The sequence below is a fragment of the Lissotriton vulgaris genome, chromosome 5 (assembly GCF_964263255.1).
Source record: "Lissotriton vulgaris chromosome 5, aLisVul1.2, whole genome shotgun sequence".
Taxonomy (NCBI): Eukaryota; Metazoa; Chordata; class Amphibia; order Caudata; family Salamandridae; genus Lissotriton; species Lissotriton vulgaris.
Genome location: NC_141693.1, coordinates 823,623,703 through 823,767,881, shown reverse-complemented (window position 1 = coordinate 823,767,881; position 144,179 = coordinate 823,623,703).

Here is a 144,179-nt window from a genome sequence, read left to right as displayed (position 1 = left end):
ATATACAAGGAACTCTGCAGCAGGTACTTTCAAAACTGCTGCACTAATACAAAAACTGCCCTCAGTAACAAAGCAGGCCCCCACCTTCACAGCCTCCTGGGGAAAAGCCCAGTGCCTGGTACAACCATTCCGGCCTTGATATCAATCCACTGATCTCTAATTTTTTTTTACAGTGTCAGGAAGATCGAAAAGTGGATCAAGCAAAAAGGCCTGTTCTTTTCCGTGACCAGATAAGGGACACATCTATCAGCAGGGAAGAGGAAACTGTCCAGAGTCAGTTCCCTGGAAACCACCATTCCTGATGAAAAGAGTAGTTGCAGTGTTAGAAAACCCCCCTTTTTGCGGGTTCACCCCATTTTTTCCCTGAATTATATTGCTTAGTTTTAAACTCTGCACAGCGTGGCACTTCAGTCCAGTAGCCAGGTAATTTGCGCTGATCCCTAAAACATGTAGAGATTGGTTAATCCCTAATTATCATATGTAACTCTCCTATATGGCAATAGTATATGGGGTAGAAAAATCATCCATGGCATGTCATCTGTTGACTGCATCACTTTTTGGAACAAGAAAAACATGGCTTCAGGCCTACCATGGTAGCCTGACAGCTGTAGTTTAAATATGCAGTGTGACCTGTAAAATTAACTCTTTTTGATAGGTAAAAACCTCCTTTTTAAATATTAATACGTCACCCCTCTGTAGGTCATCTAGTGCATGATGTGTAATAGTAGGGCATATGGAAAATTTATGTTAACACTTCTCTACTGGGAAAGACCCAAAAAGCCATTTTCATTGTGGCAAACCTAGCTGTCCTATGTAGAAAATTAGAGTGCAGATTAAAATACCAACATTGCTAACTCGATGAAGTAATCAGCTAGAAATATCATAAACTGTTGAACTTTTAATAGGTATTAAAAATCCAATTCAGTGTTTTTTAAACACAGAAAGTGAGGTCAGAATGCTGCTGTGGACGGAGGATCACTTTGTATTGCATTGCAAAAGCTGACTACAGGATGGTACGATGGGGGGATCGCTCTCTCTACTACTCTACTACTGGGCCTCGCAGCTGGCGGTGGTTAACCACTGAATATACTGTTCCCTAATTGATCCAGCATTTATGCTGGTCAGGTATCAGATGGGCAGAGAGGGTTATCTAGGAGCGTTTTACACAAAGACCCAAAAGGGGGTGGAGGCAAGATGGCCGCGGGTGGGGTGCTGTGAGCAGTCGCACCAAACCTCTCTCCTATCTGATGGATACACTATGATAGAGCTGGACTTATAGTGATGGTGTCAGGTCCTGCGGATGGCTACCGACATCGAACTTGTTACTACCGGGAATTGCGTAAGCTACAGTGCCATACAGCCAACTACTAATTTGCTCGCCGATTTCAGAAGATTTTTTATTAGTTTGAGAAGGCTTACAACCAGACTGCTGTGGCAAGTAAAAAGCCGTCCACTATTCAGAGCCCAAGAGGTGAGCTGTATGCGGAGATCAACAATGCCCCCAAGATCTGCGAAGGCTGATAAATTAAAAGTCAAAGAGGGGAGGGAGAGCAGTAAATCAACTCCCATGGAACCTGAGACACCCGCAGTACAGAGGACGCAGATGGCAGCGAAGAACCCAGGCGCCATAAGGAAAGTGGTGATCCCTCCGGTAAAGAAGAAGCTGGAACCTAAAGGGAAACCGAGCGGCGAGGATAGCGCTACGGTGAAAGGTCGCGCTAATCCAGTCGAAAAGCAGCCGAGCGGAAAGAACAAAGGAACCCCCCTCAGACAGCCCACCTTACCAGAAACTTTTACTCGGCCAGCCAGCCTAGGGACAGCGGGCCTGGCGATCTCAGCAGGGGACAATGCAGAAGCGGAGTCTGTCAGCCTTCGGAACGTCCTCGAGGACGCAGCGGTAGCTGCGAAGACTGGAGCTGGAAGCGTGGCAGACGCTGTGACGGTAGTTGCTAGGCAACCCCTCGCGGCAAACTGCATTCTCGAGCAGAACGCTGGTAATGGCTTGGTGGAGAAAGCAGTGGAGAATGTGGGACAGAGGGCTGTACAAAAGGACGATAAGAAACAAGAAACAAGAGAAGGGGACACTGCAATGACGGTGTTGGCAGAAGGAGACACTGTGAATGGAGGAACAGAAACTGGTAAGGGGGAGTCAAGGGGGCATGTAAAGGAAAACGGAAAAGGAAAAGAAAATGAAAATGAAAATTCAGATATGTTACGGGCAATCATGCAGGTGGAGGCTGAAATACGGGCTAAAACCCCTAACTCTTCATGGGGAAGTTCGGTTAACCTGGTAGCTGAGAAAGTAGATGCTGCTTACCCCAGGGAAAAGGAAGATGTATGCTCATTGGAGGGGGATCATTTTTACTCAGTTAATGAAGACTCTGACTCTGGGCGACAAGAAGGGGAGATTACAGAAGATGAGGGAGAAAAGGAGGATGATGAAGACGATGATGAAGTTGAGGAGGAAGAGGATTCATGGTCTGCCTCTACTTCCTCAGGAACAGACATAGGCAAAGAGTCTACACAAAAAAAGAGGCAGCTGAGACATTATAGGCATGAAAGAACGCCCACAAGAGGTGCGGACAGAAAATTAGATTGGGATTATTCGGCAACCTCACAGACATATCATGAAGAGCAAGAGACAGGCTCAAAGCGAGATGAGGCACAAGGAATGGTCTTTGATATGTTGAAACAAATACAGACTGAAGCAAGATCTACAAGTCGTAAAACAAGACAAGACTTTAAGAAGATTCAAAATACGCTCCGGAAAACAAACAAGCTGTATGAAGGATTGGCAGGGAGAGTAGCTGAAGTAGAGGAAAGAACAGGCAAGATAGAGGATGACTTCCGTAGCTTCATTGACTTTAAAACACAGCAGGAAAAGAAGGCGGATGATTTCCTTTGGAAAATGGAGGATTTTGAAAATCGTCAAAGATGCAATAACATTCGCATTTTGGGGGTGGCAGAAGGGCTTGAAGGACAGGACCCTAGGGGGTTTGTGATCAAACTATTAAAAGGTGCATTTCCTGAATCCCAGTGGCAGTGGGAGGCAGAGATCCAGAGGGCACACAGGTTCCCCTTTGTCCAGCGTAAAACATATGGAGCTGAAGGAGGCTCTAAAGCACCACTCCCCAGAGCATTATTGGTTTATGTTGGGAACTTTTTGCTCCGGGAAGAAATTATCCAGAAAGTCAGGCCAGATAGTAAAAGAACTGTAGAGGGTGTCACCTTCTTCACAAGACCAGATTTTTGTCACGTGACGGTTGAGAGGAGGTGGAGGCTTAGGAAAATGATTCCACAGTTTCAGGCCTTGGGGTCTGAGGCATATCTACTGTTCCCAGCTAGATTGAAAGTGATCACAAGGGGCAGAACTAGGATGTTCATGTCGGAAATCAAGGCTCAAGAGTTTATTCAGGAGTTGGGAAAGGAGAAGAAAAAGCAGGGTCCTGTCTGAAAATGCTTAAATAACAATATAGGAGAGGCATGGAAAAAGATGGGAGAGGGGTGCGACTAACACACCCAGGAAGCGACCACACATAGGTCATTGCTGACCTATTTGCCTGTAGGGAGGGGGGCAGGGAGGGAAAAGGAAGGGAGGGGGAGGGGAGGGGAGGGGGGGCAAAAAACCAACCGAGATGTATAGTTTGGACATGTTCTTTTGCACACATTGATTGCATTTATAGTTTGTACTATGTATCTTTTACAAGAAGAGAAGGGAGGAGAATGGTGGGAATGGAGGGAGAAGCGACTAAAGAAACAGCTGGGATACGAAGAAGGGCTTTCACTACAAAAGTGCAATGTCATGTAAAGTAGTCTCTATAAATGTTTGTGGATTAAATGATCCAAGGAAAAGGGCAAATGTAGCAGTCTATATTAGAACTTTACAAGTAGACCTGATATGCTTACAAGAAACGCATATTGAGGAAAAACAGATATATTTGATGAATCAATTGGGCTTTGATGTTCTTGCAGCTAGCAGGTCTAGGACAAGAGGAGTTGCAATTCTTGGGAAAAGAAGGGAGGTGATAGTCAAAAGAAAGAAAGAGGACCAATGGGGGAGTTGGGTCATAGCTGAATTATGTTTCAAAAGTTGCAGGCTAACATTAGTGACTGTATATGGCTCCACTGAGGATGATCCGGAGATATGGCAATTTATAGATACAGAACTAGCACAATGGCCCGAACCTGTCGTTTGTTGTGGTGATTTTAATTTACACGACCCTACAAGCTCATTCATGAGTACAGAAGGGATATATAGTGGTAGAAAGAAGAAGGTAAATAGGGCCATCACTAATATGGTGTATAATAACCTTTTGGAGGATCCATGGCTGATGCAACATCCAATGACAGATAGTAGTACCTTTTATTCAGCACCCCATCAGGTCTTGGTAAGATTAGATTATTTCTTAGTCTCAAAATCTTTGGTTAGGGAGACGCTGATTGAAAAACAACCAAGGATTATCTCTGATCATAGCCCACTTATATTAACAATTAAGGTTCCGCAAGTGACGCCAAAAAAATCAACATGGACTTTCGAGAGGAGCCTCCTTCAGGATGCGGAATATAGGAAGCATATGGAGGGATGGATTAGGGTTTTTTGGGAGATCAATCATGGCACCGCTTCTATAGGACAGACCTGGGATTGCTTCAAAGCAGGTGTGAGAGGAGAAACCTTGTCTTATGTAGTGACAAGACGGAAGAAGGAGAGATTGAAGAACGAGGCTATCCGACAGAAGTTGTATATAGAGGAAGGGAAGTTAGCAGCTGCCATAGAATCTAAAGCTAGCCTGGAGCATGTATTATTAAACCTGGTTGTATTGAAAGCAGAAGCTGTAGAAAGTATGTCCAGAAAGCTGCCTGAAAAATACATGGCTAAAAAAGAGGAAGCATATGAGTGCAGCGAAAAAGTAGGGCATATACTAGCAGTCAAGGTTAGACAACAGAGGGCAGCTGCAGAGATAAAGGAAATACTGGATCCATTGGATAACATTGTTACAGAACCGGATAAGATAAGAGATGTTTTCAGAATATTCTATGAAAAACTCTATACACGGGAAGGCACAGGGGGAGCAGTGGAAATTAATAATTACCTTAAAGATCTAGTCCCATCACTTCTTACAGAAGAAGAAAGAGAAATCTTAGAATCTACCCTGGGTCTAGAGGAATTCAACGATGCATTAAGTAGTTTACCGTCAGGAAAGGCATCTGGACCTGATCAAATCCCGATTGAGTTTTATAAGGTATTTAGGGAGTGTTTATTGATCTATATGTTTGAGGTTATGCTGTATGTACAACAAGGGGGGCAGGCACCGGATTCATGGGGAGGGGCAGATATAATTGTTATCGCTAAAAAAGGGAAGCCCTTAACTCTCCCTGGATCCTACAGGCCAATTACTCTGATGAATTCAGATGTTAAGGTATACTCAAAGATGCTGGCAAAAAGACTTGCAGGCTGTATAGAACATATGGTGAGCCCATCACAGCATGGTTTCATACCCGGGAGGGGTACTACACAGCATATTAGGACAGTCATCACTATGTTTGATGCGGCAGAGGTGGCAGGCGATCCTATTTCGGCTCTCTTCTTAGACGCCGAGAAGGCATTTGATAGGGTCACCTGGGACTATCTATGGGAGGTCATGAAGTGGTGTGGTATTGGGCCAGGTTACATACAGGCTATACAAGCTCTATATAGAAACCCGGTCGCAAAAATAAGAGTAAATGGAGGGCTCTCAGATCCAGTACATATACAAAGAGGGACCAGACAGGGTTGCCCGTCTTCTCCATTACTTTTTGCCTTATACATAGAGCCACTACTTCGCAAACTGGAGGGAAACCCTGAGATTCAGACTATGACAATAAATGACAGTACCGTGAAAACCCTCGCTTATGCTGATGATGTTGCTATACTGACTCCCAACCCAGATAGGGCTATGATAGGTATAGAAGCAGAGGCACAGGAATTTGGACTGGTATCAGGTTATAGTCTAAACAAAACAAAGACCCAAATAATCTTGAATAGGTTTGCAATTAGTCAGGATACTAGGGTGGTTAGCAGTGCAATATATTTAGGGATTGATATTTCCGCAAATCTGGAGGAGGTAGTTGAGCGTAACATCAAGCCATTGATTGTGAAGGTAAAAAGTGATTTGGAAAGGATAAACAACTTGCACCTTTCACTGGTTGGCTGCACGAATGTGTTAAAAATGATGGTCTTACCCAAATTTTTGTATTTATTTAGGTCAATACCTTTAATTTTCGAGAATAAATGGTTTAGTATGTTGGAGAATGTAGTTAATAGATTTATATGGGCCCAAGGAAAAACTCGTAGGGCTTATAAATTTATTACGTTGCCAAGGGATAGAGGGGGCTGGGGTGCACCAGACTTTAGGATGTATTACTTGGCTGCTGCTCTCCAGTATATCCAGGGACTGATAGGGGGAGGTGGAGGGTCATCAAAGTCTATTAATATGTCAGTTGAAGCCTACACAGCGGTACTAGGAGGGAATGCGGAGAATTGCTTTCTCTATTTTACTGACTTGGGTCAGCTTAGAAGACAGGCGTATAAGACTCTTAGGGCGGCACTTAAAATATGGAGTTCTTTTTTGAAGAAAACAGGTATGGGCAGGTTTAATAGATATACCAAAGTTTATAAAAATAAATCCTTCCCTGAAGATATTTTTTCTGATCATGTAATGGCTGGTTGGGAAGATAAAGGGATACATCAAATTGGGGACTTAATGAACTCTGAGATTATGGTACAATTCGAGGATTTGGTGAATATATACAATATAAATAGAAGAGATTTTTTTAAATATCTTCAGATAAGGAGCTTTTTAAGAAACAAGCAAGGGGGTCCATTGGGTTTTCAACCTTATGAGCTGATGGAAGGGATAATTGCGGGAGAGGAATACTCCATTAGGTTAATATATGCTGCCTTGGCAAAAAATAGACCAGATGATCTAGATAAGCATAGGGCTAAATGGGAGGAGAGGATAGAGGCTACCCCGGAAGTTTTTAACGAATCCCTGGAACTAGGTCGGACCATGCTTTGTTCTGCCCCCTTGCAAGCCCAACATTATAAAACCTTATTTTCATTGTATTATACTCCAGCTAGGATTGCGAAGTGGGGGGGTTCAGAGGGCACCACATGTCCCAGATGTAACTCCATTGAGGCTGATATTGTCCACATGTTTGCTACATGTCCGCAGCTACATACACTAATTAAGGACATTGAACACTTTTTAGTTAATACATTAAGGATGCCGATAACCTTTTCAGTAAGCTTAATTATGTTGGGGGTTGATGAGGGAAATCCACAAACGGACTCGGGCGACGTAATGTTTTTGTTTATGGCAGCAGCTGTGTTCAGATTAATGTTAGCCAGAGTATGGCTAGATAAGAGTCCTCCATCTATACAAATATGGTTAGCAAATCTTATTGCTATGTATAATCTTGAGAAACATATTTATGCTAGAAAAGGCAGGGTCGGGAGGACTCGGGCCTCAAGATTTGGGGACCACTGGAGAAATGGAGGGCAGGAATAGGATGATAGGGTGTAAATTGTTAAAATGTCAAAATATGATATGTCCATGTATTGGCTCCCTTCAATGAAATGTATATGTTTTTGTTTTTTTTCTCTTTTGTTTGTTTCGATTAAGGATTTTCTTTGATATTGTGAGGTGAACAAATGTAAGATGAGAAAAGCTTGTTTATTTTTTGTTACTTTAATGTGTGCTTTTTCTTTGAAAGGAAAAATAAAAATATATTAAAAAAAAAACAAAGACCCAAAAGGGAAAATACAATGGCCCAATCAGTGGTGATATGGCATCTGGCGACTAATCGCCTCAGATGGTCGAATGTACTAACCCAAGCCACACCACTATGGTTTACCCACACATTAGGACTGCTATGTAATCAGCCTGGGTTTGATAAGTGGGACAACCTTGGAATCTCCAAGATAGGGGATCTGGTATAAAAGGGCAAAATCCTTCAATTCCGGGAACTAAGGAAGAAATATGAATTAGCTCAGGGGGAGACGTTCCGATACCTACAGATCAGGCATGCCCTCACTACAGCATTCCCAGACACGAGCATGATACCGGAGTTGTCCCCTTTGGAAGACAGGCTACTGGATGAACCAATTCTAACTGAAACTATATCACTAACATATAAGAAATTTTGTAATAACCTACCTGTCCCGTTCCATGCACTTCTAGAAAAGTGGGAGACAGACCTCTGGCCCATTGATGACGAGGATTGGCAAGTGTCGCCGATCTCCCAGCGGGAGGCGACTATTCCTCTCTGGTTCCGCTTGATCCAACTAAAAATCCTACATAAATTGTATATCACTAGGGTTAAAATGGCGAAAATAGGTTCACAGTCAAACACGCTCTGTCTTCGAGGCTACAGTCATGAAGCAACCTTTTTTCATACCATCTGGACCTGCCCGTGTATATGACCCATATGGGAAAAGGCCACGAGAAACATTCAAGACACACTAGGGAAGGCACTTACACTTACACCACAACTTGGTCTTCTCAATATCTGGGAAGGTACTGACCTCACAGAAGTGGAACAACAGTTGACCATACTGGGGTACACTCTAGTGAAATGCGAAAGTGCTAGGAAATGGGGAGTGGTGAATAGGCCATCTCCGAGATTAGGGGTAAAGGAATTGGACATGTGTATGATTGCTGAGAAAGAGGTTTTTAAGTCTACAGGGTGCGCCGAGAAATGGGGCAAGTGGAATGAATACTGGGGGGACCTGTGTATTTCCCCAACTGTTGAAATGGAAATGCAACAGAGATCGGCGCAATCATTGGTAGAACACAACTAACTTTTCGGTATATCTTGGAAGATGAACGGGATTTGTAGATAACTATGCTGTAAAATGACTGACAATTGTGACTCTTAATGGTTGTTTTGGGATCTTATTGTATAAAAACAATAAAAATATGTTTTAAAAAATCAAATTCAGTGGTGAAATTGGATTTAAAATAAATATTGAGGAAAAGTAACATTTACAAAATTACCCTTTACCTAATTGAGCTTTGAGAAAAGTAATTTGCATTGGCTCTCCAGATACTCCCAGTCATTGCTCAGCCTTGCTTGAGGTGTGACATTCCTCCATGGAGTGAACAGTAGCCGGATCTGAATTGACAGAACTTACTCCTCTGGGCTCAATAGAATATGCAGGCTAAGGCTGTGCCCATCCTCTTTACACCCAAATGTCAAACCTTACATAACGGGTCTGTTTGAAGCCTATATAAACATGGTGTGCCCTTCATATGGAGAAAAGGGCTGCAAGGACAATTCTTATTTATCACTTGCCTAGTTGCTGAAGGACCCTGCTTTTGTCCTACCAGACTTCTGCCTCTGGGTTCATTGTGGATATTGTGGATGCTTGAAACTGGATTTAAGTCTTAGATGTGGGAAGACACTAGAATTACCACAATACATTCCCCCATCACCCCAGTCCTCTGAGTTCAAGTTTTGCCATCTTGAACTGTAGGACTTTTGAAACGATACAGTGACCTTTAAAAAGGACCTGAGGAATCTGGACCCCGTTCCACTTAAAATCCAAGGACGGAAAGTTCTCTAAGGTTCATAAGACTGACCCACTGGGTGGCTCCAGAAACATTAAAAAAACTTTAGAGTACATGTCTGTGAAGTATCCCAGCTGATCAGTTGCAACTGAAAATGGATTAAACTTTGCTGTTGCCCTGTGTCTATCACTGTGAGAGTCTTAAAGTGCTCACCTTGATGTCCTGGGAGCCTTGGAAGTGTGCTCCTGTGGTTGTTTTGGCACCAAAGGAAATTATGGAACTATTTCAAAATGTTTGCATAGAAGCGTCAAGGTGACCGACCAGGAAAAATTTCTGACCACATTTTCCATGGCTTTGGACCGAGTTTCAGATTGGCCCTGTGCAGAGAAGAGCTTTTCTTCTGAAACACAACAAAGTTCTTTTTTAACTGGGTCTTAGAAACTTGTTAGAACCTCACCAACTTCCAGGCCCTAGTGGGGCCAATCTAATTAGTTTATCCAACCTGCGCTTCATCTCAGGCCCCAGTCTACTCTGACCATTGACCACCATTAGCACTTTGTGCATTTGGGAGCTATTTTCACTTAAATGTTTAAAAAAATCATATCTCCAGTTCACCTTATTGCTTTTTAGCCATTTTGTTTCTTACATTTTACTCAATTTTGTAAAAATTGGAATGGAACTTTTGCTGTGTTTTTATACTTATTACTTCCAAATGGTTTTTATGTTTTATCTAAGTAAAGCTATTCTGTTCTGTGCCACACCTACCAGCGGTTGAACTCCTGTTTGAATTGCTGAAACCTTTGATAGTGATTTTATTATTTGTGGTGCACACTAATCCACCCTCAACTAATAAACTACTTGCTCACATACATCAAGAAAACAAGATGCCACACAGAAGGAGAGTTTTGTTGAAGAGTGGAACATGGGTAGTGGCTGTGCTTGACAGTGTGGCAGACATAACCCTTGATCACCAGAAACTCAAACCACACCTGAATGGGGAGGCTAGTGACTTTGTACGAACAGAAACACATGATGGGCATTTAAATGTACCAGACTTCATCGATAAGGTTTGAGTATTGATTAAAAAAGTTATACAACAAATAATCTCAATGATTTTCAGTACACACTTGAATTATTCCTATGACATAGGTATCTGAAGAAGGTTGGGCCCCACATGTTCTAATTGAGGCTCTGTGGGGATGGGAGGGAAGTATAATGGGAATATGTGCCTTGAAATTTCCCCAGCCACTTAAAGACCAATTGCAAAGTGGGTATGACAGCTGGCTCCAGCATTACATAAAATTCAAACAGGTTGGAATAAAGGTGCAACACCACATTTGGTTCCTTTGAGAGATGCACCACAAGTTTAAAAACAATATCCACTTCAAGCAAATGCACAAAAAGATCTTAAAGGTTTAATAACTGAATTGCAATATCAGGCATTAGCCATTGCATACTCAACAACAATGTATCCTACTGTTTACCCAATTGATACTCCTAATAAGTCTTGGAAAATTGTATTGGCCTATCGCAAATTAAATTCACATGGCAACACATTTGCAGCACTGAATGCATGTAGTACTAGATTAATGATGAAATTGATATGCAGAAAATACAAAAGCACTTTATATCTATCAAATGTTGTTTACACACAGTTTATCTCCAGTATCATATTATTTTATGGTGGAATCAAGTTCGGTATTATACGACTCCCACTAGAGTATACAAATAACACTGCAGTATTCTCTAAAAGAATAACTGAATTGCTGCAGTGTGATCTGAGTATGGTCTCCCATGTCGATGATTTGGAAGAACATTTATAACATGTAGACAACATAGTTATAATGCTAGATAAAGAGGACTATACGTTTAATTTCAGGAAGTCCAAAATATCCTTTTTGAATGTTATAGGATCCGAACTACCGATTAAAGGTAAAAGATTTACACCTGGATTCTCAGAAAAATATTGGACCCTTGAGCCTCTCAATTCCCTCAAGGGAATTAAGCAATAATGGTATTCCTAAATTTCAGCAGAACATATTTGACACATTATACTGAGAGAGTGAAGTTCTTATATCAGTTAATTACATCATTTTTTTCCAGAAAAGCGCATTAAGAAATATGAGTTAACACATGTAACTGGGCAGTGAGAATAATACCTAGTCAATCCGGTTACATATACATTTTGTACGATAAAGAACAAACCATAACTATTACATACAAATCACTACTATATACCTCAGTGGAGGAGTGCTTTGCTCCGATAAAGAAAATACTAATTTCTAAACAAACTGAAGTTATCAAAAAGTGACCCATCGCCCATAAAAAGACATTATTATAGTAACACCAGTACCATCCTTGGAAGCTGTAACTAAAGCAGGCATCCTGAACTCCCATGCTTTTTACGTCCATTGGGTGCAATGGGCCTTGTGAGTTTGACTGTCACAGAAGTTGAGGATTTTCCCAAGTCGCAGATCCCAGAGAGAGAGACCCTTCCAAGTGGACTAGATATTTTAAGGTGAAAGGCAGACTTCAAGGAGCTTATCAAAGGAAACCTTGAATTGTGGTTTATACATGGGTGCAGCGAAGATGCACTTTAGTTCTTGAGTAAGGAATACTAGGTGTACTTGTGAAACTAATGACAAATTGGAGGGGTTAACAACTGAATGTGAGGATATTGATGAGCAAGGATAATATAGAGAATTTGATTACATCAGATGTGAAATTAAATATGAAGGAGCAGGTTGGTGGTATTCAGAAGTGAAGTAATACAAAAAAACAAGGATCAGTGGTCTAAGAAGGAAAAGAAGCAGAAAAAGAAAGTTGATAAGGAGGGCCAGATGGGGAGACTAGTAAAATTGACACAGAGGACAAGGCTTACCCATTGAGAGAGATGCATGAAAGTAAATGTTTGCATATACTTTGGAGTCATGGTGATCTTTTCACATTAACAAATCAATTTCCAACATTGCGAGAAAATACCGACCGATGGTACACCTAAGTTGACAGTTTTGTGAAGATTTCAGAAGTGCTTTGGAAGAATGTGAATACTTTCTTTGATATTGTGCCTAACAATCTGTGGCAGACTGCAAGATGGCTCCGAGGTAGCCAGCTGACGAGCTGCCAAGGGATGTTCAAATGTATTCGCCTGTTGTTATGGAAAAGCATAACCAGGTGGGTGCCTTTTGAAAACCAAGGTTCCACAGAAAGAGATTGGTTTTCTGAAAATATCTACGCGCACCGAAGTAGCTAACGAATCTGTGAATGCTTTTTATTATCGGATCATTCAAGTTGTCAGACAGCACAGTGGTGTCGAAAATCCAGAAAGGGAAAGTCTTAGTAATTTCATGTCTCAGCTTCTTCTTGGGTTGCACCTAGAGATTAACTCCCATATACAGCAGAATATGATTTGTTGGCAATCAAAGCCCATTGATGAGATCCTGCAATATGCAAAGTAGTGCAGTGATGATTTGGAAGTAAGACAGAAGAAAATTAAGGAAACATTAATGTTACCACAAACATAATTTCCACAGAAAGCATTTCAAAATGACATGAATGTGGCAAATTCAGATTATGGCTCCAGTGTTGGCGCATGAATGCATGGAGTTGTCTATCAAGGTGGTGGTATGATGACACAGATGTCACACAGGTTACAGTACGAGGGCTATCTATTGATTAGAATTCAGAGATAGACATGGTCATGTTGAAGAAGGGTACCCTGTGTCATTATTGTAACAAAATGGGACACTAGAAATACAAATGTAGACTAATTCCAAAGCAATGGCAAACATGAATGTGATGGCAATGCAAAATATTTAAATGCAAATACTCCATGATACCAATATGCCCCAAACGCTAATGATGCAATAACACATGGCCATTTGGGGTTTAATTCAAATCGGAACCCAAAGGTTCATCAAAACCCTTTCATGATCCTTGAAAACTTCCAATAGTTCACGGATTTTGACAATCTTGAAGATCCAGGGGTTCTGATCAGTTGCAATGATGGTACCTAAGAGGGGAAGAAGATTACATGCTTGATGCAGTGTTAGAGGTAGATCTGTGTGTGCCATAGTGAGATAGTTAGGTGAATGGCTATTAATGATTGACACCGCAGCTACCGCTCTACTGTTAGAACTGTAGAGGTCCCAAACCTACCCCTGTTGGGAAACAAGTCCAAGTTGTAGGAATTTCAAACAAACGGATAATGTAACCAGTTTTCAGGTAAGCCCTCTTAAAAAAGAGCCTCTTGAGGAAGATTGCTAATCTGTAAATATGTAATTCAACTACAGGCAATATTTTGGGAAGGGATCTACTCTGCAAGTTTTATTGTGTGATCTGTTGTACACTGGATGGTGTTGAACTTCAGACGCACTATGAAGATACAGATTTTAAATTAAGACCCCAAGAGTCAGCCATTAGGTTATTCCAAGTTATGTCAGTCAGTCAAAGAACTTTATTTGGTCATTACGAGTATCAAAGTGCAAAAGGTATGAAGTAGTGGATTCCCCAACACATACAATGCCTTATTATGTCTACAAACAAAGTTAAGTGGCAGTTAAAAACACAGCATCTTCATAAAAAGGATTACAATGGATTAAAATTGGGGCATAGGGTGGGAGTATATCAAGTAAAAGACTCACACTTGTTGAGAGCCTACAAAATGTACATAAAAGTCCAGAAACATATGCTATAAAAATACTTTGTTAAAATCGTAGGTTATGTCTAGAGAAGACTTGTCTATGGATTTAAGCGACTCAGTGAAGGAGGAAGTCTGAGATTTTGTTGGCAAAGACATTGGTCTAATCAAATATATTAAACAAGTGAGAGTACCCATTAAGACAAATGCAGAGTATCCTGAATACCACAGTACAACCTCTCACCCGAGGTGGTGGCTGGATGTACCCCTCTGATTAAATCCATGTTAGAGCAAGGCCTCTCGAAGGAGATACTAGTTAGTCCTTGCAACTCACCTGCGATGGGTTTGCAGAAACCAAATAGGAAGTGGAGGATTGTTCAGGAAGATCAACCAGATAGTTGTCCGTTGTACTGAATACTGCCCTGACACTGTTAAAAATACCTTGTAATGCTGAAGGTTTTTTGATTAATGATTTGGGCCTGGCATTATTTTTATTCCCCTTTATGAGGGCAGTCAGTTCCTTTTTGTTTTTTGGTTCAAAAATAAAATCTTGGCATGGTGCCAGCTTCGACAGGGTTACACAAAGAGCCCCTCGATCTCTAAACAGATTTTAAAGAAAAATCAGGAGACCTTGCAGTTGCTGTGCAACTCAGTCTTGGTCTAGTTGATTGATGACCTATTGGTGGCATCGACAACATAAGGTGCATGTAAGCAAGACGCCATTGCCCTGTTGGACCACTTGGCAGAGAACAGACATAGTGTTATCTATGAAATTGCCGTTCTTGCAAAGAGAGGTTCTTTATTTGGGACATCATATAGAAAACAACGGCACTAGGAAAGTCTCCACAATGCTGGAAATGAATCCCCCAACCAACCAATGAGAAGTAAGGATGTTTTTGGGAATGGTGAGCTACTGTCTAACTTTCTGCTAATGGCAAAGCCTCGACAGAGGCTTATATATAAAGATGTGTCTGACCTTGGGACAACAAACGTTTGAATGCCTACCTCAAGTTGAGAAAACATCTCCACCATGCCTTGGCTCTAGAAATATCAGATTATGAAAAAGACTTTGAGCCTAATTTAGATTTTAATGGGACTCCTGTAAGCAGTCTACGGCAGAGTATCCAAGTACTCTGCCAACCTGACGGTATCCTCCCTCCCGTATATAGATGTGTGCTAGTAGAACCGCTGTGCGCATCGACAGACTGTTTCCCATCACATAAGGGCTGCACCGTTGTCAAGGCGACAAACTCCTCTGCTAGCTAACAGTACTCTATCGCCATCAGGTCAGAGGATTTGTGTTGAGCCTACTTAGATGTCTCCATTGTACTCGAACTGTCCTAGCTGCGGTGTACTGACAAAGTGAATCCCTGGTGGAGTGTGGACTAGTAAGTACTACTGATGTATGTGTCAATGCTTATATATGTAGGTAATGTGTTATGCCTCTTTTCTTTTTTTTTTTAAAGTCCTCATTTTGCAACTTTTAAGTAAGGAGATATCAGGGTTCCACTTTCCCTTTATTCTCTTGCCTTCCCACCTTCCTGGTGGATTCCGGAATTTTTCTTTCTGGGAAATTTGGGGCCCCTTACTTCCAGATACTTATTTTGAAGGTTACTCTACGGGGTTGATTGAGCTAGCCATTCTGGCTACTCTATTTGGCCTTCAACCATTTGGATTGTTGCTTGCACTAATCATAGGACTTAGGAAAAAAAGAAAGAAAAAGAAGAAAAAAAAACATCCCGAGAGCCACCCCATTTTCGTTAAGTCTTTAGCCGCCAGAATGATGATTCTCCCATAGCTCCCAAAATTTATATTTTTTAGAAAATGGTTTCTTCTTTTTATCTAAACTGTAAATTCTTAAAATTGACGTGAGCCACTCACCCTTAGTAGGTGGACTTGGCATAATCCACTTTAGACAAATCTCTCTCCTAGCCAAGAGAATCAAAATAAACACTAGATTTTCTTCATGTTTTGTTAACTTGACTACTGAGGGAGAGCCAAATACCCCAAATAATACTAAATCAATACTCACAGTTAGCCGCTTTCCCAGTACCTCTTCGATAGTCTTACCCACTTCCTTCCAGAAACCGTCGAGATGGGGGCACTGCCAGAACATATGCAGGTCATTGGCCTTCATTAAACCACATTTTGGACAAGACTTCACCGTAGCTCCGTTGAATTTGGATAATTTTTCCGGTGTCCAATAAGCTCTGTGGGTGGTATATAAATGGTTTCTTTTTAATGCCGCAGATGTTACTATTGACCAGCATTTACTCATTGATACTTGCCATAGGTAGTTCGTATCCAGCGTTGGCAGCTCTTTCCCCCAAATTCTCTCCGGTATCCGAAATTCCTCCTCCCCTGCAACTATGAGAGCCCAATACCAGAATGATATTTCCTTCTTGAAGGGTTTTTCCAACATTTTCTTTTCCAATAGGATATTGCCAGTCTTGTTTTCCTTCACGGACTTTGTCCAGCTCAAGAGTTGGTAATACTTAAATTTGGAGAGTGAGGAATTCGTGATTTGATTCAGAATCTCCCACTCCAAGAGTTTATTCTGATATAGCAGTTGTCCCCATGTCGTTATTCCTGCTGTTTTTAGGGGAGTTGAGAGGGAGTCTTTAAGACACTCAGGTGTAGTAGCTGAGTTCCATATTGGGGCTTTATCACTATAGAGTGGGATATTCACTGTCGATCTAATACAGTACCAAGATTTAGCCGCTGCCCTCAGAGTCTTCAATTACATTTTTTTGAAAAATTTCGGGTGACCGAATTTAAAAAGGAAGTGGCTAGTATTCTTGGTTAACTTCTGTAAATATAATGGGTAGTCTTAATATGGACCTAGCATAATTCTTATATTTTTAAATTGAAATGCTCTACAATATTCCAGGATGTCCGGGGTAGCTAACCCTCCCTGGTTTTTCCTTCTCCTTATTTTAGTCCAAGCGATTCTTGGTTTTTTGGATGACCATATAAAGCTTGATAACTCTCCCTGGATTTTCTTTATATGCTCCCTATTGAATTCTAATGGAATTGCACCAAAAATAAAAGTAAACTTAGGCAAGATTGACATTTTTAGAATATTCGATTTCCCCAAAATCGTCAGGGGTAGGCCTTTCCATATATTCAATAATCTCTTGACTTCCCCCTGTATCTTCTGGAGATTAACTTGTGCTACTTTATCTAGATCTTTGACCAAGTCGATACCCAAATATCTGATTTTTTCTTTATTATAAGGACTTTGATAGTTCTCATTCCAAGTCATGGATTCTGTCTTGGACTTGTTTATTAAGTAGCCCGATATTTTCCCAAATTTTGTTAATGTTTCCTCAGTAGCTATGAGAGCCTCCTTTAGATCAGAGGTGAAAATCATGAGGTCATCGGCATAAAGAGACACTTTTTTACGCCAGTCTTGGTATGAAAAAGGAGAAATATCAGGGTGATTCCTGAGGCATTCTGCTGCGGGCTCGAAGTATAGATGAAATAGTATTGGGGATAAGGGACATCCCTGGCGTGTCCCACTCTTAATCGCAATTTGATCAGTCAGCTCCCCATTTAATAATATTCTGGCCTTAGGTAGATTGTAAATATTTTCTACCATCTTTAGGATATTAATTCCTACATCAAACTTTTTTAACACCTCACTTAAATATATCCAATTAACTCTGTTGAACGCTTTTGCAGCGTCAACAGTAATTATGGACAGAGGTAGTTTCTCGCTCATAGCTATATCCACTGCTCCAATTAGCTCATGAGTTAATTCTTGTAGATTTCTTCCCGCCACAAACCCTTTTTGATTAGAGTTAATCAAGGTGCCCACTACTCGTCCAAGTCTCTTTGCCATTATTTGGGTAAGGATTTTATAGTCACAATTTAATATAGATATAGGGCGATACGACTCACATGTCTTAGACTTTTACCTGGTTTTAGGAGGACTGTGATAGTTGCATCATTCCAAGACTCTGGGAAGCTACAATTTTCCAGAAAGATTTTATTAAAGAGAGAAGTAAGAGGTGTCACTAAAGTATCCTTTAGTTTAATATATAGCTCATTTGGAAGGGCATCTGGACCTGCGGCATTACCTCTTTTTAGATTTCTTATGATACCCATTACTTCTTCCGTAGTGATTTCGGTGTTTAACTCATCTTTCATTTCTTGTGATAAATTAGGAAGATTTTGTGTGTCTAAAAATGTATTTATCTCTTCCTCTGTTGGATGACAGTCCTCAGAACAAAGATTCCCGAAGAAGGCTGTAAATTCTTGCCTTATTAATTCTTCTTCTGCTCCATTAAGCGCTGGATTACTAGGGTCTATGTAAGCGATTTTATTTCTGGACCTTTCTGTTCTCGTCTTCCATGCAGTAGTTTTTCACAGCCTTCCCCGTATTCATAATGAGCCAACTTACTGCAATCCCATCTTTATTTGATTCTATCTTCCAGGATCTCAGACAGTTTGTCTTTTTGCTTAGTTCTTTCTTATTCTAGTTCTAGCCCCCCAGCATCTGTTAAAATCTGTTGATCTATTACGATAATCTTATCTTCTATCCTTTAGATCTCTTTTTTAAGCTCTTTTGATTTATGAGAGGCAAGACCCAGAATCACTCCTCTAATCACTGCTTTATATGAGTCCCAAACTATATGAGATGGGGCACTCTCATTATTTATCTCGAAAAAATCTGTCAGTTTCTTGCCTACGTTTAGTAATAATATCAGGATTTAGGAGAACCGTGCGGTCCAATGTCCATCTTGGGGGTTTCATTACTTCTTTTAGTGATAGTGTCAGTTGGACCGCTGAGTGATCTGAAAGATGTGCTGGTAGATGAACCACTTGTTGAGTCTTTTCTAACAGACCTTGGTCTATTAGAAAAAAATCTATTCTAGATTGTATCCCTAACTTTTTGTTCTTGAACGTAAAGTTCTCTACTTTATCTCCTTTTTCTTTCCAAATGTCAATTAGATTTAGGTCCCTTTTATAGATTTTCAACCATTCTCTCATTTTTGTCAGGCTTGCTTGTTTCCCCCTTGGAAATCGGTCAGTTTTCGGGTCCGGGATGATATTAAAATCCCCTTCCATAATAAGCGAGCCTGGTACAGTGATTAAATGACTAAATAAAGTCTGCAGAGGAGAAGGGTCATCTAGGTTTGGGCCGTAATATCCCACCACCGATAGAGACTGATTGAACACTCTAATATTAGCAATCGCCCATCATCCCTTAGGGTCCATTTCTATGGATTCTAATCTAGCTTTCAAAGAATTTTTAAATAAAATAGCAATTCCCTTTTTGACACAATCTTGATTAGTGCATACACATGAGTCCACCCACCTCAAGTTTTTCACGATCTCCTCCCACTCTTTCTTCAAAAAGGTGTGTCTCCTGTAGTATTATTATCTCACTATCTATTGTTTTTAAATATTCCAAGATCTTTCTCCGTCTACTCTTCGTACGTAGCCCATTTGCGTTCCAGGAGGTTATCTTTATTTCTTTTACCTTCTGAATCATTTCTTTTTTCTATATCGCCATTCCCCGGATTTCTCCTTCTTTATTTTTCCAAAGTTTTTACGAGGACATTTTTTTGTTTTTATTTTTACCCTATCTTGCTCCCCACCCATGTGTATTTCCACCTCTTTTTGTCCCCCCCTCTCTTTCTTTTTTTTTAGAATGTGATTATTAGAGTTTAAGTAAAAGTGAAAAAGAAGAAACAACAAAAGTGGGGAGACACACCCACCCTCCCTGGGGAAGCCTCCCTTTCCTCCCTTGGGCTCGATTTCTGGCCCCTTTTGAGCTCCTTACCTAAATTCCTATTTCTTGAAGTGCGCGAATACTCTTTAAATTACGGAGGTAACTATATACTCTGCATTTAGATTTGTGTTACACATTGAATCTTGATCTGATCACGCATAAGCTCCATGAGTGCTTCTACTTCCTTCGGGTCTTTGAGATTATGCATTTTATTCCTCCACAATATTCTAAGAGAGGCAGGAAATTTCATCTGTACGGTTGCGCCTGGAGATTTTAATTCTGGCATCAATTGACCTAGTTCCCACTGCCTGTCCTGGGTAACTTTTGCGATGTCAGATCGGATTTTAAACAACCAATTATCTTTACTGATATCTCCTCCCTTCAGTGCCTCACTCAGGAACCTTTCTTTAAGGGTATATGTCTTAAAATTCACTAGAATTTTCCTCGGGTTCTTTCTCTCTTTTGTTTTGCCAAAGGGGTCTCGGTGTACCCGTTGGATGTCATCTCCTAGCCCAAGTGACTTACTCCATGGAAAATGTTCTTCCAACAATGCAACCACAACATTTTTTATATCTGAGCCCTCTTTGCCTTCCGGAACATTAAGAAGTCTGAGGTTGCATCTTCGAGATTGGTTTTCTAAAGCCTCCAGCTTCTCCTCAATATTTCTGTCCTTAGCTTTCAGGGACCTAATTTCCATCTCAGTCGTTTCCATCTTTTTGTTCATTCCCTTCACCACTCTTTCCGTTGTAGAGACTCTCTCTCCTAGGGCCATCCAGCCTCTCGAACTTTTCATGCATCTTGTTTTGGTTACTTTCCGAGATCTCAAATCTTGCTCTCATCTCTTCCATCATTTTTTCTAAAAGAATCTCTGTGTTGTTACCAGGAATAGCTTGTGCAGGTTCCGAATCAGTAACCTGGTTCCAAGAGGCAGCTTTAGGCAGATTTACACAAGCATTGTTACCAGGACTTTGTGTCGGGCTTTGAAGTGGGCTCGAGGTTGGGCTAGGGATCAAAATAGCTTTGGGATTAGTACCTTTATTATACTCAGGACTGGAAGGCTCAGAACTGGGCGAGGATACGCGACCCGAAATGTGAGCTGGGACTGGTTCCTGGATGGAGCAAATGTCCTGTTCATTCGTCACCCCTCCCGAGCTTACCAGGTCTGATACTAATTCAGTATAATGGCTGTTTTCCATTTCCAAATCCAAATCCACTCCTACTTTGCCTTCAGACGCAACTGGTGTGTGGTTGCTTTTTTCGCTGCTACTATTTTGGATCTTAAAATAATACCTCAGTGAAGGAGTAACTTTAACCTTAGGAGCTTTACCCTCTATACATGCCTCTTTGTTGTCCCTTACTTGTCCTTTTTTATTGTTAGATTTATTTACTTGAGGCTTCAAGGCTTTATGAGTGACTCTCCTGGTAATTTTAGGTATCACCGGTTGTTTAGTGACTGGAGGGAGGCTTGCCTTGAGGAATTGTCTATTTCTAAGGCAATAAGCAGACCTACCCTTATCGTCGGAATTACCTGGAACTGGGGCCAAACTTAAGTCTTTTTTATATATATATCTTTTCTATGCGTCTCCTTAGTTTTTTTCTCAACATCCCCCGGGGGAGTCAAACCAGACCGTACCCCTTTCTTCTGGGTTGGAGCCACCCCTACTGGTGCCACAATACAAACACTAGCTGCAGGGACAGGGAAGACCGCCTCATCAAAGCTCAAGTTTATCCCCTCCACTTTTGCTGAGGGAACACTCACTTCACTTTCTTTACTCTGATTGGAACATGTAAAAAACTGGGCAGATAGTAGGTCTTTTGTGTTTTTATCTAGAGTGAGACAATTCAAGCCCTTTACTATTTCAACATTTAAGCCCCTCTGTAATGCACCAGGCAGTACTGTTATTTCTGTTAATTTCCCTGTTCCCAGGCAATTTCCTTCTCTACCCAGAGCTGAACTCGGAACAGGGAAGCCTCCTTCAGCTCTCCCAGCCTTTCCTCGCAGGAAGACAGCAACGCAGCTCGCAGCCTTCCGACAGCACCGACGAGCCTCTGAAGCCGCCTCCCACCTGCCTCTTTTCTTACATATTGCTTTGCACAGAAACAACGCACACCCACCTCTGAATGCACACCCACAGGTACCACAAGCACAACACTCACAACCACCACAACAACAAAAACTGTTATTAAGTTTCAATACAAGTCTGTTCATTTTACCTTGACGAATTGTAAAATGTACAATAATATATAACAGACATAAAAAAATGCATGTAAGAGCAATTTAAAAATACATGAGACTAAAGTAATTGTTAACACACTATTCATAGTAAGTCAAGTGTAAAAGAAGCTTACCTTAGATCCTTGCGACAACAGAGTTGATTAGCATTGTGGGCATCTAGTAGCAGCTAAGGGAGGACCTGGACAATGCGGTTCGATATGGAAACAGAAGTGGAAAATAGAAAAAAATGTACGTTTCTGCCTCTTTTCCTTTGATTCTACCAACTCAAAATAGGAGATATCCATGTCACAGTTTCCTCAACGAAAAGGCACATCGTGATTGACCCTGTGATAATCTTGACTGGACTCCCGTCGATGTGAGTGAAAATTCCTGGTGGAGTCGGCTGCACTCGGGCGGTCTTTCATCTATGGACATGCTAACATCTGAATAGTGCAGGCAGGACTACAAGTAGGTGGGTGGTGAAACCATCTAAAAAGTGAAGGCATGACCATATCCGCCAAGATCTAAATCAGGCCTTTTGTTTTGTACTGTTAGGAGCATGAAGGGTGTGCCCTGTCTGTATTGGCACAGCCCCACAGTGAAGCTAGACATACTATAGCCTACTTCTTTACCATACTTTGGTAATTTGGTAATTGCAGTTTGTTGGCTGCATTTGGTGTCAGCATTCAGCAGTGTGAAGGCATTGTTACCACGAAGGTCCCCCATTGTGTTGAGATTCTTTTTACGTGCACATGAACATAACACATGGCAAATAGCAGGCCACTAGGCATGAGCATGTGATCCTTGTTGTTGACAATATTACATTAAAATGCTATAATTTTCACAATCTTTCTACACTCTTGGCTTTGCCAAGTCCAGTGAAGATCATTACAGTGTTGACAATGACTGTCTCGATGTGACTGAATTTTGTATCAAATTACGAACCAATATTTGAGACGTCCCTCCAGAAGACCTTGACTATACATGTTTGTGGACTACTCTTCTTTAAGAGATGGATGAAGAATTCTGAGAGCAGATTACGCTGTGTACACCCATCAAGTTGTAGTGGAAGCTTCCTGTTTGTGCAAAGGAAATTCCACACAGATGGTTGAACTGATCACCCTTACTAGAGCATGATGTGTCTCTTAACAATTAAGCTTTCCTACCTATTCTGATAGTCAGTACGACTCTGGCGTGGTCAATGATTTTAGATTTTTGTGATCCGAGAGAGATTTATGACCTCTTCTGGCTCCCAATCAGAAATCGAACTGATGTGATAGATCTATTTAGTGCTCTGCATTTGCCCGCTAAAATAGCTGTGGTTAAATGTGCAACGCACAGGAGCGAATGGAACTTTGTAACTGCTGGAAAGCACTATGCGAAGGAGATGGCAAGGAACCTTGCTTTTGAATCATGCGCATTCAACAGAGGCCATTCATGCGATTTTGTGACTGATGCTGTTTTAAACATGTAATCATTTTAGCTGATACTTAAAATAAAAAACTTACAGGAAGTAAATGTAAATGTGTTAAATGTGTTTCGATTATATAGCGCAACACTTTAACCCAGGGGTCTCAAGGCGCTTGCTTAGGGAACCCGTCCTGGTATTCCCCTGTGAGATACCCCGGCCAGGTATCCACAAGGTGAAAGCCAGGCATCCCGCCGCGAGGGGCCGTAGTGGAGATTAAGCAAGCTATTGCCCAGAGTCGCAGAGTGTGACCCCGTGAGTCGAGTAGGCACCGGAGCGAGAATTGTCGACTCCGTGGAATTTTGAGCCCGAGACCCGCCGAGGCGGGGAATCAAACCCTGGTCCACGGCCGATCTCAGCTTCCGGGTCTGCCGCCTCTGACCACTGAGCCACACTTCACCACAGAATGTGAGCAGAAGTGGTTCAGACAGGATGAATCCAGGTGAATCAGGATGAGATTTGGATTTCAACTTATGGGAGACGCCTACTACCGGATAATATTTTGTTTCCCATGGCCAGGCATTCCCACAGTCCCACTCACATAAGGATAAATGTAATGATCGGTCTCTTTAGGACTTATTGGTTTCTCTCCCATATTTGTGTCATTGCAGAGAACCTATGCCACAGATATGTTACTTGCTAGCAGTTACCACCACACACAACATTCTAATGGCTGCAAGCCAAATCACTGTCCTTAGACAGCATGGTTAGACAGTGAAACTTAAACTCCTTAGTTAACTTGACTGATTGCCACTGACAGAAAAAACACGCCCCTCTCATGGACCTCCTTCCTCAGAACCGAGACGCAGCAGGAAGGGATAACTCCCACCCCATCTCCTAAAGTACTCCACGGATCTTAGCCCTGCCCCCTCTCACTCCTAACTTATCTTAATACAGTCTCTTGTTGAATGTGCCACCTGCATGAAGCCACCCAAGGGAAGGCTGGCTGAAGTCATGCTCCCCACGGGTACCCTCATATGAAGGTCTAAAAGACAAGAAATTACCAAACAGCAATTACCTGAGCTGTGCTAATATGGAGCTGTGCTAATATGGAGCCATAGCCAGCTCTCTAAGACAGTGAGTCTCTGATTTTTTTCCACTGTGAAAGTCACGTGAACGGAAGCCCTGCGTATGGGAAAACTCTAAATATTTCAGCGCTGATCTTATGCAGAGGAAGGAGGTCACGTTAGCAGAGGGATCACAATGTTGGTGTGTCTAAAAACTAGAATTCATCAGAGTGTTTATGCATCAAAGAAGATAAATGTATCAAGGAGGAAAAAAAAGATGGGCAAACACAGCTACTCGCTCCTTTGTAAAGGAGGATATATACCATAACAGAAATTACATAAGAAGGGAGCCAAGGAACCATAGTGTTGCCTGCAATTTAAGGTGAATAAAATGCTTTCAAAGTGAGAATAAATAATTATTCATTCAATGTTAACAGACATGGAAAAACAACAAAAAAATTTGGCCAATGCCTACCTATATATACATTTCTGGGATACATCATGCTGAACTGATGGGTGTTTTAACCCAATTCAATTCATGAAGCTTTATTCGGTACATGTAAATGACCAAAAAAGCACAAAGCATAAATGACAAATACAGCAGTTCATAAAAAAAATTCAAGTAATATAAACACTCGTAATTCATTAAAAACACATACTTTTCCTGGAATTGATGCAATGATTAAAAAACGTTGCTGTATAAAAACAGATGTCTGCAGATTGCAGATTAAAAATTAAGTTCATAGCCTGCTTAACTGTGCGTACACCATATTTAACAAACATAGGTTTCAGAAAGGTAGTACGAAAATTCATGTACAGTTTACAGAATAGCAAAAAGTGCAAAGTGCTCTGGATAGACACGCCATCACACATACATGGCCAAGTCGGGTGTTTCTTGATATTCGGTTGGGCCACTAAATAGTGTGCCATACCAAATCTAAGTCTAGTAAGCAAAAATGTATGTGAAGGCCTAGTCACCAAGGTTAAATAAATAGGAAAACCTTCCACAGAACTGTATCTATTGTAAAACATGACAGCGGACAAGGATCCAGAGGCTAATGCCCGCTTCCTCTCCATAAATGCCAAGAATTTGCCTTTCAACTCAGCTTTAGGAATCCTAGATGCTGCACTGGGATCGGTTAAAATATTCAAATTAAATATGTCTGAGAAACAAACAACAACATATTTAACCCAGGGTATCTCAAGATATTTATCCAATGATAAACAATCCTCGATTATAGATCTGTTAAATAACTTCTCATCCTTAAGCCAAATAGAGCGCCAGATCATTAGTGGCCTAAGCGATAACAGATCAATTAAATAGTTAATAGCTAATTCTCGATGGATTAGCTCGGTAGGAGCGGAGGATGGTAAAGACAGGAGCATTTTTAGGAAAGAATTTTCCTCCAGCTGTAGATTATGATCGCAACTGTGGCCCCATACTCCCGCCCCATACATTGCTATGGTGACACATCTAGCCTGATAAATCTTGAGCATAGCCCTGGTACGTCGATCCCCGACCTTCGTAGCAAATCTAAAAACACCATAGGCATTCTTTGCCATTTTATTCCGAATATTATTAAATTCGTTGGTCCATTTCCTGTCCTTGGAGAAGGTTATACCAAGGTAACAACATTTGTCAACCTGCTGCACCTTTTCACTGTCAATATAGAAAACATTTAAAAATTAACTTTTAGCCCCACAGGTCATTGTGTGTGTTTTCCCTTTATTAATGACTAGTTTTCTATCCTTAGTAAAGTAAGAACAAGCATTAGAAATGCAATAGGTCTCGCAGCATTAGAGTTAGTGCTTTTAGAATTGTTTATGGGTTTTTTTGTAAATCTTTAGCATTTTTGTTTCCTGTAGCCAATGCTAAAGAATTACAAATAAAAAAAGCCATAAACAATTGTAAAAGCTCTAACTCAAATGCTCCGAGACCTATTGCACTGGGTGAGGGGTTTGAGGGTGAGTGAGGGTGAGTGAGAGTGAGGGTGAGTGAGGGTGAGGGTGAGTGAGGGGTTGAGGGTGAGTCAGAGTGAGGGTGAGTGAGGGTGAGTGAGAGTGAGGGTGAGTGAGGGTGAGTGAGGGTGAGTGTGATTTAGGGTGAGTGTGAGTTAGGGTGAGTGAGTTAGGGTGAGGGGTTGAGGGTGGGTGAGGGTGAGGGGGTGAGTGAGAGTGAGGGTGAGTGAGGGTGGGTGAGGGTGAGTGAGGGTGGGTGAGGGTGAGGGGTTGAGGTGTTGAGGGTGAGTGAGGGTGAGGGCGAGTGAGGTGTTGAGGGTGAGTGAGGGTGAGGGTGAGGGGTTGAGGGTGAGGGTAGGTGAGGGGTTGAGGGTGCGTAGGAGTAAGTAGAAAGGAAAAATAAAAAGGAAATACAAGCTTTGCACTACAAGTGAAGTGCTTCAAGTAGCCAAAACCGCAGACCTCCCACCTACATCTCCCAATGGGACACGGTTGCCATCTTACCCCTGACAGGACAATATATTTCAAGTTCGGGGCTTTTCTATTACAAATCTTTACTGTCGAGTTATCTTAATTGGTCACTGTAATTGCCAAATAAAAATAACACAAATTGAACTAATAATACAAATTCGATAATGCAATAAATTACCAAATGTACGCCCGGGCCTGTAAGCTGTTTAGCAAGGTGTCAACATCAAGAGAAGATGTGCACAAGGAATTGTAAAATCCTCTGGAGTGTTCAGAATGACCAATAAACCAGCAAATAACCTCTAATGGAATGAACTGTCTGCGAGTCGGCCTCATGCATATTCATAAGGAATATGCTTGAAACATGACTGGACCTCCCTATTCAGTGGCTGGCCAATCCTGGCCCTGTTTACGCTGGAGAGAAACATGCCTAACACATGGTGAACGAGTAAGAACCGGGGTGGCACAAGAGAGAAGTTACATCAACAGAAGGCCTAGCTAGGGCCCAGAGACATGCGACATTAAGCAAGCCCACAAGCTGGAAGCGGGTTCTACAAGCGACCCTGGTTCCTCACGGAGTCATGGACAAACTGATCCTGTTTATAAGAGAATTAAGGGGAGGGTGATCGTGTGTGTGACCATGTATTAGAAGGAATACAGTAGTCCTTACTGTACAATGCGCAATGATAACGCTGTGTATACAAGTCTCACACTACGGCACGTGACGCAGCACCATGACGAATGCATGCCTTCTGCTGAGTGCTGTGGCGCAGTGTGATCCTTCAGTGTAAGTACATCCTATGACATGTGTGAGTCCATATGGGCATGATTACATGAAGTCAAGAGTGAGACGTCACCCAGCACTGTCGCGTCCATGAATTAATGCAGGATGCGGCTCAGCAGCAGCATGAGGTATTTGCGCATTGTCTGCATGATGTAATAAGGCGCTTATTCTACTGGTGACGGAACTAGGAACAAACATCTGTTGCACGTGCATCTTCCGCATGATGTGACGCAGCACGAATGGAGTCCATTAAGGGTTTTAAATGACTGACGCACTTCAGCACTCACATCATAAACGGGATTCTTTTGAAACAAGAAAAACCTTTCCCGTTAGGCAAAGCCTCATCTGCTGCACTTTTAAGAGGACGGAAGGGAAGGCACGCTTTCCTGAAAATCATGTTTTACTTACTTGACCGTCGGGTTGAATTGTGTGGGAAAGCTGCGCTGGCAAAGTTCCTTGCCGAAAACGTGCAGGCGAGGTGCGACACGGCAGGACGGAAGGAAGAGAGGGGAGGGGGAGGAGAAATGCGACACGGCGGGAGGGGGCGGGCAGGGGAGGGGGCGGAGAGGGGAGAGGTGCGACACGACGGAAGGAAGAGAGGGGAGGGGGAGGAGAAATGCGACACGGCGGGAGGGGGCGGAGGGGTAAACAAAGACGGACGTGCACGCGCCCATGACTTTTAAGGTCAATGCGCATGCGCATAAGCTTAATGCGCATGCGCATTGACCTTAAAAGTCACGGGCACTGCAAGGAATCGCCACGATTCCTTGCAGTGCAGATAAAGTGTGGATAACTCGCAATAGTCTCGCTTTGCTCGATGCGCATGCGCATCGGCAACAGGCGAGACCTAAAAACTGCTCATTAATCGCTGTAATCCCACTGGAGTGCTGGAAAGCAAGACAGCGTCATCGGCGTACAATAACACCGGCACCGGGGCACCTTTAATCTGTGGAGCGTCTGCATTAACTTTTTTTAAGATAGCATCAACTCCATTCATAAATAATGTAAAAAGAAGGGGGGGGTCAGAACACAGACCTGCCTGATTCCTCTTTTAACACTAAATTTTGGGGTGCATTCTCCTCTAGTTCCAAAGCTCACGCTAGTTTGCAATTTCTCATACAACCTTGCGAGAGCTCCTAACTTCAACAAGGTTGGCCATAAGATAGAGTGGTCTACCATATCAAAAGCACTACTCAGGTCTGCAAAACAGAGGTAGAGTGAGCCAGGTGTAGCTTCAGTATATTTCCCGATCAGTAAATCAAGATTGATGCACTGGTCTAGTGTGCCCCGACCCTTCCTAAATCCATACTGGCTATCAGCCAGAATGCCTTCCTGCTTGACCCACTCCTCTAGTCTAACGAGCATGACTCTGCTCATGATCTTTACTGAGGAGTCAAGGAGAGAAATGGGGCGATAATGTTTGGCATCAGACCTACTTACCTTTTTGTAAATTGGCACTACAATAGATTCTCCCCAGGTTGCAGGGGCCTCAGTACTCACAGCTGCATTAAAAACAGTGGCCAAAAGAGGTCCCAAAATCTCTGGTGCAGCTTTGTACACATTGATGGGCACCCCATCCGGGCCCTGGGCTTTCCCTCCCTTACTAGCATGTATGCCGCGTTCAACCTCACTTACCGAAATATCCAACGGCAAGACAGCCCATCCATTGGGGTCAATATCTACAGTTCTATTAGAATCAAAGATGTTAGAGAAATGGACTATCCATCCATCACTCGATACATTAGAGGTTAGCTCAGGTGTCCTTTCTCCCTTAAGAAAAGAAGAGTTAACGTGGCCCAAAACAAAGTACTATTCGATAACTCTGCTGCTTGATTGAGGGAGTCCCACGCCTGCTGCTGTAACTCGCTCTTCCTCTGTTTTAGTGCACATTTATATTCAAATCTTAGTTTATGATTAGATTATTGTCCCTGGGCTTTTTTGTTAGGGCCTGTTTCAGATCAGTTAGTGTGGTGGTACAGTGATGATCGAACCAGCCCGGTCCATTTCTACGCTGCCCGCTACTACATCCGGTGAACGTGGCATCAATAGATTTATTAATATCATGGAAAGAGGATAAAACCTTCTCATGATCAGATCTGTTTTCCAGGATTGAGACAATGTCCTCCAGACTCTCCTTGACAATAGGGCTGATTAATTCATGGGCCCTGTCTCCTACCCATCTTAATCTAACACCATTGGTCCTGTGGGGTTCTACGTTGGTGATTGTAATACCTACTTTGACTGAGCTACCAACCCAGAAAATAGTGTCCAGAATAATACAATTGTAGTCACTTAATGAAGTTGCATTAATTCTAGGGGGAGCACAGCAAGAAATAATATTAGAAGAGACAATCACATGATCAATTACAGAACTGGTATGCCGATTTTTAAAGGTGGGGATGGATAGACCGTTTACATCTTTACTATACTCCAAGATTTCCAGGTCATAGCAGCCCATTAGCTTATGCAATGCTTCCCCATAGCTGTTATGCCCAAAATGCAGGTCATCCCATCCGGCATTATTAGTGACCCCACAAACTTTTAGTGATGACAGTTCACATAAAGCAATGTTAAAATCCCCTACCCAAATAAAATCAAATATAACATTCACTTCCAAACATAAATTTTCAATGGCACCTGCCAGGTCTGTTACTACATTAGCCCTGGTGTTATCAAAAATATTATTATAATAATTAATCAATAGGATATTGCGGTCTTTGTCCTCAGTAAGCCAAAGAATCTGCACGTGGTCGCCCACAGTTATATACTTTCTAACCACAATTGGGCGAAGAATCGATACTGATATCAATAAACCACCTTTAGCTCTTCCTGGTCCCACACCCTGCGCTGGTAGGTTATAGGACACACATCCCTCATAACTGACCTCGTCTCTGCACCATGTTTCTTGGAAACAATGAATGTCATAGGTATTAATACAATTAAGCCAACCCAAGTCATTCCCCTTAGATTTTAATCCTGCCACATTCCAACTGACAATCGTAGTCCCTTTACCACTGTGTTGTAACCTACTGTGTGAGTGATGAACTGACCTCATTCATCCTGCATATTCAGCTTATAATGTATGGATTGTTCTTGTTCAATCCATCTGCATTCTACTTCCAACAGTTTATTGAAGAAATGTCATCCTCAGAGATCACATCTCAACACCTCCACCATCAGCTATTTAATATCCTCCATTGTTTGCCCATGCTGTTCGAAATGTTCCACTAGAGGTGCTCCCGATGTTTTACACTTGATCCTGCTGCAATGTTGTAGTGTCCGATTTTGGGGCATGGGCACCATATGGCATAGATTACATTATTGGAATTACATTTAGAAAAGGAGCTGAGTTTATGTTTAACATTTCCGTGTACAAAAAAAATAGTTTGAAGACAATATTTACAAGCTAAGCATTTCCCACACTTGTAGTGGCCCTTAATAGGTGTGAGTGCCTATTGTGAATGTATTGTAGGGGCAACCAAAGCCGGTATAGTAGCCCTCACCACTTTGTCCCTTATATAGGTCCCCTTTTGAAAGAATACATAGGTAAATCATCATAAAGAATCCTTCTGTGAGTTAATGTGAATGCTTTGCAGTTTTGGCTTATGCTAACTCGAGTTTACAATGACTTCCATCTTGTTTCATGTCATCAAGGTCATGATCCCACTGTTGTCATGTAGCTCAGCTTGAGGCACTTAGAGTTGTTGAAATCATCTTAGATACCAGGGAGACTCCCAATTGGATAACCACCACTATCATGGTACAAGTGACAGAAATTGCATTAAATAATTTTCTTCCCAATTCTTGGATTCACACTACTTGCAAAGAAAGGTAGTAGCAATGGGCACTGGATTCGCTCCAGGTGTAAATAATCCTTACATGGATAACTATGGAAAGACACATCTTTTCAGTTAACAAAACCCCTACAGGCAGAATATCTCTTTCTGGCACTGCTATATAGATGATATTTTTCTGATATGGGATAGGAATGACACATCACTGAAATTGTTTTTTGATTTGATCAATTCCTGCTCCTCTGACAATCAATTTACTATGGACTACAATTTACATGATCATAACATGTCTTGGCTTGACCATTAAGGTAGAGGAAGGCTCTATATTTACTTCATTGTTTAGGAAACCTACTGAGAGGAACTCTATACTTATGTACTCCAGCCATCACCGAGGGGCCTACAAGACGTTTCCCATGGCCAACTCTTAAGGGTATGCAGAAATTGCTCTAGAAATGTATATTTTTTTCAATGAATCAGATGCTTGATCAAACAACTGACTGATAGGGGTTACCCTTACCCTAATAGACTGCTCAAGCAAGTAAGGAGAAGAGGTTGGTACACACACAGGGAACAACTGCTAATACCCAAAGTATGCTCCAATACTGACAACCACATGATATTTTTTGAGTACATTCTATGCCAATAGCAATGCTATTAGGAGCATTTTTTACAAACATCGGCATTTGGTTAAGGATACTGTTACGTGTAAGCACACTTTCTCTACCTCATGTACCATTCATAGAGCACACCAACAACAGGGACCGGGAGCTGTGTAGTCCAGTATGGACTTTGGTGCTTCCCGACTGGAGCCATTACTCTCAATGGCAGGTGAGAAACATTTAATAAGCATTACAGACACAGTTGTAAGTTCAAAACTTTATATATGACATTTGGGCAGGTTACAGATTATCATTGGGGCCATTTAGCAGCATAGCGTATAAATCATAATTACGAAGAGCTCAGTACAGTTCAATGAGAACTGCGGCATAGACTTGCCTTCTAAAAGTGGGATCTACCTCATTTTATAAGACTTTAACTAAGACAGTTATACATTCTAAATGTGTGCAGGTTTCTCAGGATATTCAATGACAATTAGGAGCTAAAGGAGGGAAATTAATCAGGTCGCCCTCCCCTCACAAATAACCAAAAACACTAATAGACCTGATTATGCGGGACATACTCTACTTTCTTTTGTAGGACTGAGAGTGGAGGTTCAACTTCCTCTACCGACCTACTGGTTTAGAAATGCTTTCAGTCTTATTCAAGCCTCAATGCCCACAAAACATTTTGTATTTATAAAAAACTTTGGTTTGTCAGAATCCTCTTTCTAGGTATACCCCCAACGGTAGGTGTATAAAAAAAGAAAATTGTGTGTAGGTGAGATGGTGAGATAGCCCCTCGCGTGTGCTACACCAAAGGAGCTACTGGTAGGTTCTCACCGTTGTGCCCACGTTTCTCATCATTGGTAGCTATCTCACCTATAGAAAGGAAGATTGTCCAGTACAAATAGTAGAGGTGAAAATAATGATGTGTATCTTAAAAAGATAAAGAGAGACCCGGTGGTGTTATGAGATAAAGAATATCTCTAATTAAAATTGAGTTAAGACTCACATATACAATGTGCCAGTTTTATTCAAGATTATGAGCTTACTCAAGGTTTAAAAACAACTGCATATTGCAGACCAATTCAGGATGGGCCAACATTTTTCATTGTCTGGACTTCAAATTTTGTACATGGAGTGACAGGTGGTAGCCAAGGCCCCTCGTACTAGCTTTCCACTGTGTCACGGGGGCTTCTTTCTATCGTAAGCCCCTTTACATTACCATCCATTGTCGGAAATCTACGGCACGCACTTGTGAAGTGAGGTGCACGTGGTAGTTGGCCGGAACAAGATTAATGCTACACTGTGACCAAATTCCTTTGCAAAATATCAAGAGAACAATCACACTGGCAAGGTCAAGCAATATAAGCAAAAGAGGTGTTAAAAGCAGTTTTAGAATTTCCCCTCCTACACTACCATCCATTACCTGTCTTGGCAAATCCCTTTCCAATTGACCTAATATTGTTCCTAATCCTTCTCAGGCACTAGACTTCTCCAACTCAGTTGGTTCATGCGTTATATTTGGAATGTATGTAATGTAGCTGTTAAGCTGCTTATCTACATGTGGAAAGTATGCACAACATTCCCAAGCATGAATGACTTTGCAAACTCCCCCCTCCTTTGAGAGGAACAAGTCCAACACAAAGAGATTTCGCAGAATCATAGCTCTCATTGCAAGCATTTCTTTGTTTATTACAGACAATGGTCCTCTTGTGTTAGATGCAAGCCGTTCAACTGAGGTGGACAATTTTCTAATGCACACATTCTTTAATGCCAATCTTATAGAGGGTATGAGTGCTCCAAAAATGCTGCTAAGAATCTGCTTAAAACTATGCTTACCTCTCCTTACATATTGTTCAAGAGGAAAGTCCAACTTGTTAGGGTGATATATTCTAGGAAAAACAAAAGCTGCATAACAACTACCAGTCCAGTTATGTGGTAGCTGGAAATAAGCTGACTTTCCACACACATATTAAATTCCTTTTATTCTAGTCTCTAAATCAGAGAAAGTTCAATCTTTAACCAAGTAGTCACACTCACATTTGCTCCAACATAGTTTCTCAACAGTCACATTTCCCTCTGGATGCAGTATGATGCAGAAGGATTCTTTCTTGGAAATTTCAACATGCAGTCTAGGGTGTGGTTCCTTTAACGTCTCTTCTCCTTTCTCAATAACAGGTACTGCACTAGTGTTTCCTTACCCCTTTTCTTCATCTATTTTTATCCTCCCATTCACTTCGTCTATAAACACCTTCTCATCTTGGTCAACTTTGAATGTTATATCATGAAGGCTCTGGATAGTTGTGCTTACGTAAGTTACGGGAGTAAAGAATTTCATCATATGCTCATTCTGATCCCTTGACTTAGACCTTTGAAAAGAGTGAGAAACATGTTTACATCCCACAAATACAGTTTTAACAATCAACACTTCCTCCAATAGATCATCAAAGTCAGAATAAAACAATTTAATAGAGCTTTGGTGAAAGAAAAGGTTCAAAAATACAGAGTAAGAAAAGGAATAGGCTAGGTGTAAATGGAAATATGCTGCTCCCTCAGCTGTGGAGGCTCTTAGGTAGGAGCAAACATAACAATCCTCTACCTCCATCCATGACCTTCACATATTCGGGTTACATTTGATAATACACATTATAACCATACATGCCTTCATGTTGAGAAAGATGAGTCACTCTACTAGGAGCAAATGGTCTAACTAAAGGTGCAAAAGTATAGTTGATAGTGGAAATCCCCTCCCAACAAATAGACATCCAACAACCAGCCAAGCATAGAAACAGAGATGGCAACTATTATACTTATAATCAAAATGTTGCAGTGTGGCTGTGCCATGTTAACCTAAATCAGATTAAGAAAGTCTTGTGTGGAAGGGTTAGTCTACTAAGCCCTGTCCTCTTGTCTTTACCATATCTCGAAATCTACTGGGGTTTTTATTCTACGTCAACTGGAGGCTTAGGGAGCTATTGTCCACTGACAGTTTCCATAACTCTCTATCTATCCATGGAATGGTTGTCAGTAGCGGGTGTGAGTAGGTTATAGTTGTTTAAGATCTTTTTTAGGTCTCGGCTCTAGACCGTGCTCAAGCCCTGTCTCGAACCGAGACATGCTATAGCTGCTTCTTGGCATACAACCCGCCTATAGGCTTCCTATTTGCTGAAAGCCTCGTCGCTCTATTGTTCCTTCTCTCCATTTCTCAAGTGCATGCATACGTCATTACTCTCCCGTGTTTTGCCCTCCACAAGCGACCCCTCCAACTACTCTTGGACCTACGCAGTGGCCAATTTATGACAAGGTTTCAATCTGCACTACTTTTTTAAACCATTCCTTTCACAACTTCTCTGCTTTTCCACTTGAGGCTGTTTTCCACAGTCTACAGTATATTTTGATATTCTTGTGCATTCTGATAGAATGAATCCTTTCTAGGATTACGATCTAGAGTGAGTTCTGAAACTATATTGCTACTCTACAGGTTTTAGTAGATGCTGATGTATATATGTGCATTGTGTATTAGCATCTATTTAAACCGGTTAGTGGGTTGTGCCTTTGTTCACATACTATCAGCCACCTACTTCTCACTGCTGTATATCACTCCAGTTTTCGATCCCCCTGTTCCCACCTCCTTCCAGTCGCAGCTTGTCATCTGGCCCTTTGTTTGCCTCCCCTGCCTTGACCAGTACTTTAAGTGAGATTGTACTATCCAGTATTTAGTACATCCACAGGTAGTAGAAGTAATGTGTTCTACTACCTGCACAGGTATTCTGAATAGTAGGTACCACCAGCCCATATTTCCATTTATATGGCTTGCATTGACTTGGTGCACAGCGCCCTCTGTATGCACAACTGGTACCATTTTTTTCCTCAGTAAACCCAGGTCTACTCAGGCACTTTCCACGATTTCGCCCCATTGTTTGCCCCATGGTGTTGCCTCATGAAGGAATCAACAGCTTAGATTAGCGTTGTGTCCACTGCCAGGCGTCACTACTTATGCTCCAATGCTACGCTGCTTTCTCAGCCCCATGGTTAAGCCCCTGGTGCCAAAGCTGTGGGATACTAGATCTTTTAGTTCCCTCTCACTTATTCCCTTCTCATTTTAACTGGAAAGAAATAAAACAATTTAGATCATTGAAGCTGTCTTTTTTCCAATGTTTAGTCCATTTCGGCATTAGAATGAGTTTTTCAAATATATTTTTGCCTGTATATTTTCCTTTAGGAAGTATAAAAAATGTAAAGCAAATGTTACTGGTCTTATGTACAGAAATATTTGCTTTTTTTTGTCAGACATTTTGTCTCTGTTTTAAAGATGTTGATAGATGCCACACATCGGAAGAGATATTTAGCCATGTAAATGGTTAGAATATTTTTTCAACATTGGCACATAAGTTAAAATAGCTACCATCTGCCTACTAGTTGGTATGTTAGGTGCAGTAAGTTCTTCTTTTAAAGATGGGAATCAATCCAGTTAAGGATACCTGGAGGAGGGATGAATGAAATCAAATCAAATATGCAATTGAGACCCCGGTTGGCCATAGATAATGCGTTTTGTTTAATGCCACACAATTTAGTTGACTGTAATGCATAATTTGGTCATCAGTTGCTGCCTAATTCTAGTGGCCCTCCACACAGGTTTAAAAGAAGAAACAGGGGCGCTAGGTGGCGCTGGACCAAGATGGTCGCGCTTGCGTGAGGCTCCAGCCCAGCTAAGCACAATGACATCCTCTAACCCCATCCTTACGCATATTTCCTCATCAAACTCCCTGCTAACGGAAGCGGAATGTCCTGAGGTTGACACCGATACCCCGCAAGCTGCAAAATCGGGCTAGGTGAGCTCCAGAACAGCGTCTGCAACAGGCCGCTGCCTCCTGCCCTATCAGCGTGATCCCGGTGCCCGGCGGGCGCGTCTGCGAGAGGCCGAGGGCTAGCGGCCTGTATCAACATGGCGGCCGAGAGCTGAAGTGCCGCTGATCGAGGGTCGGGCCGGTGAGTGAAGCTGCACACAGAGGGGATTCCTGGTGGTATGCTGGTGAGACGGCGCAGGTGCCTACGCGCTGCCGAGGCCATTTGCGTGATAGTGCGCTGCGGGTGAATGCGGGAGCGGCTGGCTGGCTGCCCCCCTCCCGCGAGTTCACTGAGAGCCCTGCGGCGATTGCCCCGCTACACCCCAGCGTGAAATGGCCTCATACTGCGGAAGGACCATTAGTGCAGGGCGCCCCCCCCCCGGTTTGCTTTTGGGTGGGCACAGAGTATCGCAGTGATTGTCCGGCGCTGTCTGTGAAGGGGGACAGGAATAAGGCTGGGACCCACCTTGTGCAAGCGACGCATGTGACTGGGAAGATCTGCGGTGGTGCGGTGGGCGGGAGGGCGCCCTGACGATCGTCGCCATTTTGCATTGACCTGCATAACTTGCGGTATTGCCTTAACTGGGACTGCCGGTGCCCCGCTGTTGGGAAGGACTACAAGTTGTCATTACATCTAACTGACGCCTGGAAAAGTGAGTGCCATCGGCCCGTGGCTGTGCCCATCCTGCCAGATCAGTACTATTGTTTATAGAGGAGGGCCTCTTACCACCCGCTTTGAACACTCACCTTAGAAGGAGCCAGCGGCGCTCCTGCACTGACCAACTTGGCTACTCGTGGAGATCTTCACCCCTTCTGTACATATACATGACGGACCTACTCATTGCTCACTGGCAATCATGAGGGGCACTGAATTGCATAACGCTACCTGCCTCATTACGCTGCCATACTGCCACCACTGAGTCTATCTCTTGCTGAGGTCTACCCTCTGCACCATACACGGGGTGACCTAAGAAGCTGCTCTGAACCCACGTGGTCAGGTGAACTAGAGGGGTGAACATCGCTCCCCGCTGTCTACACACCTAGCGACTGTGCACTGTAGCTTTATCCCTGCTTTAACCCGCTGCAAGTATGGGGCGCAAATGATGCTAGACAGTCCAAAATCCCCTTTGAGGCCCGCAAAACTCCTGTATCTGAGGCACCAGACAACGCAGAACACAGAAATGGCGCACCGCCGGAAGAGGACTGGAGAGAGCTCTTACTCGGGATGAAGCAAAGCCTTACATCCATTGACTCCAAAATAGATACTCTAAACACGAGAATGGACACTGTGGTCGCTAAATTAGGGCAACATGACACCCGCCTGAAAGAAGCGGAAAGTAGAATCTCGGACTTGGAGGACGGGGCGACAACGAGTACCAACCACGTCTCACAAATGGACAAACTGCTTAAAATAATAGCTGACAAAAATGAAGATTTGGAAGCTAGGTCCCGCAGAAATAATATACGCATTTTAGGCCTAGCAGAGACCACCAACACTGGCCTCATGGAGGACTTTATAGAAAAATTACTTATCAACCTCTTTGGTAGGGATGCCTTTTCACCTCACCTCACTGTGGAGAGGGCACATAGGTCCCTGGCGGCCCTCCGGGTGACGGGGCGCCACTGAGGCCGCCACCATGGCCCGTCATAGCCCGTCTCCGAAACTATCGCGACCGCGACACGGTTCTCAGACTGGCTCGGGAAAAACAGCAACTGCCTTATGAAAACACCACCTTGGCGTTCTTTCCTGATTTCACACCAGCCGTACAGGAAGCCCGACGCAACTTAAAAAGAAGCTGCAAACTCAAGAGATACCCTACGCCATGCTTTACCCCGCGAAACTCAAAATCACACATTTTGGGAAACAATATTTCTTAACCGCCTGCAACAGGCAGAGGACTACATCAAACGTCATCAAAGAACATCCTCCAATGAAGCCGCCCCCCAGGACCTCTCCAGATTGAACTCTCTGCTATCTCAGCAGGACTGATGCTACATGAAGATAGATGCCCTGTCGGAGAGACTCACTGCTCCTTCATGATGAGACTTAATGACCTTCACTGGTGAAGTATTTGACGTACTAAGAAAGTTTTGAATATGCGAACTGTACTTTTGCTCGGCTAACCACCTCCGTCCCACAAACGACTGCTCAGCTTAACAGCTGGCAGGCCAGTGGGTTTAAGTATGGAGGTGACAGGGCAGGTCTAGTGCCCCTAGTGGTTCTTCCCCCCCTACAGGGCGAACCCTTGACCCCCCTGATGAACGGGGACCTTCTGTTACTTGTAATGTGTTATGATTTTGAGGGTGGAGATTTAGTACCCGGCAAGTTGGGGACGCCGGAGTGGGAGGGATATCATTGCACAGTATGCATCACGCTTTTAAGTGCTGTGAGTAAAGCAATTTTTCTAGCTCATGTGCAGTCTAGTATATATTGTTGTGGGATCAATGGGTGAGACACACGCGCTCCGAACCATTAAAATATCATCGTGGAATGTTCGGGGCCTCAATGACCCTAGAAAGCGCAGACAAATCCTAGGGCATTTAGATAGACATGGGATAACCATTGCCCTATTACAAGAGACACATTTAGCGCCCAATGATAACCCTCAATTCGCAACTCGCTGGGCCGCGTGCCGCACCTTTTCGTCTTACTCCACCTACTCTAGGGGGTTGACCATTCTGGTTAAGCGTGGGGTAGCCTTCACGCCCAAAGGCATGGAATCCGATGCGGAGGGTAGGTTTTGCCTGCTGCGGGGACAACTGCATAAGCACGAAATCCTCTTTGCCAATTATTATGGCCCCAACACTGACACTCCCAATGCTCTACTCTTATTATGGGGCAAGATACAGACACTCGGCATCACGCACATCATTCTGGAGGGAGATTTCAACACAGACATACAGCCGCAGCTGGACCGGTCCCGTTCCCTACCAACGCACTACACTGCCATGCAGCGTACATTACGAGATATTGTTGATACGCACTGCTTGATAGATGCATGGAGATACACGCACCCAGAGCTCGGTGACGGCACCCACCACTCTGCGGTGCATACCACCTGGGCTTGGTTGGATTATGTATTTATGTCAATGGGGATGGCGCACTGGCTGACCCAGGCAACTCATTTGCCCCGCACCTTCTCAGACCACTCCCCAGTCATAGTGGAACTACAAGTTCTGTTAGATTGCTCTCCATACCTAGGTTGGCGCCTCAACTCCTCCCACCTAGGTGACACGGCATTTAAAGCTGAATTGCAGCAAGACATTCAGGATTTTTTTGACCAAAACCTGACCTCTGTTTCTAGTGTTACTACAGTGTGGGAGGCCTTTAAGGTCACTGTGAGATGGTGGTTCATTGCCAAGGGTGGAGGTATCCTAAAGTCTCTGAGAGGGGATCTTCGCAAGCTGGAAGCCGAATTGCGAACATTGGAACACACACTCAGCCAAAGTGCAGATAATAAAACGACTATGGCCCACATACGGGACAAACTCAATGAAGTCGAGATAACAGCAGATAGGGAATGTAGATTTCGTGGCAAGCCGTATGAGGCGCGCATATATGGAGAGGGCGACCGCCCCGGAAAAGCCTTAGCGAACACAATTAAGCCCCCTAAATTTGCTAATTAAGTGTCCGCTATCCAAGACACCCAGGGGAACATACACAGGAACCTCACAGATCAAATTCACGTCTTTCGAGACTTCTACAAGACTCTATATTCGTCACACAAGAAGGGCGCACCACTAGACCTACCTACATATTTGGAGGATGTTGCACTAGCCTGGTTGGGGCCTACCCAGCAGAAGTTCCTAGATCTTGAATTAGAGCTAGACGAGATTACGGAGGCCATTATGACAATGAAATCTGGTCGTGCCCCTGGCTCGGATGGCCTGCCGATTGAATTCTATAAAGCCTACGCTCCCTTATTTGCTCCCATATTAAAGAAGGTCTTTTACGCTGCATTGGATGTAGGGCCCCTCCCTGGCACCATGCGATAGACACTCATAACCTCATTGCTTAAGCCTGGCAAACCTCCCGTACAGTGTGACTCTTATCGCCCCTTGTCCCTACTAAACTGCGACACTAAAATATTAGCGAAGGTCCTAGCCATCCGTCTCAACCTCTTGATGGAACGCTTGGTCCTCCCGGATCAAGCGGGGTTTGTTCCTAACCGTGCAACATCACATAACCTACGCACTCTTCATGCAGTAATGCAGGATATCAACCCACAATGCGAAGCTGCAGCAGTGTTCCTCGACGCCATGAAGGAGTTTGACTCGCTGGAGTGGGACTACTTAGTGGATACACTAGAACGCATGGGCCTCCCATTCAGCTTTCTGAATTGGATACGATTATTGTACAATCAACCAACGGCTGTGGTACTACTGAACGGGTCCAGATCTTCCTCATTTAACATACATAGAGGCACACGCCAGGGATGTCCACTATCTCCCATCCTTTTTGTGATAGCTATTGAACCCTTAGCGGCAAAGCTGCGACAGCATCAAAATCACCGGGCACTTATTCATTCTAATCGTCAGTTACTCATATCCCTCTGTGCTGACGACATGACGCTCTACATTCACAAGCCCACGGATAACCTCAATCCTGTATTACGTGAAATTACGAAATTTGGGTGCATTGCTGGAAAACAGATTAATTGGGCCAAATCTGCAGTTTTCCCCCTTACTGACGCAACACACCCGCATCAACTAGACTACCCCCTTGTATGGGAACAGGACGAACTAAAGTACCTGGGCATACGGATTACACAGCAGAGGGAGGCTTTGATGAGAGCCATCTACGGGACGGTAATAGACAAAGTTACGGACACTATCACCAAATGGCTACGCCTCCCACTTTCGATGGCAGGCTGCATCTCACTGATTAAAATGGTGCTGTTACCGAAATTGCTGTACCTCTTTATCAATATCCCATATCACCCTGGTAGTTTTTTGTTCCGTACACTTAAAACCCAATTGTCGCGACTCATTTGGGGCGGGAAGCAGGCGCGGCTTAGCCTTAGCACACTGATTCTACCTTGCCACCACGGGGTTTTGATGAGCCTAATTTCGAGCGGTATTATAACTGTGCACAAGCCCACTTCGCCATGTACTGGTTTCACCCTCTACCATACATGGCACATCTAGCGATACAGGATGGACACATGGCACCTACCACTATAGCTAACTACGTATTTATGAACGTCAAAGATAGGGAGCGCGACCCGACGACAGTCGACTGTACAGCCATAGCATGGAGGCGCATAGCACAATGTATCGGCAATCCAATGCTATACTCACCTAGATTACCCATGATCAATGACTCCGGGTTACAAGTCAGCTGTGAAGTGATAGGACGAAATATGCTTCTAGGCCTCACTTACCGCACAATGGGAGATCTCTACCTAAATGGTCCATTCCGCACACTAAACCAATTCTTTGGCGAACGCACACCCTCAACCATGGCCATCTTTTTGTATACGAGGCTTCGGCAAAATGTTCGTGCACTCACACCCTCCTTCCCAGAAGAACCTGACACCCTTGCACCCCTACATGCGCTCTTACAAGCAGAAGCTCCGCATCATGTAGTATCGCTAATTTATAAACACGTGCAAAACACGCCACGGACCACCCCCTGTGTGCTAGGACTGAATGGGACAGGGACCTTGACTCTCCGCTAACGGACGAGCAATGGGAAATCAGCTGTACACAAACAACTGCCATCCCCAGCAATGCTAGGTTACGCCTCATACATTTTAAGTTCCTACATCGCCTGTATCATACCCCTGTCAGACTCCATAGGTTCCAGCTGAGGGAAAAGGACCGCTGCGCTCGCTGCGGCATGAGTGGCGCGGATTTTGCACACCTTGCATGGACGTGCCCCAAGGTTGCAGAATATTGGACACTAGTCTTTACAGGTCTCTCGGATATGTTGACCACTAACATAGCATCATGTCCGCGACTGGCTCTGCTAGGCCTTACGCAAAGTGTTGAAACTACACATAAAAAGTTCTTTCCGATGAGTCTGCTATTAACTAAACAACAAGTGGCCTGTAGATGGGGGAGGGGCGGGCCCCCAAATTCAAGATCTGGATCTTAACCATGTCCACATGGAGAGACCAGTTGCAATCATACGCGGAGCTCCTACCGCTCCAGTCACGCCCAAAAGACATTTAGAGCCCGCTAACGACCTATCTCCTCCAGAAACAAGCAGAGGGGGAGGAGGAGCAGGAGAACGGCAATGGTACTGAAGGGGGGAATCCCAAGTTACAAACTAAGGCTGAAGCGGCATGATTACTTATAAGCCTGTAGATGTTGCAAATGTCCGTTCCATATTCCTCGTATTGTAGATAACACCCTGCGTACTGCGGCCCTGAGAAATGTCTGATACTACTGGCTTTACTGAATGGCAAAATGTCCCTGCGTAATGTTATAGTACTATCTTGTGTTCCGGTTTTATATGTGCTCCCCACAACAAAAAACCAATGACGCATGGACTTTCTGGAGATTTAGCGCAAAGGACTGCTAATGTTTTTCTTTTCATCTACCTTTGCCTTCTGCACTGTAAATGATGTTATAAATGGGGAGGGAGGGGATTTCAGTTATGGTTTGTTCTTAATTATTGCGTTGATTGCTGAACTACACGGGAAGGTACTGCTTATTCGCATATCGGAACTACGCTGCATTGTTTGATTTCATTGTACTGATGTACCGTGCTTTCATACAATAAAGGTTTTCGAAAACTTTAAAAAAAGAATTTTAAAAAGGAAGAAACCGTCTTTGCAAGTTAACAAAGCACACAACTGCCTTTCATCACCCAGCACACACAGCAGCCTGTGCTGCAGAACACCCACAGCGCAACCTACAAGCTTGCCACTCGCGGCACTTTTCCACAGTTCAGAGTATATTTACATTTTTGCTCCCTCCCACCTACAATTGCTCTGTTTCAATATGAACCAATTGGGAAACTACATTCCCTTGTTTCAAAAAATAAATCTCCCACTTTGAAAATATTGCCATTTATGTAAGTCACTTAAGGTGAATGTGAGTGGCAGCCCCAGGCGTGGCAATGTTAATGCATTTGTGTATATCAACAAAAACAGCCCAAGGCTGTACAAATGCATGTACATTGCCAACGTCTGTAGCTCTCGGATTGCCTAAACCTATTGGCTTTGCCAATGCTTGTTATCTCAAGGAGGTTCATTAACATCAGTCAGGCAGTTGTCAGAGTCAAACCTGATTTTGGCTAGGTATGTCCAGTCTGGACATGCATACTTTCAATTGATTTTCCTTTCTCTTTTGGGCCGCTTGATACTGGTCAAATTTAGACTTTTATCAACAATGCCAAGCTGGACAGTCTGGTCTTGTTTGTCTACCTCGCTGTCTTACCTGATCGTCTCTCGTCTCTTCTTTGGGGTTTAATAGCCTCTTCCAGGTTGCTGTGGTATTTGGCCAACCATCTTCATCCGTGCCTTAACTCTTAGAGGTGCTTGAGATCTCAGACTCTGATGAGACAGACTTACTCTCTGAGGCGGAGCTTCCTTGTCCCATACCAGCTTCTACTCCTTGTTAGATTTGCTGTGGTAAATTGGTCTCAGCCTTCCATGAGTTCTCGATGTACCTGTGAATGCGTATACTTAACCCAGTGGTGGGTATCACAGTGATTGCTGGAACAACAGCATTCTTGTTGACCTTCTGCTTCGAGTATGACTGTTCTAATGGGACCTCAGTCTGGTCTCCTTCCTTCTCAGAGGTCTCAGACACCTTAAACCCAGGGCGACTCAAGGATTAGTAGATGTTGGCTCTGATTTTTCTTCTCCGTGCCTTGCCATATTGGAATAAGAGACATGACTCCAAATCAGCAGCCCAGCTCCTTTGACAGCGTGGTCGGTGACCAGGATCACCTGGTAGAGTCCTCTCAAGCGCACCTCCAGGCAGGACCTCTGGGACAGTGGGTATTTGCATGGCTCTCCCTATCAGCACTTCATGGGGTCACAGCCCTGTTCTTTTTCATTGGGTACTCTGAATACTCATGAGCCCAAAAGATAGAGTGTTGGGCCACTTCAGTGATGTGGAGTCACAAGCTGTTGCCAACTTAGCTTTGATTGTCCCATTCAGAATTTCAACCATGCCTCAAGCCTTAGGTCTGATACTACTGTGGAATCTCTGGTTAATCTCTAAGGCTGTGGATTATAATAGCATTATCTCACTCTCGAAATGAGTTCCTTGATCCGATTCAAGATGAACTGGCATCCAGAATCGCAGTATCAACTACTGCAGCAATAGCTTGATGGCTGTTAGGCTGTCACATCTCCTGCTGGGATATGCCTCAACCAATCATGAAAACAGGCACATGATGACAAGGATGTACCTCAGCTGGTTATATCAGGGCATCGCCACAAAATCAATTTGGAGACAGTTGAAGGGACCATCAACTTTCCAATGGAACTCATTGCCACTGCAACTCTCTTGTCCCCATTCTGCTTCTGATATATAATACATCCCTGGGAAAAACTCCCTGCCATCGATCGGAAATGGAGATTATACTAGTAGGTGCGAAAGGTGGACACCATCCCATCCCTACCTACATGAGTCAGACCATGCCTGTATCTCACGATTGCATGCATGAGGGAGCCAGGGAGAAGATGTTTTTCTTCTCCGGCTAGCCAAATGTCGCTTGCATCTCTTACACAACCCATCTTTTCACACTTAGAGCCAGATGTAGGTAAATCCGATTTATCGACTCTTAAATACCGAGACATACCGATTCGGTATTTAAAAGTCGGTAAATTGGAAGGAGGCAGATGTAGGTAAAAAAATTACCGAATCTGTAAGAGTCGGTATTTACCGATTCTGTAAATACCGAATCTGTATTTCCTATTGATTCCTATGGGCCTTGAAGCCCATAGGAATCAATGTGAAATACAGATTTGGTATTTACAGAATCGGTAAATACCGAATCCTGCAAGGGTGCAGGGGGTGTCACTTTGACACCCTCTAGCACCCCAATTCTGGACTTGTGTGCCATGTGGCACACAGACATGCCCTAAGGGCATGTCTGTGTGTCACATTGCACAGGTGTGCATGCACAGATGTGCATGCACACCTGAATTCGATATTTTACCACCCAATAGGATTGGGTGGTAAAATACCGAATTTTAAGGGCCTGTGGCACTCTTAGGAGTGCCACCTACATGTGGTTTTTCCGAATCGGAAAATATACCGATTCGGTATTTTACCGATTCTGTAAATTTACCGATTCGGTAACTTTACAGAATCAGTAAAATATAGGCCCCCTACATCTGGAAACCCTAATAACGGTCGGTAACGGCCGAATTCGGCCGTTACCGACCGGTATTAGGGCTCCTACATCTGGCCCTTAGCCTTTTCCACCTCTGGGGCAGTATGTTTAAGTTAACTTCTCTCAACTCATTAAAGGTGTATACAGTATACAGCAACATGTTGGAGACAGGGTCTCGTTCTGCATTACATGGTTCATCCAAATGAAAGGTGCTGTCTCAAGAGTGCAATATCGGGCAATCTCGTCAGCATAGTGGTTGCCTCTGGTGACAAAATCATTGCCGCTTGTGCATGCAGCACACTACACTACAACAATCTCTCTGGGCTGTTACAGAGTGTCTAGCAGATTTGAAACATACAATCCGTTCTTAATGGGGGCACCGGCTGATGTCAAAAATCCCAGCTGTGACCACAACTGACCGAAATCGTTCACAACTCCGAACCTATACTGACTGTCAGTGTAGATGGTGACTTACCTGCCTTCCAAGGTACAGCAGGCTCAGATATGGGTAATTAGTTCTGCCATTTGAGCAGATGTCACATGACACAAGTAAGATGCTTCCACAACCATGCTCTAGGTACATATAGCGTAGGCAGCCCTCAAAATGCCACTTTGATCTCTTCAGCAAGACACATCAACAAAAACAATATGATCAGATTAATGGAGGGGAACATACAGTATGTTGGGTTTTGGCTTTGTGCACACTGACGCAGTCGTTGTCAAACTTACCCTCTTCATCCCCTCTGGGGGTATTAACAGAGGAGCAAGGTTTACTATGTTACATCTGTGGATGGAAACATTCTCTACTGCCAAAATTATTATCTCATAGCGGGTTAGGCAGCTATTCATCAAATGCTGAGTTCTAGTGTAGAAAACAAAAAATACCTAGACCACTCTTTTTTAAAACACATGAACAATTAATGAAGGTCAAGAATACTCTTTATTGAATTCTGACCAGAGTCTTTCACAGTTCATCGCCTAAATCTGACAAAAGAAAAAAGGCCCTGATGAGATTCCAGGAACTGGTTTGCTGTAATCGAAACGCGTCGGCATATTTGGAGGCACAGGCATACTTGGAGGCACATTTGAAGGAATAATTGACTCCCAAGAACTATGTTAGCTTTAACACCATGAAATAGTATCATTAATTTGACTCCATTCCTTACACTCTCCTTCCTTCTTGCCTTTCTTTTCCTGCTTTTGATTTTGTCTCTCATTATTGAGATTAAGTATACATCAATTTAATGTGTTTTTTGTTGTGATGATGTTTTTTTGAGTTTGTGTAGATACATTGTGATATGTTTTGTTTATAAATTGGTTTGTATAGTATTGTAAATATATGTACAGTTTGTCCTATCTTTGCTAATGAATGTATATGTAAAAAAACTTTGAAAGTAAAAAAAGAAGTCAAAGGTATAAAATAGAAGTACCTGGTCAGAATTCAATAAAAATTATTCTTGACCTTCATTAATTGTTCTTGTGTTTTAAAAAAAGAGTGGTCTGGGAATTTTTTATTTTTTGCATTTATAAATGGTCCAGCCATTTCCACGCCCGAAAAGGACCTAACTCCTTTGGGTTATAGAGTTCTAGTGTAGGCCATGAGAATTTCAATAGAGTGGAGCATCATTACAATTAAAGTGTAGCCCACCACAATTCCTTCTGTCTGCTGTAAACTAAGGCTCCTTACTGCAACCACTTTGAGACAACCAGGTAATGCTGCAGCAACAGGATCAAGAGTAGCTGAGAAATAACCAATGGGTTGATTAGTCTCCCAATGGGCTTGTGTTAGTACAGGTAAAGAACACCAATCTCTTTCGTAATAAAAGAGCATGAATTCTTTAGTATAATCTGGAATTCCAAGAGGGGTTGAGCTGCAAATCAGATTTTTGAGCTACTGGAAGGCTTCCATGCGTTCATCATCCTTTGGTACCAGGGTCACTGACATCAGTGTGCGTCAGCCTTATCAAAGGCTTCCGCATAAAGGAAACATTTGGGATCCATTGTCTGCAGTAGTCAACCATGCCCAGAAACATTGTTACTTCTCTCTGGGTGGGTGGAAACTTCATTTTAAGGACTGATGGTATGTGCTCGTGGGGCACCTTCCTTGCTCCCTTCTCTATCTGATGTCCTTGCTACATGACTTCCCTGTGACAATATTGTAGCTTCTCAGGAGAAACCTCATGATCGTTTTCTGCCTAATGGTTCAGTGAGGCAATTGTGTCTTTTATGCAAGCTTTCTTAGTCATTGAGGCAATCAGGAGATCATCAATGTATTGGATCAGTGGTGAACTACATGGTAACTGCAGAGACTCTAGGTTCTTCTTAAGTATCTGATTGAAGTATTAGGGACTTTTGGTATACTCCTGTGGGGCGCAATACCACTCAAGGGTCTTCTCTTGGAACCGGAACATGAAGAGAAACTGACTTTCTTCATGCAAGGGGTCCAAGAAGAAGGGTCAATGACCGTGAACCACTCAGCCTCTGGGGCGATTTGGAATAAGATTAAGGCAGGGTTTGATACAACAGGATAGCATGGAATGACAATTTGGTTAATCTTTCGGAGATCTTATGTGATTCTCCGCTTCTATTTGGATTTCTGTAACGTCATGATTGGAGAGTTACAGGGACGCCCTGTATCTTGCTTCAAGATACCTTGTTCTATCATGCGCTTGATGATAGGGGTGATCCCTGCAATAGCCTCTGGGAAATCTGTGGGAAACCAGCATTAGGTCAGAGAGGTTCTGAATCTTTGATCAGCCCGATCTCCCTTCCCATAATATCCCAGACTTCCGCCTTAATCATTTCTCTCAGATCAACTAGCAAATTTTCTTTTGTAACGACCTGGTACAACCTGACAAAGAGCTCATGGGACTGTAATTTAAACTCTACATCAGCTGTATTTGTTTCAGTTCCAACCCCATCCTGATTGCAGTAGATGACAGAATTGAGTTTGGACAAAAGGTCTCATCCATGCAGATTTACAGGACTACAATTGCATAATACAAACAGACACTGTTCTCTGATATGTCCTATTTTAACTGGCATAGTTGCTGTGATTTGATTTGTGTACTGCTGGTTGGTCATACTTACTACTTGAACTTCTCTACCCAAGAGGGGTAGGTTTGGGACCTCAACTGTTCTTAATGTTGAACGGGTTGCTCTGGTGTCCAGCAGGAAGGCTATGTTATGCCCATTAACCTCCCCATCCACATAGGGTCCACTCTGGTCCACTTTGAGGACTGTACCAAATACGCACTACTCCTCCCTCAGGCACCATCATTAGCTCTGATTGAAATCTAAGTAAGTCTAGAACATCATGGGGCTGGACCTACTTGGTTCATTATCAGGTTCTGGGGTACCCTGGGGATTGGTTGGGGAAGGTGAATACTTCTTTGCATCTGCATTGGGTTAAATGAATTTGGTAAAACTCCAGATTTTGGGACCTTTGGGACAGCCATGGAAGGTTGAGGTATTTGCAGAGGCTTTCCCTGTCCTTCTGAACTCATCCCCTGGGAATCCACCACAATTCTGTCTCGATTGTAGCGGCACTTCAGCTTCCAATGCCCCACCTTATTGCGGATGTGACACTGCGTAACCTTCTTTAGGGCATTTATGTTTGTCAATATTGGAGATTTGTTCCTTCTATGTGTGCTGCATTCTGTAGCACACATATATTAGCAAATCATCATTATTTAATGATTGTTTATGTGCAGGAAGGGACACTTTCCTGCACATAACCAATCATTAATGGTGTTTTGTTCTTTCTAGTCAAGTAAAGTCACACAGCCTTTATTTCGGTTCAAATACCCATAAAAAGCACAATGTTAAAATGCAACAAATATAAAATTCATAGTAATTCATATACAATTGAACAGCGAAATAAATACAAAGCTAAAACTGAAATAAAGGTCAAAAGCCTTGATTCAATTAAAAACTCAAAATGTTCAATCCTTTCTTTCTTGTGTGATGTAGAATGCAACACACATAGAAAAAGAAAAAACGAGGAGAAATAAAAGTATTTCTCCTCGATGCGTCATTCTAACACCTGCTATTGCATACCATCAGTTTGTGGCACTGCCTTGATTTACACATCCTTGTAAATCCGGGGCAGCATCCAAATGCAATGGGTGTTGCGGTGGAACACCCACAGCAACACCCATCTCACGCCCCTTTCACGCACAGTGATGCGTGTTATGGGGCCTTATTTACAAGGCAGCATTAATCCACTCAAAGTGGCTTAGCGCCACTTTGTAAATATGTAAACACCACCAGAATGTCACTAAAAGTGATGTTCTGTTGGAACTATCCCCTTGTAAATATACCCCTATGTTTTTTGTACACATAAGTGTTAAGCATGAACTCAGTTCTTTTTCTAATTGTAATTCCAAAAATGTAATCTATGCTATTTGGTGCTCATGCCCCAAATCTACATTGGACAAACAACGCAGAAAGTGAAAACTCAGCTACTACGATTACACAGCAGGATCAGTTGTAAAACATCGGGAGCACCTCTTGTGAAACATTTCAAACAGCATGACCATACAGTGGAGAATATTAAGTGGCAGGTGTTGGAGGTGTTGAGATGTGATCAAGGAAGAAATTTCATTAACCAGCTATTGGAAATAGAATGCAGATGATTTAAACATGTACAATCCATACGTTATTGAATGTAGTCTTGGAAAGCGCAGACTTAGCCCAAGGGCATCAAGGTGCTGATGTGGAGCAACCGGACACAGGAAAAATAGAGCTTAAGAGCTTAAGTAAAGGTATCAGGAAAAATCCAGGTTTTTAAGGCCTTGCGAAATAACAAAAGAGAGGCCTGACCGGAGATCTCTAAAGGAAGAGAGTTCCACAGTTTAGGCGCGGCCGTGGAGAAGGCTCTGCCACCCCATTTGACCTTCTGAAACCTAGGAACAACAAGAAGGTTTTTATATAAGAATCAGAGTGGTCGACTGGGGGCATAATGCTGGACAAGTCACTTGATGTCTTCAGGGCCGGCATCATAAAAGGCTTTGTGGGTCAAACACACGATCTTGAAAGTGATCCTGCGGTCCATCGGAAGCCAGTGCAGGCTCCTAAGCGCGGCCTTGGCTGAATTGTGTCTAGGACGATTCAACACCAACCTTGCTGCCGCGTTCTGTGCCATTTGGAGCCGGTGGATAAGGCTCTTATTAATGCCCATATAAAGGGCATTGCAATAGTCCAGTCTAGAAGACACTAATGCCATAGTGGCCTGTTTACGTGCATCGGGGGAAAGATAGTGGGAGATCTTCCTGAGAGTCCTAATAATACCAAAACAGATGAAAACAGTCCTGTTTACCTGAAGATCTAAGGAGAGGGCTGTATCCACTATCACCCCCATGTTTTTCGCATGGGAGGCAGGGCAAGGGCACTCCCCGAGCACGGACGGCCACCACTCACTGGACCAGATTTCCTGATCTTTCCCAAAGATCAGGACCTCGGTCTTCTCTCTATTCAACTTCAGGAAATTCTCCACCATCCATTGGGAAACAGCCTCCATACATTTCCTGAAACTAAGGGCACAGTCCTTTATCGTATGTGTAATAGAGACCATTATTTAGGTGTCATCCGCATATGACAACATCTCCAACCCAAATGATCTCACCACACTTGCAAGGGGAACCACATAAATGTTAAAAAGAGTGGGGCTTAAAGAGGAGCCCTGTGAGACCCCACAGTGCAAGGGTTTAGGGGCAGAGAGGAACTGGCCCATCTTCACCCTCTGTTCTCTTTCGCAGAGAAAGGAGGCAAGAAGACTCAGAGCAGAGCCCTCAACACCTATCTCTCGTAATGGACTGAATAAAAAACCTGTGGCCCTTGTACTAACCCTATTTTGCGAGTTGCTAATTAAACATCGATTCACAAAATAGGGTTAGCAACTCGCTATTAGGAAGGGGCGTTCCGAGGGCGTCCCTTCCGAATAGCGAGTCTGAACCCTGTGTAAGAATGCTTTGCGACCGCAATTGCGGTTGCAAAACACTCGCTGTTTATCACCCGCTTCAAGAGGGTAGTAAACCATTTGCAAACAGGAACAGGTCCCCAAGGGGATCCCTTCCCCTTTGTGAATGGGTGCAGAAACATGTTTTCAGAGCAGGCAGTAGTTCTTTAAGGAAAATAGGGTCGCACAATTTGCGAGTCGCAATTGCTAATGGTCGTACATCTTGCCCTTAGAGTTTTCTCATGACTGTCTAGCCTACAGATGCACATGCGCAGAGCTTCCAATCACATGATTACTTTGACCAGGTATTTCAACAGGAGGCTCACTGTTTTAGAAAGGCCTCATGTTGTCCAGAGCTCCATACTGGCCCATCTCAAGTAATTGCTGTTTGGTAGTTTCTCGTCTTTTAGACCTTCAAATGGGATTTTTTGGTATCTAAATTTCACTTTATTCTCCTTTGATAGGGAGCCTGTAATTATCGCCATGATTATAGACATGTTTGTTTTTGCCTTTGTTTAGGATGACTGTTCACTACACCATCCATGACATGGTTTTCTTTGTTGACATGCATGATTCTGTGACACCTTGACTGTCAGTGATCTGCATTACATAGCTTACTGTTGTCGTTTTTTCACTACAATACCATTGTTGGGTCATTATACAACATTTTAACATCGGCCTCTAGATATAGTGAATTATTTCTTGTTTATTTCTTGGCTAGTTCCCGGTGTCTTTGAATTGCAGGTGGATCATTTGAATGTAACACCTTCTTGCATAGTGCATTAGTTTATTGACATTGGAGTTTTTGTATCTGTTTCCTCGCTTTGTTCAACTCTTTTATAACTCATTTGCCACAGGAATGATTCTTACAGATTTTACAACTTTGAATACATGACATGAATGAACATTTTCGGATTGTTTTGGTTAGGTGAGATTAAGTATCCTCAAGAATATGCTCATATTATTTTAGTGTATACTGAAGGGAGTCACTGAGGGCTTGTGCATTTTCCTTTGTAGGTTGCTACCTCTTTGTTGTCCCGTTGAAGACCCTGTGTGATGTATTTTGAGGGGTCGAAATTTTCTGGTTAGGGTCTACCCATACCATTGATTTTTGAACTATTGAAACTTAAATGCTTAAATTATTGGGTGTCGAGAAATAATTCTGTGCCTTATGGGTGGGGACCATTTGTACATGTTGTAAATATTGTCTTATAATATGTTTGCCATTGCACGTCTCACCTCATTGAACTTGCACTATACTGTCACTTAGAGCACCTGCATTTGTTTTTTTAACTACTTTGATTATCCTTTAACCTTTTTGCTTTGATACATGTAGACCTGAATACAGAGTATCATTCATCATCTGTGTTTAATTTTTGAACATTTTAGCCATGTATGAATCAAGAAGCTAATGATTCCTAGGGGAGCACTGTTGTATATGTGAGCAGTTAAAGGCGGGCAGGAGGACAGTTGTAAAGATGACATCAGTCGCATGCAATTCGACTTTGTTGAGATCCCCATGTGTAATGGACTTTGCTGTATCTTGGTGGTAGTCTGCGTCTTTTCTCGTTGGGTGGAAGTATACCCTTCTAGGAGAAATGACAAATTCACTGTGGCCAAACTGTTGTTGCGGGAATTGATTCTCTGTATCCACTTAGATTTTCCTTGGAGTTAGCTCATGCGAAACATTTGAAAAATTAAGTGATCAGAATGCTGTGTGTAGCACTGCAAGTTGAACAGAGATTCCATTGTTATCACAGGCCAGAGGCATCTGACATCATTGAGCGAATCAATGGGACTCTGAAGTCCCGACTTGCCAGAATATGTGTGTCCACATCGCTCTAATGGCCTGATGCTCCTCCATTATTACTGATGAGCTTCCAAAGCACCCCTAATCAGAGGACGAGACTCTCCTTCCATGAAATCCTAATGGGGAGTCTTGAGATGAAATTTCAGTCAGTCAATCCACTTTATTCGATTAATTAAAATCATAAAAGTACAAAAGACAAATCACAAACATAGACAATATAACAAATAAATTTGACTTAATAATTAAAATACACAGACAAAATTTCTGTACACTTAAATAAAATACTAAAACATGATCATACCCCTTGTCCCTTAAAATGACAATAAAAATTACAATCTTACTTAGGGGGAAAACGTCTTTAGGCTTCTTATTATTGACTACTGCGAAGGACTGGCTGACGTGGTGTGTTCTGCTCTCACCAGGTTGAGTTGGCGACTCCACGCCCAAAGCAAGAACAGTGCTATGATCTCATTCCGGCTGACTAGGTGCTGGTGAAGAAGAACATGGGCAATTCATGCTTGGTGCCCTGCTGTTGTGTCTTATTTCAAGATATCCTCGGGACAAACACTGTTGTCAAATGTGGGGGCCTGTCAAAAAGGATCCAGGTCGTCCACACCAAGAGAGTGAGACAAGCTGATGAATAATTGGTCATAATAACCACTGATTTGCGGAGTTTAACTCCAGTGCAATCCAAACACTCTGAGGGAGAAAGTTGTGCACACAAGTGTCTCAAATTCAACTTGAGGCAAGTGCAGACCTGTGATGAACAAGTCAAGAGTAGCCACAATGAGCTACGCTGCAGAAACTGTGAGTGTGCTCCCCAAGCTAGAAGAAGGTGCAAGCATTTCTGCCTAAGGAGAGCAAAGAAGAGAAAGGTGGCTAAGAAAGGGAAAGAGACTGAGAGCTGTTGTGTCAGAGGAATGTATCTCAGAAGTAATCGAGACAGAGACTAGTGAACAAAGTGACAGCGAACAGCTAATAGTCAAAAGATCAAGAACACGGTTGCCTTGTGGAAGGTACTTAGCCCCTGAATGGACTTGCTTTGCTGCACTTGGGTCAGACTCGAGAACACACATGATTGATGAACAACTGAAAGATTTTGAAAAACCTCAATAAAAAGTACTTTCACATTGAAGATTGATTGATTTTCGATTCACTTACTTCCAAAGATTTATGCTGAAAAAATATGAAACTCTTAGATCCCCAGCTGCAGTAGAAGAGGGAGGTTGTCATTATCAGAAGAAGGCTACTATAGGGATAGGGTCAACTTCTGAAGCTAGCTGAACTAATATATTTAACTTGAATGAACTGAAGATTTGCCAGTTTGCTCAGTAGAAACAGAAAATAGAATTCGTTTTTTTGATTGTTGTGCTCTTTGATCTGACTTGAAAGAAATCATGGTGACCAACTCACCAAACAATTGTAGATTGATAATAATATTAGCATTGGAGGACATTGAGGTACTGGTTGAGGGGGGTAAAACCCTACTCAAGCAACAACCTCATTTCTTGTCAGACTGAAACACACGCACACCCCAAATTACCCTGTGCTCAACCCACTGGCACAAAACCAGTCAGGCTTAACTTAAAGGCAATGTGTGATGTATTTATGCGGCACTTCAAACAGTAATCAAGTGAAAAACAACACAACAAAAATCCCACACCAACTTAGACAAATAGGGTAAAATTGTCATACATTATTTGAAACCAAAATAACTCAAATCCAATTAGTAAACAGAGACATCCAATTTCAAAGATTTAATTGAAAACAGTGTATAAAAGCACAAACCGCTAACTGTGTTTATCTGGTCGTATTGGGACAAAGTCACAAGTTCAGACTGACCTCCATGGTGTGCGGAACAACTACAGGTACCCAGTTAGGCCCCTTAACAATGTACCCTACATTTTGGTGCACATGTCTGTGCAGTGTCACTGTGCGAGACTTCGTGTCGTCTGGCGTTGGTTCCAAGGAGCTGCAAGGTCTGCAATGCAAGAGCTGGGAGCAGCCCAGCTTGCAACGGAATGGGCTGCTCACACAAAGGGCTTGTCACCACAGCATTGTCGCAACAGCCAGCCTGGGGCCAGAGCAAGGGAGTCAGGAAATACCAAGAAATCCAAACAGAAACCTCTAGAAAGATCTCTATCTTCAAATAAGAACTGCTCTGCTGTGCTGTTTTGCTGCCAGAATGACTGCCACTCTGCTGCCCTCCTGACTTAGTGAGAAGGACTGGACTTGCATCTTGTTCCCAAGGGCTAGATGGCCCCTGATGAGAGCCTCAGGGACAGAACAGGCTCCAACAACCTTTAATCCAGCACCTGGACTCTATTAATTTTTTTGTCCTGCCCTCCCAATTGGTGCCACCCCAGTCCTAGACCCTCTAAAGGGGGCTGAAGGTTCTCTGCCAGCCCATCTGTGGTCCAGCAGAACTGACGCATCTTCGATGCTGGACCTCGCATCACAGCCTGCAGTCTTCTTGGAATGGCAGCTGTGCAATACATTCTCAGCGTAGGCCTTCTCATCACAAGCTCCATCATCAACTGCACCTTAACAACGCAGGACTCCGCAACGCAGCCCCACTTTTTCTCCGGCACCACTGGTACGCAACACTTATTCTATGCAGAACTATGCATTGGAGCCACTTGTCGAAGGCATCCTTGACAATGACCTAGGACCTCACATCGCAGCCGCACAGCTCTTCAGAACCACAGCTGTACAACACATTGTCAACGTGGCATCTCGTAACACTCTGCAACCAGGATTTATTGTACTTTGTTCAACAGGCTTAACTGGGTCCGTATGGCCGGTCCACGCTCCAATGTAGTCGACCTGAACTTGGGACTATGTCCTGGTTTAGGGCGACCAGATAGCCAAAGTTGGCGTTTTGTGCTTCCTGGCACTATTTTCACTGTAATCTTTACAATTGCATATCTTTGGTTCTACTGGTTGAATGTTTGTTGTTTTGACCCAAAAGTATGTATTATAGTTTACTCAATGTTTTTAAAGTGGTGTGCGGTTTTTCTTGTGCTGTGTTTCACTTTATTAATGCTTGACTTGCTGGATAAATACTATACACATTGTCTCTAAGTTAAGCCTGGATGCTGTGTGCAAAGCTGCCAGAGAGATGAGCATACGTTAATCCAGAGTTTGCATGTGACTTCACACTGAGAAGGATTGTGGTTCCTGCTTGAGTAGAGTTTCACTCATTTTTCAAATAGTAACTCCATTTCTTACATTTGTGTTCGCAGTGAAGATCAGGACTTGTGTTTGTGCATTACCATACAATAATTTGTTAAACTCAAAAATCCCAGAAAAATAATTTGACACAAAAATGGACTTCTATTTAAATTCTTCCTAGATTTATATTGGCTGTTTTCTCCCATTTCTGAATTTAAGTGGCCTGCCTTCCTTTTTTCACCATGGAGATGGATCTGGTCAGCTTTGACACCTTAGCAGGGCCGAGCTGCTGAAGCTCTTCAAGGAGAAGGGGCTGAAGGCAGGCAGCAGGGCTACCAAGGTGGATCTTTAGGTAGCCTTCAGAGCCTTTGAAACAGGTGAGAGATTACAGACCACCCCAAAGGAGGATGATGAAAACATGGGAGCACTCTCTGAGGATAATGAGGAGACTGAAGATTCCTCCTGAGCTACAAGGAGATCCCAACTCAACCACAGCAGATGCCCCGGATGGGGCAGGAAGTAGTGTGTCTGTCAGAGGTCTGTCCCCAGAGGAGCTAAAGGACAGGAAGGTGGCAAGGGAGCTCAAACTTCAGTTGGCCTTCAGAGGAGAGTAAAACTGAGGCTGAGAGAGCCTTGGCAAGGGTGAAACTGGCAGTGAAGGAAAGAGGAATGGCCCATGAGCTCAGTCACAAAGAGCTGGACATAAGAGCCAAGTAAGCAGAGTCCAGCAACATTGGTGGCAGCATACCTGCAGTGTCCACTGGAGAGGTGAAGGTTCACATACCTCAAGATCTGGCACCCAATTATTCTTTAGGAAATTATATAGAAAAACTTTTTTCTGCCTATTAGGTAGCTCTTAGGGAGCACACGCTTCTAGAAGAGTACTAGGGAGGGTAGGTTATGGAAACACATGTGCACAGTAAGAAGAGACACATTTCTCACACTTGAGCCAGAGTACGAAGCAAAGCTTGTACCATGAAAGCCATACTTGTTACTACATTTGGGCTGACCCCTGAGAAATGTCATCAGAGGTTCAGGAACAGACACAAACTCCCAAACCATTCTTGGGTGGACTTCTTAGACTACTGCACAAGGGAGAGAGGCAGCAAAGTTAATGATTATAATGGGCTGTATACCTTGATTTTGAGGGAGCACATGCTCAATACTTGTTTTACAGAGCTGTGATGGCACGTAGTGGATAGCAGGCGTACTGGCCCCAGGGACCTTGTTGAGGAGGTGCACCATGGGTCAGTACAAAAGTGTCCAAAAAAGCGTCTGGGAAGGGACTCCCAAAAGGGTGTCCAGGGTTCCCCTCAGAAGAAAGAGGGGGAACATTAAAGAAAAGAAGGCAGTCTCTTAAAGTCCTCAAAATAGTTCCATTACCAATCTGGCCACCAAAGGAAAGGTTTTGTTGACATTGGTCCCCAAGTATTATGAATGATACCCATATGGGCACATCAAGGGTGCCAATTTTCACAAGAGGTCACAGCCCCCCAAGGGTGGGGAGAACCCAGGGTTGGCCAGTGTAGTGCTTGGAGAGGAGATGGCCCTTATTTGTGTGGGGGAGACAGCTGAGGTTACCCTAGCATCCCTGGGTGGCAAAATCCAAAGCCCACACGTGTTCCAATACTTCTAAATTTAGGCAGTGGGTCTCCATCAATGGGCAGAGGGTGGAGGCTCTGATGTACACCGGATTGGATATAACTACTGATAGTTGTCATCTGGTGTCCTCAGAGCAGGTGATACCAAAATAAAATTCCACCAGGCTGTACTAGCAGACAACCGGGGGTACCACTATCCTTTGGCTCTGATTCCCTTAAAGGGGGTGGGTCTCAGGTCTTCTGAAAGTTGCTGTGAGCCCTGCCATGCCTGTGGACTGTCTGTTAGGGAATGACCAACAGGTTCATCGGTGACCAGGAGAGGAGTCAAGGAGGCCTGGAGCCTGGAAAAATGGCCCAGACAGCTGCCAAGGAAGGAACAGGCAGGGGGCATTGGAAAGCCCCTGAAACTTCCACAGTACAAGTGGTGGGGTGCCAGAGGAGGTTGTCTCGGAGCCTACAGGGGAGGACAATGCCTCTACCTATGACCTGCCTGAGCTAGCTGGATGGCAAGTGGAAGGTGGGCCCACCAGTGAGGAGTTCTATAAGGCACAGAGCGAGTTCTCCACCCTGGAGGGCATGAATCATCGGGCATGAAACGTCAGGCTTAAGCCTAGGCAGCTGGTGATACCTCTGGAGATGACCTCAGATACTTGGAGAATGGGGGAGGAGCCAAGCTCGCGACCGTGATGGCCGCACTGTAGCTCGGCTCCGCCAACCTTCCTGCCTAAACGCATATCCTGATCTTCATCCTGCTCCGAGGCGACACACTCGGCAAGAAATGGAAAGGTGAAACAATGCTCGCACTCACCGTTTGTCCCGGGGGCTCCTGTGTGCTGCGGATCTGGAGCTATGCCCTTCCTTGGTCCGGGGCCTCCGCGGTGTGCAGACCGGGGACTTGCCTGTGACGGTCGGCCGGAGTGAGGGTGTCGGCGGCGGCCCCTGGTGGAGGAGAGGGGTCGGCTGAAGAGGCCGTTGTGCGGTTGTGCCGGTGGCGACTGACCGGGCCCGGTCTGGAGGCCCTGTGGTAGGGCGCGGCCCGCTGCGGATGGGGGTAGACCGCGCAGGAGGCATGTCCCCCCTTTGTTGTCCTGTCCGGCCATCTTGAAGCCCTTCGCCCGGATTCGGCGGGCGGTGTCCGTGGGACGGTGCCGCTGGCGGCCCCCCGTTTTTGGTGGCCCTCCTTTCTGCACCAAGGTTGCCATTTCCGTGGCTCGAAGGGACTCCAGCGGTGGGCCTTGCTTAAGAGCCCACTCCAGAAGTTGAGGCGCGGAGAGGCACGGCTGAATTTACAAGATGGGGACCGGTGCCCTGAGTCACAGATCTACTCGGAGCGGTGAACCTGGGTCGCTGAAGTGCACGAGGGCCAAGTCCTGTGATCGTGAGCCCACCATTGGTGATGTCCTTGGCGCCCTGCATTCTTTACGTGAGGCCATGGTCTTCGGCTCTGTTGTGAAAGATAATAGGTCTGCCGCCATGTTTGTTGGGCCGTCCCTCATGGACGCGGCTCGTCTTCGAATGTGTGCTCCTTCGCCCCCCTCGGCTGCTGCGAGGAGTGCTGCCGCTGTGCATCTGCAGGACTGTACGCCTGCGGCCCCGAATCTCCAGGTAGCTTCGATTGTGGCGGGTGCGGGCGTGGGCCCCACGTCGGGCCCGTTCATGCCCGAATGACTGGAGAGCGAGGTGGATGCTCGATTCGAACTGCTTTGGTGTGGCCCCGCTGTTACCTTGCGGGGAGACCTCGCTTTCTTGGGCGGCGAGACTACACCCATACTGCTTGCTGCTCCTGATGTTGCTATTGGAAAGTCTAGACTGCCGCAGCCATTGCTTGCTCTGCCGTTTGATACTAGGGTCCTCTGGCTTACACCCCTGGCCTGATTTGTTCCGATCCTGTGCCCATTTCACCTCAAACTATTTGCTACCCACTAAACTATTGCGCATGATGGCTATGGTCAGGAAAGGACAGGGGTGAGCCGGACTGGACCCGGCGGACTACTGGTTAATGGATGGAGATGAGGACTGCCCGCAGCCGTGCCAATATGGCCGATTCCTTTGAATGTTTCTGATACTTGAGGTTGTGTCGATCTCGCTTGGATGTGGTTTCATGTGTGTGAAGGCGGGAGGTGAGGGCAGAATGACTCGATTGCAGATCTCCTCTCCCACTGGTTCTTTTTCCCCCTCTTCTCTGTTTTTTTTTTTTTCTCGCTTTCTAATTTTCTATATTTCGGGTTTCTATTTAGGGCGACAGGCACGCTGCTGGGGGGGTAGGCCGTAGCCTTCTGCAGGGGTGCAGGGTGTGGCGGGTGGGATGGGGTTTCTTTACTGTTCGTTTTTCTTTTAGTTCTATGGCTCTTTTGTTTCCCTTTATCGGGATGCTGTGGCTGTACGTGTTTCCCATGGTATGATAGCTGGTGGGATGGGGGATGACTTGCTTGCTTTTACGGTATTGATTGCACATATATCATGACTTGCACGCCCTAACCCCAATAACTGATTTCTCAGTCTTGCGCGCTTTTATCGCTGTGGGGCGCGTGCAGTAGCGCAGCGTTCTTTCTCTCCCTCTTCTAATACTTTTTCCTCCCTCCTTCCCCCCCCTTTTTTTTCTATTTACTTGGGTTAGTATAGAGGATGAATACAACTAAGCTACTGCTCTGGTTCCTCTGTTATGTACTAGCACATATATAGGTGGTCGACGGGTGCGTGATGGGCCACGGCGGGACTGTTCTGAACCGGGGTGTCTATAAGTTGATTCCTGTTAACCGTGGCCGTTATCTGTTTTTATCGATGCCCCTTTGTTTTGATGTTGGACATGTGGCCCGCCAAGGGAACTTAGATGGCTAAAAGTTGCAACTGATCCTGCTATACTTCCTATTATATTATAAAATTAACTTTCCTTAATCCTGTTTCCAGCGGTCATATTCAGCACATTTAATATTAGATTGCTTGCTTGTACAACTCAGAGTGACTGCCGGGAAATCTTATTATTGTCTCATGTGCTCTCATAATGTGTCGTGGCCGGCCTGAATGGTTGTAGGCCGGTATATGTATGCTTCCATCTGCACAATAAAGGTTTTAAAAAAAATATATATATAAATACTTGGAGAATGACCTCCTTCATAGTGAACCTAAGGTACATGTGCAAGGGGCAACACATGTGTTAGTAGTCCAGTGCTACAGGGCCTCCCTACTGGGGCAGGTGCTGGTACCCAAAGCTGCCCCACCAGGTGCCTCCCCTGAACTCAAGTATGGTGTTAACTACAGGGGGATAAATTCAGTTACTAATCCTGATGCTCATCCCATTCCCCGGCTAATGAGTTGATTGACAGGTTAGGGGCTTCCCAGTTTCTGAGAACCTTTGAACTTACTTCAGGGTACTGGCAAATTGCCCTAACTGAACGAGCCAAGGTGAGGTTAGCCCTCTCCACTCTAAAGAGCCGCTATCAATTTAGAGTGATACTCTATGGACTAAGAATGCCCCTGCTACCTTCCAGAGGCTGGTGAACCAGGTTTTGGCTGGTATGGAGGCCTTTCAGTGCTGCTTAATTGGATGACTTAGGTGTCTTCAGTAGCAGCTAGAAGGACCACCTTTGTCACTTGTAAGAAATGCTTCAGCCCTGCAAATTGCAGGCCTCACAATCAAGGCCAGTACATGCCAGATAGGCCAGGGGTCTGAGGTGTACTTGGGACACCGCGTTGATGGAGGCCTCTCCAAGCCAAAATATAAACCATTAAGGCCTGGGAGTCCCATAGGGCTCAAACTGCGGTGAAAGCCTGCCAGTGCCTCACAAGCGATTACAGGAGGTTTTTCAAGGGACATGGCATCATTGTTGCCTCCTTGACTGAGCTTACATCAAAGAAGCAGTACAGAAAAGTGATTTGGACAGAAGCATGTCAGAAAGCTTTTGACTCCCTAAAGCAGGCCATGTGCATAGCCCCTGTGCTCAGGGACCTTCACTTTCCCAGAGAATTCAGTGTACAAGCTGATGCCTCAAAGCATGGTATAGGGGCAGTACTCTCATAACTTGATGAGGGCCTAGACCAACCTGTAGCTTTGCTGACATTTTATGGTGGAACATAGAGCTTGGTCAGACCAGTCCAATGCTGATGGTCGTTCCAGGATCTTCAGCCTTAGTGATGAGAACTCCCATGGTTTGATTGGATTATCTATAATTGGTATATTTAATTTACCTATAAGTCCCTGGTAAAATGCACTACATGGGCCCAGGGCCTGGAGCAGTAATTGTGGCACACACTTAAGAAGCCCTTTAAACATATCTTAGGCCTGCCACTGCAAAGCCTGTTTGTGCAGTTTATACTGCCATGTCGATTTGGTATTTAAAAGCCTTTTCCAAGCTTTAAAACTCCCCTTGTATTTCATATGTCAGCCCTAAGGTAGGCCCTAGGTAGCCCATAGGGCAGGGTGCTGTGTAATTAAAAGGCAGGACATGTGGGCGACAAAGTGGCCAAAGCCAAGGGCAGGCTATTGGCGTATGGTTTTCAGGTGGGGGCAAATCATTAGTCATAGGGTCGATATACACGCCCAACACTAAGCAAGAAAGTTTTCTTAAGGGGGCACTGGCAGATGTCCTGCCAGCTCAGTCGAGATATATTCTGGTGAGGTGCGATCTTAATCTGGTGGCTCATCCTAACTCCACAGGGTACACATTCTACTCTCATGTGCACCACACATATTCTAGATTGGATCACTTCCTGGGAACCCCCGACTTAGCCGCCTCATTCACAGACATAGATATCACCCGGGCGCACTCTCCAACCATGACGCGGTCACACTTCGCATGCCAGTCCCATGCACGACAGCACAAAGAGGCAGGGGCGCCTCCGAAAGACCTTGCTGCAGTGCAAAGGGGTCACACAGCAACTTCAAAAAGCATCTCTGATTATTTGAGTCTTAACGACACAGCCGAGGTCCCAGTGGGGGCGGTTTAGGGGGAGCTTATTTATTTATTTATTTATTTATTAATGATATTTATAAAGCGCGAACAATGGCCCATGGGCGTCACGGCGCCTTAAGGCGGTAGTGCGTGGGGATCTCATAGCGATTGCTGCAGCGGAGGCAAAAGAAAGCAAGGACAGGAGACAGGCTCTGACGGCATAGCTGTTAGGACTGGAAAGGGTACATGGCCAAACTGGGGCCCCTAGGATCTGGAGACAGCTAAAGGCAGCTAGGGCGCAACTCGGGGGCCTTGATATTGATCGTGCAGAATTTGTTTGCGCTTTACATAGAACCTTTTGCGCAAAAAATCCGTGATAACCCGGATATCACTGGTATCACATTTGCAGGGGAGCGCCATACCATCAGCCTCTATGCCGATGGCATACTGATGGCGGTTGACAACCCCAATCGTTCCGTGCGGGCATTCCTGAAATGGAGGCCTTTGGGAAGGTCTTGGGGTTCAAAATGAACGAAGGGAAATCTCTGATTCTTCCTCTGGGCCATAATGCCCGCAGACCCGCTGCAGGCCAGCGACAATCTGGGGGTCTTTCATCCCAGATTTCACTGCCATATCTGGGGATTGTTTGTTTGTAAGTATCTTTATTCGATTCACAGAATCATCAAAGTAAAACACATTTACATAAAAGACAAACAATTATCCTCTTTCCGAACAATTTCTAAAACTTAGGAGCAGAAGGATACATTTTGTAAAGTACACAATTTTATAAAATTAGCAAACAGCCATAATGCAAAAAAAAGAATTTCATGGGGTCATAATATACAAATTGAAATATATAAAGTTACATTAGTTAAAAGTGAAACCATCTTAATTCATTAAGTGCATTGCATATCAGAACCTTAGGCCTCGCTTTGTTCTAATAAAGTTAACAGCCAGCAGAAATCTACTCATTCCAAAAACAACCAGTCTGGAGGTATCTGACTTAAGGATACGCAACATCTCAATGTATTTTCTGATGCTGAGATTCCTGCCCAGAGGTTTGATCCACTTTTTCTTTGGAATTTCATATATTTTACAAAAAAATAAAACGTGAGCAATATCCTCATCTCTTCCCAGGAAACATTCAGAGCAGGTACAGTCTTTTACCTCGTGAATCCTTTTCCCCCACCTGGATGTAAAGTTCTTAATTTGTAATGTGCCATATCTAAATTTTAAATACAGGCTCTTGGCTAAAAGAGGCTCTACCTTGTCTAAAAAAAGTTCAAAAGAGGGACTAGATTTGAGGGTAAGAAACTGGGTTGTAAGGGATCCATGACCAGAACTTGCTATAACACTCTGCTCAATAAAATTCCCCAAAATGGTTTTACATTCCATTTTAGAGTCAGAGGTAAGCAAGTCCGGATATTTCCAGTATCTGCTCAGGCCCAAATCCGACAACCATTTACGAATATGGACCAACCAGGGGAACGTGACATTAGCGTCCAGATCAATCAACTCTTGCAAAGCTTGCCTATAGACAAGCTTTTCCTCCCTTGTCCATATTCTGATCCAATACGAAATGGCCATCCAGATGACCCTATGCTCTATACGTTTGATACCGAGATCCAACATAAGGGGAATCACTGGTGAATTTTGCGGGAGGGCAGTGAACCTTCTCATAACTTTGTTTTCCCCTATAGTTATTGATGATAGGACCCCCCCACAATTCTGAACCGTATAGGGCCGCAGACTGGGCTCTCGATTTATATACTTGGAGTGCCGGTGTTATCGCCTTTGATGTAGTAGACAAAAGTTTCTTTATGATTGGAGACGCATTTTGAGTAAGGATCCATTTAGATTTTGAAATCTGGGGGTTCCCTGACAGTTTAGAGTCAATGGTAATCCCAAGATATATGAAATTTGTAACACGCTCCAAAACCACATTATTTAACTGCAGTTTATTTTTTAATGAGCTATAGGGTCTGATAATCATGTATTTAGTTTTACAGGGTTGATTTCAAGGCTCTTTTCCTTACAGTACTCATCCAGTATATTTAGAAGATTCTGGAGGCCCCTAGGTGTTTGCGATAACAAAATAGTATTGTCTGCAAAAGTTAGCGCACAGATATGCTATCCACCTAATTTTGGGGAATCGTGAGTAGTATTTTTAAGAGCTTCGATCATGTCGTTGACGTAGAGTAGGAATAGGGTTGGCGCCAGGACACAGCCCTGGCGCACACCCCTTTGTACGGGTATCTCCTCCGTCAATTCTCCTAATTTCCCCCAGAGCACTTTAGCATATGTATTTTCGAGGAGCCTAACCAACTGCGTTATGATGTTACTCGGAATTCCTTGCCGTACTAGGTTAGCCCAGAGAAGGTCTCTAGGAATAGAATCAAATTCGGCCTTCAAGTCTATGAAGGCCACATAGAGGTGACCATTTCGCAACCTTGTATACGTCCATGCTATGATTAAAAGCCTAAAGACCTGGTCTAAGGTGCTAATTTTCTTTCTAAAACCGGCTTGACAAGGGGAGAGCACATTATTATCTAAAATCTAATCAGTTAGTCTATCCAAAATCTGCTTAGCATAAACTTTTTGCAGTATATCTAATAGACTAATCGGTCTATAGTTTGCTGGGTCATCCCTCGAGCCTTTCTTGTGAATCGGAACGATCTCCGCTCCTCTCCATGAGTCGGGGATGGGTTGGACACTGGCTATTCCATTTGAGAGAAGATTAATGTAGGGAGCGCAAACATTCACTGCATGTTTAAAACGATCGCCCGGGATTTTGCTGGGTCCGGGAGTCTTAGAGGGTATTATGGTAGCAATTGCATTTATTGTATCTGCCATACTAAAATGAAGTGGAGAGGAAGTATTAGCTGACAAGAATGTATTAATATCAGTTGTAAAGTCTACAGATGGACGTTCTGGTGCAGCATACAAATGGACAAAGTGATTAAACCAGGATCGAGGATCCAAGTTATAATCCTGAGCCATGAAATTTGTTTTGGAGCCATTAGTAATGATCTTCCAAAACATAAACTGGTCTCCCCTCTTAATGGCTGCTAACAGACCCTCCCAACTGTCATTTTCCCTCCTCCTAGGAGCCCCTTTGAGAACTTTACAATATGTTTCCCTACATTGTCTAATTCCGGCAGAGTTCCCTGCTCTCAAAGCCTTAACCCAATTTTTTTGGGCAAATGCACAGTCGGAATCGAACCAAGGAGTGGAGTGCTCAGACTTAGAGTTCTGTTTACTGTTAGCAAAAACTACTTTGGTTATATGGGGCTTTATGCTCTGCATTAATGTATGGTGCACCTGAGTTATAGTTAGTCCATCAGAACAATTCTCTATATAATGAGATACAGAGTCAGCAAAACTGTTATAAACATGTGTTAATGTTTCTATCTTGCCCAAGATGGAGGGCCCTTTTATTGCCCTCCTATTATTGGAAACCATTGGCTCTATAACATTAAGATCCATATCTGGTTCAAGAGAAGGATGAGTCGAAAATGCCTTCCCTTGTAAATCTAAACACAGGGGAAAGTGATCGCTTTCTTTTCTGGTTATGTCAACAATTAAACTTTGGACAAGTGACCAATGATAAATATTTATCATAATGTAGTCTATGCGAGAAGATGAAAACCCTCATGAAAAAGTGCTTAAACAATTAAGATCCAATTGACTTTTGCCATTGCATGATCTAAAACCCTTCTCAATTGTAAAATTAGGAATTTGCAATGATGAGACAGAAGGTGCCATTGTTTTTTCTGTTACCAACAAGGGAATGCCCATTGCTAGGTCTTGCTCTTCGGTGATTAAATTCATACCTTGTAATGGCTCATAGAAACAATTGAGATCACCTCCCACAACAACAATATCTTCAGAATGAATAGTATCAATCCCTTCCTTCAACTGTGTAATGATAATTGATTCCTTTGAAGGATCTCTGGGTCTTATGTATATATTAAATAGGTAAAACTTGTATTTGTTAGGAAAGTACAATCTAAGACCCAGAATGTCGTTAGAAGGAGTAGAAATAATCGCTAGAGAAGCATTAATGTTATTTTTTATCCAAATTGTAAGGCCTCCACTTGGTCGACCTCTAGCTGATTGAAGCGCCTCTAAACTGAAGGTCCTATAACCACATTTGTGTAATGGATGCACTGCCCAGATTCTTGGAAAAGGCAGAAATGAAAAAGATCAATATAAGTCTGCCAGTCCGGGTCTTGCAAGACCTGCTATATTCCAAGATACCATTTTAAGATGTGGAACTAAGGTAACGAGATTGCCACCCACAGTAACTACTTCGGGTGGGGTATCAGAATTAGAGAGCATCACTCCCCCCAAGTCCACATTAGTATTCGACCGATTACCCTCAGTCCCACAACCTTCAGATGGATAAAAATCAAGGGACTGTTCAGCAGTTGGAATAGAAGTTTGAATTTGGGTTATAACATTCATTTCAGGTTGAGTGGGTTGTGGTGGTCAATCAATGGCTTCAAGGTCGCTATGACCTTTTTGGTTGCTAAATTTATTCAGGTCACTAGATCCTTCAGCTCAAGATTGCCTAATGCCAATTTTGGATTGATAGAGGAAATGGGACCTCAAATCGATAACAATTAGGTTCTCTGCGATGTCTTTAGACCAGAAGGAAACCATTATAGTGTCAAGGTTCCCAATGTCATGAGGGATCGTTGCCACGTTCCTTATATCAGATCTAATCACGGAACGACACTGCCTTACCTTCCTGAACCAATGAATTACTTTGTTTATGAGGGAGTCCCTGTCTTCTCTAATGTTCGGGGCTAACCTTGATACATTGGTTAAGTACACAGTATGGGTTTTTGGTTGTGCCTTGATGTTATGTTGGAAGATAGGGGGAATCTACAATCTGTCTCCTGGTTACCAAGCCACCCTCTCCAACCCTGTGCCCCCATTTGGATCTCAGTAAGGCGTCCGGTCTCTCAGTATCTATTTGAATACCTATCCGATCTATTTCCTGCAGTGTTTTCTCCCTGGTAATGCATATTAATGCGATCATGAGTATTAGAAACCTCAGACTGCTTTATTACAAAACATTTCTTGGATGGGTCCGGGATTTCCTGGGGGTTCATTTGTGGCTTTTGCGCGGGATGGGACTTATGGTTGGCTTTCCAAATAGTAGTTTTGTTATCATTACGATTATGTGGAGTTTTAGAAACCTGCTTTCTTACATTTAAGGGGTCAGGCTTATTTCCCATATTATTTTTATCCCCTGGTTGTATTGCTCCTATACCAGAATCAATTGAGAGGTGATTAATTAATGCATCAATCATCCTTTTAATTGTAGTTGCCTCGTCTTGAACAGTATTAAGCTTTGCAGAAAGATCCTGGACCAGCTTGAGGATGGGATTTAGTTTGTTCTGCATAACTTCCTTTACCAGACCCAAACCATTTTGTCCAGATTCAGCTTCACATATTTGGGTCATCACCTTCAATTCCTTCCTCACAGGTCCCTAGAGGCAGATACCTATTTGAGCATTCTATGTTGATTACTTCGCTATTTGGTGTACTCTCTTTCTCCTTTCCTGGTGTACCATAATTGCTTTGGGCAAACGAGGGTGTTGTGCCCGTAGCCCGTCTTGACTTAGGCGGGGACGCAGTTAAATTTTGCAGGGAAGCTTTATTATGAGGTTGATGTATGATAACAACAGGACTATTCTCCTTAACAGTATCATCTTTTCATTTCCTACTATAGTAAGAAGAGATCTTGCCTTTCACCTTGCTCTCCTTCCCTGACGATAGCATACTTTCAACCTCCTCAATCAACTCATCAATAGCATCCAATGTGCAATCCAATGTACAATTCTCGGCTGCTGAACTCGCTTGCTTTTGCATTTTAGCAATCTTTTTCTTCCCCATAATTGTGTCAGATGCTTTCCTTTTCTCCATTTCGCCTGGGGGTAGGGTGATAACCTCTACTCTATGTAGAATGAGAGAGTTATTGCTAAGGGAACAGAAATACCACAGGCTGGATTATTCACAAAATTAATTAACTAGTATTAGGACGGTTCGCTATGTAACATTAAAAATATGTAGGTTGAGCTAAAAAGACTATAAGCTAGCTAGCTAAAACAGTTTGAACGTCAATTAAACAGAAGTTTTCAAACAAAAATGTGAATCCAGATGCTTCCACTATGAAATGAAGAATAAAAAGTCCTCACTATCAATGTTCGCAGGACAAGTAAAATCTCCTTTGTAGAACATATAAGTTTCTTCCGTCTTACCGTCCTTATGAACAATGTCCAGATAGGAAGCGCCAAAGGATGTGGCCCAGCCCAGCCTTCTCCGTGTTTTGACAGGCACGGACGGGCCCGCCCTTTGCCCGGGCTTCGCCTGAGCGCATCCTGCGCTGCGGGAGGGCTACGCGACCTTTCAGGGCCTTTCATGCCCTCTGCTGACGCTCAAAACCAGCGACCACCAGGGCACCCTGGGAGGTGTAGTCTTCGCTATGAACAGCTCCCCTCTCGGCGGTGTAGACAGTGGGGGACCGGCAAGCAGGGCAGAACAGAAGACAGAAGGCGATAGCCCACTTTTAAAAAAGTGGCACCGTTTCCCTCACGGCAGTGGCAAGCTGGCCTGGCGCGTCCCGCGCTGCAGGAGGGCTACGCGACCTTTCAGGGCCTTCGGCTCCCTCTGCTGATGCTCACAACCAGTGACCAGCAGGGCACCCTGGGAGGTGTAGTCTCCGCTGTGGCTGGCTTCCCTCTTGGCGGTGTAGACAGCGGGGGACAGGCATGCTGGGCAAAACAGAAGACAGAAGGCGATAGCCCAGTTTCAAAAAGTGGCGCCGTTTCCCTCACGGCAGTGGCAAGCTGGCCTGGGGATTGTCTTAAGGCCTAGCACAGCGCAAACGGTAGATCAAAACTACGTGACACTCTTTGCGCAAATTCAGGGGGACTTAAAGAGATGGTGGCAGTTATCATTATCCTGGTTAGGGCGAGTGGTGACGATTAAATGTCCCTGCTGCCCAAGGCCCTCTATGTGTTCCAAACCATTCCAGTGACTCCGCCAATAGAACTGCTGCAGAAAATGCAGGGCGCCATACGGCAGTTCGTTTGGGCGGGTAAGCGTCCACGACTTTGCAGAGATTTGGCTAGACGGGGTCCTTTGGAGGGAGGTTTGGGTGTCCCTGACATTTTTCGCTACTTCCAAGGGACGCAGCTCCAGTACCTCCTGGAGTGGAGTCGCCCTTAGTTGGAAAAGTGGTGGCTTTTCCAAGACAGAGCGATGGCACAGATGTCGCTCTGGAAGGTCCCCTTCCTGAAACGCTCTGACAGACCGTCCTATCTCCAAAAGTCGCCTATTACCCGCTCACTCCTTAAGGTGTGGGACGCGGTAGCGGTAAACATGGCCTAACCACTTTCCCCTCACCTATTAAGCCTCTGTTTGACAACCCGGCATTTCCTCCCGGGATGGCACCTCAAGCGTTTGGCCCATGGCGAGTCTCGGAATGTAAATCGGCTGGTCATCTGTTTGACCTGGAAGGCTTTATCCAGCTGGATACCTTGATGGTGGTGCCGCACCGGTTCCAATATTTCAGATGCTGCCCCACGTGGGCCGACGCCTTACAACGTATGAGAAATGGCTCATCACGAAAAAGACGGATAGGCAGGCGATTACAGATTGATAAAAAATGTTAAGCCCGCCCTTACCTACCTTACGCTCGGCCGGCCAGCACCGCTGGGAATTGAAGATTGGCAGAAACCTCTCAGACAAAGAGTGGCGCGATATCTACCATAGAGCTCATCGCACTGCCAGAAATGTGGCAACTAAGGAGTCAGCAGTTAAGATTGCATACTACTGGTACCTTATGCCAGCTAAGCTACATCAGGGCAATCCGAGGTAGCGGACTATTGGAAGGAAGTACTAGATGACATCAACCAACATTTTGCGACAGAGATCCCCGGTTTCCCTGCCTATACATTACTGAGCCTCCCAAATGCCTTGACATTTCCACTTAGATCGAATAGGGCCAACAGATGGGTTTAGCGGTGGGGCGGCGGACCATCATATTCTTTCGCTCTGGGACACAAATGGAGACCTACACACACAGGCTGGCTGTGGCTTCCTAGGCTTTGGTATATTCTGGGTATGGAGTGGATACAGGCGTCTTTAACTCAAACCTCTGACTCCTTTACTACCGTTTGTCAGCCCTTCATTGCATTACTAGCCGGGGAGTTCAGGGAACTAACATGCCCAAAATACCTCAGGTTGCTACGACTTGCAGATGAGTCGGCCAAGAAAGACGTCCCCCAGAGTTAGGGCCCACACCAGCACGTTACTCATTCACCAACAAGAAGAGAGAAGTGACACACGGAGGGGGGGAGAGGGGGGGAGTTGGGGAGTGGTGGGTACCGGGAATGAGTTTGTTGGTTTACGGAGCATCTGTACGCACACCGGTCCGAGGGCTTCCCGATACTTGCTTTCATGGACACAACATATCACCCGGAAGCTCGCACAATTCGCTCATTGGTGCAAGAGGGGGGTACAGCCAGGGCTTTCAAGGTTACCTTCAGGGCCCCCGATTTGTCATATTGTACTGTGTTTGATGCTCTGAAAATCAATAAAACAGATTTAAACAAAACAAAAAAAAGGCAGGACATGTACGTGTACGCTTTACATGTCCTGGTAGTGAAAAACTCCCAAATTAGTTTTTTCACTACCCTGATGCCTACCCTTACCATAGGTTAACATTGTGGATTCCTTGTTATATCTAATAAGCTGTAATTCCCAATTGAAGGAGGTAGAACTCTCATATTTAGTACCTATGGAGTTGCAATGATAAATCCTCTTTAATGGCAAAAACGCCACTTTTAGAAAGATGGCATTTTTGTGCTACTAGCCCTGTGTGACTGCAGCCCGTCTCCAATATATGTCTGGGGCAGTTTACAGCTGAACTTTGCGTATTCCCTCTGGGCAACCACACACAATGGGAACTTAGATGTGACTTGATGGGCCATTCACATCTTGATGGGCCATCCTGGGCAGGATAGGAGGGAAGAGCTGAGTACAGATTCACACTTACACCTGAAAATGGGTATGTCCTGTCCTCACAAAAAGGACTGCTTAACCCCCTGTAGTGAGTCTGGAGCTAGGGCAGGAGACGAAAATCTCTGTGCACTTCAAAGACTGTTTTTGAAGTTTCCCCCACTTCAAAAGAACCACTGGATATAAGAACTGGACTGCTGACTTTACCATTTCAGTACACTTCTGGACCTGTGGATACTCTGCCAGGAAGACGGATTGCTGTGCTGCTGAAGGGCTGGCACTCTGCTGGGATGTCCCTCTGGAAGAACTGCTGCCTGTTGCCCTTCTTGCTTGGGGGAGAAGGACTGGACCCACATCACTTGAACCCACAACCAAACTGAGTCCAAGGGCTTGCCTCCTGGTCTAAATCTCAGGAACATCATGGACTTCCAACTCACTTGCCTTAGCAGTGGGACTCTGTCATCTGTGAGTCTGGCCTGCCAAGTGGTGCCAGTCCAGTTCTGGGCTCTTGAAAGAGGGTCAAAGTGCTGCTCCAGCAGAATGCACGCATTGCCGTCAACTGTAGCAGCTCAGAACTGGTGCATTGTTACATTTTTGGATGCATTGCCGCCGTTGCAAGGATCAACTCTGACGCATCACTAACTGCATGGGAAAGCTACACCTTTCCTGATGCATCTTCGACTTTGCGGATTGACAATGACGCATCACCACCTATGCACCTTGCATCTCGTCTTCAACAACGAGGCATTTCGTCTTCATCTAGTCTTTGACAATGACGCAACCAAGGAACTTTTCAGCGGGTCAAGGTTGGTCCCTCTATCCAACCCACGCTCTATCGCGGTCGGCCTGAACTTTGGATTTAACCCAGTCTAGCGTGATCACATAGCCCAGGTTAGCGCTTTATGTTTTTAAGCACTACATTTCAGTTTATTCTTTAAAAATTCAAAACTCTGGTTCTACTTATTGGATTTTTGTCATTGTGGTGTTATTTTGTTAATTAAATTAAGCTCTATGCTTCTAACCATGTGTGGTATATTTTATGTGGTGTTTTCACTGTTTTACGGTTTGAAGTGTTTCACAAATAGTTTACATATTGCCAATTAAGTTAAGCATGGCTGCTCAGTGACAAGCTACCGGGGCATGAGCACAGGTTGATGTAGTGTGTGTTTGTGACTTACCCTGATTAGGATTGTAGTTCCATCTTGGAAAGGGTGCATACCTCTGCCAACCAGAAATCCAATTTCTAGCAAGAAGCCAGTGAATGACTAAATTCCCTTCATTCCTTCACCAATATTAGCAATGTTTGTTCCATCCACTTTCTCACCATTTCCCATTCACTCACCCACCCTCACATTCTCATTCCCCCACTGAACCACAGACTCTCATCCACCAAATCACCCGTAATCTCTTTCCCACATTCACCCATACTTTCATTCACCCACTCACTCATACATTCTCATCTTTCTACTTTTCCACTCATTCACTCAATTCACATTCAGCCACCCACTCACTCCCTGTTGTTCTTTCAATTATTAAAATGTGTCATTGAAGGCAGTGCATTGGTTTACAGTCAATTCATGGCATTTTAATGAGCATCTGTCTACCAGCCTTATCCTTCCCACTTTCACAAATCCAGTTACTCACTCATGTATTCACTTGATTATTCACCTACTCTCCCACGTTAAAAAATTCATTCACTTTTACTCTTCTTCTGCAATAACCTGCCTAATCACATTCACTCATCTGCATCAAGCTCCACACTGTAATTCACCCAACTTTTTGAGGCAGTGTGCTGAACTGGTAATCTTACTGGAAAAGGTTGCGTCAGGTGACGCTTGTCTCCAACCCATCCAGGAAATGGAAAGAACCTACAAAAACAGTGAGAATAATCCACACTAAATCGATGTTGTACTAACAAGCATGTATTGTAAAGTATTAAGGAGCAAATAACAAAACTCTGATTATAAATCTTTCCTGTATACAGAAGCCCATGGAAGATACTATTTTCTTTCTTTATGGACTGTCACACCACTCCAGAAACCAAATCCTAATGAAATCATAAGTACCCAAGCACACTATATGAGAGTAACAACAATAATAATATGGGAATACATACACATCAGCCATTTATTTGTGTCTCTAGATTCCTGATCCCACACATGAAGTAACAACAAAAGTCATGGAGCTACCATCAATTTATAGTGCATGTTAATGTTGCAGAGGATTTAGCAAGTTTTACAATTGTCTCCTTTGGTTCATAGAGATATGGACTAAAAGTTGCAAAGAAACAAGCAGTAGACTAACCATTTACAAATCTTGTACAAGAGGAGAGGGGTAAAGACACTATTAGTCGATTTCAGTGTTTGCTAAAGCTGCTGCCTGTACCAAGTGGAAATATCAGCTCTGGAGACAGATAAACTCATTAAAATGCTTGGGTACGATAACCTTGACAATGCGATTCCCATTGCATCCATGCTCATGGGCCACTTGTAACCTCAGGTGACTGACCCTTGTGCAGAACCTGCACATGTTGCAACATATGCACAGCCAGTTTTTGTGAATGCAGAATGTGAAAGCAAACCTCTATCAAAGGCCACCAACATGAAGCTGGTGAAAGAGCTGTGCCCGGTATTACTGCCTGCAACTTTCCCTACCCACAGTGTGTCCAGCTAAGATTGCTATTTATACATGAGAAATATGACCTCATACACATCACAGTACTTTTCCAGTTCTCGGAAATAAACTTGGCGCCTTGAACACTACTCCCACATTCCAGTCTTCACTTCCGAAGCATGCTTAGATTCCTCCCTTCATCTGATAGTACCAACTGGTAACATTCCCTTTGTTCTTCAAAAAAAATGATTTGACCTTGCCAGTTCTTCCTAGCCTCACTATCTCAGAAATACTCTGTGCTTTTAAATAACTAACCATTTAAATAACCTGTGGTCTGCACCTACACAGGAGAAAACGTGCAGAAAAATAACGTTCATGTTAATATTAAATGTCTCAACTGTAAGCTTTGGGCACGCAGTCATGCTAACTTAACAGTTTTCTTTAAATGCACATTAGTTCTACAACTTACATATAATCCAATAAATGAAATCTTTAATAAAGGAATCAAGCTGTACTCCTATATATGGCACAATAAATTCATACATGTATCAATTAACAAAAATGACAACTGGTCACAATTTATAAAGAAAGCATTGAACACACATATGATTTAGTTTCACTAATCCCTGGCAAATGCACTGCATTAAATGCATTTTAAGGCACCACCTTCCAATCTAAACCAATAGAAGATTAATATCAGCAATCCAGATTTTTCTGAAAATGAAAAACGTTAATATTCACACACACACATATACGTAAAAAAAAACACACAATTAATGCACGTTTTAAACCTTTGGTCTATCATATCTCATTGGTATTATTGCATTACACAAGTACATGAGGCCAATTGTAAATATATGTGTGGCCTAACCAAAAGTAAAATGATGGAGCCCAAATATGCTACTCCAGAGGCCATGCAGGCAAATGCCTTGCCTTTCAAAGAACATGTTTGTGCTGGGAATTGAACAAGTTGGTACAAACAGCCCATTTTAACCATAGCCTATGACCCCCATAATTATGTCATGGCCATGGTCCGGTCATGATTCACGCTGAGATACAGGGGCACAGTGTGCTTTGTCACCTTTTCTGGTTGTAGTGTGGTTAATGGCCCCTGAGGTTTCATGAGGTTTATTACAAATAGCTTCACAAGTTTGTAGATTTTCTAATTGGTTGGTCAACAGACTAGACCACCGAAAATACTGATGAACCAATGCTAATGTTTTTGCACTGCTATAAATAACCAATAACATATCAAAATAGAGTTTTCTGTTGTTGACACTTCAATGGCATGAAGAAACAGCCATCAACATAGGATAACGTTTCTCCCAAGTGCATTTATTGCTTTCTTTTTTACTGAGAATTGATGAATCTTATGAATATCAGCTTGAAAGTTGGGCCTGGGTAATACTTGACAAGAAGCAGCAGTTGTAATACCTATAATTGGGCAGTTCTGGGGCTTGCTCGATTTAAATGGGAATCGCTGTTCAAAGATGAATTGCTATTGAAAGTCACATGGAAACAAAGTTGACTAACCATAAGGTTGCACAGATTTGAGCAACTGAAGGTTCCGATGATTGCGATACAAAGGTACGGAATGTAAAGTTCCCATAAGATACTGGTGCCATTCATCAAACAGTAGTCAGTAGCTCCCTGTCAGTGACTCTGAAGTTTTGTTTAATTAAGCGGTACTTTTTTTGGTAAAAGGCCATGAAATTTGACCCCCACATCTCTTTGTTTCTGTCTCTCAATGCTGCATTAGAGTTGTCCATCCAGGCAGATCTTCTGGACATAACGAAAGTAGTGCAGATGGATCCAAGAGAGAGATTACAGTGGTTTGAGAGTCATCTCACCATGTGAGTGTCAGTTTCTGCACCAGATGCACCCCCTATAATGTCCACCATGATAATGGAGTCCATGCTGATTAAGCACCAGAGTTGCTTAGGTTGCTATGTGAAGAGACAATTGTTCCTCTGCAGAACCAACACAGATGATTGTAATATTCCCCCGACATTTTAGTCTCAACAAACTGAGCGGTCTGAGGCAAACACCAGGGGGAAGCGGGGGAGGAGGAAAACAAGCGCACTGAGGTGCATATTTACGAGGAAGTGAGGAATTTACAAGAATACAGTGCAGCCTTTAGTTTTCACCTGAACTGGCGCTAATTTAGCTGCCTAGCCCAACGCAGTCATCCTTGCACCATAGTGCAAGGGTGTCTGCGTTGTGGGAAATGATTGGTTATGTGCAGGAAGGTTTCCCTTCCTGCACATAAACAATTTGAAATGCTGTTTTGAAACTTCTATGTGTGCTGCTTAATGCAGCACGCATCGAAGTTGCAAAACTGCATTTTTTTTTAAATGATTGTTTATGTGCAGGAAGGGACACCTTCCTGCACATAAACAATCAATGGTGTTTTGCTGTTTCTATGTGTGCTGCACAACGCAGCACACATAGAAACAGCAAAAACGAGGAAAAATTTAACATTTCTCCTTCAGGGTAAGACCAAGTTTTCCCTGCTCTTAGTTTTGGCACGCCCACCACAACACCCATTGTCTGACCCTTTCATGCTAAGTGTAGCGTGAAAGGGTGTCTTATTCATAAGGCGGCGTTGAGCCACATTAAGTTGCTTATCACAGCCCTGTAAATAAGGCGAAGCCCCTATCGCCACCACAACGTCGAAAAAGGTGCTGTTGTGGTGGCGATTGGGGCTTGTAAATATGCCCCTGAATGTCCCCTTTCCTCAGTACATAAATACCTCTTTCTACAAAGCCACAGCCATCAACAAATGGAGGAGGTGGAGACTAGGGGCAAGAGAGCGAAGAAGATGCCACCTCCATATCTTGAAGCATTCCAAATGCTCTTTTCACCCTCTACACCTCCAAGCAGATTCCCTGTGATCTGGGCACATTCATTGGTCTCTAAGGGGCATATTATCAAGGGATTTATCTCAGCTTTTTTGGCTGTAAAAGCCAAGAAAGCGGAGATACAATTATCTCCCTATCAGCAACAGGGTGCTAACACGCAAATTTGCATGTTAGCTCCCTTTTTCTCTACGCTTCCCCTTGCATCTCTAATGAGATGCAAAGGGGGCGTTCCAGAGAACAATAATAGGAGAAATGTTGGTAAGTGACATTTCTCCTATTATAAAGGATATCGCTAACCCTGTTAGTGATAAAAAAAAAGCAGCGCTAACCACTGTTAGCGCTGCTTTTATTTACACCTGGTATTTTCCTGACTTAGCCATGATATCCTATGGAAGGTTGATATCATGGTTAAGTTTGTGAGCCCCTATCATCAAGCTAAGGCCAAACTTCAAAAGATTATTGTTGGTTTTCCAGCGATAATCTCTCATTTGGCAGTTAGCATGAGGATTTTATCACTTCTGAGATAGCAAGTTATCTCAGCGATAATTTTCGGCGATGCTTAGCGATAAAAAAATCATTGCAAAGCCTAGTTAGCGATAAATATCGCTACTCGTTGGTAATATGCCCCAAAGTCTTTGTTGGGCCTGCATGGAGGAGAGGGCCCCTAACCCTCTAGGCAGGTCTCTGCAAAGCTTGTGGATACATATCCCCATCCCTTACTCCTGTAAGTAGCTGCCACCCATTAAGAAAGTGGCTTGGGTATAGTCTTCAAATCAGTCAATAATCAAGGACCACATTTTCTAAGAGACAAACTTCAACTCTACAAACCTACAAGAGCTTTACGTTCAGCCACCCTTAACCAACTGCTTGTCCCACGTACCAAAACAGTGTCCTGGGGTGACCGTCGCTTTTTGGTGGCGGCCCCCAGACTCTGGAACACCTTGCCTCTTAACATCAGACGAAGTGCTACGCTGTTCCAGTTCCGCAAACTCCTGAAAACCTGGCTTTTCTCTCAGTAACCCATTCTCAACCGTCAAATCTGTTTATTCCCTCATTCCTCACTTTCTTCAATAATGGTTTTAGCGCCTTGACGCCCAAGGGTATAAGTAGCGCTTTATAAGTGTTAAAAATAAATAAATAAATAAATTGGGCTCTGGAGCCCCCTACCATAGACCCTTATGAAGGTGTTGGTCTTGAACCGCTTGCTCCGCTGCTCCCTCTTTTCACCCCTACCTTTTAAAGACTTTGTAACACTCTCTCTCCAGCCCTATAATTGACCCTTAATGCACCCTGCAAACTTACTTATGGGACACTTTTTCTTCTTGCAAGGTACAGCACTCCACTACTCTTACTGATCAGGCTTTGATGTATGTATAAATAAATAATAACCTCCCATTACCTACTGAGGTTCTGTATAACGTACTAAATTTTTCGGACCTGCAAAAAAGTGCATTGGTGCTCTGCAAATTTCGTTCGGGAGCAAGTAAATGGGCACATGTACGCTCTGCCGCTTTTGCCCTGTCCAGAGGTTAGCCATCTGGGTCGATGTCGCGCCTCCTCGGCATTTCACCTGCTGTTGCTCCCTGCCTTTCGCATGCAACCAGGGAGGATGTTAACAGCTATTTTTTTTTTACTTCCTTCCTCTTTGTGGTCACACTTAGCTCACAAGACACACACAGCACGGATGGCATACAAATACACACTAAAATGTGTTCTGGATTGTGTTACGGTTAAGCAAGATGTCATCTTTCATTTTTAACATCAATGTAAAGCATTTACGACCAATGTGAGAGAAGGCCGCTGGGCCCGCATGCAAGGGCCAGTGTGTAGACCGGGTTGTTTTAGTCGTGTGGGCCATGAAAGGACTAAAAAACACACCCCTTCAAGCTCACCCACGTGGCAGCGCCAGACTGCCCGAGTTTCCAGTCTAACATGGCTCAACAATGTAAAAGGAGGTGAGGAAAGGTAGGATCTTGCACTGGAGGCATCAGGACGCAGATGTCCCGAACCAGGTATTGGTTTGGCACATCTGTTCGCCACACAGTGTGGCACAAAGTACTTCACCTTCGCCAGCTTGTCTGCAAAGCAAGAGGACTTTGAACCATAATGCCTGTAGAAGCAAAAAGAACAATTAGGTAGAAATAATTGAGTTTTTTAAATGTATACCATATTGGTTTTACATAGCAGTGTATATTACATTATATCACAGAATAATAGCAACTAAAAAACATGATTGTTAGGAAAGCCAATACATGAGAAATGTATTAGAATATTATAAAGCCTAGATAAGGGATTAAATATGAATTCTGCCAGTATCTGGTAAATTGGGATCTGGGTTGCTGGTACTATTTTATTTCTGCATGTGCACAACCATAACAAAATAAAACAACACATCATGATATAAGGAAATTATGCAATTATTTACCGATAATATTTATTACCTCTACGTCTGCCCCCCACGTCATAGCAATGACCAGTGAGGATGTATCCAAGCCTTGAATAAAAGTCTGACACAATTATATGCTGCAGAAATATATTTCATCATTGACTTCATTGCTGTTCTTAATACGGAAAAAAACACAATTGGCATAGTATTTGTCCATGTGGCTGCATGACATTTCTAGGAGAGAAGCTCCCCCAGCTTCAGCCCATGAAGCTGTGTCTGCAACACTGGATCTTGATAGGACGTTGCCCAGCAAAACCAACCCCATAGATGTGTACGCTTGGGAAATTTCTTGCTTCACCCATCTACGAATTGCTACAGTCGAAGCCTTTTTACCTTTAAAAACAGTGTCATAGGAAACACAAAGAGATTAGGAATACCTGAATATCTCTGTTCTGTTTGGATAAAGTAACAGAGATGGTCTCTGAAGTTGATGGAATATTATCTGCACATCAAAACATTGGAAGGACGCTCTCCCGATTGCATGAAAAAGAGGCAGACTTTTTGGTTAGAATTGTGGGTCAGATATCAACACTGCATGGTCCAGAAAAAAGTTCAAATATGGAAAAGAAATGATCAGTGACGACAGCTCTCCCAATCTTCCTGCAGAAGTTATTGCCAGTAAGAAGGCCATCCTTTCAGTAAGCCAGGATACATCAGCTTGCTGTAAGGCTCCAGAGGTTACTTCTTTAACCCCTGTAACAATGTTGAGACAATCCATGGAGGATGTGTCGGAGAGATAACAGGTTTTTGTAGCCGAAAAGTGTTTAGAAGTTTCTTTATTAGGGAAAAGATAGGTGTAAGATTTCCCCTTGTCTCCCTTCAGGACTTAATAGTGGCCTGCTGCTAATTTAAGATGGATGGGGAAACTTCTTTTGCAAACCCATCACATGTTTATTTTTATTTAATATGCAGTAAATTTTGTTAAAAATATGTTCCATTAATTTAAATTATTTTTATTTTTTTAATAAAAGTTGAATTTATTATTTTATTACATATATTAACTTTTAGATTATTAAAATAACTATTTGAAAATGATATAAATTTTAACCTTACATAGTTCCTGTGGGGTGCTATTTTAATTTCATGCCTCCAATGCATTCAAGAGGAGTGTGTTGCAGTACTTGTGAGTGGCAATGTGTGACGCTTGACTTGCTCCAAGGCTGGGCTGGTTTACTCTTACCCCTGTTTTGACAAATAATGGGCAATAGTAATTTTTGAAGTGTAGTTTGTCTCACTCTTTTGTGAATCAAACTCTTTTGTGAGTCTTACTCGTACTCTTTTGTGAGTCTTAATTTGCATTAGTATGTCCTTCCCTAAACCCCTACATACATTTCCCTAAACCTCTCCCATTTAGGAGTAAGTATTCTCTATTTTGCGGCCACTTCCACCTTTCCCCTCACACCTTTACTGCTAATATATATATGTCAGCTGAGGTCTCCACCCCAGTGGCGGAGATGTCTTCACAGAAAGATAGAGAGGCAGAAGTCTCTGCACACAGGTTTGTGAATCGCATTTTGTAATATGTGAGTAGTACTACTGTAGTACTACTTTACATACTACAAAATGCAGTTTAGGCGTAGCATTCACGGTCTGCAGGTTTATTGCAGGTGTATCACTGGCCATATATGTAGGACCTGGAAGGCTCAATTGTCTCATCCTAACTGACTCTACTACATGAGGTAACTTCCCATTGAAATCGAAAGAGTGCTCCCAAGCTCATAGGACTCTTCTGACTTCCAGAGGGTGCATGTCTAGAAGGAGGCCTCGTGTTTACATCTGGTAAAATGCCCAGTGTCAGCTTCAACTGGTGGGAATTCAACACCTGACTAAAATATCTCTGTCTGTTAAGCTGTACTTGCTATAAAAAACAGTAATTCCTCACCTCCTGGGGTCAGGGACTCTAGTGACATTATATAGTTCGTTGCCAGCACCTGCACATGAAACCATATCTGTATCTGAGTGAGTCTTTTTTTTACTAATATTAACCTGAATGTTCGCTATTGGTACCTGCTCTTGTGAATGTTCCATTAGGGCTACTCAGTTTATTAGACCTCGCAGTTGGGTGCCACGCAGCTCAGTTGGGCATCACATTGCAGGTCAATCCTTACCCGCGCATCAGATTTCTCTTGGCCCCCTATAAGGAAATGCCTCTTTTTGCATGATCACTCTCAAAGTTTTAGACTGATACTGCTGTTTATTTTTACTCTAAGAGTGCACTGAGTCCTGCCACAAAGGCCTCAGTGCCAGTGCTTTGACCCTTAAGATGCATATGGCTAGTTGGCTCACCCACAAATGACGCCATTTAACTTATAAGTCCCTAGGTATATGGTGCCAGGGTACTCGGGGCTTGTAAGTTAAAGTGTCCCTCAAGGAATGCAGCACTTATTTTGCCAACACAAGTGTGACAAAGCAAAGCATGACTACTAGCCTGCCATTGCTGGCTGGCAGAGCAGTTCCTGATCGCTATCTCAGCCTCGGCGTTTAAGGTTTGTTTTTACATGTCCTGCAGTAAAAAACCCATATTGTTATTTTTTCCGTGGAAAGGCTGGTAGCTCCATGGATGAGTACAGAGTTACCCGCTAATCACTCAGCAGTACTAACTTCTGAATGGGGCTACTTCAAGGTATCAAAAGAATTATTGCATTAAACCTGACTTAAGGTCCAAGTCGAATTGAATACAAGTTTTAAATGAATGGCAACTTTAGAAAGTTACCACTCTGCTGCCCAAAGATTTACAGTGATTGTTTACGGTTGCTGGCCACAAGGCAGCATTCTGCCCTCCAGGGGGTGGAGGGTGAGTTGACTTGCAGGGAGAAGCACAAATGATCTGTCATTGGAAGGGGTGTTACCTCTCCCATGCTGAATGGGAAAACAGGGTGTGGGCCTAAAAGGCGAGATTTAAAATGGAATCCACTTTGGAAGAGAAAATGGTGGACACACACCAGAGGGGCTGATCTTTTGTTTTGGCATTGAGGACAGAGAGGGGGAAACAGTTGTCAAGCCAATTTTACTATGGGTGTGTAGCCATTAGGTAGCCACACCTCTGGTTGAGCTACTGAGCTCCACACACACCGAGAGAGGGGTCCTGTACTCATGGGGGTGGGCAGAATACTACATTCTGAGATCTCTAAATGCCACACCTTTCAGGAAGTCATCATCAGGCAGGCGGAGACCTGGTAGCCCATTAGCTTGTAGTCACTGCATCTCCTGAGGACGAATTCTGAGCATAAAAGTGACACCCCTGACACCCAGTCCTCAGATCATGTATTCACTGGAGAGAGGACCAAAGAAGGGTTGTCCTGCCTTTCCCTGGACCTGACAAAGACAGACAAAGAGAGGCTGCACCAAAGACTGGACTGGACCTGCTGTGCCTGAGCTAGCAAATAAAGGATTGTACCTGTGGTGCCCTGCTGAAGGAAAGTCTTCTCTGAACCCCAGACAGAAGCAGTGACTCCAAGAGTCAGCTTGCTGACTTCCTGTTACAACTAGACAGCCACAAAAAAAGCCTGCCTTGCTGAGTTGATAGTCACCTGACTGCCATTGACTGCTGAAGTGCAGCTTGGGAGACTGAGTCCTGTTCCTCAAATGTTACACCTGTGTCTGATGGACCGGGTAGAGTCGTCGGATTGCAGCTTAGTTGTCCAAGACATACACTATCTTCAGTAAGAGGGAACTTCTGCTTTCACTGTAACAGAGACCAGTGTCAAAGGGTTTTTGGCTAGACTTCAACCAGACTTCGAGGGACATTGATTGATGTGGCCAAAGTCACCCTGCTGTGAATGTGGACAGAGTAAAAGCCCCAGGAAGACCCTCATCATGGGATTAGCAGCCTCAGCATCCCTCAGCATCTTAAGCATCCTGAATCCCTTGCATCAAGACCAATCCATTGCAGTCTATTGGAGTTCATACATAGATCATGGAACTGGACTGGAGAATGCATGGTAACTGTCCTGTCAAGCCTCATTGGCCCCTGTCACTTGCTCCCCGCTGGAGTCGGTCACCCAAAGTTGGCTAGAGTGACAGTTTACAACTTTACAAACGTTTTCAAGGTAACTGCTAAAGGAAAACAGCCTAAACCACGCAGCCTAAACAACGTGTGGCTAAACACCGCAGGCGGAACCACACATGTCTAAACCACGCATTTGCCTTTACCAAGCATATGCATGGTGCAGACGTTAGTGGTAGTTAGCGCTCGAGACTCGGACGGAGGGCCAGGCTGAGCAGAGAGTTGGAGGTGACTTCCTGCCTGGACGGTGAAAGGCATGGCGAGATTTTTAATTATTTATGTAGGGGCAATTTTTGACGGTTTTAGGACTCAGGGCGGGTGGTCAGAATACTTTAAAGGGCAGGGAGGATGGTTTTATGGCTCAGGTTGGGTAGTTTGCAGGGCTGTGTTTTAGGGCTTCAGGACGGGCATAGGGAACTTTTTACAGCAGGGTTGGATTTAGTGCTCAAGGTGGTGGTTGGGGTGCTTTTTAGGTCTGGGGTGAAGGGTTTAGGGGTTAGGATAGAGAGGGGTGGGTCGATTTCAACTCTGGGGTCCAGGTTTTAGGGCTCAGGATGCTGGAGTAGGTTTCATATTTACGTCTGGGGTCTGCTTTTCAGATTTAGGGTGAAGAGGCTGGGGTCGTACTCAGGGCAAGTGGTGGATTTTACGACGTAGGGCGGTGGCGCAGTGGTTGATAAGACCGCATTGTTCAGGCCTGCGTGGATGTGGACTACGTGGTTGCAACATACAACCACTGCTAACTGCAGTATTTGCCAATGCTTATTTGCATTTTGAATGAATAGCAGTGATTTATTATTTGCTTATTGATTCATATCTCCAGGACCCTCTTGTGGATTTTGTTCCTTGTGGTGTCTATTAAGTAAGAGCTATTTTTTAAATCGGCGTTGGATTTTCTTTGTATCTTGTTTTTTGTTATAAAGCAGTTTTGGTACTTCTAAATGCTTTACACCTGTTCCTTGGACAAAGCATGACTGCTTAAAGCCACAGCTGACAAACAATTGAGTATGCAGTTCCTAAGGGGAGAGTAAAGGTAGAAAAGGAGAAGGCGAGATCCTAAGGTGGCTAACAAAAGAAGGGACGGGGAATCCTTCCTTTTGGAATGAGGGCCTTCACACACCCAGCCCGCAGGGTGTCATGCTTCATCATCAGACATGCTCCTTGTCGGGTTGTCGCTGCAATATCCAACGGCCACCCTGTGTAGGGGCTCTTTTAGGAAGACATTTTATTCCTTGCCGATTGGTGCAGTGGGTGTAAGGGGCCCTAGAAGTGTAGAAGTGCAAAAGTGTAGGTTCAACTAAACCTTGTGAGTTAAAACAGGGAATTGGAAGAGTCAGGAAGACTAATTTTAATGGTCATGCCTCTCACCCTGGTTAAAGAATAGTGTGGCGACTCTCGGCAATGATGTTGCAGATTGTTGCGCTCAAATTACTTTGGTCAACATGTTTCTTGCCTGTTAGTCTGGTGGATCTGGCGACAATTCTTCAGGACCTAATGAAAAAGTGATGTATCTACACTAAAATCAGTGGTAATATGGTGTGTTAACTTTTTTTACCATCTTGTTGCACCTGAAGGGTGTAGTATTGTTGATGCAGTAGCCAATCTATGACGAAAACATTTGAGAATCAATTCATTCATGACTGTTGGAAGGATCACTCTGGTTATTGTATCTCCGTGCACTCTAGTAAATTGCGTGAATTGAAGGCGATTTGGGTGCGTTTCCTTGTCGCACTATGCCTGTTAGTGCCTTACGTTATGCATCCAAAATGTGATTAGGGAATCACTGGAAAACGCGCTTGTTTTACATGAAACTATCCAGTTTCTTCAAAAATTACTGTGCTGCTTCTGTCTTTTTTCAAAGAAAACAGTCAAATCTACATTGAGCTCTTCATTTAGAATTTATTTCATTCCAAAAGGATGTTCCTTGATCAAATCACAGTCGAAATTCATATCAATCATGAATACTTAATGACATTACTTCATGCTCGCCCAATGCATTTCGGGTTAGTTGGGGTAACCCTTCGTCAGGGGCCTAGAATGTAAACATACAGGACCTTAGCTTTCAGAAAACGAACCAATAGATCATTCAAGATAGTAATATATCTATACATTATCAAAAATCATGACATGGAAACACTTGCATGCGAGAAAAATGAATAAAAAACGCCGTAGAACGAATGATACATAACGTGTATCATTCGTTCTACGGCGTTTCTGCACCGTGATGTAAAGACGTTTATTTTTTAATTTTTAATTTTTTAACTTTCATGTAAGTAGAATCACAAATCCTAACATTGAACTTTAAATTTAGCTGTCTTCACACATTTTTCTTTGTTGAGATTCAATATCGGGATTACAGTCCGTGTTCGGTCCTTCACGTGACCAATATGCATGCCTATAACCTGCAAACTGATTGGTCCCCTTCAATCCTGACCGGTTCCGCGTTAGGAACTGTGAGAGCACTGCGCGTTACTTCTTTGGTAAGTCCCGCAGGGATCCCTCATTTTGTTTTCCCCATTCGTGCATTTTAACCTTACATTCACGTACCCGAACAGCTTTAGTTGTCAGTGCATTTGTCCCATGCTACAGCGTCATTCATATAGATGACATGTCGATTTCTGTTAATCGTTTAGCACTTCCTTCCATACACATCCCATGCAATAGCAAGCTATCCTTATTACATTTCATTTTTAGATGGTGTAACATAGTGAGCAAATGTAATCAATGTTTTTTATTCATTTTTCTCGCATGCAAGTGTTTCCATGTCATGATTTTTGATAATGTATAGATATATTACTATCTTGAATGATCTATTGGTTCATTTTCTGAAAGCTAAGGTCCTGTATGTTTACATTCTAGGCCCCTGACGAAGGGTTACCCCAACTAACCCGAAATGCATTGGGCGAGCATGAAGTAATGTCATTAAGTATTCATGATTGATATGAATTTCGACTATGATTTGATCAAGGAACATCCTTTTGGAATGAAATAAATTCTAAATGAAGAGCTCAATGTAGATTTGACTGTTTTCTTTGAAAAAAGACAGAAGCAGCACAGTAATTTTTGAAGAAACTGGATAGTTTCATGTAAAACAAGCGCGCCTTCCAGTGATTCCCTAATCACATTTTGGATGTTGGAAGGACCACGCCATCAAATTCCCCTATGAAACACCACTGTGCATCTACCATAGCAATTGCTCACATCCCACAGGTGAAACACTATCTGTGCAACTATAGTGTCTAGTGCAGTAGGTAATATGTGTTTAAAAGCATTGTAGCAGCAGCGAGGTGAGATCCCATAACTCACCTAAAAATGTATCATGACTAGCCCCATCGATTCACGGCATGAGATGGACACGTTAAAGTAACAAGTGTCCTAGAGAGGGGGCCAAAGGTAGTAGACTGTTAGAGGTAACAAGTAAAAAGGTTAAGACCAGAATCTTCACTCAGGGTATGGAAGACCCAGCGTCTGATGTTACAAGGTTGACTGAGGTGGCTTCTTGTCAGGGCTCCACCTTGAGGTCTGTAAAGCACGGTCTGGGTGGGGTCAAACCCACACGAACCCAAGGACCAAACGTGTGATGCCCCGGGAGGCCCAAATTCGAGTCCGGACCGCCAGGTCACATACCTGCATGGCACCATCACTTAGTAAGGACTTGTGGTAAACGAGCCTTGGGATGGTGTACTGCTGATACCAGGTATTGATATAAGAGCCTAGAACCTCGAAAGGCTCGCCTTGGACAAACAAAGCATTGGAGGCTTCCTGAAGGTAGATAGGTGCAAGGTACTTACGTTTGTGTCGCTCCCACTCTGCAGTAGACCTACCCCACAATGCTGGATCCGGGAGGTGAATCCACCCGCGGAAATGACGCACATTGTGGTGCGTCCCCGTGGGCGGTACACAACTAGACAGTAACCCTCCCAGGAATGTGGAGAAAGTCAGCGGCTGCTATTTTGGAAGTCTAACTAGGATTGAAAACAAATGGGCGCCATCTTGTAATGTGTACAGAGGCGTAGTGATTCGAAAGAATGAGAGCCTTTTATGAACCCAAGTAGTGTAAGAGTGTGATTGAAAAGAATCTTAAAGATCCGCCATCACAACCAAGCAGGAGACGTGGAGTGCCGCTGGAAAGCATGTTCCCGCGCATGGGGATACGTGTGTGGATGGGCGGAAGGCAACCAAGTGGAGGGAAACCAAGTAGGAGGCGTGAAGGTACAGTTGGAAGGCCGGTTACCGCAAAGGGGGACATGTGTGCGAATGAGCAGAGAGCAACCCAAATACTCAGTATTATGCCCAGTAAATTAATCCTGTGGGGTGAAGTAACCTGATCATGGTGCTGTACATTCTACAGTTGGGATCTATTGAGGGTACTCTAGGGAATGTCTTTGTTAAGGCCATGTTTATCTGTGGCCATACGGTGGACCCATCTCTGGTCAATTCTGAATAGTGCCTCTGGTGTGACACAACCACTAGACTGTATACACATTTTGAGACATGTAAACATGCCTGTGACACCCTTAGATGGGTGATTTAGGAAGCACATACATCAATCACCACAGAGGCACTGTTCAGAATTGAGCAGAGATGGGTCCACCGTTTGGCCTGAACTTGTGGAAGACTCAGAAGAAGGACTAGTATGCTGCTGGAAGGACTGCCCTGCTACCTGAGGAAGGAAGACTGGACCTTCTCCTTGAACCCAGCACCACCAGAGTGACTCCAAGGGCTAGCTGGCTGGCATCCTGTGTGAACTACAGGGACATAAGCTCCAGAGACCCTGAAACATACCTGCCTACTGCTGCTGGTCCCTTCTGGAATGAAACCTAGCTCACAATTGGTGCCCCGCCCCCAGGACCTGGGCCCTTGGTGTGGTGCTAAAGGGACTTCCTTCTACCAAAACCTGGGACATAGAAAACCTTTAATCAAAAACTTCTCTGAGACAGAACAATGAACCAGGACCTACTAGCAAACTGAACTGACGATCTTCTCCACAGCAGAAAATCGTCTTTGGTGGGACACTCAACAATGGTGTCTATCCTCGTGGAGCCCTCTTCGGCAACAGTCTGCAACCTCATCTCGCTCGAAGACTTCAAGCTCAAGAAAAACTTCAAAGTCTGAAGGCAGAAATCTTCACTGAGCTTGACAACAACCAGCATCATATCTACAATGACAGCCTTCTCTGCCGGAAAATCCATAATTTCATGCCTGGAAATTTTCCTACCATTGTCGATGGCTTCACTGAGATTTCGGCCAGTGGCCCCCAATCAAGGATGACCTCCTCTCTGCTGCAGCTTGGTGCCTGGCCCCATTGAGAACTTTACCTTCTCCAGGATATCTTCAAGATTTCTTCTAAGCCCGAAGGTAACTTTTGACCTGGGCGAGCTGGTACCTATATATGACCCGCGCTCCATTGCAGTCAGCCTTAACTTGTGTCCTGGTCTAGCACAACCAGATAGCCACGTTTGGCACTTTCTCCTTTTTGGCTCTATTGTTCAACAAAACTTTTAAAAGGACTACGTCTGGTACTACTGATTGGATTTAATTTGTTTTGGTGTCATTTTATTTATTAAAATATATTCTATTTTTCTAAATGTGTGGGATTTTTCTTGCGCTGTTTTCCCTTTATGGCTATTTGTGCGCTGAATAAATATTTTACACATTGCCTCTAAGACTCGCCTGACAACTTTTGAGCTAAGCTACAAGAAGCTAAAAGTAAAGGTTAATTTATTGCCTTTGTACAGGTCACCTTGACAAGGATTGTGTTTGTTGCTTTAGTGGAGCTTCCACCCCTCTCAATAAATAACCCAATTTCTTACACCCAGGTACTTTTGTGAGTTCCTCTCACTCCTCCCCAAAGCAAGCACGCCCAAGAAATCCTGTATAATACGTAATAAACTTTTATTAGAAAGCAGGCTAGTGCAGAAGATGCAAAATTATAGTAGCAAATTTCACAAGAATTGTGATAAATATTTATAGAAAGAAAAAATATATATAAAAATGGGAAACATATTATTCTTTATAATTTCCTTTCCTAATAAGTCTTAGCTAATAAAACTAGAATTGATGTCTGAAATTATTAGGAGTGCAATTGTTTGTTGTGTGCCCGTCTAGTGTAGCCAGCAAGTCTGAGGCCTGCAAGGCCAAGTTCTGTCTATGGGAACACAGTTGGTTATTAGCCAGTGTCCTTGACAGTGGAGAAGACACGCGCCCCAGTTGCTGAAATGCACCTCTGTCTGAGAGAGATGAAAATGCTCGGTTTGTACTATCTTACAGAATGTCGTGGGAAATTGTACCTGTGATTCATGGTGCAGCGTGAGAAGACTCTCTCTCAAATTTTTATCTATATTCAGAAATATGGGATACTTTTAAGCCTAAGCTAAAATCCCACTATCATAGTTCATGAAACATCTGAAACATATTGTTATATAACTGTTTGTAGAAATCCAATTAAAGCAAGTAGCATTTGCAAAACTTGGCTGTTGGGGAGTGCTAGTCCCTTGTCAAGATACTTCACACCTAATTAGACAACACATGGGTGGACTGGAGGAGCCGGGCTCAGCGGAAGAGAGCTAATGTGAGACGACTATCAACTAGGTTAGCGGTCAGTGGTAATTGCAACAACTGTATTCAGTTTGTGCTCACTAGTTTTGTGCCTTGCGTCCTGGTGTGTCCAGTAGCTAAGCTTTGCACTGCTCAAGCCAGGCCACATTCATCCTACTCATGTGCCGTCCAAATCGTCAGTGAGCAAGTAGCAGCAAGAGGAAGAGTCGCAAACAAACAGATATCGATACCTCTTGAATATCCTCTAACCCAACTAGACTTGCTGTGCCTGTCTTACAGTTCTTGAAAAAAATTCAATTGTTTAAAACAAGAAGAGTCGCTCAAGTAATAAGGTTGCAGATGTCACACGGACTGGCAACATTGGATAAAAACTCCCTTCTAAGAACTAGGTCCATGCTGAAACCCACCTGTGAAGAGGCTAACCCTGTCGAGATACCAACAGTTTTAGATTTCTTCAATAAATCCCACAATATTGTAGAGTCCATCTCCGGGATAGGGGGGTGGGCTAATCTCAGTAGAGTTCCCAGAGGAGAGCCACCGAAGGATAAACCAGGCACACAGACAAATTGACTTTAAAACTAGCTAACAACAATGTGAAATCAATAGATAATGCTGGCCAAATTGTCCTTCAGCCCCCTCAGCGGTCGACGACTCAGAGTTTGCGCTATTGGGCACACCATCCCAGAACTCTCCAACAGCAGTGGAGGAGATCAAGCTATCACCAACTCACAATATTCCACGAGGACACTCTATGAATTACAACACCTCATTGATTTCAATGCATTGATCCCTTTTTGAATCATCTATGACCCCTCAAACTGCAGTACAATAGGAACTAATTCAGTCTTCACAAACAACACGTCAAACTGCAGTGCAAAAGGAACCAACTCAAACAGAACCTGTTGCTAATGCAATAGTCTTTTTTTTTAAACGGGCCTTCACTATAAAGTCTATGTAAACACCACCCCATGGGATTACCCTAACAATATTAAACAGAATTGTTGGCGGTCCCTGCTGAACACACTTTATGCCTCTGTACCAGCACTTAATTACCATTCATACGAACTATATTTTTAAATAGATCTTTTGAATGTGCAGGCGTCATACATCGCAGGCATCGGTGCCAAGCTGGAGAACTTGAACAACTTGATAACAAGAGCACAGGAGAACCAAAACAACATATCAAGCTCAATTGCATACTTATGCTCCTGAACTTGAGGACCTATTATTGACAACTGAATTTATCTCCCTGAGATGCAAACAACAGTAATAGAGGACTTGAAAATGCAGGGGACCTACACTCAGCGACCAAGTACTGCCTCAAACAAGCCAATCTGAGATAGTCAACCGACTACCAGCGAGGCTCCATGGAGATCAAGTCCACGATTCGACCATGAACCCTGGAGAAAAACAGGCACTGGAGGCACGACCTTTCATTCAACCATTGTTGAGGACCCATGAAATAACGCATCAGGTTCTGAATCACCCTCCCCGAGAGGGGCACATGCGGACTTTGATCTACAGAATTCACCAAGCTGTGGGCCTGTGACTTTGGTACCCCTATCACTAGGGATCATCAGACCCATTAGTACCAATATTCTTACGAAAAAAGAAAGAAAATGACAGGGGAAAGCTGGAAAAAGGAACCCTCAGATGGGCTATTTTCTAAGACAATCGTTGAAGAAAAAAAATGATTCTTACTGTTGAAGAAAAAAATAAATCATACCCATCTTTAACTTCAAGGAGAGGAAATTGAACACAACGAGAGCATCCTCCAAGCCCTCAAGTGGTATACATGACTTCACCACAGAGCCTGAAAAAGTAGATTCCACGCAGCTGACAAAAAAACCCACAGTGATCACAGAGGGCAAAGGCAACGATGGAAAGACGATTAGACTTGTTACGTATGCTACTCAAACTGAAAGCTCTTACGAGTCTGTGGGTCCAGAGAACAAGTCTCGGTACATCTCAACTCAGTGGTGTCAGGAGACCACCCAGAGAAAAACAAAAAAGTGGAGCATAATGATGCAGCAGTTTCACCCATTTATAATCCATGCCATAACAAGTGCCCCACAAGGAGACACGCCTACTATTTACACAGCCATCCAACGCAGTCAAACTATCACATGAGAAAACATCCTCTGAGTTTCCTGCAGTAGCCAGACCGACAGAATCCCACAATTCAGGGAATATCAAACTAATATTAAACCTAGAATACAAGTCAAAAGGCTTAGACGATGTCTTAAACCAGTAGAACGTTCTAAAACTCTTAAAATCCGTCCCGCAGTTAGCTCTCATGGCCTCAGTCGGCATTATTTGCATTGAGTTTCTCAAGCCCCAGAAGTGCCCAACAATCAAACATAAGTAACATGGTCCTCAATCAGCTGTACCACAGAATGTTTGGTGCTAAAAGAAATATTAAGATAGGGGGAAATTAAATTAACCTCAATAAAGGAAGAACGCATTTCCAGCAGAGTTAGGCCGCCCGGAGGCAGGAGACAGCAAGAACAATAACTATTCCTCAAAAACAAAATGGCTGCCCAACCAACTTTGAAAAGTTCAAGTGGGAACATGAAAGCACCACGGCTCAACAACAGCATAAAACCCTTAACCATTGCTGTTGCCCATTGCACAATTCCATTAACAGAGGACAAGTGGTTCAACTCAGGGAGGGCTGTTCATTTAGATCTTGTCAACCTTACCTTTAAAAGTCACTGATATTCTGTCTGAAGAGCCCTGGAGGCTATCAGTTCAAATGGAACATTGGTCCCAATTTATCTGCAGTACAGGTCAAAAGAAGATATTGCATTGGTTGCAAAGTACAATTATCATGCTCAAAGCAAATTACAACAATCCACGTATACTATCAACTGGTGATTTCAATATGAATTTATGCGCTGCTATAGTTGAAGATGAGACTAAAGCTCTAAAGGACCTACAGTTGGGAAACCTACGTGAATTTACGGATGTATGGCGTTACAACGCATACTTTTACAATGCCTACCTTTACAACGCATTTTTTACACTGCAACATCCATTACAACACATACCATTACAACGCATGCCATTACAGCGAATTCTTTGAAACTACCTTTACAACGTATTCCACTACAACGCATACTACATTTACAATGCATAACATTACATTGCATGTAAGGTAAGTATTGGATAGTGTAGGGGTAAAAATTACTATTCTAACTCCAGGGGTGCAACAGTAGTGTAAGTGTTGGATAGTGTAGGGGTTAAAATTAGTATTCTAACTCCAGGGGGTTCAACAGTAGGGTAAGTGTTGGATAGTATAGGGGTAAATCTAACTCCAGGGGGTGCAACAGTAGGGTAAGTGTTGGATAGTGTAAGGGTACTATGTGTTGTAATGCTATGCGTTGTAATGGCATGCGTTGTAATGGCATGCGTTGTAGTGGTGTGCGTTGTAGTGTCATTCATTGTAATGGTTGCGTTGTAAATGCATGCGTTGTAATGGATGTTGCGTTGTAAAAGCTTTGTTGTAATGGTAGTGTGTTGTAAAATTTGCGTTGTAAAGGTTGTTTCCTGAATTTACTCCAAGTGCAAAAGTGTACAACAAGGTTTGGGAAGTAATAAAGAGTACTTGAGAGTATTCTGACCTTAGTGTCCTCAATGGGAGATTAAAAAATGATCAACCCCCTTCTCACAGATTCCTGACTACAAAAGGTCAATCTACCATCGACTTCAAATTAGTAAGCCTGCCAGTACTCAAGCATGTAGCTTGCTTCGTCATAATGCCACGACCTAAAGCAATCACTGTTTTCAATACCTGGAGCTTTCAATGGGGACTACGATCCAGCAAAAAGCAACCAGTCTAGTGGCAGTTCCACATTCTGTCAATCTGAAAAAATTACACTGGAAGTGCTTGCCCCACATGGGCGTTGACAATGGCTGTGCGGCTACGTATAAACAACTGCAACAAAAATCCAGTAGCTTAGTACAGGTATTGGAAACATTTATACGCAAACTTCTGGTTCTACATCCTGCAGAGATGCACAAAGGTCACGCTCTACTTCACAAACCTAGACATCAGACTAATTTAATTTCCTTTAAGATTAGCTAAAAGGGAATGAAACACAGAACTAAGTTGTTCAGAATAAAATGTCCAGAACCCAGCTCAATTGGAAAAGATCAAACAGCTTTGACTAAAGTATAGAAAGGTCATTGTAACTCAAAAAGACAGTATCTGGATGACTTCTAGGGGAAGTTATTCTTCGCTGGCAATGAGAGGAACTCTAAGGAATTCTGGCGAATTGTAAATGGCCCAGTCAAGGGTAAAGTAGAAGCAAACAATGTAAACATTAGCGAGAACTACTGGGTCAGCTACTACTCCACTGCACTACATAGCGAGGGAACAGAGGAATCTCCCTTGATGCCCTCCAAGAGAGCAGTCAATTACAATCATACTGAGACACTGTGGAATCTTTAACTCTGCTAGATGGGAAAGTGGGCCAGGAGTTCAGCACAACTGAAGTAGAGCAAATGCTCCAAAAGGGACTCTCAGACGGTGCCTGTGGCCCATTAGGGCTCGCCTCTTCACTGTTCAGAGATAACATCCATCATTGACCCAATTTTTGATCATGCACTAGCATCCAACCAAATTCCAGACTCCTGGCGTGGGGCAATCTATCACCCAATGTTCAAGGGAGCAGATCGAGCAAATCCTGCTAATTATCGACCAATTTCTATTTTGGATACGGATGGCAAGCATTTTGCCAGGTAGCTTCTCAAAGATATGTTGCCCTGGGCATCTGAGCAGGAGATTGTACCACTAAATCCTACAGGCTTCCGGAAAGATATGGGCACCTTGTCCAACTTGACAGACCTGTCGCAACTAATTGATAAATCTTTGATTAATGCTGCATTGCTCTACCTATGCTTTGTCAACTTTGAGTCTGATTTCGACCTAGTCCCTAGAAACATCCTATGGGCAAAACTCTCAGGTAGCGGCATATCGCCAACGATATTAAACAGAATTATTCTATTACATACCAATACTTGGATGTGCGTCAGAATTAGAAATGGCAGTGCAGTCTCTAGAAAGATCTCTACTAACACGGGACTGAAACAAGGCAGTGAGTCAGCATCACTGTTTTTCAGCATCTCCTTGGCGGACTTGGCCACAGCACTAACCGACACAAATGTCCATCCCACAAAGATAGGTGGTAGCTTGTTCCTAGTTTTGTTTTATGCAGATGTGTTCTCCTAATAAGAAAGATCAGATCGGTTTAAAGCCCTTGTTGAACACCTTACACAGTTACTCCATAGGTAACAAGCTAATAGTAAATCTGCGCAAAACTAAAATCTTGATCATGGGAAATAAAAAAATTTAAAAACATGGAGCCGGGTACTTAAATGGCAACGAAGAACAAAGGGAAGTAGAATGGGCTTGCAGATTGATAATCAAGGATCTTTTGTATCCCTCTAGAGATGTATGTAAAATAAGCCTGTGTCCCTACAGCGTTTTACTCACTATCCAAGCAACTTGCCGGTCCCACACTGACCTCACTTAGCCCAAAGAGCGAGAGAGGAGAAACTGGTTGACACTTTAAGCATCATGATTCATCAGACAGAGGGTGTTTCACCTCCCACAACACTCCTTCCCGGAACATTAGTCAAGCAATTGATTGGTCGCAAAGGGGCGGTCTTGAAATAGTGTTTCAACCTCCGACGTTATGTTAGATCATTTGCTAAGGATAGAAATCGAGAATGCCGGAGACAACATGCCAGAAAGCGCTATTTACACGCGACATTAGTCGACTTGCAGGTCGAAGTTCTGTGGAATACAAATCACATTTGCTCTTTTGAAAAAATTGCTCTCTAAGAACATTGCTTCATTGTTGCTTCTGGAAAACAAGCATGACCTGTCACGTTGTGTGCCCACGCCTGCACAATGATTAACAGCTCCCTGCCTAGTCCGGTCCTGCCAGTGCTTCCAAGGAACTCCCTTTGGAAAAAAACACAAAGCACACACCTTTGCTATGCCATTTGGGAGAACTGCCTAACCCGGGCTTGCTGCCCACCTCTCTCTAGCACTGTAGGGGTTGTTACCACTCAAAGGAATCCGGAGAGCACATTCTGCGCGTTTGTCCAGCAGTGGCAGCTGCAAAACGGGTCTGCTAACAAAAATTCCGTTGGGATTGTGATCATGCCGACACGCTGTAGTGGCAGTAATCCAAGTCACTAACATTCTCTTGAGCGTTCGCTTTGTCAAATTGATAAACTTTGTTGGAAAACGGCTGCCAAAAATGTTTGTAAATTAATCTTTTTAGAGCACTCATTGTTTTAAACCTTATGCTTATGAAATTTAGCTTTTAACAGAACCGTTTTATGCAATGGTTTTATTGAACTAGCAAAAACAAAAATAAATGTGCAAAGATTACAAAACATAAACAAGGCACTAGGCCATTAAGAAATGCTGAGCAGGGGCATGATATGGTGGGCCCCTAGACAAACTATGACACATCTTTCAGCCATTCACGGAGAATATCTAAAAAATGCCTAAGAGAGAGACTAAACGTATGTACATTAAGACTTGGTAAAGTGAGGCCTGTTAGAAACATAACATGCATAGATCTGTCAGTCAGCCATAAATTATCTATTAATCTCAGCCAGAAACTCACAAACTTGATTCTAGTGTTGCTTTCTTATTTTAATTTGTATCACATATATTTAATACATTGTTCAATATCACAAAATGTCTCCTTCTTTTATTTTTTATTTTCACAAATCAATGTTGGTCTTATGTGTGTAAATCGGACATAGTGCTTGGGGCAGACCTCACAGAAGTCGAGAATCCCTTTCACTAACCGGAGCCCAAGCAGCACACGCCCACTGGTCACCGAAACCAGAGATGTTTTAAGGCATGAGCAAAGTGGGCTCCTGCCCAGGGCCCCAGGAATTCAGGGGCCCCTGATAGAGCAGGCTCTGTTCTCCAGACAGTCCTGCCCAGGTAACCTTGAATGATTTTTAAACACAGATTGTTTTAAATACAATATTCCTTTCATTTATTTTTAATACGTGTAATGTGTGGGAGTTTATTACAGACATTTTGCAGAGGAATGTTGCGATTAGCTTTCATGCAACATACAAAAAAAGTTTCTTTTAGAGCAAAATAATACCTCACATATTAGAAATGGGCAGGTGTCACATAGATTATTTACAGTAATACTAGTGAGCTGCTGCTGTGTTACAATATTGGAAACAAGTGTCACTATCCCTGAATATTAGAGGTAAACACATTTAGAATTTGGATGAGTGTGCCTGTGCACAGTCAGTGACCTGGCCAAAAAGGGCATGAAAGAGCTGACACTGGACTATAAATTCAAAGGTCCAAACAGAGGCCCCCAAAACATGTTTGACCGAGGACCCCCAAAATTCTTAAGATGTCCCTGACCTAAACGAAAGGAGGAACAGAACAATGAGAAGCTGATGAAAGAGCATATTTCCACATCACGGGAAAAGATTCTGCATGGCTCCCCCACCACGAAGACTGGTCAAATCAAATCAAATCAAATTAAAGGTTATTTGGCAAAATCATGACTATAACAAATATTCACATAATACAATACATATGATAAAATTAAAACTTTAATTTTTTTGTCTTTGTATTCCTTTATTTCGGCAAGATTTGCCATAAAAGATATCATAAAAATACACATACAGGTTGAAACATATCAATTAGTTGTATTTACAGTCAGACATTTAGGAGCAAGGCAGTAAGATGGCAATGTCCCGTAAACAACACAGTATAGATATTAGACAATTTATAAATGTAAGAATCACTCATTTAATTTTTTTTAATATTATGCTTAAAATATTAAAACATTCTGTGAAACGCAAATCTTACTGATTCATACATAGGACCACTGGGCAGACTATAAAGATGTCCCCATATCTTAATGGCAGCTCGAAAAAACAATACAATCTATGTTACAATAAAAGGTAAAAAAACATTTGTAAAAAGATCAAGATCAGGCTACTCTGCACCTATTTTGCAGCACAAACAGTTGGCAATAAGTATCTTTACTTTGTGCCTATATAACATTTACAAAATTAAGTAAAGTGAGGTGTTCTTTGGGCTGTATCATTGTCACAGGGCAATTTTTACCTCATTATACCCTCGGACACGCCTTAGGCCAGATAAGGGATGAACAGCCAGATTTAGCCTAAAGCTGATCAAATAGTACCTTGCTTGGGAGCTTATCAAATACTTTAGGGTGCGATTACACATGGGGTCTAATTGACAGAATGTGATATGATCTTTGTCTTACTGGACTCTCTCATCCATCGCCACTGCGCTACATGTTACTCAGACATTTTTTTCATAGCATATCTGGATTCAATAGGTCTGGCCTATCACAAAAATATCCCACTCACTTTTGTTTTGTGTTCTGACCCATTCGGGACACACAGAGTAGGGCGGATCAAAATAACTCCCCCCGAGATTCATAAGAAGTAATAATATCTAGGGGTCAAATCATCCTCATGACATTCATTCCAGGATCATCTACGCAATTAACAACAGATTGATCAATATTCACCATTTGATTTTACTAATCCTTTTTTGGGGGAAAAAGTCTTAGCAGGCTCCAGTTTTAGGAGAGGATTTACGCAGTTTTCCTTGATTAAAATGCTTACCATTGTCACCCCTCCCATAAAAATAAGCATTGGCATAGCCAATAGGTCTCGCTTTTGGGACCTTCTAAGTATTTAGATATGCAGCACAATATCCTTGGTGCATCCGCATCAACTGTTGCATGGCTAAACAATTATAAGGTCCCAAAGGTGAGACCTATTGGCTATGCCAATGCTTGGTGTGGTTGTGAGTGTGGTTGTGTGTGTGTGTGTGTGGTTGTGTGTGTGGTTGTGTGTGCATCTTACTATCGTGTTTAAATCAATAGGTTCATACTTTGTCTTGAAATCCTGGCGACTGAGGTTCACGGGCAGCAAGCAAAGCCACTTGAAGGTTCAGCTCGTTTTGGGCTTCAGGGCCCAAAAGTTACTCCCGCTCAGCCAGAGCCAAGCATCTGGCTCGAGCCTTCAAGAGGCTTGCCTACCTCTACTGCATCTTCAGCCCCAAGAACCCCACTGCAGAGCACCTGCTGCTTGTATATGTGGGTGGCTTAAACTTGGTTAGTGGCATAAACACTCTGAAAATCCCCATGACATGTCTACAGATGTGCAGAGTACAACATTTATATACTCTGTGTGTGGGAAGGCATGACGATTCAGGAGACAAAGCCTCGAGTGGGTCATTATGACACCCAATTAAAAATAGTGTAAAAAAATAGTATTCTTCTTCACATGTATGGTTTATTGCATTATCTTCCTGCACGTGCATTATAGACATTTAAGCATATTCAGCACAATCCCATTGCATAGGCCACAGTGAACAACAGTGATTTAGTTCCAGAAGACACAGTTTTAATACGGCACAAACAGAGGATTTGAGATTTGCACTGCAGTAATAAAGTCTGTGTCTGTGCTTTTTAATACACGTGCTCCAAATAACCTGGCTGTCCTGATCGTGCTTGTTCTGTATAAAATCAAGTCTAATAACGACTCAGCCCATAGAATACATTCAAGGCATGCACACTGCAGTTCGGGTCACGAGCAGGGAGTCTGGATCTGGAACCACACATCCATGACTTCCCGGGATCTGCGGACTCCCGGTCCGTCCATTGAGCGTACGTGAACGTTTATAAAAGATTATAACGGGCCGAGAGCACAGCGGTTCCACAGGGAACGACTTCGGTGTTCACAGGTCCCACTGTCCACCTCATTAAATCCACACCATGGACGGCTACCCGAAATGTCGGTAAAAAGAGGTGTCTAGGGCAGCAAAGTAGCCATCATCCCAATATTGTGAGCAGAAGAGGCAGCAAGTGCTGTGCAAGGCAGGTGTATGTGTCTCCGAGCGTGACGGGGCACACGGAACCTTTCAGGCCACAGATTCAGCTCTCAAATTCCACTGGGAGTGGTGGGGGGGTTAATCTCCTCCAGTCTCAGGCACCCCGCCCCCCAACACAGCTAGATCCTCACGTGCTAGGCTGGTCCGGTTTGTGGCCGCCCGCCGGAATAAGAAGCAAACTCAAAGTTAAAACGAAAATAAAATATATATGTTTTAAGGCGTCAGTCACTATACCCTATGCAAAACGGGCCAATTCTCCCGAATTCTTTCACAAAGGCCGTATTTCTATAGGACCGTCACGTAATCTGCATCAAGCCTGCAGCGCTACCAGTCCACTCCATGTATCAACCAGTCCCCCCTTCACCCAGAAGGAAGTTGTATTTACCCAAATAGTTTTATTTCAAAGAGGTAATGCAGGTACAAGGCAGCACTATTAAAGAGTACCTTCTAATATATTTTGTACAATAACAGCACACCGACACTCATTAAAGCTCTTGTGGGCGCTCTCAATCTGTTACCTCCACCCACCGGATCCTCACCCCTTTACACATTGGAGAAGTAGAATTTAGGGACGTATTTCACAACAATGAAACTGCAATTTTTAAAGCGATTGAATTCCAACTTATTTCTTCAAAATTTAAACATAATTATACGACTGTGCAAGTGTGATAAAATAGTTACATGGTTATTTATATAGTTAAAAAAAGATAATCGTCAATTGGAAGCAACAAGACCTGTAGCATGGAATTTGGAAAGGGCCCAGATCAAAGTGTGCAGAGTAAGGAACAAGGTAACTGGCAAACATGTCACCGCTAATCAGAGAGACACCACAGCGCCACTGAAAACGTATCGCACACAGCCTCTGTAAAATCACACACACTAGAAGATGGGCAGACAAAAGGCAAATTGAAGAAAATAATCAACCTATAACGTAGCTTCCAACAAAGCCATGACGTCATCAGAAAACACTAACTCATACTACGAATTCAAAATTAAACAAGCGCGCGCGCCTCACGTGCAGCAGGGGGAGGGGGCCTGCCGATCCCCTTGTGGGAGCCAGTGGCCATAATTAATACCATCTGGCGCTGCCGCTCGCTCTCCAAAGGCAAACGCCACACATGCACCCTTTGCCATTGAAGGCAATGGAAAGCGTGCACGGTTTTGCCTCAAAAAGGCAATCGTCGGCTTTAGGTCTCTTTCCTAGGCAGCACATGCGCGCTGCATAGGCGAGACCTAAAAACCAATAAATTGATTAACAATTTTTCGTGCACTATTGAATATTAAAATCACCAGCCCAGAATATGTGGAAATAACATTTTTTTTAAAGCGAGAATATGGTCCAAGTCATGGTTCAGTGTCTCAAAAGACTCGGTGAAACATGAATCAAAAATATTATAATAAAAACATATAAGCAGAACATCCATTCTATGACCAAAATGAATATTCAGCAACTGATACGGAGTACAGTCTAATTTTGACCATTAAACCGTGCACTGTAAGGAAATTGACACAAAAATCACCAGAACCTCCTTTGCTCTATCCTTACTAGGGGGTATGGCCGAGTTAGAAAAATACTGATAGCCATCCAGATAAACTGGTTCTGTAGCCCATGGTTTTTACAACAATATTAGATCATGGTGCCTCATTAACCCCATGGCTGCTAGGCGTTTTCCCGTCCTGCGCTGGGTTTTATTATTCTTCATTGTTTTATGACGAGCTGGCCTTGTCATCCGCGCACGGCAGGTAAGCGCCATGACGAGCCCAGCTCGTCATTAGCCTCGAAGGGGTTAAGTTTAGCCGTTCCGGATTTCCCAATGTTTTGTCCAGGCCTACTACATTCCAGGATATGGGACCATATCAGGATTTCTCCAAATTGGAGCTTTAAATAGAATATTTATATCATCAGAGGCCAGTCCCAAGCTACTTGAGATACTATGCCCAGAATTAATGCTTGTGAGAGTATGAGGATGAATTTCTATAACATTTTGCCTATCGCTCCCAGATTACACTGCATCAGTAGCTAGTTATCAATCTGCATCTTTGCTAATGGAGCAAATGAGTTTACAATTGGGGTGTGGTATCTATATTTTAGACGTCCTCCCGTGCCATCATGGGTAGCCACTGATCTTTCCGGATATAGTCCTTTGGGCAATACAAATATCCAATTGCGACCATTTTGATCTCGCTAAAATCTACCTGCAAGGAAGATGTCCTTTGGAGTTAGGATCTGGCTGCTGCAGGATCTCTGATATTAATTGCCACACTGTGCCCATCTTCCACCTTCCTATTGTTGCCCAATCAAGAGACCCTTCTTAGCATAATTATGTTATTATTTAGATGTCGATTTGGGCCCTGCCTTGTATTACACCAGTGGGGTACCTTATTGTTTCAATCATGCCACACTTTCCTATCATTTGGGTCTAGCGGGTCTATGTTTTCCAATACAACCATGTATGGTGCGGAGACCAAGGACAGCTGTAACACAACCTGGTTTTTCAACAAACACCCCTTCTGTTCTCAGGCTAATTTATTTATTTTTTATTTAAAAGCATTTGTACAGCGCTCGCATACCCAGCGGTTTCATGGCGCTAGTGATGAACAGTGGAGGCAGCAACTAAGCGATTAGGTCAGGTAGGCTTGTGTGAAAAGGAAGGTTTTAAGTTTCTTCCGGAACAGAAGGTAAGAAGGAGAGGTACGTAGGGTAACCGGAAGGGAATTCCAAAAAGTTGGAGCCAGGACAGCGAATCTCGCTCCGCCCGCCTTCTGCTTTTTAAAGCGAGGGATGGTGAGAAGGGCCAAATTGGCCGAGCGGAGTTCTCTGCCAGGACAATATGGCTTGATAAGGGAACAGATGAACTCGGGAGCAGTGCCCGATCTGGCCTGATATGTGAGGCAACCGAGTTTAAACAGGGCACGCTCTCTCACAGGGAGCCAGTGCAGTGTTTTGAGTAATGGAGTGACCCGATGAAATTTGGGTAGGCCATGGATCAGGCGGGCCGCCTGATTCTGCACCAGTTGTAATCGATGGATCAAGTATGCAGGGGCCCCATTATAGACTATGTTGCCGTAGTCTATACGGGACAGTACCATGGCCAACATAATAATTTTTAAAGCTGAGGGAGAAAAGAAACGGGACACTTTCCTAATTACTCTAAGGGAAAAGAAACATGAGGAAACGACGGAACTGACTTGGGGGTGAACAGTGAGCTGGGGATTCAGAAGGATTCCCAGGGTTTTTACTTTGGATACCGGAGGTGGAGGGACACCAAGGGAAGGGGGCCAGAAAGAAGGGGACCACGGACTGCAACCACCTCCGGTCAGGACCAGCTCGGTCTTGTCCGGATTAAGTTTGAGGTGGTTGCAGTTCATCCAATCTTGAATGAACGTCATTACTGTTTGGACGTTCTGGGCAGATGAAGATGAGTGAGACAGATTGAAGATTAACTGGAGGTCATCCGCGTAATTGAACACGGTGACCTCCAGTTGCTGTAACATAAAAATGAGGTGAAAAATATAGAGGTTAAACAAAAGAGGGGAAAGTGATGAACCCTGAGGGACCCCGCACTCTACCTTGCGAGAGGCCGCCGCAAAGCCAGTCAATCGGACTGCTTGAGTTCTCCCAGGAAGAAAGGACTCAAGCCAAGAGAAAGCTAGGCCTTCTATACCCGCCGCCCTGACATGGTTTAGGAGGATGGAATGGTCCACCGTGTCAAAGGCGGCGGATAAGTCTAGGAGAATCAAGGCTTGCGGAAGGTTGATGTCAATACCTTCGCGCAGCTTGTCCATGACTGAAATGACCACTTTCTCTGTAGAGTGCAGGGGACGAAAGCCGGCTTGGCAGGGGGAGAGGCAATGATTTGCCTCAACATGAGTGCTCAAAGTGGAGGTGATGTGAGTTTTAAGAACTTTTGCAAGGTAAGGGAGGAGTGAAATGGGGCGATAGTTGGAAGGAGAGGAAGGGTTGGCGTCCAATTTTTTTAGGATTGGGATGACAACCGCCGATTTGTGAGAACTGGGAACAGAACCATGTACAAGTGAATCATTGAGGAGGGTCAAAGGGGGGGCGGGACAGGCTGAGTAAACTTCTCTGAGGATACAGGCAGGGGCAAAATCCAGGGGAGAGCCTGATTTGACCCGATGAAGCAGGGGAAGGAGGGTGTCGGTGGTTAGTAGCGGGAAGTTAGTCAGTTTAACAGTGGCGGGGGGAGGGGAAAGGTCAACAAAAAAGGAGGAGGGCGGAGGAATGTTGTGTTTAATTTTGACAACTTAACCAAGGGTTTCCACCAAGGAGGGTGCACCTTGCCCCAATAGTTATCTACAACTGAGGCAGTTAAGGCGTTTGAGGATATGTTAGGTTTAACCCCCGCCCCAACCAAGGACAGTTGATCACTACTCAACCTGATTTACTGATCTCCTTACACTTTTCTTTTAGAAACCTATTGTCGACTGGACAGTTCTCCCAAATTAGATTGTTCAAAAATAGGCATACTGGACTCTAGACTGCTAAGCCTATTTAACAAATGTCGCACGCGCCTCTTTTACATTGTGTTGAAGACTATCCATCCTTTTCAATAATTAGGATTTTACAACTGCAAACTCTTGACTCAGATTGAAATTATTAGCTGAATGTTCTGTGTGAGGACAAGTGGGCTTTAGGTATGATGGGTACTTTATTTATTTGTCCAAGGCGGTCCCGTGGACTCTTTTGACTTTTTCTTTGCTAGCAGAGAAGGAGGGATTTTTTGCTGAGCTAGTAGTTAATACATCAGTAATAATGCAAGAATTTGCAACAGTTCCTTATTCAGATCCTTTTTCTGGACTTTCTTCCCTCTTACCCATCAGTTGCCCACACTCTTTAGTAAAATTGCTGCTTGCATCCACTAATCCTCCTAAAGAAAAGGGGGCATTAGTGGAATGTAGTGTAGAGATTTGCCCGGCCTCTGATTTTCCTCTACCAGTTCTGTTTCTGAATTTATAGCCCATCAAACAATTTTCAATTGAAGCGATAACAATCTGTCTCTTGGAACTGATTTAGCTTTCTTTTACGCATTATCAGATGATTATGGCATAGGAGTAGATTTTGTCACCTTGAAACAGCCTTAATATTGTAGTATAGCTAGACTTTGTTCAGCCAAGGGGGGTGACCCAACCAAGCCTCTTCTGGACTCAGACAGGCCCATATTGGCCCCGTTTTCACCAGGGTACAGCCCGGATGTGGCCCTCATGTGCCCTGCTGTGCGTGAAGAATCACCTGCTTATGAGGATCCACCTGGCCCTTCCTCTGCCTGCAATAGCCTCAGGAACATTTGGTCCCTGTGAGCTGGCATCACAGGCTGCAGGTAACACGAGTGTCCTGCGCTGCGTTAAGAAGCCCCTCCTTATGAGGAGCCTCCTGGCTCCTCCCCCTCCCCCAAAGTCTTTTGGGGGAGGGGGAGCTTAAATATTGCATAGAGCATACCTCATCCTGTTAACACTGCAAAAGAAGTATCCACATAGAACAGGGGAATACTGAAGCGATGCAGGTTTTTTGCACATGATATGGTCTTGCCCAGTGGTTGGTGAATAGTTGAAGCAGGTGATGACAACTCTGAGTAGACTACTGTCCACCACATGACACAGTCATTATCACATGGCATCTTGAACCTACATCAGAGACCCAGAAAAAGAAACTGCTTCAAATATATGGCCGCAAGCACATCTCTGGAGAATAGAAAAATAAGGTGAATGAATGGGTGCTGGCTGAAGAACTGTAGATTTCTATGGTGTGAAAAGATAATACATTCTCAGACAATATACAAGAATGGTGGGAAATGATTAATATATTTAACTGCTCGCCTGTTGGTGATAGTTTAGTTCTCAAATTGCATAAATAAGCATGGAATTTTTGCTGCACTATTCTCAGACTCCCTCACAGAATTGGCCTGTGGATAAGATCTAAAGCTATGCATGAGACCGCGCTGGGCACATGAAATTCAGTTTTCAGACGCACATTTCAGGTGAAAAAATAATTCATGTTCTATGATCCCCTATAGCATCTATAAACCTGGCTCATTCTTTAATGCACCCTTCCTCTAACTCTCCTCTGGCATATTTAGTAGAAACATCCTGAGGGGCTTTTATTGTGATTCCGAAAGGGATATTTGTCTGTAAGTGAATTTACATTGGAACAAATCTCCAGAAGGCAGATGTTCATCCCATCTGACTATGTGGAGTCTAACTAAACAAGCAGTTCAAAGCCAAACGGTTTTACTCTTCTGAAAGAGACAATCACTTTCTCAGGGTCTTGCAGGGTCTAGCCTTTCAGTAGCTTCTATTGTCACTTTCCTAATTCAGTGTTCAATGTCTTAGTTCATTAATCGAGGTTATTCAGGTCAGACACAGTGCTCTTTATTAGGCTGTAGTAACTTTAGCCCTTACCTGAGATCTCATTGGCATAACTTGTCTCTTTTTCACATAATGTCCCCTCTGGGCTGGTATCTATATCTATACTACTATAATTAAGGAGAAACTTTCAGGCTTTGAGGCAGGTAAACTTCGGAACCACTGCACCAATCTACACACCCGATACACCGTAGAAATTGTCAGGGTGTGTAGATGGTTATAGGCTATATAAAGTTTACAAATTACCCTTATTTAAAAAATGCATTTAAAAAAAAAAGTAGTCCTTCCAAAGTAGCGCCGGCCGCACGTGCTCACGTCGAGGAGCGCATCAGAGCGGCGTCAGAGGAGCTGCGGACATGGCGCGGGGGAGGAGCGGCGGTGGACAGGCGGTGAGGAGCAGAGCGGCGAGGAGCTGTCAACTCAGAAGCGGCGGCTGAGGTAAGCAAGCGGGTGTCGGGCCATGGGTGGGACGGGGAGTTACAAAAGGCAATGCCGGGGCAGGCGGGGGTCGGGGAAGGTGGGGGACGGGGACTAACACCTCCATTGACTCAGGCCAGGTGAGGGTCGGGCCAGGCGGCAGGCGGGGGACGGGGCGGGCGGGGGCACGAGCTGCTGGGCAATGTCGGAGCAGGCGGGGGTAGGAGGAAGCCTGAAAGCTCCCGGACAAGGTCGGGACGGGCTGTTAGTTATATATACATATTGCACAAGTGAAAGTAGGTTAGGTACAATAGGTTATGTATGGTAGGTTGGTTAGTTAGCTACCAGTCAGTCAATAAAACTTTATTCTGCCACGTTCTGGCCATAAAAGTGCATTTCACAGAAAAGGACACAAACAGATAACATTTAAAACTACTATACAAATATGGTTGAGAGCACACATAAAATTCATTCATATAATAAAAACATTTCCAAATAGGGCCAAGTCATTGCTATTGTCAACCCATGTTTTTTTCTTTTACGTATAGCCCCTTATAAAAAAAAACTTACAAATAAATGGAGAGGAGGGCATTTGCAGGTATATCATCGCTGGTCTTATTTGTGCAAAATAGCAATTTTTTAAAAGTGATAGGATATATTTTGCTTGCAGCTTAGTATAAAAACCACAGAAGAACATAAAGTGCAACAGATCTTGGTCAGAGAAATTGTCACATGCGCACGGCTGTGAGGTTCCTGACTTTGTGAAACTTTTAGGTACAGTAAGGAACCAAAGTATACAATTAAATCTAAATCTAGATAAAAGAAAATGATGATGCAAATTATTAACAAAAGACCAAAAGAGTTCATCTAAAATCCCAGGACTTATAATCATAAAATGTCTGCATGTAGGTTTCTTAAGTTTATTTGCTTCCCTATCCAGATTTCTCCTAGATAAGAATTGAGTTTTTGTAGCTTTCACCTCCATGGGGTGCAGCTTTCTTGGTTGATTAGCCCCTTCGCCGTGGGGCTAATTCCCCCACAGTGCAGGGGAAAGGGGGGGTGCGCGTGGCACCGCGGTGCTGGTGACAAGCTCAGCTCATCATGCTGCAGAGCGGAGCTGTGCTCATGATCAGCTGAGCTCGTCATGACTCCACCAACTCAATGGAACGCCTCGCACAGGAGGGGAATTAGCCCCACGTGGGCATTCCACGGCCGTTAAGAAGAGCTCAGCTCGTCATGAGCACAGCTCCACCCTGAGCACAGCTCTTCATGAGCGTCGAAAAGGTTAAATAGCTCTGGTTGCCCCAGTGCTGAAAGCTGCTGAGAAATGTAGCTTAACCAGAGAATATCAGTGGCTCTATCTAGCTTCATGCAGTCATCTAGAATAATTTGAATCAGGTTTTGCTCAGTTCTGGACCACAGTTTTAACCACCATATCAGGAGCATTATTATCTATAATGTAGCCTTAATTCCTTATGCATAATAAATGCTGGGATCCTTGAGGAAACAGCTAGGAGTTTATGTAGATGGTTATTTTCAATTCCCTGTAGTTCATTACATTCCTTGTAGCCCCATACCGCACTTCCATACACTGTCATGGAGACACATTTCTCATTACAGATCTTCAGCAGTGGTTGTATGGGTTTACTTTACTCCCTAATCTTCTAGCTAAATCCAGTGTGGCTCCTTGGGCTCTTGTTAGAATATTTTTCTTAAGTGCATGCTGTGCCACCCAAGTACCATTTCAGTCGAATAACACACCCAGATATGGGTAGGTTGGTACGTTAGACAGTACCCCACCTTTACATATGAGGGATTTCTTCTCCCGCTTCGATTACCAATTGACATTACATGTGATTTAGTAAAATTAACTGCAAGGTCAAGAGCTACCATAACATCAATAAAAGTATTAATTAAGCATTTCAAAGTGATCGGAGCCCTGACAAGTAAAACTGCATCATCTGCATATAAAAGGTCTGGAATTGATTTAAATCCTACTCTCGGATGTCTAAACTTGAATCTGATAGTCCTGCCCCTAGCTTGTATATATAAAGAGTAAATAAAACTGGAGCAAGAATGCATCCCTGTCTCACTCCTCTATTTACTTTCCAGGATTTAGTTAGGGAGACATTCTCATTGTATCTTGCCGAGGGAGTTAGATTAAGATGGGACCAATGCAAAAAACATACTACATTTGTGTCCATCCCTGTTTCAAGCAACAATTGCCATAATTTTGACCTGTTTACCCTATCGAAAGTGGACGTTAAGTCCATGAAAACCAAAAACATACGCTAATGTATATTTGTTGGTTATCATAGGTAGGTTCAAACATTGCTCCACTGTGCCCCTATACTTACAAAAAGCCAAACTGCAGTTTAGATAACATGTCTTTTTCTACCAGCTAAATACTTAAGTAATCTAAAATCACCTTGCCCATTATTTTTCCACGGAATCCAATAAAGAAATCGGGTGATAGCAGGCAGGATCGTCCCTAGCACCTTGTTTATAAATTGGCAAAATCACTGAGTGAGGCAGGCCTACCCTTGTAGCAGTGTTAAACGCCATAGTTACTATTTTCGCCCATGTCCCTGAGCCCAATCTATAAAGGTCCATAGGTATTCCATCGGGACCAGAGGCGTTCCGTGCAGACATATCCTCAAACTCTAATATGAGTGGTGCAGTACTAGGTACCCAGGAGGAGTCGGTTTGTTTTGTAGCCACCTCTGCAAAAATCTGCTCAAAGTGACTAACCCACGATCAGCAGGAATAACACACTCAGTTCTTGTAGTGTTATTGTTCTTAAAAAAGGGGCTGTTTACTACCTTCCAGTATTATGCACTATTGATTTGGGCACTAGCCTGAGTTAGTTCCTATCATGTCTGTTCCTTTAAAGCAGCCTTCCTTAGTTTTAGAGCAAAGTCATATGCTCGCTTTTGGGTTTTAATCAATTCAGAATCCCTGGGTGTACTTTTTATTGCAGCCATAAGGGCTTTGTGAGTTTTAGAGCAGTTGGCATTAAACCATTTAGACTCATTAAAACCTGCTAGGCCCTTTTTGCCTGTTAGATTTTTAGGAATTCGCTTCGCTAATTTGTAAAAAGCGTCCAGGACTTCCTTGGGATCATTATGTACATTGAGGCACTGCTCAATATCTTCTTTGCCCTCCGTATATAGCTCTGCTAAGAGCAGCTCGGGGACAATTTACCCCCATCTTATTTTCTGATCCTGATCCATAGGCTGAAAACTCCCGTTTACAAAGGTCCTTGGCTCGACACCCCGAAAGACCATTAGGCCTTAGATTCTACAATAATCGGGTTGTGATCGCTGAAGACAGTCCAGGTCGATCTCACTTCCCTCATATTTTGGTATAGAGGGACTGATATCACAATATAATCTATAGTCGAACAGTTCCCTCTCCCAAAGAAGGAAGGTATTGTCTCTTCTTCGTCCCCAGACTCTAGGCAATATAAGTTATTACTAGCTAATAGACATTCTAGCCGGGCACCTTGAGATGAATCTTTAAAATGAGCCGCGGGTGGTAAATTGTCAAAGATTACCCTCTCTAATAAACATTTTAAAGGGCAACGGTGTACGTTAAAATCACTCATTATAACTATTTTGTAGGGGTTGTGTCTATTTTGTGCAAAGTCCTCTATAAAGCTTTAAAGAGCAATTAAATGCTCACTGTCAATATCCCTACAAAATAAGTTATAGAAATGTATACTCACCAGGGTTATGCTACTCAAAAAAATGACTTCTACTGCTAACAGGTGTGACAAGGAGCTGGGCAAATCCTTGACAGTACATGACAGTTAGACAGTTTAAGCGATATTAAAGTGAACAATCCGCCCTTTGCTCGCCCCATTGCTGATGGGGATGCAGATTTAAAGAATGAGGCGTAACCATCCATTACAAAGGGGTCAGACGTGTCCCACGTTTCTTGCAGTGCAATGATGTGACCTGTTTTTATTATCGCTGCCCACTGCTCAACATCTTTTTTCGCCTTCAACCCTGCCATATTCCATGGCATGAAGGTACACACACAGGGATCTGTCACTCTATGGTCACAAAATAGTGGAAGCGACGTAATTGCTTGCACTGTTAAAGGAGGGTTGGTGCTAACCATAATATCAACATGGGTTGGCTGTCAATCGATACTATTGAGATCCCTTAATGGGGCAAATCTATTTGTGAGAGGGATTGTTGTATTCCTAATAGTACCCACTTGTGTTTGCAACAACCTCCCTTGAGGCCAACTGAAAACAATAGAATGTAATGGCCCTTCTGGGTAAAACAAGGAAAGTGGAAGAACCTGATTTCCCGTGCACAAGTCTGCTGTCAACTGGCCTTGTATCATGGCTCTTGCATGTAAAGGATGGTTTACATTAACCACAATACAATCCCCACTCCTGTCTTTACTTGTGGTATTCCCCACCCAGCCCACTCTTCTGGTCATGATAACATGGGTGCAAAAATCGGCCATCTATTAGTGATTTGTCCAGCCAGTGTGTTACCTTATGTATTAAATCCATTGTTGTCTCTTTGAAATTCTCCTGTAGGGGAGGAACTCCTACTAGGACAGTCACTATCAGAGCTGATTTGGGGAGCAAGTTTAAGCCGTCAATTCTCTCTCTCAACAGGTTATTTTAATTAAGTGGTTTCAGGCCAATGTTCGCAGTTCTGTGGGTCACTCTGGTTTATTTTGGCACCATCCCTAGTGATTTAGGCAAGGCTGCGTCTCGAGCAGTTCCTTCAGCCCTACCATTTTCTGGATTACTCATCCTTCCCTGTGCGCCTGTCCCATCTGGTGTTTGTGTACTAAGTCTAGTTGACTGCTAGGTCACCCTGTGTGTCATGTACGCACTGTTTCTTGTTAGTGTCCCCTTATTATGTGAGTGTCCTATAATTTCATGGCCCTATGACACTGAAGGATGCTTCTGCCACACCAGTTCTGTTATCCATGGTACTGTTAGTATAACATTCTTTTGATTGACTCAGTAATAATTCTAACTTGTCCAACCGTGCGTTAATAGGAGTTAAGAATGTCTTTAGAACTTCTTCTATTTTTTTCAAAACTGTTTTTATTAAGATCGCTGAGATAGACATACACAGTGCTCCGAACCCCGGAGGGGCTGTGACAACAATCAAGCTTCATATTGTGCGATGCATTTTAATTGACAAACCCCCCACCCCCCAACTACCCAACCCTCCCCTCCCCCCTTCCTGCAACACAATGTCTCTTCGACACTGTTTAGGGTAAGCATACAATTGTCCGTAGAAATAACCTTGACTCGCATGCCCATTAAAACTGCCCATCCTCGCCTCTTGGCGGTGGTGGAGGCTCCAGCCACAATCCCCTGTAGTCTGCCCATCGTTTCCATATTTTATAGTGTTTTGTGGGGCAGCCTCTGGCCTCAAACACCGTCCTCTCCAGTCCCATGCAAAAGTCCAGTCCTTTCTTCCACCCGACCACCTTGGGAGCCCTGGGATCCTTCCAGGCCTGTGCTACATCACGTTTAGCCAGTGTCAGACCTAGCAGCAGCAAGTGTCTCTTGTAGACGTTACCGCCCACCCCTTCCAGCACATGGAGCAGGCCCAGTTTGGCCGTACGGCAGAGTTCCCACCCCAGCACCTCCGACAGACAGTCCCACACACCCGTCCAAAATCTCGCCAGGACACTACATTCCCACACTGTATGTAAAAGGGTGCCCAACTCATGACCACATCGCAAACACACCGGGGACTCAATCAGACCAGCCCTCCACAATCTCTCTCTGGTATAATAAGCACGGTGCAAGTATTTGAATTGTATGAGGCGTAAGCGGACAGCTATTGCTGCCCCCCTGGGGGACTCGAGAGCCTCCCGCCAGTCTTCCTCCTCCAACTCTCCCTCATCCTGCACCCAGCGGTCTCTCAGGGGCTGTAAGTCTGAGGAACAATGTGTCACTAATGTTTGGTATATTTTGGAAATCTTTTTGTCTTCTAGATCCCCCATAAATACCTTCGCCTCTATCGGGCTGAATTCAGGTAGCGTATCCAAGCCCACAAGAGCAGGTGCCAGCGCGTGACTAAATTGTAAGTATCGAAAGAACTGCGTGCGGGGCATGTCAAATCCTGCGCTAAGGTCCTGAAAGGATTTAAGTGTGGTGCCCTTTAGGACCTGGCCCAATGTTGAGATTCCTATCATGTCCCAGCCCCTAAAACCGGGGAGGGACATCAGGGCGGTAGTTGCCCGTTATGCCAGAGTGGGGTCTGCCCCCTCAGTGTTCCCCACCATCCCATACGACGCAATGACTGTCGCCAAATCTGGAATACAACTTGTGTTGCCCTAGGCAATCTCTTCCGCAGCTGCGCCGAGTATAATACCGTGTGTAGGGAGTCTGGTTCCATTAGGTACCTTTCTAGGGCATATGCCGGGTCCTCTCTGCCACCGTACCACCAATCATTCAGGACTACCAAGTGTGATGCTTGGTAGTATGACAGAAGATCCGAGGTCTCTAGCCCCCCACAGTAAGTGGACAGAAAGCAGGTCCGCAGAGCTACCTGCGACGCGCCACCGGCCCACAAAAATCGACCGAGCGCCGAGTTGACTAGTCGGAACTATTGTGGCGGTATTGGGAATGGGTGATTTTGTAGTTGGTACTGCAAACGGGGAAGGGCTACCATTTTAAAAATGGCGGATCTACCATATATATTGAGGGGCATGCAGGACCAGCATTTCATTTCCTGCTGCACCTTGTCCCACACGGGAACGACATTGCGCTCCCAGGCTATCGTCGGCGTGGTCGTCAGGAACACTCCCAGATATTGAAGACCTCCGACCGCTCTCTGCAGTGGCGAGGCCCACGGCCCGACCTCAAAGAGGTTTCCCAAAATCCAACGAGTGGATTTCTGCGGTTTCAGGCAGAGTCCCGAGACTTCGCCGAAGATTTTCATGATGTCTAGGACCCGTGGCCCGGACCGATTCACATCCGTGAGGAAGAAGAGGACATCGTCCGCATGTAGGGCGATTCTGTCTGACGGTCCCGCCTGCCACTCAAAGCCCCTCAGCTGTGCATCTATCCGGACCCATGCAGCCAGCGGCTCCATAGCTAGAGCGAACAAGTAAGGCGAGAGGGGGCACCCCTGCCGAGTGCCTCGTCCTATCGGGAAGGCCGCCGACACTTCCCCCGCCACCCTCACCGAGGCCGTCAGACCGGTATACAACAGTCGGATATAGGACATAAAGTGAGGCCCCAGATTGAGGCGCGGAAGGAGGGCGAACAAGTAGGTCCAACTCAAGGAATCAAAGGCCCTGTCAATATCTGCTAGTAAAAGTGCCGCTCAGTCTCCGGTCCTACTCATCGCCTCCACCGCTACATGGGCACGTCGAATATTGTGCTGCGTCGCTCGGCGGGGCATGTATCCGGCTTGATCCGGGTGGACCAAGTCCGATATGTATGGGAGAAGGCGATTCGCAAGCGCCTTAGCAAGGATTTTGACCTCGGTGTTTAGGAGAGAAATTGGCCTATAGGACTCGTGGCGGTCCGGTGGTCGACCGGGTTTGCAAAACACTACAATTTCGGCATGTCTCCAGTCCGACGGCAGAAGGCCCTTCTCCCTCGCCGCCTCCAGGGCGGCCTTGTAATGCGGCTCCAGTTGGAGGTGGTAGCGCCTGAAGAATTCACTAGGAAAACCGTTGGGCCCAGGGGACTTACCTGCATTGAGCTCCCCCAGTGCCGTGCCCAGTTCCTCAGCCGATAGCGGGGCCTCAAGGCGCTCGCGAACATCATCCGGAAGCGCTCAGGGTGGGAGATCAGTTATAAATTTATCAATATCAAATGCTGAGAGGGAGTCCCGCGGGGCGCACTGCACCGCAAAGTAGCCGGTGAAGCTGTTCGCCAGCTCCCTTGGAGCTGAAATGGAGGCCCCGGTAGCATCTCTGAGGCCCGGCAGTTCCTGTGTCTGGAACACCTTTTGGCAGAGTCTATGGAGCATCATACTGGATTTGTCGCCTCATTGATAAATCCTACTTCTGGTCGCCAGCCAGATCTGCCGGGCTTCGTCCTATTGGAGGGAGGCATACGACTGCTGCGCCAACAAAAGCTGCCCCATATCTTCCAGGCGACCCGCTACCCCACATTGAGTTTCCAGCCGCTCCACCTCCGCCGCGGCCCACACCAGCTCTGCATGTCGCCTGCGACGCGCTGCCGCGCACTATGCTATATCTACCCCGCGCAGCGTGGGTTTCAGGGCCTCCCAAGTTGTCTGTGCGTCGAACACCGTGCCTAGATTGTCATCCCAGTACTGGGCGATGGCCACCTCCATGTGCTGTTGATACGCCTCCTGCTGCAGATGCCAGGTGGAGAGGCGCCACCTAAACGGCTGTCTCTCTTTATCTAGGGCAACCTCCACCACCACAGGGGAGTGGTCCGAAAGTCCCCGCGGTAGGATAGTCGACGAGACCACCCTGGGAGCGACAGCACTGGGAACAAAAATGTAGTCTAATCTCGAGAACGATCGGTGGACCGCCGAGACGTATGTGTACTCCCGCTCATGTGTATGCAAGTAACGCCATGTGTCCACCCAATTCAGCCCACTCACCATACCATTCAATTTTGTGGGGGTATCTACAATAGGTTCACCCCTGAATCTGAGGCGGTCAATCCGACACTGCATGACGTCATTCCAGTCCCCTCCTATGACCGCTAGGCCCTCCGGGATCTCAGCCCACACTGTGAAGAGTTTTTCAATCAGAGCCCATTGCAATGGGGGCGGAGCATACACGCTCCCAAAAATTACTGACTCTGAGCCCATCGTCCCAGGCACAAAGACATAGCGGCCCTGGGGGTCTATCCAGTGTTTAGTGTGTGTAAAAGCCAGTCTGCAGTGCAACAGCAGTGCCACCTCCCGAGATCCCCTCCCAAAGCCCGCGTGGTAGACTTGATCATAGCCATATCTCTGTAGGCTCAGCGCCTTGTTGCCCATTAGGTGTGTTTCTTGTAGCATCAAGACATCCACTTTCTCCCTCTTCACCTGTCGCAGCGCTGCACCTCTTTTGATCTTGTCGAGCATACCCCGCACATTCCAGCTCATCACCTTCATGAGGGCGCCAATATGTGCCCGCCCAGGGTTGTCAGCCCCCATCTAAGCGTAGGTGGATTCGTACAGCTAGTAGCAGGCACAACAGGCGTAGAGACCACAGCAGCATCTTTCGAGACAATCGCGTGCAGGACAACCCCCCCCCCCCCTCCCCCCCACAGGCCCCAACCACCCCTTCTTGCCATCCCCCCTCATACCAACAGCAACCAACTTCCCAAAACTCCCCCCCCACCCCCACCCCATACCTCAATGAACGATGAAGTATCTTTCGCGATGTAGCATGACTTCTGCCCCCAACATGAGACAGACCGCCCACCCCACCAATGGACCCCCATAGCTACCCTCAACCCACTAACAAACTAAACTCAACAGAGGGGTCGAGTCCGCCCTCCCTATGCCGTCCCCCCACCCGGGTCCCAAAACCACAAAGTTACTTGTATAGGTGAATTCTTATGATGCAGTCCGCCACGGCTGTCCAAGTCTGGGAGGAGCAAATCATCCTCCCTGAATCGTGAGTGATCAACCATCAATCACTGCGACACCTAAGATGCCGGATCTTGAGAATCTGGGGCCCCAGCAGCTCCAGCCGCCCCATTCTCCGTAGAAGAGTTCTTCTTTGAGCGGGACCTCCAGTTGCTTCTGCTGCGTGACCGCCGCGGGGTCCGAGGGGGCCCAGTAGTGGAGGAGTCTGAATCACGACCCGGGGGAGCGTGCACCCTAATACGGACCGTCTCGTCCGTCCAGGCAAAGAGATCCTCCGGGGTGTTAAAGAATAAAGTCTTGGACTGGAACACCACCCTCAGACGGGCCGGGTAGAGCAGTGCATACTGAATTTTCAAGCCCCGCAGTTTCGCCTTGGCCTCAGTGAAGGATTGGCGCTGCCTTTGCACCAATTTAGTGTAGTCTGGAAAAATCAGGATTTTATGATTGTCAAACAGCAGAGGTTCCTTCGCACAGGCCTGTCGCAGGATCGTGTCACGGTCGTGATAGTTGAGCAGTTTGGCTATCACAGGTCTAGGACTTTCCCCAACCGACGGCTTCTGGGTCAGCGCCCGGTGTGCCCGCTCAATTATAAAGCATCGCGATAGGGACTCCGGAGGAATCCAACTTTCCAGCCAAGTGGTCAGGAAGGCCTCCATGTCGCCCTTCTCACAATCCTCCGGAAATCCCACAAAGCGTAGATTGTTCCTCCGGGCCCGCCCTTCTGCATCCTCTGCCCGCAGGGTTAGACCCCTCTGGATGCCCTCCATATTAGCCACCTTCTTCTTAAGAGTCGCGACGTCATCCTCCACTCCAGTAATCCTTGTTTCGGCTTCTGTTATGCGAGCCACAGCGTTGCGCAGGTCCTGGCGCAGTAGTGTAACATCTGCTCCGACCGCCCCAATTTTCGCGTCCAGCGTGTCCCGGGACTGTTGATCGCCGCAAGGAGGGCGGCATTATCAGGGACGGATGCAGGCGGTCCCCCAGCTGCACCCCCGTAAATTTATCAATAGTGCTCTGCTTTGAGGTGTGTCCGCTGTTGCTGCCTCTAGTCATAGCTGCAAGTATACACAGAGAGCAGGTCCAGGGCACAACCAGAAGAACTATAGGGGTGCAGGTGACCTTCCCCTAGGTCAATTCGCGCTGCCACCTAAGGCGCCGCACCCCTGAGCTCCAGCTGTACCTCCACGGGGTCACTCCTCACCACGGAGACCAGTACATGGGCCACTGCCAGGGCCTGGGCGAATCACTCCACAGGGCGCACCCCAAGGGGCCCACAACCACCGAACTTCTTCTATTTTTAATGTGAGGCTATTTAAAATTTGGCCCAGACCCCTGTTAGCTTGATCAAAAATGGCTGGTTCTGCTTGTGTTTTTTGGCTGCTATGCCCTTCTCTTGCCTCCACCTCCCCCGCTTTTCTTCTTTACTGATGGTTCCAGCAAGGATGCACCCTCTCCTTGGTTGCCCTCGACCTCATCCACTAAATCGGTGACAACCACTGGAGAGGGCACAGACTCGCTTTGCATTATTTGGGCTGGTGTATTCAATGGTATCGGACTCAGGGGCAAATTATTCAGTTCCATAGAGAGTCTCAGTTCGGTCAGGGCAATTTCATTTGACAAAACATTGGCTGCCCTGACCAAAAATGATTCAAGAGTAGTCACCGCCTCCCCCTCCACTGGGCCGTTGTGAAGACTGCTTCCTCTTGCCCATGGTTTTCCAACCAACCAGCAAACCAGTTGTTCAGGAAAAGTATGTTTCAAATTACAGGCAATAAATCCCAAAATACTAAATACTGTGTTTGGAGCAAACTTTGATCATATGAAAGGAGGCTGCCAATGGGGGGGAATACACAGCTAACAAACTCCCATTCACCAAGGGCACAGAGAGTATAATGCTATTTAGTTAGTTAGTTCTCTGTGTGCTCTATGTCACTCTAAGTCACTCCCAACACCCTTCAGGTTTGTTTGCTCGCTCGGTGCGATTGGTAAATACCTTATTTACTTAGGTCTCTGGTACCTTTCCGCAGGTGATGTCCAGAAATGACAAATCGAGGACCAGAAAAAAAGGGGTGGCCCAGCCCTGCCTCTTCCTGGCGATGACGGGTAAGGACGAGCCCGCCCTTGGCCCGGGCTCGCCCGTGTGTCCCTTGCTGCTGGAGCCTTTAGATATTTTTAAAGCGTCTCCTGCCGTGGTCTAGTGGCGCTGGCAGTCAGGTACCACAAGTGGTGCTGGGACTTGGAGTCCTTGTCCCCGGTGCAGGTCCCCAGCAACAGAGTCGAACACAGCAGGTAACGGGCGTCCCGCGTGGCAGGCGCCCTTTGATGTCTTTAAAGCGCCTCCTGGCACAGTCTAGCAGCATCGGCGGTCAGGTACCGTAAGTGGTGCTGGGACTTGGAGTCCTTGTTGCCGGTGCAGGTCCCCAGCAACAAAGCCCAACACAGCAGGTAACGGGCGTCCCACGCTGCAGGAGCCCTTTGATTTTTTTAAAGCGCCTCCTGTCGGTCTAGAGGCAGCGGCGGTCAGGTATCGCAAGTGGTGCTGGGACTTGGAGTCCTTGTCCTCAGTGCAGGTCCCCAGCAACAAAGCCCAACACAGCAGGGTAGGTTAGGTATTGTAGGCACAGTAAGTAAGGTAGTTATGGTAGTTAGATTAGGTATTACAGTTTAGATAAAGTGGGAAGGTTAGTTATTGTAGGCTAGGTATCATAGGTAGCTATGGAAGGCGAGGCATGGCAAGCTTGCGAATGGAATATTAGTAAGTTATGGTTGATACAATATTTTAGGTCTGATAGGTAACTAAGCATTGACGTTATGGGAGGTAAGTGTTCTAAGTAGGCATGGTACGGAGGGAGGTTTATTTGATAAGTATGATAGGTATCATAAGTAGGTATAATTTGCAGATTATATATTATAGGTTAGGAATGGTAGGTATGCTCAGCTCGGAACTGTAAGCCTGTTAGGTAAAGTAGGTTAAGTGTGGTAGCTATGGTACACTAATACGGCAGGCTTGGTATGACAGGACAAAGTATCATTTAGTCTTATATTCAAATGTTTGTGCCATCAAGTTATTAAGAGACTTATTACTAATATTAGTACTAATTTCAATAAGTGTAATTATTAATAATATGATAAATAATAATTTAATATATTTCATATGTATCAGAAGCTTGCTTCCCTGATGCCAAATTCAAAAACACTCAATCATCAATAGTCAATTTCAGAATCCTGTAATGATCACTATCTGATTCAAGAAATTGGTTTAAATTCACTTGACTTGCTGCACCAGCACCGAGAGCAACTACATACACTTTCTTCTATGTTTCACTAGGTTCTAAATCTCTTTCTTTCTCATCCGTTTCACTCGACTATAATTCTTCAACTTCATTATATGGTGGCAGTCTTTTCTCCATTTTATCCAACAGAATCTACTTTATTATTCTCTTTCTCATTTTTATTCTTATTCACTTTTGTTTTATCCTTTATTTGGTCTGCAGCGATCACAGATGAAGCACCTGTCAGAAGGCTCCGAACACTTCACAGAGGCAGTATCAATGCAAGTCCCAATCGCCCTCCTACCAGTGCCTCCGCTACTAAGAGCAGAGAACACCCGACGAAGGGAAAAGGGGAAGTGGAAGAAAGAAGAGACACCTTGAAAACTGTTGCCACCTGCACTGACTGCTGGACTCGTAAATACCGTCCGCCGTCTGTTTAGGAGGTACCTAATACACAGAGGGGAAAAAAGAATAAACAACAACCCACCTTGTCTTAAGTCACTCTATAAGAATAGTTAAAACTTATCCTACCAGTGGTCTTCAAGGTAAATTGCTACTCTTCATGTTTGTGTGAGTGTTCAGCTGAGGACCTTTCTTTCAGAAAGACCTCTCACTCCTGCCTTGAATGGATTCTTCTCAGGAAAATTATTGAATTCACTCTGTCTCAGGAAGCAGTCTCTTGGCCAGTGGATTCCTTCAGAAGCGCGCAAAAAGGTTCAAGGTAGGTACAGAGGGAAAAGGAAAGATAGGGCAAGCGCAAGGAGGTAGGGTAAGGCCAGTTCGCTGCTTATTAGTAACCCTGCAGTCTTACTGTATGAGCTCAGTCAGCTGCTGCCGTGAGCCGTGTTGAGTCTCTGACCAGAAGGCGTTGAAAATCCTTTGACTGCTGCTTCACACTACATCTGTTTCTTTATCAAAGGATTTCTTCCAGTGTGCGACTCCTTAATATGACAGCCCACTATTCTGCTATGCTCCGCAAAGACTCTTGGAGTGAAGTACTACGAAGGTACAAACAATAATGGATAAAGGGTTTCTCTGACTATAAGTCTTGGTGAAAGAAACCTTTCAGTGAAACTATGAAAATAACCGGACTCCAAAGCTCCCGTCAGGAAAATATACGCGGAGCTAGGAAAACCGACTGCTGCCTCAGAAATGAACTTCGTTGAAGTACGCAGTTACCTGCGCACGTTCTCTCTACATTCACTAGACCGTGCATTTCCTACAGTGAATGAAGTTTGTCCAATGTGTCGGCCATCTTAGGAGGATAACTATGTACGAACTTTAGAAAAGCTAACTACTAGGATCCTAAAGGTACTTTTTACAGGGATCAAGGAAGTTTTTTCACACATGGCAAGGATACCACACATTTACCCGATTGGGTTTTACAATTGCACAAGTCTTTACCTGCCTCATGGGATCACAGATTGCCGCAATTTGAAGGTTCCTGACAGCACCAACAGTTTCAACCCCATTAAGGCTATTAAGGATCTTACATTTAATTTACACTTACTCCTTGTGCCTCACCATAATATCTTCCACAGACACCTAATACCTGACTCGAGTCTTCCTGAATCCAAAATCTCCACATAAAATACAAAGGTGTAAAAAAACAATTGAGTAACAATGACATTTCAGCACGCCCCATCACCAGCAATGATATCAACAATATCATAATACAACATGGATGCAGTCATCAATAGCACAATATGTGTCGCAAAAAACATCGAACAAGACCATATTAACCCCCTGGCTGCGGCCGGAACTCTGCGCCTGTGCGGCAGATTCCGATCGCGGGAGTGGTCATGACGGCTCCCGGCCGTCATCAGCACACGCCGACCGTAATGCATGACAGCCGGGAGCCGTCATCAGCGCCGAAGGGGTTAATGCTCACCAAACCAATCTTCCAAGCTGCACTACCAAAGCAACTTTGTCAGGTTCTAATTGAAGGTCTAATTAAGTAGTTATCCTTGCTAATTAATTACTAAATCTGTACTAGTTAGCTTACTTAGCCACTAATTAATTAGCTACTAATTAATTACATACCAATTCTCTGCCAAATTCTGTTGACGCCCAAGCACATTTAAATTCATGGTGGTGAAGTCACGAGAAATGGAGAAATCCTGGCATTATATGTTTAGCCAAAAACTCCCAGTAAAGGGCTTAAGACGCTAATCTCAGTTCTGTTAATTTATTAGAAAAATCCAAATAATCATTGAAGAAAGCAAAAAATATTTAATCAAAGATTTATCATTAACCCAGAAACATCAAAAAAATCAGAAATATAATACATGCAAAGTTCCATGTTCCTTCAAGAAATTAAACAAGCACAGACACAAATGTTCTGTGACAATTAATCTATACTACTATAATAAAGGAAGAACTTTCAGTCTTTGAGGCGGGTAAACTCGGGAACCACAGCGCCAATCCACACACCCGATACACCGTTGGAATCGTCAGGGTGTGTAGATGGTTATAGGCTATATACATTTTTTTTTTAAAAAACGTTATTTAAAACATTTACAGTAAAAAAAAGTAGTCCCTCCGAAGTAGCGCCGGCCGCGACGTGCGTGCTCAGGTCAGACGCGCGGGGAGGCGCGGAATCCAGGAGCGCGACAAGGAGCGGCGGACAGGCCAGCCGCGGTGCGAGCAGCAGACAGGCTGGAGGAGCGGCGGCTGAGGTAAGGGAGCAGCGGACATGGCGCGGGGGAGGAGCGGTGACGTGAGGAGCAGAGGACAAGCCAGCGGCGGTGCGAGCAGCGGACAGGCGGGAGGAGCGGCGGCTGAAGTAAGGGGACCTATGTCGGGGCAGGCAGGGGACGGGCTGGGCGGGGGACGGGGCAGGCGGGGGACGGGCCGGGCGGGGGCCCGGGCTGCTGGACAATGACGGGGTGGGCGGGGGTCAGGGAAGCCTGTTGCTCCCGGTCAAGGTCGGGACGGGCTGCTAGTTATATTGATAAAGTTAAATAGGCCTAAATACCGAAAGAAAGGCAAGTATCTAATCCTCTCCAAGCAGCAAGCAGAATGTCTCTAAATTCTAAAGCAAATATTGTTGTATCCGAGCTTTAAATCTCACTGCACTAAACCTAAAAGTAAAATGATAAAAAAAACTGGATGTTTCCCAAAAGTATCTTTTATAATGTTTCAGACAAAGAAAGAACAATTTTCAAAGTATAAATTTGCAATACTAAAATGTTACTTGCACAGCATTCATTAATCTCATATGTATTTAAAAGCAACACATACCTAGCTAGCAGTGCATATAATTTTTTAATAATGAAAAACACGAGAAAAAAAACAATTACTTGGTACTACAGATGTATAACTTGTTAATGGAGGCTCTGCTGATTCCTTTGTAATGTTGCAACATCAGAACATCATTTCCCGGGGAAGCTAGTGCAACGTTATTTTGTTTTGCAAGTAGAGACCACGGTTTGCAACTGTATCAAAATGAGGTTCTAAAACAGGACTCATGCATACAAATGAACGAGCACTCTTTTAAATGCTCCAGCCTGATGCGGCCTAGTCATGTCAACTAAAGCCAAACTAAAATAGACACAATATTTAAATATGAAAATCAGCTCCCCCAGCTTAACAAACTTACATATTAAAAACATATGTTGGTAATTACTTGTGGGCTTATTTACAAGCCCATTGTGCAGCCGATGCATCACTTTTATTGACGCACCAGCAACGCAATGGGCTTCCCATATTTACAAGGCCATATTTGTTGGAGGGAATGGAGAGGCTAGGTTAGCGTACATTTGCAGTGTTTTTTTGGAAAATGTTCGGTGCTGGTTGTTTTTCTTTGTTTTAAAAAGGAGTCCAACGTGTAGTGATTTGCCAGTTTGTTTGTGAATTTTTGAGGAATGAGAATAGCTCATTCTAGACAATTTGATTTACGAAATATGGTGACAATTATATAGAATTCTTTATTTGCACATAGAGCATTTTGAATTCTGTCTGAATAGTATTTTATCTTATCTTTTTTGAGTGCTAACCTGTATAATCTGTTAAGCCTCTATAGATGAAATATTGTCAAATCCATTTGAGATAGGCCAGAAGTAGTAGGCTTAACTTGGTTACCCCTCGAAATCCTACTTAAAAATTAGGTAACACAATAAAGGATGTTACAAACATTTGGGCCGTGTCCAAAACAAATGGAGTGGGAATTGCAAATAATCATAATATGAACAGGTGTCAAAGTTAATAGACCCAAAAGATATCAACACGGTGGTAATATGGAGTAAATTGGGTGGTCTACTAACCAACCAAACTTCTGGTTTCCACACCTCATTAGAGGTGACGAAACTGCCAGGTTTCCACACTCAAAAAGCAGCCACCACCAACCTGTCACAGATTTGATGATTTCAGAGCAAATGATAATTCCTCCACCCTGGTAAAATTGGGCCTTGTGTTCTTGCACCTGGAAATCCTTGACAGTAACCCTGGCCAGTTGTTTCACGTTATGTGGTAGTCCCTCAGGAATACGGCTGCTGACTGGTATTCCCTTAGGAATACCACTCAAAACAACTTGTAATTAAGTCCTAGTTAGCAAAGAGTAACACTGAGCATCAGTCACGTTTAAGGCTAATGGCAGGCAGCTGGCAATAGTGACAAAGAGCTTCCTTAAAAGCAGACTGGTGCAAATCAGTGTATTTCTGTTATTTTTATTTTTATTCGATTTGCAAAACACAATAAGGTGTCAGAGTAAAAAAATGATAATTTGGGATAAAAATAATTCTGCGCTTAGAAGTAGCAAGAAAGGAGCCAGTAAAAAGCAGAAAGAGAGCCACTGTTGGCAAAGGTAATAAGAAACAAATACAATGGAAGCAACAGAAAGCCAAAAGAAGCAGGTATCATATAGACAGAAAGTTGCTAATAGCAAATGAGATTCCAGCAAGTTTGATAAAGTACCAAATGGCAAACCAGTCAGAGATTCAGGATAATATTGCACCAAGAACACAAACTTGTGCAGACAAACAAGGTAAAACCATCAAATGATCTCCAAGTGGTCTCCAGTTATCATCTCTGTAATGGTAGCTTCACCAACACACATCTACATGCGTCTCGGTACTTCTACCATGTTCAACACTTTTGTTCCTCTACTCTGCTCTTCTCTGTTATCTCCCCACTTCTCGTTTGTCCTTCCTTTTCAGGGGGTTACCTTGTTTCATGGATAATTGCAGCATTAGTTCTTTCCTCGCCTTGGCCTTCCTTCCAGAAGTGCTCACCTCCCACACAGTGACTGACACGTGATATAGTCATTACGAATATAGACCTCAGTTCATCGCTACCAAGCCGTCATTGCTATGTCACTTCATCCTTTCAGGATAAGTAGGCACATATGTAAGAAAGCAAGGCAAAGGTATGTGGCGTTAGGGCTCTGCTGCTGAATGTTACGGAGCTCTGCTGTGTACAACCAGAGCACCAGCCCACTGATCAGCTCACCAAGGCATGTCGGCGCCATCTTCACGGTGGTTAAAGTGGGAAGGCTGGAACAGAAATGTGGAATGAAGAGTCTGCAATCTTTTCACTCAGATCATCTTGGCTGGTCCCAAGGAAAACTCAAAGACTTTCACAGCTTTAGGGCGTTTCATCATAAGTATGAGCTTTCATATAACAAATATCATTCATGAAAAATTGTCCTTCTCTGAACAAAGCTGTAAACTCCAAGTTGACGCCAGCTAAAGCATATATTAAGTAGATATTTCTTTTTAGAAATGTATGAACTTCATATGAAGGATAAACCTTCCAGTTCACCCAGATCTGGAGTTTGGTACAGCAACATTTTGAAGGACACATTTCAATAATGGGCTTTGCTGTTAATGTTTAGTTCTATGTGGGTTTGCGCACAAAGTTAGTCCTGAACTCGTTGGGATCTATTCTTGTCCATATTCTTTGACAATGAGTTGACAGAATCGGTAGAGACTATTGAAAGTATACATCCTCTACAAAGTAGCTTTAAAAGGCCCTTACGGATACCGGAGACAGGGTGCAAGCAACGCAGAGTTTCCAAAGGCTTTCGATGGAATCCTATGACCCTTATGTGGCAGACACTATTAGTAATGAATGATGCCTAACAGATTGTTGTAAATGTACCTGAAATGCATTGGCTGCAGTTAATAAATGTAGACCAGGCCTGAAGAAAAACAGGTGTGAGACAGACCTGTTTGTTAGCCACATTCCTTTTTAATATTTTTGCTAGTGATTTTCATATTCAGTTATGTCAAGTCAAGTATACATCAATGTCCCATGGCTGGGAGGGTCTAGGATTGCAGCTCTGGTTTATGTAGATGACGTCTGGTGTGAGACCAATGACCACACAGCCATTGGGTTACAAAGAGCACTAGACATATATGGCAATGACAATCATTAGAATTAGTTACACACATGGACAAAAGTCCGATCTTAGGGCCTCATTAGGATTGCGGACGGACTTGCATCCGTCCGCGACCCCAGAGCATGAGGGAACGTCCGCATGGGCTGCGGCGTTCCCTCATGTGCGATTAGGATGTGACCACCACCCTGGCGGTCACATCCTGGATATTTAACATTGCGGTGGGTGCTGCTTCAAGCAGCACCCGCCGCAATGTTAAAAGTGCATGTAAATACTGGGGGGTACCATAGGTACCCCCCATGTGCACCCCCCACCCGCAAACACCCTGGGGGCCCGCAACGGGCCCCCAAAATCAAAAGTACACATGCTTTTCCACAGCGGAAAAACCGCCGCGGAAAAGCATGTTTACAAATGCTTCCTAATTTGGCTGGCGGTGTCTGACAGACACTGACAGCCAAATGAGAGCTTTTCCACCGCGGTTGTAATCCGACCGCGGCGGAAAAGCAGCGGACAGAAACCAAGACCCACCAGCCATCGTAATGCGGCGGTGGGTCTTTGGTGAGTCCGCAGAGGATTTTCCGCCTCCTCCGGGCCGGAGGTGGCTTCCGCCGGCCCGGAGGAGGCGGAAAATCCTCCATCATAATGAGGGCCTAAGTTTGGGTCAAATCTTTCTTTACGGGTTACTGGTAGTTCAATAACTCTGATATAATTGTAGTAAGGGAGCTGAAACGCTTGGGGCTCTGTTTTGATTAGACATTATCTTGGAAGCAGGGGTTTTGTGAGAGAAAGACAGCTGCATTCTCCCTGAGGAATGCGGTGCTATGATTCTATAAGAAACATGGGGATTATTTACAAGCCGCTTCCGCCCCTGTTGTGTCACTTTTCCCATGGGAAAAAGGGGCATACCGGCGGCACAAAGGGCTTGTTAATAAGTCTCATGGTGTTTTCTCGCTCTAAACATTGGTGACGGACACACCTCCACGGTTGTCACTGTGCTAGGATCTGGAAGTCCTGCCGGGTTCCCAGAGGTACACGCTCATATTAGGCTACCATTGTACACAGGGCTTTAAGTGGAATGAAAGAAATGGGGGTCTCTCAAAGGGGCGTGGTCAATGTAATTTAGGGCGTGGCTTATAAACACAAACTAAAAATCTGTGCTAAGCATAGTGTGCCGCCCCCACTTGTATTTTGCTGTTTCTGTCAGTGGATCCAGATATATGATACAAGTAACTTCATACCTAAAACAAGGCAGAACTATTGTCTTTGTCAATGGTTGTTAGTTGCATAAGATAAATATACAGCAACTATGGCTTCTTGTATATAACATTGAAAGAGCTTCCACTTGAAGCCTTGGTGACACCACAACAATTTTGCTATTCCTGAGTTTCAAAAAGAGAAGGGAAGTCCACAGAGAAAATAACTCTAAAGGATTTACATTCTCCTACAACGCTCACCTGGCATGACTCATGACGTAACCTCTACACTAGCGAGAAGTGAGCAGTGTGAGCAGCACACATTGATGTGCCTGCTGTCACTGCAGTCCTGAAAAAACGGACCGCCTGTGCTAGGGCATTAAACAGAGCTGGATGGAGACCCGTTTCGCGTCCCCCTTAAAAAAACTGCTGGTGCTCAGCCCCGGCGAGACCATGCCCACTTAAAGCCCTGATTGTGTACATAAATGCAGGCGTGAGTAGGAGTGGAGTATATTGTTTAGATGGAGGGAGCCGTTAGGAATGCACCTAGATTCTGATGACAAAAACAAAATTAAGCTACATGGTAGCTCAGTGGGTTGCTGAGGTTTAAGCAACCGCTCAAATGACTATAAAGCCAGCTCTGCCTCTCATTCTTTTCATGTCGATAAATTAAGTGACATTAACTTAGATAGTAGTAGAAACGATTTTAAAAACCTGTGGCATTAAACTCAATATAAGAAACATTTTACTGTATTTCACTATCACATTGGTGCCTTTACCAAGTGGAGTCAAAGTTGAAATATAAATGCTACAAACGTAAAATTTGTATTTTAAAATCTTCTTTCATATAATGTTTTAGAAGCTGCGGATGCACTTTCAATAGATAGGATACATTGTCTACTGACGAATTTGCCTACTGTTCTCCCTGCCTATAATATGTAAACTCGCGCTATCAGATCTCACACATGCAAATGATGGTTAGCGTGCAAAGGCTCCTACAATCCAGGAGTTGTTGCACATGGCCTAAGAGAGCTCCCATCCATTCTAAAACACTGTAGTGTCACTTACAGCCAAAAACAGGGTGGCGATTTAATGATGGGCAAAATGCAAATGTTTTTCAGAATGAAAAAGGGGTAGAACAGACCTTTCTACTTGTCTTGTAGCACAGATCGTTGTTAGATGGGAAATTGATAACTTGGCTCCATTGAAACAGACAGTGAAATAATCTCTGTATTTTTACGCTATTTAAAAAGAATAGTTATTATTTGTAGAATGTACCCCAAATGTACATTTTATGGAAGTTGCAAGTCACAGAGGAATCCCATGGGCAAGAGTCTTTATAGAGTCACGCAGGTTCAAGCTGACTTACATTGTCTTTTAAATGTACAGTTGGGGATATTTATCCCTTATAATATTTGGGGTTTCACCCATTCACAGAGCTTTAAGATATCCCTGGTCATAACCCACAGCCGAGTTATCAGGGGCCACTAAATTGGAAGTACACTACTTTATAGATGTGCTGGTAGACAGACAGATGGACAGATGGATGGTTGGATAGGGGTGGGGAAAATAATGGTCAATCCTATAATATGGTCCTATATTGTCACTGAGGCGTGCTGGTAACATCATAATCAATTAGGCCGAAGGCCAAATGGTTTCTAAAGGGTCACCAAACCCAGAGATGGCAAAATATTAGGGATAAAGTACCCTCTGTTGTACATTAGAAGGATATTGCAAGGTACTGAGGAATTCCATAACCATTTAGAGGAACGAGGCCAAAGGCCAAAGGCCTTGCGTTTTATCATGAATAGGTATAAGTTACTATAGAATGGTTATATTTAACCTTCAGGCCATCAGGTGTGGACTGGTTGTTCATTGGCAGACATACGAATTGAAAAGTTGTAGCGTAATAGCATCCCCAATTTTAAAGTTGTGACTATCAGACTTCCTTCTATCTGTCATATTTGAAAAATTTGAATTGAAAGATTGTATCAATGATTTTTAACTTACCATGTAAATATGTATTATCTTGTATATTTATTGCAATGGGTTTAAGTAACCACGAAATTATCTAAATAAACTTAAACTTATAAGGTTATGGAACTCTGAGGTGACTTGAAATATTCTTATCATGTGTGCCCGGGATGTCCTTTATACCATATAATACATGGTCACCTTTCACACAAACCACTTAAAATCTGGTGTGTAGCTCTTTCATTTGAAATAGCGAGCATGTTTGCAAACATGAAGAATCAAAAGAAAACTCTAGTGCACAATTAAACATATCAAAAACCTGTTACATAATTGTTGCAAACAGATATTAAAAACAGTTCAATACATTTCAGTTTAGAAAAAAACTGCAGCACCTCAGAATGTGTAAAAACATGCATAAACAGTCTAGCTTTTCTATATCTAATGGGTGCAAACATAAACATATTCTCTCTGCTTGTCATTATAAACTATTGAAATACAGCAGAAGATTGTTGCTTTATACAGCTGCTTTAATTATGCTCCCTGACCTGCCTTATGTTATCTGTGACTTGATGCATCACAAGCCTGATTATAAAGAAATTAGTGACTGCAGCTTATAAAGGAATTTCAAAATCCCGTATTTTACAGGACCATATAAAAAATTAGACCTTATATATACTTAAAATAAATAATTTATTTAATTTGTATTATTTTGAATGTGTTTAAAATTCGGATTACTATGCCATAACTGAAATGGGAACAGAAGAACAGTATTTTATAAAAAGAAAAATGTTAAATCTAATTTAACAATAAGGAAACGTGTATGTGAAGAGAGTCCACATATTTAAATCACTTTACATCCCCCCAAAAATTAGAATGCATGCCCATATTTTCATTTGAATTGTTTGATGCTCACATTTAAATATTTTTCTTGAAACATTTTAAATTACATTTTCTGATTATGCTATTTTCAAAACAGAAGTCTCCTCGGGGGAGAGATTTGTTTATGTCATTCAGTTTCATTTATTTTGAATTGTCAGTGTATAGTCATGCAATTTTTGGGGTTCTTTAAAGTTTATTTTGCTAACGATTTCTTAGGTTTTCATTTTAACATTTAACTTATTTTGCTAGTTGAAGAAATAGATTGTGTTCCTCAGTGTCGGATATTTGTTGTTTCTTTTAGGCTCCTGTACTGGTTGTGCACTCTCCTAGAGTGCTGGAGCTAGGACCTTACCACACACAGTTCAGAAATCGATTGGTATTGGGGCTCGTACCCTTAATCAGACCGACATCAACAAAGAGCTTGACCCCACACTGTTGGGTATCCAGCAGACATAGATTTCCTTGATTTAACCCAACTGTTCAAAGAACTATGCCTTGTAGAAGAAACTGTTTCAGTCTACTGTTCCCCAGGTGTCCAATGTTCCAGCATCCAGAGGTTCAAACAGCTACCCTGAGTAGATTATTTTCTAGTCATATTTTACATAAATGGATGCTCAAGAATTCCCTTCATATTAATGTCATATCCTTCTCTAGATATTCCTGATGATGTTCCAACCCAGAACTCACTTTCACCAAGGCCAAAGACTCTGGCTTCTACCTTCATCAAGAAATGCTGCTTACTGAAAACGAATATATGTTACTGCAGCAGCTTGCACCAATGTAAACAGCAAGGCGGGGTACTAGAAAGATATTCGACTAAAACCACACTATAAGCTCACTGTAGAGCCTGCTGTGCCCACCTTCGATATTATAAATTTGCTTCGTACCAGAGAAAGAATACTTCCAGGCTTTTAATAGTCAAGGTCCACCAAGGAAATGTTCTGATTCTATATTGAAATGGTTTCTTTTCTTCTTTGAGCATGTCTTCTTTCTCATCAGATCTCCAATATATTATTCCAATCTTGTTTGCCAATAAAAGAGATGCCCTATGGGCTCCCATTGCCTTTACCATCCATCGGTTGATGGATCCTTTCCCACTATCGCCTATTTCTCCATTTTCTAGACTTCTCTGGAAGTTTTAGCCTATTTCCAAATGTAACATACGTATCATCTAGGTCTCCTAAAATATTTCAACTGCTCCTTGGGACATCATCAACCTTCTTCCCTCCTCCCCTACGCTGATCATAACTAACCTAAACAATATCTACCTATCCAATAGAGCCATCTTCAAGCCTTTAGAAAATCAATGGTTACACCCTTTTTAAAGAAATCCACCTAGGAACTAGAAATCCTGAACAATCTCAGACCTTTAAAGAGTTGAAAAGATGTTTGAAACTGTTGTAACTTATCTATTCTGCCACCTTGAATCCATTGGTCTTCCACATGAAGTACAGTCAACCTCACATCCTGTAGAGGAACAGTAACTGCTCTAGTGAACTTAGGCAAGAATACCTAATAATCTGGGACTAGTGTCTACCCTGTATTCTAATCCTACTACCAGTTATTTTGGCCACCTTTGACACCATAGATCACCTGTGGCTTTTCAAAAGACTGTCCACTTCAGCCTGAATCAGCAATATAGTGCTGGTATGGTTCATTGCCTTGCTGCAAATCCTATCCTGTCAAACCAATTAACATTGATTCCTTTACAGAAGAGTATACCTTAAATGTTGCATACTTCAAGACTCCCCCAATGACTGAAGTCTTTTCAGTGTTTACATGGCACACTTGGTATAGGTCTTAGACTCCTACAAGTTAGAATATCACCTGTATGTGGACGACACAGAGTACATTTCAAACTCGAAGACAATCCCGGCAACCATCCCAATCTGCCTCTTGTAAGTTCAAGGATGGATACAGAATAATTGTCTCTGTCTAATGGTAATAAAAATGAAGCCAGGGTCTTCAGCTCTGTTAATTTAGCCCTCTTCCCTTCACCTTGGCAAATGGCTCCCTCATTCACGATAGATAAGGTACGCAATTTGGGAATGATTTTCATCTGTGATTTTTCATTTTTCAGCGAGATAATTACTATCTCCAAAACTGCGTTCCACGATGAATACCTGCTAAAAACAGAACTGTGACAACTTTACTGCTGTCAGAAGATCTTTGTATTCCTTGCCATACTCAAGTCATATCTGTATTTCTGCAACAGCCTAAAGGTCATTCTTACTGACATATACCTTTCAAAACTGAAGAGACTTCAGAACTAAGCAAGCTACCATGAAATTACATGACCACATCATAGAAGTCCTTAAATCTTTTAATTGCTCCCGGTAAAGAAAATAGGATGATATAGTGTGTGTCATGTATAACACACTACATGGCGGTGAACCAAACTGTCATACAAACTTGTTTGTCTCATACCAACTAGAAAAAAGCCCCTGGTTTTCCAACTGATGCTGTCGACTCGATCATTCAGGTACAGGAGGTGTATGGTGCTTGATCTCTACACATTCAAAGCAAAAGCCTGTGGAACTTCCAACCCCCAAACTGAGACTGAGATATGACTACTTCAAATTCAGATCATCTTCAGATCCACCTCTCCATCAGAGTATTTAAATGACGATTCCTATTTTGTTGGAGCTGGCCCTCTCTACATGGTCACCCCAAACGTTTTTGCCTTTACCTTCCACTTTTTGCTGAATTTGTTTTTGCTGGCCTCAAGACTGTGTGCACTTTACCACTGCTAACCAGTCCGTACATGCTTGTGTTTACTCCCCTAACCATGGTTGAATTGGTTTACTCCTGATTAGCCTATTTAATGTACTTATATGTCCCTGGTAGAGTGGCATACTATATACCCAGTGCCTGTAATTTACATACTACTAGTGGGCCTGCAGCACATACGGTGCCACCCTTTGCAGACTGAATGCAGGTTTAAACTGTCAATTCGACTTGGCAATATAACCCCCTTGCCCAGTCTTACACTCTCTTTTTATTGCATATAAGTCACCCCTAAAGTAGGCCCTATGTAGCTCATACGGCAGGGTGCTTTGTAATTAAATGGTTGGACATGTACTTGTAAGTGTACTGGTAGTGAAAAAATCCTACAATTGTTTTTTCACTACTGTGAGGCCTACCTATCCCAAAGAATAACATTGGGTTGCATTATTGCATGCAAACCTTTGATTGGGGACAGATAACCATTTCATTCATGGTATCCATGAAATTGTATTTACAAATCCTCTTTAACTGTATAATTTGTTTTTTAAATTACAATTTAGAAAATTGGCATTCTTTTGTCCATAGCCATTTGGTGGCTGCAGCCTTCCCTTGGTCACATGGCTGGAAGTAGTTGGCAGTTAGACTTTGTGAATTCTTCCCAGAGAATCATAAAATAGAGGGATTATGTCTGCCTAAATGGGCCATCTGCTCAAAGGATGTGGGTGGGGAGTCGGAGCTTGGCACAGCCTCACTTGCAACTGAATAGGCTGTGCTCTGCGTTCACACAAAGGGCTTCTCTTCTCCGCCTGGGCAGGGGAGTCAGAAAATTACAAGCATTTCAAACAGAAACCTTTAGAAACCAATCCCAGCTTTAAAGAAGGCACCATGTATAACAATATGGTTCTCTGTCCCACTCTTCAGTTCACCTACTGGACCTGCAGAAAGAATTTCAGAGGACTGCCTGCTGCTGCAGTCTGCTCTGTACTCCACAAAACTGCTTTGCTGCAACTGGAAGGGCTGCTTTGCCACCTGGAGCCTTCCTTGAACTCTCAGAGGCTTTCTCTGCAGCATGAGCCCTGAATCTCCACTTTTGCTGGCCTACTGTTCAGAGGCACAGGGACATAACAGGCTCCCATCACCTTGAATCCACACCTGGACCCAGTCTGAGTGAGTTCTAATCACCCAAGTGGTGCCTCTCCAGTCGTGAACGCTTGGTGGTTGTGCTAAATTTGTCCAGATAGCCAAAATCCAAACTTGGGAATTACAAAATGTTGGGCTAAAAACTGGTTTGAAAATATGAGGGAAGACCAGGACCAACCTGCTTGTCTATCCTCCTGAGGTGCATTGCCTCTTCTCTGTGGGGACCTTCTTGCAGAAAACAAGTACTATGCACTGGGCCTACTTGGACTTCTCCTTCCCAAGGTTTCTGGCTGAGGTCATTGGAGAAGGTAATAGCTGTCCAAAGTTACGATGGCAGTTGCCTGCAAGCTGATGAGTCTTCCCCAATGCAATATGGACAGAACATGACTATTTTCTGATATATAAAAGGGGGTGACTCTTCCTACCTTTTGTGTCAAAAACGCTTTGAGTTGTTGTTCGTTGGGTTCCTTGCACCTGCATTTCTTCCTCAATCTTTACATCTTTCCCTTCCTTAATTCCTCTGAACTCCAGTGTTCTACTACTCAATGCCTTGCCTTTTCTGTTTCATTGAAAAGACTATGATGTCTTACCCTCAGTGCTCTCCATGGTCAAGGGCCCTGTTACTTAGCCTCCAAGCTACTGCTCTACACTCCTTCGCGACTTCTTAGATCATGCGATAAGGCCTTGTTCAAAGTCTCTAGGTTTAAGAAGGCCAGAGCAGGCTGTAGATCTTTCTCTTTCCATTCCCCTTATGACTTGAATAATTTGCCTTTGCAGTTACACTTTTATGTAAATCATTCCCTTTTCAGGAAGGCGCTTAAGACCACCGTTCCCTCTAAGGCGCGCGCGCACGTGCATCACTCCTGACCTCACCGCGCACCCCCTCACGTGGAGCGCGCACACGGTCAGGACATCGCGCCGCCGGCCACTTTGATAGAAGAGAGCGGCGCGAATACAGTGAGCGGGCGTGCGGCGTGCGGCGTGCAGGTAAGGAGGTGGGGGGAGGGCTTGTGGCGCTTGAGGCTATGAGGGAGGGCGGGGCAGACTCTGGCCTTTTGTTTAAGTATTGTTGTTAATCAGAGCCCCTTCACGGGCTCCGATTAACAGTAATACTTAAACAAAAGGCCAGAGTCTTCCCCGCACTTTCCTAACAAAAAGTAGACAGCTTCCAAACACAGATGGGTGTTTGGAAACTGCCTACGCTTTTGTTAGGAAAGCGCGGGGCAGACTCTGGCCTTATGTTTAAGTATTGCGGTTAATCGGAACCCGTGAAGGGGCTCTGATTAACAGCAATACTTAAACAAAAGGCCACAGCATAGCTGCCAAGGTTTCAAATTGCTGTGTGTGCCATTTTCATAATTTCATTGTAATTTCGAGTGCCATTTCAACAACTAAGAGTGACACTTTATCGGAAGCAAAAATCAAGCATGAAACATATGGAGAAACATATAATTATAAAAAATGAGACCCATTTCGGCAACAAGAAACTCTAAGAAGTGCAGTAACAGGGAGGGGCCTCCCTGTGAAGAGCGCGCTGCTCTGCCAAACAATGCTGCCCGTGCTGAGTGGCGCCCTGAGTAAAAGCAACCACGAAAACTAAAAAAAAACATCCGCAAAATCTCACGGTATGTGTAGAGATGAAATCCAGTGTGGAAACCAGCACATTTACACCATGTGCCAATGTTGGTAACTTAGGTTCCATTATAACATGATCTTGTTGTGCGACAGCCAGCCTTGCAGCGCTAATAATTGCTACATTAATGGAATCCTACCTAACCTACATACATACTGATTATAACACAGGGGTTTTATGCTACTAGTATCTGAGTGTTGTAGTACATAACAGTTGCAAGCATTGAAGCACCACCAGAGCAAGACGTGCAGACATGATTTTCATTTACATAAAAATAAGTGACACTGAGTGAGTGACCGGCGTCCCGCGCGCAGCGCTGCGGGGGGGCTGAGTGACTTACTTTAAGTGACCTGCTGCTGCCCAGCACTGCCAGTGCTATCTCGATAAGGCAGAGCAGCTGCTGCTGTCCACTCGAGTCGGTCGGGACACACTCCTCGCCTCGACCGCTCCTCCCCCGGCCGCGCTCGTCCTCCTGGTGGGGTCGGCTGGGCAGCCCAGAGAGAGCTGACTTTCGCTGGCTCAGCTGCCTGCCAGGAGGCCAAGTTAACTGCTGCCTGCTGCAACCTGGCTGGTTTTGTGGGACGCAGGCGTCTGGCCCGAGGGCAGAAGGGCACCAAAAACAAGTGGGACAGAGGGCAGAAGGGCACCATAAACGAGTGGGACATAGGGCAGAAGGGCACCAAAAAGGAGCGGGGCAGAGGGCATAAGGGCACCAAAAACAAATGGGACAGAGGGCAGAAGGGCACCAAAAACGAGTGGGACAGAGGGCAGAAGGGCACCAAAAAGGAGCGGGGCAGAGGGCATAAGGGCACCAAAAACAAATGGGACAGAGGGCAGAAGGGCACCAAAAACGAGTGGGGCAGAAGGCAGAAGGGCACATAAAATGAGTGGGGCAGAGGGCAGAAAGGCACCAAAAACAAGTGGGACAGAGGGCAGGAGGACACCAAAAACGAGTTGCATTTGGTGCCGCAGACACGCGAGGTTCGGTTCCTGGCGCACATAGCCATGGTTGCAGCGCACAGAGTCCCTCCACTGTCGCACACAGAGGAAAAAAATTAGAGGGAACATTGCTTAAGACCCACCTATCTTAGGTTCACTCTCAGCCTGTCCGTATTGTCCTGGTCGGCACCGAGATACTCCTTCGGGGGTGATTCGAGCAAGTAGTAATTTAAAATAACATAACATTGTTTAACTCCAGCTTCCAACCATCAATCTTGAATCCAGCTCAGGCAAGAGATTAGGGGTCAAGTGAGTTCTGCTTTCCGGAGCCTTTGTGTTCCGGAGGTTTTGCCCACTGGGTATCTTTCTTCCTTGGAGCTCCTTCAGGAAGGCACCATCTGCTAGGCCCTGTCCTGTGTCAGAGGCACCGTGGCTCCTGGAAGGGGTCTCCCATATCTGTGGCAGGTTAAGTCTGTGAAGACTAGACCATTGAGGCTGAGAAGTAGCATAAGCAACCAAACCAGGTATCAAGACCTTGACACATGGGTTGTTAAACACACAGTGGTTGCATCATAGCCCTTTAAAGACCTGTTAGATATAAGAGACAGTGACAAATAGCTGTATAATAAAATTGTTGGAACCAGTGATGGAAAACCAGTCTATCATTCAGCAGCGATGTACAATGCCTACAAATTGCTCCAATTAATAAATGACCCCTCTGAGATGGCAAAGCCATAATAGTAAGAGTACTACAGGAGATGACAGTATTAGTTGTCTGATCAGCCAGGCCAGTTACATCTGAGTATGGCCATGTTGAAAATATGAGAAACGAGCTTACCCGTCGCGCGTTGCTGCGATCCCAGAAGAAAGGAAATTTAAGGAAACTTGTTATGATAACATTCATTTTAATTGTGTCATTTTTATTGAAACTTATTCATTTTAATATGGAAAACATTTTAAAGGGTTGTTTTAATTCTGTTTATTTATTCGAGTGCTTGTGAATACACAGTATTTATTGTTTTTCCGTCTGGTGCGTACACAAATAAATCAGGTTTTCGGATGCATGAGCTGGCCACATACAGTTGTCCATGTGAGAAGCACGGATTCTCCAAATGTAGTCGACACACTTGCAGCGATTGTCCTTGTGCTTTGTTGATGGTCATTGCAAAAGCGAGTCGCACCGGAAACTCTAAACGTGCAGTATTGGAAAGATTATGAGGGCCCTGGGGGGCCGGGGGGGCTGATATATAACAAATATATATCTTTTTTTTTGCCAGAAACCTTCGCGGGAGTGTACTCAACAACTTCCCAAAGTTTCATGGCGATCGAATGAATGGTGTAGTAACGCATAAAGGACAAACAGACATACTTTCGTTTTTATATATAAATAGATGAAAAATGGGTATGAAGGTAACCTATGTATTTCTGAAATATGCACAGCAGACTAAGTTTAGGAATAGGGCTGATTTGTACACCTCTGAATTTTGGGTTACCCATAGTATCTAGTGATTCAGGGTGCCTTTTGCAAAATGTTTCTTTACTTGCGCCCTGGCTTACATTTTGAAGTCTAAAATGCTGAAAAATCCAGTTGGAAATAACGGCACCACACTTATGTGGCTGGGCATAGCAGCTGCAATACAAAACACCCCAAAACGCAACTTGAAGAAATCACATTTCACCCACCAAATAAATGTTTTAGAGTGAGTAGTAGCTGTGGAATTTACACCCTAGTTCAGTCACCACCTTGGGAAACCTATTAAACTCAGACATTTCTGAAAGCTAGGCACCCACGGATGTCCAGGGTGGTGTACTTTTTAAGGATCCCATGAAGTTTACTTACCCACAATTCCCTTTATACTTCAAACCTTGGCAAAAATACCCATTTTCCTCACATTTAATTAGAGAAAGATCTGGAAGCTGTGAGGAACCACAAAATTCCTGCTACCCAGCAATCCCATACTTCTCCCAATAAAAATGGAACATAGTTTTGTGATTAGGCCTAGCACCTGTAACACAAAATGCTCCAGAACATGACAAGGAGGCATCAAGAAATCTGAAAGAAAAGTGACCCAGTCAGGAGATGTGGTTAACTGGGGATTTAGGGCCCTGGCTTACCTGTCATCAATGAAAACCTACCAAGCCCAGACATTTCTGAAAAATAGACACAGTAATTTCAGAATGGTGTACTTTGAGTAGGTCCTACAGTGTTTTTATTCAGAAGGCCTTACAAATCTCAAATGTTGGCTAAAAATGTAAATCCTGGCTCAGCCACAATCCAGTGAAAGCTACCACACCCAGGCATTTCTGAAAACTAGACACCCAGATTAGTGCAAGTGGTCTGGCTTGCATTGATCCATTTACCTTCTTCAAACTATGGCAAAAAATGTGCCATTTCCCAACATTTTAGTGAGAGATATTTTTGGAATCAGCACAAGTTACCACCCGGCGTTCCCACACTAGCCGCAATAAAATGGTAACCCACTTGTGTAGGTGGATGTCACAACCCATTCAGAGGGTCAAAGGGCAAGCAGAAGGTATTGAGCACAACTGCTGTGGTTAATGCCTTTAACTCCTGATATCCCAGGCCCAGCATACTATGTGCTCTGAGTAACTCAGCAAAGTACCCTTTCAGCACTTGACTCTGAGTAGTAGTGCAGGTTGAGCAGTACTAGCCTTTTCAGGGAGGAGGTAGGTGCACGGTGAACAGAGGCTTGCAAATCAAAATACTTCCAGTAGCCACAAATACATGATTGTGCAGTCAACTACTTACTTTTAAGTAAAAAAGAGTATTTATCTACAAAAATGAATAAAATATGGCACACCGCAACAAATATACACAGTCTTCATAAGTCTGGCATGCTAGCATTATTTGGGTCGGGTTATTCCACATTTACATGATGCAACAACCAAGGTATGCCAAGCATATGAGTTCAAGTCTTAGAAGTTCCACAATGGATTTGTGAAAGTCAAAGTGTTCCCTCACCGTAGCACGTCAGTCACAGCAATTTCATCGCTAGGCCCAGGATTCAGTCTTACTTGTTCTTGTGGGAGTGGCAGTTCGGAGGGTCTGACAGTGTCTGTAGCCCAGCAGTGAGCAGAGGTTGAGTCTGTGGTCAAGGCAGTAGGTGTCGACGGGGCTCCTCCAGTATCGCTATAAGTCATTCTCAATCTGGCTGCAGGTCCTGGGCAATTCTGGACTTAGTGGCTGACCTGTTGTGGTTGTATGACATAACCCTGCACGCATTTACCACGCATGCCTTTAAAACACTGCCCCTACCCCAACTGCAAAGTTAACACACATCCCTTTACCACACAAGTAGTTACAATAACTTGCCTTAAGGAGGCATTGGACTATACTATTCCAACTCCAGTTTACGCAATAGTAAGGAAGGTGCGGTATTTAAAATCCAACACCAGTCCAACAACGTGAGCTCTAAAGCAAGTCGTTGTAACGCCTTGCAAGGTAAATGAATGTGTGGTTAGTCTGGATAGTGACTACGTTGTGAAGGCAAAGTAAAGGATGCTTTCCCCTGCTGCTTTTCCAAGACAAGTCACAAACAATTTCTTCATAGCTGGGTGCTGCTTCAGAGCTACAGCCCTCTCACTTCACTATAGCTTCCTCCTGCCATACAGGGGTCTCACACAGCGGCACACCGGCAACAACCCCTTCAGGTCACACAACCACAGCCCTCTTCTCATTACAGTGATGCATCAGAGATATGGCCCTCAAAATTCACCAAGGCCCACATCGGACATACTGGGGATACAAGAGCACTATACGACAGCCCTCTTCAGGTCATGGCGCTGCACAGGGTGAAAGCCCTCCTCTTATCACAGTGTGAAACCAAAGCGATGAGAGGATCCCAGAAAGCGGGATGGGAGAGCTGGACTATTGGAATCAATGCACCAATTGGATTGGCTACCCACGTATGCCAAGTGTGCAACCCCCGTATGCCAGGTGGGGAAATATATATATTTGTAAAGGACAATGGAAGAATAAATGGTTAAATAAGTGTGTAAATGGATGTTTGTTTTTAAAAGAATTGATTGGTTAACTGCCTTATTAAGTGTATCTTAGTGAATACATATATTAGCAAGTAACTTTTAAATATTGAAATGTATGTATCAGTGTTTCACTTTGTGTATAAGTGGCTGTATGGGTTGGTGACTGACTCACTGTTTGTATGTGTTTTGAAGACAGCATATGTACAGGACTGTATGGATGGATGAGTGTGTGTATGTTAGTGAGTAAATGACTGTCTCACTATTGTCTTTTTCAGTAACGACATATGTTTTAATCTAGTATATGTGAGTATTGATATATATAAGTGAGTATATGTGAGAGTGAGAGATTGTAAGAGTTCCTGTTTAAATAAGTATGTGTTTCTATAAGTGATTGTTTAAGAGAGTAAGTATGTGTAAGTTTCCTTAGAAGTAAAGTGGTAGTGTGTGTATAGCTGTAAATGCAAATAAATGGATGTTCAATAGTTTTTTTGCATGTGTGAATATGTGTGTGAGTAACTTTTGGATGACTGTCGGTGTGTAACAGGATATATAGGTGTATCACTACATATAATGAGTGAGTATATGTATGAGTGACTATATAGAACTGTTGGTGAATGCGTGGGTGTGTATATAGATGGTGGAATTACTGAATTGTTGTAACTGGTATAGGTATCTCAATTATTTTGAAAATGTTAATTTCTATTTTTGAATATGTGTTTCAAGGTTTACATTACACTGAAAGGAGGTCTGTCACTCTATCACAAGGATGGTGTCATCAGTGATGTCATGAGTGATGTCACTGACCATGTCATGAGTGATGTAATACGTGACGTCATCAGCAGTGCATTGCAGGCGCGCAAGTTATAGTGAGTCCAACTAACTATAACATGGGAACTTCAATGGCTTTATGTCAGTAAAATTTCCAGCTAACTATAACTGGTGTGAAACCTATGGTTTTTCCAGTGAATTTAATAGGTTTTTTAAATGCTAATTCCTAACTATAACTGGTGTGAAACCTATGGTTTTTTCAGTGAATTTCATAGGTTTTTTAAATGCTAATTCCTTTCTATATCGAGTTTCTAACCTATGATTTTTTTTATTTGCTGTTTTGTGTAAGTATTAATTATTATTATTATTTATTTATTTATTTATTTTCATTTTTTCCTGGGGCGCTCTGGGTGCGCGCTCCGGTAAGCTCTCCGGAAAGCGCACCCAGAGCGCTACTTTCGTTCGTGAAAAAAAATATGAATGAAAAGTAAATAATAACGCAAGACATTTAGTACCAGACATATAAAAGCAGTTTTTTTTAATAAGGAAATGAAAATTATTTTGCATTTCCGTGAAACTATCAAAACTTCACTTCGGCGCGCCGCGTAAGCGCCCCCGGAAGCGCCTACGTTCCCGCCGCGTATGCGCCCCGGAAGTGCCTACGTTTGCGCCGCGTGTGCGCCCCCGGAAGCGCCTACGTTCGCGCCACGTATGCGCACCCGGAAGCGCTCCGGTGCGCGCAGCGTCAGCGCGTCAAGTCATGTGACCTTAAAATAACACTTTTCATTGGTTGCTAACAGCTTTTTTTACAAAGAATGAAATCCCCACCCATTTCCTTCACTTCTTCTTTCACTTTTGTGACTGAAAGACCTGTTTTTTGCTCTTGGATCTTTCTTGGTTTACCATGGCTGCCAGAGAATCCAGCAGTGAAGATGAGCATGAATTCATCAATGAAGAGCCTCCTCAACCAAAGGTGAAGGAGCATTTCATTTGGAATTTTTTTAAAATACCACCTAACCAGAAAAAGGCGAATGCTCCAAAAGTGGAGTGCAGGTTCTGCAAACAAGTCCTGTCACGGGGTGACCCCATGAAGAAATATTCTTTTGGGAACTTTACAATGATACGGCATGTGGAGAGGAGGCACCCCCAGAATTTTGCCCTGGAAAGTGTCAGGGCTCTGGCACAAGAGATTCCCAGTGATGGGGCCTCTACATCCACCGGAGGAGCAACTACTACTGGGAGGGGGCGATCGCAGGAGCTCGTGCCAAATATTCAACCTGCTTTCAACAATGCTGTCCTGAAATGCAGATACTGCGATCAACTCCTTACCTATGGGGAGCAAAGTGTCCAGCTCATGGTTCGAGCATTGGAGAACCATCACTGCCGTTCCCATCCCTAATTTTTTTTGTTTTTTTTGCTCCTGTTGAGCAGTTTCCATTCCCTGTTTTTGTTTCTGTTCTTAAAAAAAAGAAGAAAAAAAAACTTCTTTTCAGAACTACCTCCAATTCTCATCAAAGAGCTATATTCTTAAAAAAATGAAAAAGAGTAAGTGAAATGGAGTGCATTGATAATGGAAAGGAAAATGAGTAAGAAAGAACAGAAAGGTATGAGAGGAGAAAGGAAGTGAAGTAGGGGGACTGAAAGAAGGTGAGTGTTGGGAAGGAAAGTAAGGAGAAGAAGAGTGAATAT